This window comes from Rhagoletis pomonella, unplaced genomic scaffold (assembly GCF_013731165.1).
Source record: "Rhagoletis pomonella isolate Grant_MI unplaced genomic scaffold, Rhpom_1.0 Rhpom_scaffold_00006, whole genome shotgun sequence".
NCBI lineage: Eukaryota > Metazoa > Arthropoda > Insecta > Diptera > Tephritidae > Rhagoletis > Rhagoletis pomonella.
This window is the reverse complement of record NW_023458560.1, coordinates 72,527,070-72,671,248: the sequence shown is the minus strand read 5'-3', so window position 1 is coordinate 72,671,248 and position 144,179 is coordinate 72,527,070. Positions and strand designations below refer to the sequence as shown.

The window sequence follows — 144,179 nt, the reverse complement described above, 5'->3', positions numbered from 1 at the left end:
GTAAAGTTTCAGCCCATTCTGATGCCTCCTTCCACTTATATCAACACATGTCCACAATGACTATTTTCATATAAAAATGCAAGAAAAACTCGGTTTTCTCGAAATGAGTAACCGGTACAGAAAACCCGATTTCATTTTTGAAATTAGAGGGGCATAATACTTTTAGCTGTGAAGTTTCAGCCAATTCCGACCACTCCTTCTATTTTTGTCCATCATTTGTATGGAGTCGCGGCACTGTGTGACGGACTGAAATTCATTAAAGCCGCGAAATGGCTATAGGTTGCACGAGTTGTGGAATCAAAATGGCAAACTTTCTCAGCTGTCTTTTTACACAAGATTGTATCTAACTGCTTGATTATAAACTAATTGTATCCATAAATATGTATTTTATTTTGAAGTGAATTGTTTTCGTTATTTTCTTGTTAAAACACATGTGTTATTTAATTTTTTATCGGCAATAAAATATTAGGAAAATATTTTTAATTGCATATTTTACTTGTTTATGGTGCATATTTTCGTTTTTTTTTCGGGCATAAGATTCCGAGCCCTATTAATTACTTATTAAATGTATTATATCAATAAAAATAAATTGAGTGTTCCAGACAATGCAGAATAAAGTGCTATAAAAGTGCTATCAGAAGCAAGCGTAAATAGCAACACACACTTATGCATACATATGCACATTAGAGTGGTGGGGGTGCGCTCTCAGTTTTTTCCTTTTAGTTTTCGTAATATCGAACGCACACACTTTCAGTTTTCTACTCTAACCAATGACATTGAAATGTGGTACTGCATCCCTTTGTAACTGATAAAAAAGTTGGTGATTTTTAATAAAAAGCTTTATTTCCATGACAACTGAAGTTGTAATATTTTTTTCAGCTAATTTAAATTTGAAATGTTTAAAATTCACAAAAAATAAATAAAAAAACACGTAATTTTAAGACGCTGCTATTATTTGCAGTTACTTACTGTCTTCAACGATTTTCTGTGCTTGCATAAAAACCGTTATCCTTTCCCTTCAAAATGCCGCCTCAAGTAGGTAGATATCACAAAAAGGAAACATTTTAAAGCTAAATTTGTTAAAGCATAAAAATCGCGATTTTTAAAACTTTTTATTCAGACAGGTGGAAAGAAGCGTTTCTAAGAATTTAACTTTGCATAACTTCTGTTCTTTGGGACCGTGAAGAAGAGTACCTCAAAAGCAAAATTAAAAGTGGATCCGCGACTTCAATTAGACGAATTCATATGGAACGACTCAAAAGAAAAAAAAAAATCACTAAATTTTTTCGACCATTTAATTTAATTCATTCATTTAGGTTTTGGTAGCAATACACTTCCTAGCTCAAAAATTTACCATAAAACTCGCTCCGTTTTAGCTGACAGGGCTTTGAAAAAATTCACAGCATCCTATTTAAAAAAAAAGTAAGATAAGCCATATTTATCCAAAATAAATTATTACTATCAATTAACCACCGAATTATGTGCACTTGACAAAATTTCAATTTTGACTATTTGTCAAAAGAACTACGACTACAACTATGCTGCAAAAATTTAATTTCAGTCGCTTCAAAAATGCACAAAAAATTTAGTCAAACACAAACAAATCTTAGCGGCATAGTTTTAGGCGACAATTTTTGGAAAATAGTCAAGCTTGATTATTTGTCAAGTGCACAGAGTTGCGGGGTAAGTATGTACCTATTGTAAAATTTTTAATTTTTTTCAGTAGAGATATTATTCGAAAAATATATAATTTAAGTAGTTTTCAATCCGTGAAAATAGTAAGAAGTGTTACGCCTTTCCATAAAAACAGTCACCAATTTTTTTTTATCTCCAATAAAAAAGAAACTTCCAATGTATCTACCTCATAGCAAAATGACAGCAAGTACAATTCAAAAGCGTCATAGCTGACGTGAATGCACAATTTGGCGAAAAGTGACAATTGCTTTTTACAGACAAGAAAAACCGTTATATACATACCTGCATACTAAATAATCCATTCCTCCACTCATTTTGCGGGCGCTCAACTAGAAATGTGCCGTATAATTGCTTCTATGTATGTACATACATTTCCACCACTTATTGTAGGTTACAACGCCTAAAAGTAGATTACAACCGTTATATATGTAAGTATAAATATCATTGCGCATTAACGTCGCCTATGTATTTTTGGCGTACAATAACAAACACAACTAAACACGCGCACTCTAGTTTGCGCTATTTGACATAGAATTGAAGTGGCTGCTATGGAGGATGGTAGCTGGCATTTTACTGTCTGCGCGCTCTGCTATCAAAATGAGGCTTCACTGGGCGTTTAGTGCTATTTGCAGTGCAAAATGATGGGAAAATTGTTGCTATCATCATAATAAAAGTGCCAGCGGAAAATGGTGATGGCAGCATTGATGGTTGGTGTGTCGTTTGTTTTTATTTTTGTCATTCGATCATACTTATGCATGTATGTATGTATGTATGTACATAGAAACCAGAAAATGTGCTTCAACGCGCTTTTATTGTGGCACTGGATGGTAATGATAATGTTAATGCTGATAATGACGCCATATGTTTGTATTTGTACACATATATTGTTTCAATAATTATTTAAGTATCAATATTTTTGCCGCTTTTAAATATAAGCACATGTATGTTCATTAGGGTGGAAAAAAAAATAAAAAATTCCGAGATAGAATTCAGGGCACCTTCCAAAATTTTGCCACTTGCCGAGCAAGCTGCTGCCGCCAGACTTTACGTTTGTAAGTATAAATCCATGAAATGTTTATATTTTACTCTAGAAGTAAATTGTACAAGCAATTAGTTAAGCACATTTCAATTTTAAATTAGAATTAAATAAAAATATTACAATTTCAGTTGTCATGAAAATAGTAGCCTTTTATAAAAAATCACCAATATTTTTGTCAGTTTCACTGTTTAGAGTAAGCAGCTTATGTTACTCAGGAATTAAGTGTGCGTATCATAGATGAAAAAAAGCTACTAGTCGACCCGACCAGCTCACTCCTTATAAAAACAAACTTTGCTTGAAGTTGCGAAATTTTTAAAACTCGCAGTATTGAAGTTACGAAATGGAAGTGTTGCCTGCTAGATAGAAATATGAAACTTACGGAATCTATATCCGACGATGTGATAACCTTCTCCTTTTTGAAAAAAAAATCGTTAGATTTATCGCACGTTTAATAATATAGGTAGGTAATTAAAAATTTAAGTTTTTTAGAGATTTCATCATACAACTAATAAGCTTGATATGAAGAATAACTTCCTAGAAAGGCGAAGATTTGTGTCTTTCATCTGTCTTTTTGTATACCAACTAATATATGTACATATGAGTTGATCTAACTTTGACTGCGTTTTCTTACAAAATTTAAATTTTTAAATAATCCCCTATAATGGTTATAATATAGCTAATACGGTGTTTACATGAGGCGATTTTACAGGCAACTTTTAGTTGAAAGCAGCAGTCGCCTGGTGTGAACGGCGTTTCAGCTACTCGCTTCCAATGAAGTTGGGCGGCAGCCAACTTTTTCTTCAACTAATCGCCTCTAAAATTGCCTGGAAAATAGCCTCATGTGAACACCGTTTAATCTTCACTAATGACTTTGAAAATAACAAAGGCCGCAGTGAGGAATAAAAGAACGAGACGTTATTGAAATCAAAATTGAATGGAAATAGGTGATTAAATGTGTGGTCAACTCAACATCGCAAAAAATATGGAAAAAGGTTTTTTCTTAACAGCGGTCGTCCCTCGGCAGGCAATGGCAAACCTCCGAGTGTATTTCCGCCATGAAAAACGGCTTCTCATAAATATACAATCGCCGTTCGGAGTCTGCGTAAAACTGTAGGTCCCTCCGCTTTGTGTGACAACATCAATGCGCACACCACAAATCGGAGGAGAAGCTCGGCCAAACACTAACATATGTGTATTTAAGCGCCAATCTATTATTAAGTGTGTAATATTTAACAAGAAATTCATTATTCTTGAAAAGGATATTTGATCAACTTTAATATTTCGATGTTTTTTTTGTAATAGTGGTCGCCCCTCGGCAGGTAATGGCATACCTCCGATTTTATTGCCATGAAAAACAGCTTCTCATAAAAATACAACCGCCGTTTTTAATTAATTTTCTCGGAAATTTGCCGTGCTATTATCCTTAAATTAAAGCTTGAATCTTACCCTACAATGGCAGTATGAGGTTTTTTTTTTGTTAATTTTTACCCGCACTTTTCAAAAAACCATGACTTGATGGGCACTTTTGAAACCCACAATCGTGCTCAGCGCACAAAAGTACACCAAAAACCATTGTAATAGTAAAACAAAAAGCGCAGACCTGGGTTATAATTTTATAACTCGAATTGGAATACAAAGACGAGTAATTATTTATATATATATATATATATATGTATGGTCTACATGCTTTTTCTTACTCTACATTGGCTTGAAGGACGAACGGCTAACGAAATTCCTCCGCGTAAACCTTTTTCTACATTAAATAACGAAGAGAAAATAATCGCGTAACTGTTCGCATACCAGCATGTCTGCGCGCTTTCACTAGTCGCTTCCCTTTCAATTCAAATATCATTCCCCACAAGAATAGTTATACTATATACGCACGATGTAGTGAACATTATATCATTCTTGTTGCATACGGATATCTTTAACACCCCATTAAGCAGCACTTTGTCGACTAATTCAAAATGATTTAACAATTATACCTACACACATACATACATATGCACATGCATTTATATGAATATGCAGATAAAATATGATTTTTTAATTGCTATACGATTATTTGCAAACATTTTCGCTGACAGCATTCATACGCGCGCATAGCTTCCGGCTGACAGTTGGCAATTGTAAAATGCTTCAACACTTTCAACACTAACATACACATATATAGTAAATACATACATATATATGTAAGTATGTACACATTTGCGCTCAAGTATGTATTACAGTTAAACTTAAAAGTTGAGTTGAGTTGAGTTGAGTTGAGTTGAGTTGAGTTGAGTTGAGTTGAACATTTTGTATATTTTTTTACAAGTGAGAATGCGTCCAAACAAACTGTATAAACGCCACGAATACCGTGAGGCAAACACACCAGTATAAATACGTTGTAAAAGTGCTGACTGCGAAACGGAAGCAAAGGAGGAGACTGCAAAAGTTATACGCCCCCAGCAAAGCGCAACCGAGGGCCGACACTTCAACCTGCCACGCTGTTGTGTGCTGCTGCACCTTCTCACATTTCCCACAACTCAGCGCTTGCAATCGCATTGAATGCCAATTTGCCTGTCATAAACAGTCGAAAGAAAAATACAGCAAAAAAATGAAAAATACAGATGAATGTGAATGCGCTGGTGAGTGGTGCCGTTGGCAAGCAGCGTATTTTTGTTTTTGTGCTTTTTTAATTTTCGCACTTTCACAACTGTGTGCGCTGGTTTTTCTTGCCGTTCGCGCCATCAACAACGCTCCTGCATACGTCGTTTTTTTGTTGTCATTTGCGTTCTCACTAAATTCGTTAATTCAATTCTGACATCAGTTTGCACTTTGGGCTGTCGCAAAAGCGCCTAACTGACTGACTGGCTGACGGGCATTCTGGCCGACTAAATAGGCGCCTCACAAGCCCAGTGCTGATTTGTTTGTTGGTTTGGTTTTTGTATTGGCACTGCTGGGCTGGCAACCGTCGTCGTGTCATTTCTTCTCTCTCGACTGTGGGTGCTTGTATGCAGTAGATTTGCTGGTCGCTTACTGGCATGCCCGGCAGGCCCACCACAGTTGACGGGTTGTTATCAAAATAGGGTGTACTATAGCGCACGCCACGTCAATTAATCAGCTTTAAAACTCAATAGCGAACAGGTTTACATATGTAAATATTCACAACGAGCACAGAAACATAAAAGTATCAGCGTTGTTCGAATGTTATTGGGAACCGAATAGCACTCAAACTCACACTCATATTCGTACTCGTCTTTGTATTCACTTTCTTATCCATATCCATATTTATTTATATGCATATCCATAACCAAATACATTATCCTTATTCAAATCCATACGGATATCCATAATGAAATCCTTATCCACATCCATATGCATATTCATATCCAAATCCATTTAGATGTAAATACATATCCATATTAATATCCATATCCATATCCATATCCATATACATATCCATATCCATATTCACAACCAAATCCATATTAATTTCATCCATATTCATATCGATGTCGATTTCCATATCCATAATCATATCTTTATCCATATACCTCATCCTTACCCAAATTCATTTGGATACCCATATCTATATTCATATTTATATCCATATCCATATCCACATGCATATATATATCCACATCCATATCCATATCCACATCCATGTCCTTATCCATATTCATATTCATATTCTTATCCGTATCCATATCTATATAAGGGATATACTTGCCCAAATACATTTAAATATCCATATCCATATTCATATCTATATCCATATCCATATAAGGGATATATTTATCCAAATCCATTTAAATATCCATATTCACATCGATATCTAAATCCACATTCATACCCGATATCCATATCGATACATATACCCCAAACTGGTAATCACGTAGACCTCGTAAACTTACTTTATTTTGTATTGGAAACCTCCTTTATTCTCATTCGACCTAACTCATACGCCATGTATCACTAATTCTTAATAGAAGTGAATTTAAATTACTTATACGCCCTGTATGCCCACATAACTACGTGGACTATTTCGTACGGGCATAGGGAAATTCGAGTCAATTTAGGTCAATTCTATTTCACAGAAGATCATCCACTCTCGCTGTAAACCCATAAAAGTTGGGAGTTCACACATCCATACATACCTACATACATATGTACATACATCACACTTTAGATGCATTTTTTTCACGCATTTAAAATTGTTTTGCACTTTTTGCTACTCTCTACTGTGCTAAATGCTACTAGGAACGAAATTTTCTAGCGAGCTGTAGTACACCAAATTCTAAAGCGTTGTTCCGTATTAGTCACAAAAAAAAATTTCAGAGAGTCGGCGATGACCTCAATCTGACATTGACGTGCACTGAGTGCCATGTGGCGGAGTTTTTGGCAGACAATTAGCAAATTCAACACAATTAATCATGTTGATGGCTGTTTTGAAAGTTTCATCGATTTTACGACGGTCAATGGTTGCGAATATCGTTATTAGAGTGATGATTTTGTTTTTTTGCTTCTCAGTTGTTATTTCGTCGCTACCACTAGAGTCTTTGTGTTTAATATGCAGGAAAAGTGCTAAATTATGTAGATAAATAGTGTGCAGAGTTCGATGCATGGAATTTTAACAAATTGCGAATCCCCCAAATATGCGAGCGAAAACTCGTTGGATGTTTAATAGCATGCTCATATCCACGTACTATCTTGCATTATATAATACAGAAAATGTTCATTTAATTTGTTAACATATCCTTCCTGTCCTTCTGTCAAAGCTTTCCACTTGAAATAATCAACAGTGGTAAGGCAGGCAGGATGTAAATTCCTGATCTGCAAGCTCCCCGAATAATGAGCCCGTAATTCAGCGTCCTCAGACCGGAATCATCAACCGAAAGTCCCATAATAGCGCATGTGATTAGTGCCGAAATCTAGATAAATTTCATCCTGCAGTGTTGGACTATAAATCACTCTAAAGAGCGCCCGTATTCGGTCTGCTTCCACAATTTTGATTTCCTTGACCTAAGGGCCACATTTTCGAAAACTTTTGGCGGCTTCAAGTAAAAAATCATACTGAACCGTTCTGGCGCCTAATACACCGACCGAGAAATTCGAGTCTCTGCATCCTTCCGGTTATTTTTTTATTGCTCCTTTCCTATACTACTTTTTACCATAAGCCTCATAAACTCATAAGCTATCTAAGCCCTTTCTGTGTTGCACACTTAAGCCCAGTAGGCAGCTCTCAAGAAAAAAATTGCCATTATTTCGTGTGTGTGTGTCCAAAGAATTTTGACATCTGATTCTTCACAGCATGTTGCCTCACTCTTTCCTCAAGAAATAAAGGAAGGGGCGTATATTTCTGCTGCAAACATGGGTTGCCTTGTGCTCTTTTTCGACAAAACACTTTAACCGTAGTAGAAAACGTAGCAAAATTCTTAGGAACTGCGTACTGCCTTAAGGAAATTTGACACAAGAAAATTTCTTAGTCATTTATTGTACGCCAGTGTCGATTCAATCAGTTCCCTAGTTCACAGTGGCATGAACTTGCCACGATGTAGTGTAGCCAAGTAATCCTTATCGGCTACTGTATTTGTGCGCTCTTTACTTTAAAGCTTTTTAATGGACACTATGGCTCTGTGCAGAGTGCCCCTAGTGCTAGTTCTCTCCAAAACGGACCCTTTCTGCCCTTGAGTGTTGAGTCGATCATTCCGTTATAAACATTTGGCTGTCATGTCTCTTCAACACCCTTCTTATTGCTTCTGTTTTAACGTTGTTGAAAGCGTCCTCAGTGAACTTTTCTCAGCATGAAGAAATGCTAATTACCCGACTTATTTGGGGCTTACAAGACTCTCCCAGCGCATAATTGTATTAACCTTTGAGCTTTTGTTAGAAATACAGCACTAATTGGAGTTTTGTAATGCTCATCCCTTTTTTTGTGCCAAAACCTCTTCACTGCAAAGGCAACGGATTCAAATGCCTTCCGAACCTAATCAAATTTCAGTTAAATCGGCTTTAAAGTTTATAAAGAAAGCATTCTTAAAACTGCCAAGAAATGGGTTTTCATTAAAAAATAATAAATTCTGCGATTTTTATATTCAAATTACAAAGGACGTTTGCGTACTCCTTTATTAGTACCTAACATACAAATGCTTATATATACACGTTCTTGCGCCCTGTAGGAAAATCGTTTAAATTTTTGAAGAGCTGATTGGACATAAGACAAAATTTCCTGGCGACAACCTTTTTCAAAAGTACTTTATACAAAATTTTACTTAAGCTTGTCTCATTTTCCATCCATTTGTCAATTAAATTTATTTAGATTTACAAAACAGGCGGCAACCATATGCAGAATAATTTTCTAAGTAAAGATTTTTCAACACCGCTGTCGTTTGCTTGATATACGTTCGTCAAAATATTTGATCTATCTTGTTAATTAAATTTATTTCGAATTTCTTAAAAAGTGGCAACCCTCTTCAAACACAAAAGTAAAGAAATAAAGGCTTCTTAAACTCTTTTAGATTGACATCATCATATGTATGAATATTACAAGTTTAAAATTAACTTAAAAATTTATTTTAACTTTTTGAGCACTCGGAAACCCCTTTGCAAAAATACTTAGAAATAAATGTACTTAAACTTCTCTCGATCCATATTAAAAATTTGCGATTAACTTGTTAGTGAATTCCTTACAACTCTCATTTAACAGCCATATTGAAATATTTCGTTTAGCTTGTTAATTAATTTGGTTTTTTAACAAGTGGCTGCCTTCTTCAAAATTATTTTATACAGAAAGCTTACTTAAATCCCTCCCGTTTTACACCTATATTAAAATACTTCATTTCACTCGCTAACTTAATCGATTTTGAATTTTTAAAGAGGTAGCAACCCTTTTCATAACCATTTTCGAATTTATACTTTCTTTAATTTCTCGTATGGGTGTGGTTGAATGTTCAACCTTGTAATTAAATAGATGGGTTTTGATTTTCTTACCAGGTGGCAACCCTGTCTCTTTTGTCTGGCCCCCATATTGCTGAAACATTTTGTTTAACTTATTGTTTAAATGACTTTAACTTTTGAAGAAGGTTGCAACTCTCTTCAAGAAACATCCTTTATGTTCTAGCCTATGTGTGTGCCAAATTTTATTGATATGCGTTCAGCTGTTTTAGCGTAAAAGAGCAACAAACTTACTCACAAACTTTCTAAACTAAAAAATTTTAAAATTTATTTTTGGGTGCTACACATTTCTTACATTAAAATAGGTTTTTAATGTGCAAATCTAAATCCGTTCTTTGTGAGCTCGATCGGTTTAAGAATTTGAATTTTTCCTACAGGGTATCCGTGCACGTCTCTAAAGGTTACATATATGCGTAAAAAGTTTAGACATTGAGAAAGTGAAATAAATGGAAATTGTCAAAATTCCCAACGTTTTTGTTTGCGGCTGACTGGCTGATTAAATTTTGCGCAGATATAAACATACACATTTATGTTGGTTTGTAGTAGTACAAATAAATTATTTACTTCACGCTACCAACCACGACCATCGCCGTCCACCCAAAACGTGGCGTGAATGGACTGAATGGATGTTTTTTCTTTTTGGTTTTCTTTTTTATTTTGTAGTAAAAGTTTTAAGCTACTTACACTTTCGTAAAGGTGTGCGAAAATTGTTTTTGCTTGTTGCTGTTATACGAATACTTTTTGTGTTGTTGTTGCAAGGTGGCTTGGTTATGTGAAAGATTTACTTACCGCTTTGTTTAAACTTTCGTTGGAAAGTAAAAGTTTATTTTTGAGGTAGCATCAACGTTTTTTTTTTTTTGTTGCTTTTAACATAAATATTTCTGTACGCGAATATTTATGTTAAATTTTAAATGTACAGTGTATGTATGTGTATAAATAGGTAGATGTGTCCCTTATTTTGCATTTGCATAAATTTTCCTTTACTTGTTGCCGTCTCGTTGTCGTACGGGTGGTTGACTGCTTGGGTTTTCGCGGCTGGCGGCGTTTTTCACTCATTGCTTCGAAAGAAAATTTACGCGCCTGTCGCTGCAAAATGAAAGGAGAGAAAATCATGATAGTAATAATAATAATAAATACGAGAATGACACAAAAGCATAAAAAGAACGAACGCAATAAAGGGCCAAATTACATGACTAAAGCGCGGGAGAAGAGTGCGAGAGAGGGGGAGGAAGTGGAAGTGACACCAGCGTGTTGAGTTAAGACATATTAATTTACGCACGGAATATTTAAATTTTCAAAATTAGGGATATTTCGTTTTATGGCCAACGTGGGTGTAATTATATTGAAGCTCGTAAGATATATTCTAGTTACATTTTTGCGCTTTAAAAATGACTTAGCTGAGGTAATGCGATTCATAAGGCTTGAACAATCAAAAACCATCGGTTAGTCGACTAGTCGATTAGGTAACAACTTTTTTGTCGGTCGATAACCGAATAGAATTGCTATTCGATTAACCGCTCTAATTCGACTAGTCAGAAAGTCGACTAACCGAGATTATTCGAACTCAAAAAATATTTAAAAAAATCTAAAAATCGAAAGATTAGTCGACTAGTTTTTTGTGAGCTTGGTTATGTGAAATATATATTCGAAAGGAAACGCTACTTGGATTATGTGAAGTCGACTATTTTTTTAAACAACTTTTGCTATTATACTAAGCGATTAGTCGACTAATCGACTAACAAGAGCTCTAATGTCTGGCAACGTAATTGATGTCAGTCTATTATCATCTGTTATAAATACCGTTATTTTGCGCGATTCAGTGTTACATTGAAATAGTTATCTAAAAGTGCCCACACTCACCTACGTAAACGTACGTTAACGTGTCAGTCATTAGGGTGGGAACTTTATCTTAATGCTTAGAATCCAGCTCTCAAGAAAAATCACATGAAATATTTTTTTTATTATTTCTGTTGCTAGAAAAAGCAAATTTTCTCGAAGAAATGAATATACGAGCATTTTTTTTCTTAAGGGCTGCAAACTGATTTCAGAAATTTTGATAGACCAAAATTTCTTTTCCATTTATTGTGAGTCATTTTATATGAATTTTTCGTTTTTCTTGAGAGCTCTCAAAAGTTTAACTGCGAATGAAAACATTGCCCTAAAAGTATGCAATGCATACTCACTTACTGTTGCTTTTTACACTTTACAGCCTAAAAGAGTTATATGATACATATGTACTTAAAAAGGATACGAATATTTAGTTTGCCAACTTCGAATTCGTTTTACCAAAATGAGCTACATAATAAAAGTACAAGTTCAGTTAATTTTTTCGGTATTCGAAATATTAAAAAAATGGGGCAGTTGTGAAAAATCGCCATCTCTATCGAAAACCAAAAACCAGAAGTCGAGGAAAATTAACATAAAAGTGTAAAAATTTCATGGAATTAGTTAATTAATTTACATATATTAAATTCTTTTTAACATTTTTTATTACACAACTTTCAGCGCATCTTGTGTTTATTGAACTTTTTATTAAACAAGTAATTTTTAGGCAAAACACACAACCGACTTCAATTCTCATATACAAATTTAGGAGTACCGTTAATTTTTTCATGATCCCATGATCGGATCTAAACCAAATTAAGGGACGACCCTTAAGGCACCGTTTTTCGTTCTTTCTACGGTTCACGCGGTCCAAAGTTATGCCGTGGCATACATAAAAAAAGAAAAAATACTCTGAAGAATTGATAACCTGCGCTTTTTAGAAGTCGGTTAAAAATGTTGATGATGACCTGTGCTCAAAAGTGAAAGGCAACTACTACAAACTTTCCCGCGTCTTTAGACTCCCAACCTGGTAATGTTGGTATCAGAGTCCAATCACCACCTGTGGACGGTTGAGAGCTTCAACTGCCGAGATTGACCCGCGCAACTCAGACCCCCGACATACGGAACGAGTGTATATCCTCCCCACAACACCAACCACCATCTTCACAACCATCTACCTCTGCTCTGACCCTGTCGGAACGGCACCTTTTCTGGGCCTTCCATCTTTATTTCACTTGAAATGACTGAAACTACGTATATTCCTAGAGCAAAAAGTGGTTTCATGTTTACATTTTTGAAAATTACTCATTCGAGAGTTTTTGTGAGGGACGTATGCGTGTTAAAAGTGTGCCCATCAATCCTGCATCGGCAAACAATTTCAATATTGAACATAAATCTCGGGATTTGAGCAGGCCCCCCAATACATTGTTTCCTAGTGCATCAGAGACGGTCATTGTTTCAGTGTCCGGCAGAAACAGAATCTAGTTCATCCTTCAAAACCGAACCAGACTGATCCACAATGTATTATTAAATAAGGCCGGACTTCTTAAAGCGTTTACATTATAGTTTCATAATAAGCGTTCTGGTGTACTTTAGATCTGGTACACTCGCCCAGTATTGATTACTGTGAACTTTTTCCTTTTGTTTGACTGAGATAGAGACTGACACCTTTCTTCATACGCATAGGACTACTTGGCCGAGGGATTGATGTTCCTTTCTTTGCGAGTTTGTCATCAAACACATTTCCGTCTAGTAAACGCTTAGCCATCCATTAAGATCGTAATGTTCTGATATCGAAATTAGTGCGACATTTAATGAGCGTGTCTGTATGTATTTCTCCATAGATTTTGAGTATATAAAACTCCGTCCGAATTCGCTTAAAATAAGCTACACGGCTGGATTTTTTTTTTAAGGAGAGGTTTTCAAAAAATGTAACTTAAATGTTGAAAAAAAAAATTAAGTGAGTGATTTTATATAAATAAGTATTCCCCTTCAGCCAAAGAAATTACTTAGATTTTCTGACGCCATCTATCTGTCAATTACACAAATATTATGGATCTACACCGCGAAGCATTTGTTTTTTTATTAACAACACAGAAAAACGACACTCAACTAGTTTCTTAAAATTAAATTGACTTATTTCAACCCAAATATATTTCGGCTGCATTAAGTTGCCCGTTGAATTCCGTAAAATGCAAGAAAAAAGCGGTAATCTCGTTGCAAATACAGATGTACATAAAAAAAAGCAAAATCTTCAGCAGACGACAGTTGATATGCAAAAATCACAAGCAGCCGGCAGCAAGCAGAAATGCAGAGCCGGAATTTCGCTTGCATTTCGTCTACTTAATATTCACGTTCCCCCACTCGAGAATGCAAGAACGCCTTGTCGGCTGTTGAAGTTCACTTCAAGCAGTTCCTGAAATTAAATGAGCATCAAAATTGTGCAAATCCGTTGAGTGTAAAATTCATTTTATATTCTCCTTCACATGCGCGTTTAGCGCGAATCGTAAAATGTTGAACGACTTAAGTAGATACATAGTCTAAGTGTTTGGTTTTTTTATTATTATTTTTTATTTTTATCTTTTACACGTTTCATTCGCACTCTTATTTTATTTTATACTTTCATATTGCTACACACTTTACGGCTAAGTCGCGTTCAATGGCAGCCAAGCGTGGCAGACTATTTTGTCACGCTTAACATTTTTTACCCTCTTCAAAGTGTCTTAAAATGGCGACATTTCTTTTTGCGCTTATTTAATTTCGGAAATGTGCTTATGTCCTTGAAGGGGCATATGCTTCGTTTAACAAATGGCTTAGACATTTCTATGAGTTTTTTTTTTTATTTGTAAGCCAGCGTTTTTGTTAGTTTAGTTTAGCGTTAACTATTTTATGGCAAATGTATTTCTTTACTTTCTACAGGCTAAGTGGGTGTCTTAGAGGGCATTTCAGCGTAGCAGCAGGATTTTATGACTTGCTTGCAATAATGTTTGTAATTTATTTCATATTCATATTTGATTTATAGCCAAAACCTTGGATTGATGTGCCTCGCAATAGCGTACTGGGCGTTGAAATTACTCCCAAGTATGACAAATGTATTTTAAATATGGCTGAATGTCGTGACCCAACTCAAATTTGCTGTGCAGTGGCTCGGCAAGTTTCTTGTTAGTTCTGAAAAATCTTATAAGCTATATGGGGAAACGAAACTATATATATATATATTTTTGAGAGAGATCAGTCCAGAAGTTGATAATTCATTTCACCCGATCCTTGCTGCCGTAATTGGATAGCTCAGAAGGCAGCCATCGAAAGAAACGTACTGTTTCGTATAGAGATCGAAAACAACGTGGCTCTGCCAGCTACATTAATGGTGCTTCCCAAGAGCAAAAATTAAAGAAGCAAAATCAGGTTACTCGTTTATAGGACTTAAACTCCATATACCCTATGTTTCGTAGACAATTTCATGTTTATATTTTTACTGTGACCACCTTAGCCCTTACTTTGGTTAATAATAGGGATCTGGTAGATATCACACCCAATTCAAGCATTTCCAGATAGGGTGGGGACTAAACAAACTCTAAGAAAATTTAATTTTTTGTTACAGTTTTGTTCTGATTTAATTCTTCAAAGCGGATCCCATGAATTTTAGATTCATTAAATATGAAAATTTGTTATTCCGAAATTATGGCAAGGCCAAAAAGTTAAAATTCTCCATATTCGTCAAAAAATTTCAGTGTTGGCAATGCCACAAATACACAAAGAAACTGCAAAATCAGCTGTTAGCTAAAACCTAAACCAATTTAGGGTCTGAGCACAGAGTCAGAATGCAGGTAACAAAACTTCACAACACATTTTGTGGGATTGCCGGCTTGAGCTAGACAAAGATTAATGCATTTTAAATAATCCCACTGAATCAAACCATTTAAGTAAGGAACTCGTTCGCCAAAGTCCTTTTGGGGTTTATTAGGGAATTCGAACCCTTCCTGGGCGTTCAGGGCAACTCACTCTCTAAATATGACAAATCAAGACAAATTGTATCTCAACGAAAACTCAGATTTTGAAAATGAAAAGAATAAAATTCAAATTGGCAGTATAGTTTCGCTTGAACTTGTGCCATACATTCTTATGTATTTTTACATAATAGCAGTAAATATAAAAACACGCTTTTGTGAACGTCATTTAACCACTATTTTAGTATCTCACTTAAATTTACCTCAATTAAGCCAATTTAATGATTTTGTGGATGGCTGAAAACTCAAAAAATCACCTGTGTGGCATTTGGGAAATGCTGAGGTTTTCGCAACAGCCAACCATCCAAATACACATACAAACTTACATACATATATGTATGTTAATGCGCAAATGTCAGCTTGTGAGCAAAAAGTCAACCGACCGCCAAAGTGTTCAGGCATTAATTTCTACCTCAGCGGAATTCTTCACAATTGTGCACACGCATACAGCCAATGTGAGCTCTGCAAACATATAACGCGCAGAATTTTTCGTAATGATTTCAAAAGCAATTCCACAAGAGTACGACAAGTATTTATTTAATAAGAATAGGGGCGGGCAAGGTGCAACGGAAACGGAATTGAATGTGTGTATGTACGAGCAAACAGACATACACTCAGCACACGTGCATGTGTTTGTATGTGTGTCTGTGTGTGTGTGTGTGTGTGAGTATAAAAAATGTTTGGTTTGCGCAACAACAGGTGGCACAATTGTGTCATATAGGCACACAGTCGGTTGCATACTTATGTACACACATATGTACATACATATCTACGAATGCATGCATGTAAGTTGGTGGAAAATACTGCATGAAATATGTAAATACATATACATAACGGCTTTAATGTGCAGAAGGCGCCGCACACGATAACAATGAGCGAAGCGCAATGTCCTTGTAATAGCAAGCTCTGCTCTGGCTCCGGCTCCGGCTCCAGCTGCTGCTCGACTGCTTGACTGCTTGACTGCTTGCCTGCTGTCGTTGGCATTTTCCGCCGCATGTCAACATTTTCCTGCACGTTTTCACTTTTTTCTATTAAATACTGTTCCGCGGCTTCCTACACAATGTTTTCCTTTTTTGTTGCAAAACACTCTGCAAAACATATTTACGCTTATGAAAACATATGCAACGTGAACACACATAAACATACGCACACTTTGTTGCCATGCTGTGCTTTGTTTGTACTACAATATATTGGATTTTTTTTTGTTGTTGTTTCGAAATCACAGAGGCGCCGCTTTTCTATTAAAAGTTGCAAGCAAATATGCAAATAATGGGGGAGGAACAGTTGCAAACTATGACCCACACAAGCACACATACACACACACACACAAAACGTTTCCTTTCTTCCTATGTGAGTATAGTTAATAGCATCACGTACCTCATAGGCAAATATGTTTGAGATACACATACATACACACACAAAGTTAATAACAAAATACGCAGCAGAAGTTTAAAGTCGCGACCACTTGAGTCCATTCGAAAGCAGGTTACCTCTAAGCGCTAAAAGATGGTGAGGCCATAAATGCTTGACTACTTTGATAAAGTCTGAATCCAGTCAATTCTAGAAAATTCAACAATAACTTTCGATAGTACCAAAATCTGTAAATAAATCAGAGGCGTTCCTAAAAATATGTGAGATCTCCAGGGGAATATTCGCTCGGAGCCAATCAAAGAGGATACAGGTTAAAACCAGGGACATAACAGTTATAAGTTTTATCGCAAAAACGTTGCTCCATAACAGTTATTATATGAGAAATATTTTTTATTTCGTCGAGAAGAGTTATTGCCCAACGTTTATTTTTTACGTTGCCTGATAACGGTTATGCCGGAGAAATATTTTTTCCGTTGTCGATAAGAGTTATTTCCCAACGATTTTTTTTTTTGCGTTGCTTGATAAGAGTTATTTTACAACGTTTATTTTTTACGTTGTCTGTTAAACGTTGTAAGATTAGGATATTGACGAAGATGGAGATGGAGAACCAGATAAAGATGATGAAATAAAAGAGAGAGATTGAAATAACTCTTATCCAACAACGTAAAAATAAACATCAGGCAATAACTGTTATCAAGCAACGTAAAAAATAAACGTTGGGCAATAACTGTTATCAAGCAACGTAACAAATAAACGTTACGAAATAACTCTTACCGGCAACGGAAAAAATAATTCTCGTTTAATAACTGTTATGAAATAACGTTTTCGTTAAATTTCAAAATTTGGGCAACGTTTTCAGTTTGCAAATTCGCGATAACAGTTATTTTTGGTCCCTGGTTAAAACGGGTGCTGCATTGGCAATCAACCGCTTTCTTCAGATGCGTGTATTTCTGCAAATGTAATTTCGCTAAGTGTACTTACTATTTACAAAGGCATATTGGTAATATAAGCTCGCCATTAAATATACTGATTACAATAATTATTTTCAAAGCCGAATTAGCGTTAAAATGCCAGCATTCTTCATCACTTCAATAGAAACCACCAGTCCTTCCTACGCTACACTAACTAATACGAACGCACTATGCTCGAATGCTGAAGCACCTACCCGTCACTGATTTCTGCGCTACAGTTATTAATACTCCAATTAACGGCGTAAGGTTGCTGCAAACTGAAGAACTGTATGCGTGGGAAGTATATGGATATACATATGTACATATAAATGTATGTGGCAGTGGCACACACTCAACTCGAGACGTGAAACTACAACAATATTTCCTATAAAAATTAAATTAAATGGAGGAGTCATGACTTGGTCGTGCTCCAATTTCACACCAGAGCATGAAACGAGTTGACAAACTAAATCCCCAGCCATATACATATGTATGTATGTACTTACATAAGTAGGAAGGCGATTGTGGGTGTGTGCCAAGGCGCGCTAAATGACAGAAAAGTAATTTTCATTCATAGTAAGAGACCTTTGTTGTTTTCTTATATATGTATTTACATACATAGTTTCATGTCCCAGTAGAGCTTTTATTTTGGGACTTATGTATATATGTAGGTATATCATGAAAATTATTTCATAATAATTAAGGGTGAGAGGGTGAGTTCAGGACTTTTTCGGGACCAATTCAGGACTACATATTTCATATCTGAATGGGAATATTTCGGAACCAGTTAAGGCCCACTTTAGGACTAACTAGTTTTGGATCATTTCGGGTACATTTTAGGACTATTTCGGAATAATTTCGTATCCAGTTCGGTGCTAGTTCAAGGCTCTTTTGGGACTATTGTGGGATAAAACTCTGAACTAGCCCCGAAATGGTGTCTAAATGGTCCTAAACTAATCCCGCAATTTTCCTTTTAATTGCAGTGCTTATTGTTCCAGACACATCTCCTATTTGGTTCCTCTCTCTCTCTCTCTCATTAGTTCGAAATCAGACCAAGGGAAGTATTCTTTTGTTCCTTGCATAGGGAAATCTCCCTTCAAGTGCTAGTGGGTACATTCAAGTGCATACACATGTAAAGAGACACGTACATATGTATATATATGTCAGCGTATAACCAAGCGAAATACATACATTCAACCAACTACTCGGATTATGCACTTCATCCTACGTATATAGTAAAACAAAGTTATTAGAGTGCGCGCAATTATACGACGCTGTTCTTGTTGTTGTTGTTTTCGTTGGCATGTTTGTGTTGCATGCAACACATACTGTGATTTAATGATAGTAAACGTAAACGGCTTTTAGCTTCAGGTGAATCTCAGTTGTAAGTGTTGTTGCTGTTGTTGTTGTTCTTTGTAGCACTGACTGCCTTGGTCGGATTGCATTTAACTACGAGCGGCTAAATTTGATGAAGGAAACGCGTTAGTAGAGCAAGTAATATTAAATGTGCTTGTTTTTGTTGTTATACTACGTAGGTGCACTTGTTGCCTCTGTCGCTTTATTGCAGCTGTTGCCACAACTAATGTAGTGCCAACATATGTATGTATGTATGTGCGTGTGTATATCCATTACACTCAAAGAGTTCGCGCTGGATACCTCACATACACACACACACACACAGAGTCGCAGTTATTTGCAACCAGGCGAAGGAATTAATATCGCGGCATACAAGTCAATGAGTGTACAAAAGTGGAAGGTGGTATGTACAGCTTTTGTTGTCCCGCAGGTAGGCGTGGCAGCTGCCGCATCACTTCATTTGTCGCTTGGCTGCTTTAATCGGTTAGTCAGTCTGCCACATTCGGTTTATTTAAAGTGGGTGTGGATAAAAACGCAGTTTATTCTTGATTCTGGTCTATAATTGCTGCAGATTGCTTGGCGCTTTTGTGTGACAGTAGGCGTCTCATTGCAATTTAATATGCCAAGTAAACGAGCGGCATTCGGCTATTTGCGGGCATATACTTAATTCCTTATTTATGTATATAATTTCTTTGCAAGTGTATATTTTCTGCGTTTTTTATATTTTCTGAATCACAAACTTTTAGTCGATTTTCATTTGTTACGAAACAAATTTCACTAATCACTGCAAAATTAAATGATAAATTTTATTGTACGAAATATGAGCAGGAAATTTTGTTACTCATACGCCATGATCAAACTAAAAGATAAAACAATAACAATCAATTAAGCAAAATTGATTAGTAGCAGCTTAGTATTTTCTGCTAAAATTTGTTCGATAATTCCTTTCTCTACTAAGCTATATTTCTCCCATCTTGCTACCATGAAGTAGGAATAAACCGCCAGTTTTATTAGCGGCGATCCGCTAATTGCCAATAGTTTTTCATTCGTTAAAAGTATTTACTGGCAGATTGTGAAATATAGCACTTTGTTATTCAAATCAGCGTAACTTCCAGATCGGTAAGAAATTAATTCCCTTAAATTTTGCAAGACTTACTGGGCTAGAGGAATATAGTTAAACCGCCATAATCTGCTTGATCTTAATTTTAAGATGATCTATGTAAAATCTTTGAAAATGGCAGATGTAAAGCTATAATGTTCTACAAAAATTGTAGCTGTTTTAATAAAAAAAAAAAATAAAAAATTTGAGAAAACAACTTTAAAGTTATGAATTTACTTACATATACACATACTGAAATTTCTAAACGAGGAATGCCGTCCAATGACAAATATTTCAATTGAAAATGTTATTTAATTATCAGGGAACAAAGCTTGGGTCAGGTACATGAATATTTTTTTATTAAATGCCAAAAATATATATAAATATGTGGTAACGTTCATTTAGATATTTCCTTTTGAAAGCTATTTCAGTCCTCTTTCATTTGATACCAAAGTTGTTTTACTTGGTTTGTTTATTATAAGAAAAGAACTTTTATTTCGGCATTAAAAATATTTGGCTAAGTTTAACTGTTATTGCTGGTCTATGAAAACAATGGCAAACATTTTTCAGTTGTTATTGAACTTTTTCTCAAAAAGTTCGAAAAATGGAAAGTAGTCCAGGATTCTTGTCCAGGAGGTTTCGAAAAAAGCGACTAATCGAACATCCTATTATCGATTTAAAATATAACTCTTTTCTTCAGGTTAAATTCATATTTTTTTTTAAATGTCACCGAAAATAACTATGGAACAACGAAATAATAACACACCTTTAACACATATTGAATAAAATTCATATAAGTAGATACATATCTTACAAATATTATTTTTCTTTTCCGTTTCAGGTATTTCCTATTCTGTCCTAATAAGAATTCAATGCCAATAATCTTAACACCTAGAATTGTAAGTAAATTAACATATGTATTCTGAAATTAAATTAAAAAAAATCAGCTGCTAATTTTTATATTTCTGTTCCTTTTTGTTGTAAAATGCTCCATATGGCACATTTTAGTAAAGGCGTTTTTTGCTTCTTCTTTAAGGTTTTTCCCAGATAGCCCCCACTCAAAACTTCAAGGCCGTATCCTCATAAATAGAACACTTTTTGGGATTATTAGAAAAGCACTGGAAGCACTTTCTATGTGACTGGTAATAATTGATCAATAGAAAAATTATTATGTTCGACAATTACAACGTTAGATCGCGCACTATTTTGATGACTCAGCAAAGTTTTAAAAAGCTTGATTTGGTAGTTTTGATGCCCCTTAAGGGTGTGCAATTTATATGCAATTTATTATTGTTTAAATAAAATCTCAGTAATTTTGCCCTAAAAATCATTAAAGCGAATTTTCAAGTTGCCACATTTATATTTATCTACTAGAATTTATACAACCTGATGCTATTAATGCTGTTGTCATGACTTTTACAATCCTTAATCCCAGCATTACGAAAATCCTAACAGCTTCAAGCACCATTAATACTGCATATCAGCTATTTCGCTTCAATGCGCACAACGCAATCAACGCAAATTCTGTTTATTTTTCTATTTATATACATAAGTACATTAGACTGCATCACTCCCCATACAAAAAAAATCGGCCTGTTTTTCCACTGGAGTTATAAAATCTAATATATTTTTAGGCTTGCACCAAAATATTTTGGATAAATATTAACATTTACGTCAGCTGAACTCATTTGAAAATACGTCCAAAAGTTTAGTTTTTCATAAATAAAGATTGTTTTTTAAGATGTTCTAAAAATCACGTCAGATAATAAAATGGCGTAATTCTAAAAAAATTGCAAAACAATAAAAATAAAAATTAACGAAATCATAACAATGAGATTTTTGATGCTATTTTTTTTAACGTTTTTCAAAGTTTGGTTTAAGAAAAACTTGAATTTTTTTCATATTTTTATGCAGCTCTTCTAAGCTTAAACTGTTTTATCATCAGGGTAGATTTTTTTTTCAAAAAATCCTTTAAGAAACTACCTTTATTTATTCATAAAAAACTCTATTTTTGGAGGCATTTTCAGATCGTCAAATCTTAATATTGTTTCCGAAATATTTTGGTGGAAGTCTTCAAGCATAATAAGTTTTCTAATTCCGCTGAAAAACTGAAACTTTACATACATACATACATACATACATATACGTACACATATTTATGCAAAAATTTATATTTTGTTATTACTTTTACTTTCACTCGCTTTCACACTGTTTAAAATTTGATTTTTATTTTCTTTTGCTATCTATTTTTATCCACAATGCCCTGTAGGCGAGGACTTAAACTAAACACATACATCTGCATCTACATACATATACTTGGAGTAGCGCAGCACCAGCGCGTTGCGTATACGCCTCGGCGGCCGCCTCCCTGCAAATTTATTTAAATTTATTGTGACATTATCCTCGTTGTGTTGGCAATGCTTAGACGGTAAATGACACTTGTTAAGTTAGAAGAGAAGATAAAATAAATTGGTCTAGACACTCGTTGACTGTCTATTTTACAAGTATTTATGTAAGTAAAGTGGATATTTGCGCAACAAAGAGCATAGGGGAGTGCCGATTGTGCGCTCAAGTGGATCGAGCTTTTATGTTTGCTGAGTGGATAGTTGCGGACGTGCACTCGTTCATTCATTGACCAAATGAGCAGCAGGTTCAGGAAAGTTTACTCATTAATGCCTAGAACATATGTGCATACTTAAATATAATCAGAGGAACATAATTAAATGAATATAAAAAATTTCACATCTATGTATTCCTCATTGAAATTGGACATGCATAGGCACACAATCACATATATGTAAGTAGATATTTGTTTGCAACTATCAGTGTAAATACATTTTTCAGTGGGCATAATTATCGTAATAACTTTTCACATCCCTTTGAGTGTTCGAAAATTTAATCGCCCACAATGTGCTATTTCTCTGTTTTCATATAAATGGACTTTGTGGTCTTTGCCGCCTCCATTATCGTTTGCCATTACAAGCGCCACATATTGCTACAAATATGACCGCAAAATTAAAATTTCGTTTTAGTCCACCACCACCACCACCCGAATCGTCGGCAATTTTGATGGTAGTGGTAGTGAGGGCGGTCGTCATGTGGGCACCGCATTTAATTGGCGGTTTGTTAAGAACGTGTCGACATTTAATGCTTGACTTTTGCAACTTTGAAGTGAGATTAAGTCAATTAAGTAATTATTGCTTCATAAATATAAAATGAAGCGAATTGTAAAGACAAAAACAACCAGCAAGTAGACATGCAGAAGCTTTTGTGGCGCTGGCAACAGTTTTTCCATTCATTTCTCTCTGCTGTTGTTGTTGCTGGTAATTATTTATGTAAATCTTTTTAGAAATTTTCAAATATTAAAACTTCATAAATGTAGATTTGAGCAGAGTTGGGCAAGATTAACTTTCGAAGCACTTAGAAATGAAAAGGAGATTAAAATTTAATTTTAATATTGAAGGATGAGACTTAGCAGTCCACTCGATATATATATATACCTGGGGCTGGATTTTGTAACTTTGAGTTTTCAAGTGTACACCGACGATTGTGTACACTCGTAATTTCGTGATTCAGGAGGTGTAGGAATGAGTTCTAACTGTCGAAATTGTGTACACTTCTCTTCCGAAAAACTCACTGAATTTTATTCGATGAGTTTTGCACTCGGTGTACCGAATCCATGCCCTGGTGAGCTAACAGCCACATATGTATGTAAATAAGTCGTTTTCGTAAAATTTTATGGAAGCAGCAATTCTTCCTATAGTTCAGCAAAGTCAAATTTTATTAGTTCTTTTCAACACCCTTTTTCTCAGTTTAATTTAAATAACAACACTACTTGATAACACAAAACTCGCTTTGTCTTACTTGAGGGTAAAAGGAGTATCCAGTACTTTTTCAAATTAACTGTTAACTGATCCTAATTCAAAGTCGAGCAATCGCCACTTTGTTCTGCCAACTTTAAAATTGTGAAAATATCATCTATTTGACAACTTTGCAGGCTTGTTTTAACTAAGTTTTTTGTAGTGGAAAGTGTGTTACTAATGGACCTTCGAGCAGTCAAACCAGCACCGAGAACTCTTGGATGAACAGTTTTCGATGTTAAAGCGATGTATTCGCTTTTTATCGGTTCGATGTCAGGCTACCTCGAAGTTTTAAAACGATACTCCAGCCTAATGAACTCTGTTGGCCGATCCTCTTTTATTCACCCGAGCCAGGTTTTCTGCGCACCGGTACGATGAAATCTGTGACACGGGGCTTTTTGAATCTAATTCTTCCACAAATTTCAATTTTTTCTTTGTAAACTCAAAATATTAAGATTTTAAGTATGCCTTACCTTTTGTTAAGCACTTCACACCTACTTACTTTTCACAATAATAAATGAAAAATATAAAAAGTATGCGCTTTCTCCCAAATGTACTACTTACCAGCAAAGCCGTTTTAAATGCTTTTCGACTAACTGTCCGGTGTTCAATGTGCTCAACTGTACAATATTTATTACAAAAAAAGTGTCCACAACTTTACTTAGTGGTCGCTTTAATAACTCCTCACTCGGGTTAATTTGTATGGCCTTTCTGACGCAGTAGTCGGTTAAAATGTCAAGCAACCAGACAAACAACCTGTATATGGCTATTCCATTTGGAAATGCGTCACGATGAGATCATTAAAATACAAATATGTATGTATGTATGTATGTACCCGAAAAACAATAAACGATAAAATTCTTCAGAAGAAAGTGCATACAAATTAAGGAGAAAGTAAAAAGCATGAGGCATCTAGGCGTCAATGAGGAGAATGGCAATTTGTATTTTTGCATTTTTCTGAGTCACACAGGATTAAAGTTTTTATGAGGAGCAATTTTATGTTGATGATGGCAAATAAATAAAAATTATTGTCGAATAGTTTCAATGGAATATTAGAAAGAACACTTCAAAAGTTAGCTTAATTTGTTGTGAGTGGAACTTTGTAAAATTAAACTGTCTTAAGCGTGTACATACATACATACATTCATATGTATTATATTTATGTATTCAGCGTCTTATGACTCACTAATTATAGCTAAAAGTATAATAAAGTATGCAATTAAATTAGATCAAAAAGTTAAACTTATTTTAAAATACATTAAGAGATAAACGAAATATATTTAAACTAAAAAACAATTCAATTAAGTTTAATTCGAGTAGATAAATTAAGTTACGAAAATTAAGAAATTAATTAAAAAATAAGAAATGGGATTCAAGAAAAGTTAAATTAAATTGAAAAAATTAAATTGAATTAAATAAAAAAGTTAAATTTCAAACAAAAATTTTATAATACATAATAAAAAATAATTAAACTTTTTATAATAAAATAAAATAAAATGAAGTAAAAAATAAAAAAACAATTTTACACTAAAAAGTAATAAATTTTGATAAAATCAAAAAATTAGTTAAATTGAAAAAATAAAGAAATCAAAAAAATTAAGTCCATGCAATGAATAAAATAATCAATAAATTGATAAAACTAAATAAGTGTAATAAAAAATTAAGACTTGGTAATATTTAAATATTTTTTATATTAAAAAAATTAAGCGAACTAAATAATGGTAAAGAAAATTAAATTACACAAACTTAAAACTAAATCAAATTAAAAAGAACACAGTCAATAAATTAAAGGCGAATTAAAATAAAATTTAATCAAAATAAATAGCAAATACTTTAGTAATACAAACAAATAGAACAAAATAAATAAATGAAATAAAGTATTCATGTCTTACTTTAAACTAAACTAATAAACTTGTAAAAATAAAATAAAATCAAATAAATAAAATGAAATACTAAGCAAAAATCGGGTAAAAATAAAATAAAATACAGTAAAACACAATGAAAAAAATAAAATAAATTAAGATAAAATAAAGTATATATAACAATTTTATTGAGCTTGAGGCGTTTATGTATGAAAAATGCTGGAGAAAAACAACAAAAATTTACATATAGGTAGAAGTTATAGCTGATATTTTTTTATATATAAATGTATGTAAGTTATTGTTGTTTTTCCACACCATTTTTCATATATAAACGGCCTCAAACTCAAAAGCATTGTTGAATATAATTGTAATAAAGGTAATAAATAACAAAAAATAAATAAAATAAAATAATATAAACTAAAACATAATAAAATAAATTATACAAAATGGAAAAAATAAAATAAAATTGGATAAACTAAGGGCCGTTTTCTCAAGTAGGTTTTTAAGTTTTTCTGCTCTTTAGACACAAATTTTGTTATGAAAAAATGTGTTTGAACGGCAGATAAATTTTAAAACCTGCTTGAGAAAACGGTACAAAATAAGTTAAATAAAAATTAAAGAAGTAAAATCAAGTTTAAAAAGTGAAATGAAAAATAAATTTTAATTTAAATAAATAAAATAAAAAATTTAATCAAATTAACTTTGGCTTGTTCAGGGAAGACTTGACTATACTTTTCAATCTACTTTTGCAAATAAGCAAAGGCATTCAATAGTATTTATTAACACAAAAAAAATAGGTTTGGTAATTTAAATGATGGAACGGTATTACCCAAAGGGACGGTTGTACTTGAAATAATGAATTCATAAGGATTATTTCACCAGCAAGTCAAACAGTTCTGCCACACATACATATGTATGTATTCGTATACATAGTTACGTGATATGTGATGCGATCATTTGTATGCCAGCATAAATTCGAGTTCGCACAATTATCAGAAAACAGAAATGCCGTACGTGTTCACAAGAGTTTGCATTGAATTGCGGCAATCCATTGGAAATTTGGAAATGATAAAAGTTGATTAGATATAATTCTAAAATGCTACAGCAGAGTACGTGCAGGTGACCTACCATTACGCACCTACTAACATACATACATATTGTATATAGGCGTATGTAGACACATAAGTATTCAGATCCTTGCTTGCCTTTTCTTCGTTTAAGCAAATTACACTGCATATGTAGAAAGACATTGTGCTATAATGTTTACAAAATATCTCATCAAATGTGAATGGAATGCAAAACTCCTACAAAATAGACAGCATTACTAAGTATCGCCTTAAACAAGCACACAAAATCTAATTTCATGCTGGTTTGACCCACAGTCACCGTCAAAAGTAGCACTCACAAAAGCGCAATAGAGCATTTGATGCTTTTGTTCTTGATTTGGTGAATCAAAAGTGAAAAGTGTTGCCTTTGAAGAGAGAGAAGTGAATCGAATTGAGGGCTTTGAGTGTGAATTATGAATACAAATGCAATCATTTGAATGATTATGTGCATGAACACTTGAATATCAATCATATTGTTCATATGTATGTATGTATGTATGTATGTATGTATGCAAATGCAATTATCTTTTTGGAATAACTGCTCGCTCCACCCCAACCAACTTTATTATGCGCCTTCAATATTTCGGTTTAGTGATTTAGCAAATTCACATACTGCGAACGGAAGCGCTGAGAGAAAAAAAAGTGAAACTTAATTGGAATTGTACACACTCATACATATTTATGTATATATACGCGCATTCGAACCCAAGCACTCATGTGCTTATCCTACATAAATACATATGTATGTATGTTTGTTCAAAATTGCTACCAAATCCCTGAAAAAATTTGAACGACTGCATGGATGGAGATTACTTTAGTATGCATAAGTATGCTATATACATACATACATACATACAAAGTACTACATAGTCGACAGTAAAACGTATTGTTCACGGATTAGCACAACCAAAGGTCATTGCGGAAGTTAGATTGAATTGAAACGGAAGCTGCCGTATCATAGGGAGGTTTAACATACAGGCCAAAAGGAAATGGGCTCCCTTGAAGAGCTTGAATGGAAGATTCTCAACTTTTTCACAGCTAAGACGGGTTTCTGGCATGAGAAATTTATATGTAACGCTATGGCCAAAATAATGGAAACGCCTTGCTTTGCCCAGTTTTCGCTATATTTCTTTTGTTTAATAAATATTTGTTAATTTTTTATAAAATTTGTAGAGAGTGGTTAACCTTAGAGGACAATTAGCACTGAGGATCATCGGGAACCTTGGACAGGCCTGACTCTTTGGATAACCTTGTGCTAGAATAGAGCCAACATTAGGTTTCTCACAGATTAATTAGCCGGTCATAATCATGTGCGCTTTCACAAGCACCAGTTTGACTCGACCACACAGACGAAATGTTTAAGAACATTTTAGTGCTCTTGGCAAAGTGGAACACCTCGTTGTACCTCATCTTGTACTTCAGATCAGGCAGAAGGACTGCTCCCAGCATGCTTATCCGCATTCTGATAAGAGCAGGACACTCGCAGAGGATATGCTCCACTGTCTTCAGTTTCATCCTCGATCTCCTACATATGTATGTATTTTATTACTCAGAGCCAGTTTTAAAGAATGCGATGACAGCAGACCATATTTCGTTAGAACACCCTCCAGTAATAGGAGAAACTTCGAGAGCTTTATGTCATACGCTCTGAACGAAATTTTGGACACCTTGCAGCCTTGTGTTTTGGTCCACACATTCTGCGCCTTCCGGATCGATTAAAGGAAATCGACATGCCCTCTATCGCTTTAGTTTCTAACAGAACGCCTTCTTTGGCTTGCGCTTGTTGGCCTCTCCTTGAGCGCGATGCCGTTGTGCCCTGGAGCACAGCACAGATGTACATCAGTACTAGTATTTACCAAACCCAGAGCTGTCCAGTACTTCCCAACACTTCCTCAAAAGATGCACTGCGATAGAGATTCACTTGTTTATTAACTAGGTTGCTGCTCAGTAGCTCCGCCGCTCTTCTTATGGCCAACAGTTCCGCCGGGAAAATGCTGCTGTAGCTCGGCAGCTTATAGGATTTGTTGAGACCGAGCTCCGCGCAGACGACTACCGCCCCTACACCTTTCTCCATCTTCGAGCCGTCTGTATACAGAATCACCGAGCCAGCATTCCTCATGCCCTCACGCCAGCCTTTAATCTCTATTTACATATAGTGGATCCGAAGTTCGTCCCAAAGTGCAGATGCGGGATGATGTAACCAGTCCGTCCGAGCAAAGTTGATGCTATACTTCATCCACATTCGAACCCTTTAATATTAGGAATTTGTCTACCCAGGTACTGTTAGCAGTTAGTTACGTTTTAGGGGAAACGAATAACACCTTAGTATGTCAGGGTTAAAGACATATCATGGGGACACAAAAAAAATCTTCTAGTTCGCAGTATTCCTTGCTCTGTTACAACCAAGCTACAAACTAGAGTATACTATTTACTATCACTTAACTTGCTTTGAATACTTATATCTTTATAGCATTCTTTAACTATCCAAGGGCGAAGGAAAATTGAATTAACACTATCTATAGCAAATATATTCGTAGGATCGATATTGGCCCTGAAAAGTTCTACTATGTGTAAAATTTTGTTTTCTGAGCCATTCCAAACATTGAAAGACGGAACCTTCATCAGGATCACATAAGAGTTGACAACCTTTTAACAAATTTTTACTTTTGCCCTTACTCAGTTTGTAACTAACTAGTCCTTCCATAACTCTGTGGCCTTTTTTTTACCTTCGAAATTTATACAAGATTATTTACATACAATTGTGCACACACACGTGCATACATACATATCCATTCATATGCACAGCTACGTTATGTACGCTTGGCTAACGCATAACAATAGCAACCGAAGCAATCATTTCGCTTCAATTGATTTACCTTCAAAAATTCGTTTGTTCGTTTCTATGCGACTGTCAAAATTTTTTTTTTAGTTGCCTCGCTATTGGCATTGTATTTTGCATGAAAATTCCACAAATAAGTACATATGTACATACATACATATGTATAAGTAGAAAGATGTATGGAGAGCTTAGAGAGTAAAAAAAATTACCTCACAGTCTTAAAGTAAACAGAAAGTAAGAAAAGAAAATTTAACTTATTTTGAAACTGCATTAATTTAACTCTTTCCAACTTTAGATATGTTAGCAGACAGACAACATTTTAGATCCTTCAGATACTTTCTAGCTCATCCAATTAAAATTCTTGTATTCGGTTATTGTGGTTAGCTTTAGATTCGATAGAAGGGAGTATCCATTACAAATTTCTCTTTTTTTTATATTATTCTTCCACTTTAAACTTTACGTTGCATTTAAGCGGTCAGCATTCGTTTGTAATCAAATTACCAACTGTTCAAAAATCACACGACAATTGACCTAAATGTAGCTGCGACAACTGTGGATAAATACGAAAGTTAAGCAACGCAAATGAAATTAGTCTCCTTGGAATGATACCCGGCTAGTTAAGTAGCTGTATGAGCGCATACAATTTGTGGCTTTACGAGTTAAAACACTGGCCACACTAGTGTCCTTTGGTTCGTCAGCACACAATACAAACATACATGCACATACACGTACACATACATACACACTTGTTAAATGGATTTCGTATGGCTGGCTGGTTTGCTGACAGTCTTTTAGTTCCTGATTGTCGACTACGTTGCCGTAGCGTTAATTGCGCTTTGGCTAATAAGTATGGTCGGTCAGCAGCAGTAAGGTTATGTAATTCGAGTTGCCGCTTGCATTTGCTAATTGTCACGAAAGCATAGAGTTAAGTGAAGTGAAGTAGGAAGAGGGTATAATACGCTTATGTTGCTAAAGGTGATTTCCAGTGAATGGTGCTGGACAAGGAAGGGAAGGAAGGACTTTTTTGTGCGGCACCTTTGGTTTTAGTGCGGTAAAATTTAATTAGGTTATTAGCCAATAACACACGTTTACAGAAGTAGAAAATTGTTGGACCTGCGAAATTTTTATATAAATTCTTATGTAAAATTTTAGGAAAACTCTCTCACGATGGTGGCTTTGTAAGTCACGCATTCTCACGTTTTCTAATATTTTTTTTTCAATCACGGTAACGCAGCCTCCTTTTTTAATTACGCGCGTTCACACGCGATTTTTCACAAATATTTTTTTTCATTGAAACTTTATTATTATTCAGTGCATAATGTAAAAAGAAAACAATTTACAGAGTTGCCACCTGTTAGAAAATTCCAGTTTCGATAAATGAGGTAAATATTGCAATATGGCTGTCGAAAAGGCTTACTGAGGAAAATATATGTTTTTAAGGTTGCCACCTGTTTGAAAAAAATTATTTATTTAATTGATAAGATAAATTGAATATTGCAATATGAGTAACAAACTGAAGAGGTTTAGGAAAGTTTACTGCCGTAAATATGTTTGAGCGGGGTTGCCATCTGTTTGAAAAATGTTATTCAATTAAATTAATAAAATAAATGAAATATTACAATACGGGTATCAAACAACGCAAAAATACGTTTAAGGCGCAATGAGGCACGCCAGGTTGTTTCTACTTATAAATAATATCGTCGAGCTTATTTAGTTATTTTGCAGCAATTCTAGGCTTAACAGCCTCGAAGAAAGTTAAAAAAAAATAAGAGTGCAACAAAACGCTTGCCTTATGAAAAAGTATATTTCTTGTATCATTTCCGTGGCTCAGGCGCAAGGCCACTGGTTAACCAACACAGTTCCTAAAAAACTAAGAAATATAGAACTAGTTTTTGTACACATATCTATTAACTGCAACTCGTAAGTGAAGCGTTTACATGCACACTCCTACATACTAACTTATGCACATTAGGCATATGACATTTTTTTTATTAAACATACCTGTGAGGAGTGGATGAGAAATGATGAAAAACCAACAAGAATAAAGATTTTGCCAAAATTTGGTACAAAAACGCCTAAAAAAAAGTGTAAAATTTTCGACAAAAAAGTGTCGTATGGGGGCTAACAGACCTCGGAATATAGAGGTTTGCTTCAATATGCAGATACTTTTTTTTTGTAAACCTATACTTCACAGATATGCTGTATTTGTTGCCAACTTCCATTGCCCCTAATATGAGTATTCTATTTGAAAACTTCCTAAAGTTATAAAAAAAAACAATTACGATTTTTTCAAGTGACAACGAAAAAATGAATAACGTCGGTACTTTTTCGCCTAAAAAATGTTTTAATGCTAAAATGGTTCAAATACTGATTTATTTTTTATTCTACTCATTTCTGGAACTGCATTGATTGAAATACATATATGCAAGACGAATGCTTAAGCGTTTTTCTTTTCTGGCAGGAGAAGGAAGTGACACTAAAATAAACAACTCGTGAGATTTAGAGTATTGGTGATATCAACAACACCCCATTTTAAAGTGATATTGTTTACCACTCATTTTCATTTATTTAATTTTGAGAATTGTCAATTAAAATACACTTTACTCTCTAACAAAACCCATTTTGACCCAAGTCAACAACTTTGTAGCAAAAAAAAAACAAATTTCCATACAAATTCCAAATTTTTCTCAGCAATATTAGATTTTTTTTGGGTATGAAATTTTATAGCTTTTTCAGTTTTAGTGCAATAATTAAGTTGTTACAAGGACTTATAATTACCGTTGATTTTTAAGAATTTTTCTTTCGTATTTGCTTCCATATAGCGAATAAACACATTTTTTTTTTAATATAGAAGAAAACCGCAACAGCTTTAGCCACTTTAAACTTGCACATTATTGCACTAAAATTGAAAGGGCTATAAAACTGTATACTCAACAAAAATGTAACACTTCTGAGAAAAAACTTTGAAATTTGGATCAAAATTTTTTGCATTATGTATATAGCTGTGCCATTTTACTTAAGCATATCAACTCGAGATAAGCTATTTTCTCTTTAAAGAAATATTTCATTGGGTTAGCAAACAATACCTCAACGATTAACTAGCAGGTTAACAGGTGTAACGTAATAAAAACATTAAATTTTTCATGCGGAAAATTTTATATTTTCATTCAAAGTAAAACCTTCTAAAGTCACTTAAGTTGTTTTAGCAAAATGCCAAAGATATGTATGTAAAAAAGTCATATGCCTAATGTACATACGTGAGCTAGTTTGCTTCCATTTTTAATTTAGTGCTGGGACGTAGACAATAAACTTTTTTTTTACGTCTTCGCCTTTTGTGCATCTTCTGGTTCACCTTCTATTCGACGCACAATGGCGGTTGATAACGACATACCGACCGAAAGAGATGCCGACAATGAACGTCATATGAGTACTTGAGTACAAAAGTGAATGCAAGTTCCTTAATAGAGGCGACAGTTTTGACACCAAGTGTGTTGTTTTTACTTTTACAAAGAAAAGCTTAAAAAGACAAAAAGTTGTCATATAGTCATAGATACATATATACTATGTACATACATACATACATTGCTTGTCTTGCCTTATTTTTGTTACCACACAAGACACTTGTCGCCGCGAACTTGGCAACTTCAGGTAAACAATGTGTGCCGGTTTGTGTGTGTCTGTGTGCGTATGACTTAGTGAAAGATGCATTTCAGCTGTAGAACAATGCTAGCATAACGAAAAGTTATGTACGTAATACGTATATATGTAGTTAGAGAATATCAGTTTCCCATTAACTTGTTTTTGATTTAATTTAGTAGAGCATTTCAATAAGCTGAGAGATATGTATTTTTCAAACTCAAATAAGACGAAGCTTTAAGTTGGCATGGCACTTTCCGGACGAAAGGGAAATACGGAACACCGCTGAATAGCAATCACACTTAAAGTTAGAACCATTACACCCACTCTAGGACAGATTTTCTGCAGCTACGAAAGGATGCTTACGGATTTGAATGATCTCCTCCCTAGTACGGTTAATCTTGGTAAAGTAATAACCCTGCCTTGTATTGAAAACGACTTAAATGTTCTACAAAATGGTTTAGGAGCCGGCTTCATATTTCCTTGCTTGGGGGAAATTATTATATATATTTATTTATTATATTTTATTTATTATATTTATATATATATTTTATATATTTATTATAATTATAATTTTACCAATAATATCTAATGCCCTCTCGAATATTTCACTCATCGAATTTAGACATTTACCACAGATAAAAACTGGGTAGATCAGCCACACAAGCGCCCACATTAATACTCCACAGAAGTGCCGGCGCTTAAAAAGACGAGCTCATCCCCTTCAAGAATACCCCGAAGGAGACGTTATTGAATGCTATAGGGTTCTAGGGTAGCAAAACATTATCTGATAATTTAAAGTTTATTAGCAGTGTTGCCAGAACTTTTTCAGAGAAAAAAATAAAACTAAAAAAAATTAAATCAAAATTTTAGTTATGGCTAAGAAAATCAAATATTTCTGGTCGTTATTATAACTTCACAATAGTGTTAATTTCTAAGATAAAAGGGATTCGTTATTATAAGGAACAACTTATTTTGTACTTAAGTAAATACCTTTCGTAGCCTCGAAAAATCTAGGCAGCTTAAGACAAAGTTTTGACTACTTCTAATTATTCTGTAAACAGTGACAATTTATTGTGATATTTAGCTCCATCGAGTGAGAACCAAGACTCCATTATCCTCCCCATAAGCTTACTAAAGAGAAAGTACACCCACTCTTTACCCGGTATTAACATCTCGAAGGTATCTTTCCTGGCCAACTTCTCCGAAACGCGATTCTCTGCAATATCAATATGGCCTGGTACCCAAATGAGTCTGACCCGGGGGAAATTCCTTTGCCAAAGTCGAGCAGTTTAACAGACATTCGACTGCTTTCTTAATGCTAGCTCTGCCTGATGCTGGCGCCCGCATGAATGAAACATCCACCGACCATACCGTCAAGCTTCGACCCATCCGTGTAGAAATCCACCGGTGTCGTCCTGCAACTACTGCTTTCCTTTCGGTCAATCCTGAAGCTGATGTGTCGAACAAAAACCAGTCTACCCACGCAGATATCGGATAAAGTCAAAGCTTCATTAAATATTTTAACACAATTTAAATTTGCACTTAGTATTTTGAGCAATAGTAAAAAGCTGAATGATTTTAAGAAAAAAAAGCTAGAAGCAAAATAGGATCTTTTCGACTAAACCCAAATAAAACAAGCTAACTCTAGCCCGAACTTTAAAATTTTCCTTATATATATATAAAATAGTACCCTGAAATGCCAGCTTAATAGGGTCGATCCCCGCCCATTCTGGCTACGCCGATGTATAGAGAGATTGTTTTTGGGCAAGAAAATAAATTTAAAATTAAACTTTCCCGACACCTTTAAAATGTTAAATAATTTTTTATTCTGGATACTATTTTCAATTAAACTCTCGAAGATTTTATGAATTCCATAATAATCATGAATCATGCTATATATTGATTAAGAAAAATAATCTCTTATCTTTTCCATTTTCTTTTTCCAGAAAATGTCTGTTTAGAGATGGCAAAAATTACACGACGTGCCGCTGCCTCGTCGTCATCAACGTTGGCGTCGATAAAATCAACTTCATCATCGGACACTTCAAGGTCAACAACAGCAACAAGTTCTTCCACTTCAAATGCTTCCAAATCGACTGTTAAGGCAAGTGCAACAATAATAAAAACAACAACGAATGCCAATCAAATTATCAATGGCGTTAAGCCAGCACGTTTGGCTGCAACGGATATGTTGGACAAACTGGCCATGCCACTCATTGCATTTACTGATCCTCCTACACTTCGCAAAAATGGCGGCAATGCAGCTCGCGCCAAACAATTTGCGACAAATGGGAATAGCGGCGCCTTACCTAACACGAATACAACGACGACGACTGGGTAAGACAAGTGACAAGCTTACATGTGTGATTGCTTTTAAGCTCGCTTTGAACTTATGATTTTTGTTTTTTTTTTTGTAGTACCGCATTCGTTTATGACGGCACAAATGAGCCCATGCAATATACGGGCAAGGGCCGTTACAATAAAAGTCTGATTGAGCGGCAAATTGAGCAGCAGGAGTTCTATGCCACCTACGACGTGATGACTGGTGTACGAATTGCCGCGACGCTGAGTGGATTTTTCGGCTTTTTGGTATTTCTTATAGTTTGGAAGAGTCGCAGCAGTTCCAATGAGACAATGAAAGTGCTGAAGGTAAGTTGCCTCTTCCTAGGCATCTCCTTGCCTTGCTTTTCTTACTTTCGCATAATGAAGGCTATGCCACTTATTTTCCCCCCGAATGCATTTTCAGGATCCCAAAATGGCTGCTGTAGCCGCCGTCTGCATGCAAGAGGAAGAGGAGCGTGAAATTCAGGAGGCCATGGTTGCAACTGGCATGTCGATATACCCGGATGAATACGATGCTATTATCTATCGGCGACAACGATTGCTATCCTTGGGCAATGTCAGCGCGCCACCAATGTTAAATCGGGGATATCGCTTTTCCTCAGTGGGTAAGTGTATTTATTGCTGGTAAATAAATGGCATTTGCATTGGCGACTAATTCGCAGAAGATATTCCTGCTTATGAAACTATAGGTGGTGGTGGCTACAGCAGCCTGCTGGAGCCACCTCGACGATTTTCTTATTCGGCAACTTCTGGCGTGGGCAGCTTTACCGCAGGGCGCCGGAAAAGTGGCTCCGAGTCGTCACGTATTCTAAGTAACTATCCGATGGGCAGCAGTTTCGGGAATGAAGATTACTTTATTGAAACAGAAGACGAACTCGAGTGCACCGACTACCCGCGTAGTGGGACACGGCTCGACGAACTTGCTGACATGCCGAAACGCACCGATTCAACGAAAAGTAAACGTGGGTTTCTGGAGGTACCGCCTGCGGTAAGTTTCCCGCTTCCCTGTACGTTAATCATGAATATATTAATATTCTTCTATACTCAACTAAAGGGTCAGGACTCGCGACGTAGCAGCGCCATGACATGTTGCAGTACTGAAAGCTCATACTTGGAACGACGCTGTTCAGCGTTCACCTTAGGTTTGGGCAACTTGCCGCCGACACTTCAACGAAAGCTATCAACAACCTCACGTGCATCGAGTACTGATAATTGGGACTACTACTATCCGGATATACAGGTCATACAGCCCACACCGAAACCATCCCCTTGTCCGTCGGAGCGCAGTCTCTACGAACAATTGCAGGCGCACGCGAACGGCACTGTGACCACGTGCGGAAAAGTGTCTGAGAGGGACGCACAGCCACAGTCACAGCCACAGCCATCAAAAACATCCGTGGCTACCATCACCACTCATAGCAAAACTGGCACTACAAATACGGTGATAAGTGCTGATCGAAAAGTAGCGAACGCACACACCGAGGCACAGAAGTTTGTACGCAAACACAGCATAGCCTACTACGATCCGGAAAGCGCGCAAGCCGGGCGCAAACAAGAAATTCACTCAATCAGCGCCGATACGGTGGACATATATCCCTACAATCAACACCTTTTCGAAAACAGAGGTTTGATTGGTTTCAGTGATGCCGGATCGGTGTTCAAGTCAGGGCCACAACCAGCGACGCCCTCCACTAGCGCTGCCTACGGACATCATTACACCGACTCGCCTACGGAGGATTCCCGTGGCAGCTTGCGCGGAAAGGTTGCAATAATCGAGTTGCAACGGCTCGCCTACCCGACCGAGCAGATGACGCCGCCATCAATGCAAGAGCACAATAACAATAGCTTTCCATATACTAGTTCCGCTGCCGCCATAGCAGCCGCTACCGCTGCAGCAGTTGTTACCGCCAACTCCAGCAGCATAAGCGTCGATAGCACGCCCATCAGCTTGGGCAAACTAAATGGCAGTGGCAGCTTGGGCACCATATCAGCGAAAGCGCTCTTCAATGTAGAAAAACGCGCGCCGCTCGCCTCTCTTAGTTCCTTCAAAATCTCGTCACTAGAGTATCAAGACTCCGAAGCCCGCTCAGTAGACGAGGACTCCGTGTTCCTGGATAGTGTAGCCGACACAGATGAGGATATGCAGCAATTGAGCAGCGACAGCGAGGAGGTCAGTTTCGGCGAACACGATCCGAATAGCATGCGCGAAAATGTAGCGCTCGTACCGATGCAAAGTGGGGGTGGTGGCGGCGGCAGCTCCAATGAAGCTTCAGTAGCTGTACATCCCGCATCGCAACCACTCAAGTATCCCATCGAAAAGCGCTATAGCCTGGGCGCTGGATCGAGTGTGGCTGGTACGAAGCTAGCACGCGCGCGTCGCCCACTTCTACAACGCCACCGCACAATCAGCGTTTCTTCCAGTGATCGTGTAGCGCTGATCGGACATCAGCTAAGGGAGTTTCCCCACACAGGCAGCGGCAGCCAGACGCCGACCACAATCGCTGAATCGGTGCCACTCGAGACGCATTTTGGTTCGTTTATTTGCACAAGCCTTTCGCCAACACATCCACGCCGCGCGCAACTACTGCAACAGTACAGCGATCCACATAGTATGCCAACCACTACGACAACCACAGAAGATGATACCTGCTCTACTTTGAATACTGAACTTTGTGGTGGTGGCGCACAAGGACCCAGCGGTAGTGGCAGTGGTGGTGGCGGTGGCGGAGGTGGCGGTGGCTCTGCAACACTAACCGAACACAGCAGCTTAAATACGGTAGTCAGCTTCGGTCGCTCAAGTCCGCTTACGGACAATAATCAGACGAGCTGTAGCCTTAGCGTTGGCGCAAGCGCTGCCGCAACCGCAGCCACTGCCACTCAGCGCTATGCTATAGAAACCCAGAAGGCCTCGAAAAATCAAACGAATACAACACAACCACAACTGCCATGCTCCAGACTCTATGATGACCCTTGTGCCTCCTCGGTCTCAGACTCGATGCTCATCACTACAACAACGCGACAGCCAATTATTTGCATGCCCGCATCACTGAAAAATCTCATCCTACGCGGCGCTGGATCCGGCTCTGGAAACGTCACTGCTACCGGCACTAGCTCTACAGCTACAACTGAAAGGCCGTCAGACTCTCCCAACGTTTTGGTGAGTAGAAGTGCTACCAATTTGAGCTTGCTAGACCCCAATGCCCGCAGTGGCGAAGAGGAAACTTGCCGCTCGGTTATGCTGGAACTGCCTCTTATAAAGTTACCTACCGATGAGAGTTCAGACAGTTCATCGGCATCGGAGGATGTTGAACGTGCGCGTAGTAAAAGTGACGAATCACGCGAACCCAGCATGGCGGGTAACAATCGGAAATGGTCGAAGGAGACGCTGTTCTAGCTAGGATCGAAATCACAAAGTTTGATCTTTAAAATGGGCTGAGCGAACAGGGATCAGGGATGGAACACTTTACGAAAACGAAAGTTCTAACTATTGATAATGCTCAAAAGCTCGGGTGTTAGATCAAAAATGAGATGAAGTAAAGATATGGCATCTTGATTGAACTCTTCGCCTGTCCGGTTATGGAATTGCATTTGCTGTTGTGACACAAAGTTGGCACAAAAACTTTTTACAGGAGCTTAGTACGTACTAGATTCTCATTACGAAAACGATCAGAAAAAGAACTAATTATAATTGCAATGTAAGAGATTAGCGTAGAGTTTAAATTGAAAATAAATATTTACATTTGTAAGTGAAAAAGAAAAATAAAAAAGAACACAAACAATACAAACAAAAAAAAACGGGTGAACTTAATAGCATTTCGTGAGCAATTTATGCGATTCAAATTGTTATTTGTATTTGGTAAAAAATAATTACAAAAAAAGTATACTTAACGATGGATTATCAAAAACCATATACAAGAAATAAATAATAAGTAAATAATTCACTAGCTTTAAAGATTACGTTACAAAAAGAAATGACATGTCAACTGAAAGAGGGTAAATGCGAATTTTATTAAAATCGAACTGGCCATTAATTTAGCCAAAAATCAATGAGTAATACCAAGGACCTGATAAGCTGATAAGCTGGCCAAAATTTTACATACATTGTATTAGAGGTCAGAGAGAATTGTGTTTCAAGAACGCCTCAAAGAATCTTAAATATCTGAAGATCCTGTTATCATCGAAATAAACTTTCTGATTTATCGTAGAAGAAACTCATTTGCATATTTTCCCTTCATATGATTAATTTAAGTAAAAAAAAAATTGTGCGGAATTAATAGAAACTTTTTATACTATAATATTGACACCCCTTTTTTAATTGAGTAATAGATGCCTTCTTAACCCCAAAAATCTGCTGCCATTATTTTTCCGACGGGTTGTGGCACCCCAAGAGTTCTTTAGGAGCTCTGTACTTTTTCTGCTACTACATGGAATCTTGCTTCGACTCAGCTGCATATCGATGAACATATGTAAGTATCTTCTTCGTCTTTGAGCTGCACACATTCAAAAATTTCCACGAAGGCTCGGCGCGCTGTTGCTTCGCGAGTGGTGAGAGTATTCTTGTCAGGCGCCTGGACTACACTGTCTCACCCCCTTGGACTGAGGGGGAGGATTCACCGCTGATCTCGCACTCTGATTCACCAGCCATCTATACTGATGGCTCCGACTTAGAATCTATGCAGGAAATCGGGTATATCTGCATGAACACTCACTTAGGCACAGTTTCCGTCTGCAAGACCTCTGCAGAGTTTTTGACGCTGAACTAGCAGCAACTTAAGAAGCTGCAAGATGACTGATCGCTTCTTCTCTTAATTTGCTAAACAAGCTCAAAAGTAGTTATCTCCTTCATGTTGTATGGGTGCGAGGCTATAAAGGACATATCGGGCAATCCCACGCTATTGGAATGGGTATACAGTCAAACGATTACTACTGTCGTAGCTGACGTGTGTGTAGGCTTGGCTGTCACTACAGACACGCAATCTCCTGCTTCTCCACCCACTTTACACAAACTAGTTCATGGCCTTGAGGATGGCAAATACCTCAGCTTGAAACAACGAGGCATGTTCCTCTAGTTAAGTGAACATTTTTTCGTCCTTACTACCGATGTGGACTCCAGATCCTGACCCTGCGTCAATTTTAAAGCCAGCTGTTTAGATTCCACAATGTGTAAGCTCGAACCCTGTATTGGGGTTAAGTCCTCGAAGGCAACGGTGACATACTATCCTGTGGCATTCAAAAGACATTGAAGTCCAAATATCTGCCTTCAGTAATTTCCTGTAAGACTACAGGTGTGCTTAAGCGCCTCCCCCCGGATAAAAATATTAAGTGGCGGTAGGTTAAGCAGCCCCAGATGTTGTAGGAAAAGCTTGAGGTGTAAAACCGCAGTACTCTTCTAGGTGACTGACCCTACTTTTTATTAAAGACCTGTTTACATTGCCCGAATGCTGGGACGGCTTTGGAAGTACTTTGTTCAACGTGAAGCTTCCATAAAACTTTATTATCTGCGACTAAACCTGAATATTTTACTTCGGAAGTAATCTAAATAGTGACTCATTTAAGGCAGCGGGAACGAGGCCGTCCAAACTTCTCATTCTAGTGAGACAGGCCACATCTTATACATAGCCCAGGCATGGATTGTAGACCCGTCAAGTTTAACTTGCAGGTCTGTATTTATGTACTTAATCGTACTACATCCCACACCATTTCATATCGCATACGCCGAAGGTCTCTATGGAGTTTTCTTCTCGCGACTTAAGGGTCCGTGACACAGAGATGCTTTTTTGCTGACATCTGTGATTTTGAACTGATAAAGGACAAATGCGGCAAAACAACAATCTGCTGATTCAAACCAGCTGATTTTTAACCAATCAAATTTAGACGTTTTGTCTGCGGCAACGTTTTCATTGTGCCGTCTCGCCATGTTCTGTGCAAAAGCATCCCTGCGACGCTGAAAATATTTCCTATCTGTCGGGGCCGCCTTTATTCTGTCCAGATAGAACTCCGAAAACTACTATAAAAAAAGTAGGACAACCAGTTTTTTACTACAAATAAAAAAATTTTCGTAAATTTCACAGATTTTTTCAATACATGTTAAAAAAAATTTAGCAGCCATAAAACAAAAAAAGAACTAAAACTATGAAGAAAAACAAAAAAAAAAATGCAACAACTTTAGGGACTATCTTAGTATGTATGTAGTTATAACTTCACTAACTATAAAACTGCTAGATGTATATCAATGTACTATACATTTTATTTTCATCTTTGATTTAACGATAAAAAATAAATATAATAAAGTTTCAGAAAAAATTGCAAAATACTAAAAAACATACAAGAATTGTGTGCCTCAAAAGTTGAAAAACGCACATTTTTCGAGAGGTTTCAGTTGATTTCCTGTTTTAAGAATAAAACAACAACAAATGTTTTAGTTTTTCTCTCTTCATAGCAGGCACTTGGTGCAAAAATAAAACAAACAAACAAAAATTCAAAAAAAAAAAAGTAGCTGTATCATATTTACGATTAGAAATAATTAGGACTTCTCTCCATGCCTTCCTTCAAACCCACCCAAAGTGCATATAGTACATACCTGACAATTAGAACCGTTACATAGAGACATGCATATGCATGTTTGTAAGACATAATACTCGTATTAGATATGTATGAATGTAGGTAAACTAAATTAGTAGAAACTGCACGAAACCCAAAAATAAAAAATGACGAACAAAAAAATTTTAATAAAATTGTAAATTGTATAATGAAAAAAAAAAATAAAAATTAAATTATTATAATAAAGCCTGAATTGTATAAAATCAGTAACAATGTATTCGTATGCACTTGCGCGCCATCCAAATTAATTACATACCTACAAATATATATACATAAACATGTACATTAGGGTGGTAAAAAAATGCAAAGCTTTTGTTATTTTTCTGCTGCTATCACCCAGAACTGAAGAATATCGAATATAAAGAGGCCCGTATTTTTTAATTTTGAAATCAGTTGGTATTTATCAGTGGCGCGACCCAGTGGTGCAAATGGATCCTAAAATTTTTGAAAGCCAAATTTATTTATTTTTTGAAAGATGACAAAATATTAAGAGTTTGAGGAGCTACTTTTCTTAATTTTTTTTGGTTTTTGTAATTAAAGGTTTTGATTAAAGAAAAAAAATTCATCGTAAAAATTTCTAATATCTGGAGAGTTCGTGAACCTATCAAACCAAGTGGTGTGTCAAATAAAAGGGAATTGAATTTGATTTATTTTGCTGATATTACAATTTTCATTAAAATTACACGTTTACGAGATACTTATATATTTGCACGTATTAAAAAATACTTCTTTTTTTTTGCAAAATTTGGAAAAAATTTCAATTGTGTATTGTAAAAAACACATTATAGGAAAACGACGTATGCAATTTGTTGTTGCTCATTTCGCAAAAATAATTTATTTACAAAAAATACAATACATTTAGCCTTGGAGTCAAGCAAAACTGTATTTTTATTTTAATTTTGAAAAAACGACCATTTCACAATTCGGTTCAAAGCGCCCTTATATTAACATATTTTCAGTTAAGATATTCTTCAATTCTGGGGATGGCTGCAAAAAAAAATGCTGGCCCACGCCAAATGTACATACATTTTTGCATATACACACAGTACTTGTTGGCTGAAGACACACTTCAATGTATGTATGTATGTGCTGTAATTGTGCTGTTTACTGTAAAGTAGTTAGCGTACTTTAAACTTTGTGTAGACTTATTTTCCTAAAGTTTAACCCACCTACTACATACATACATACATAGTGGCATAGAAACACAATTGCAAGAACAGGCATCGATACCAACATACAAAAATATACACACAAAAAATTAGATTTCGTGAAAAAATCTATCATATTTTTCTATGAAATTTCATAAACTCAACATACTATATATAAAGCCCACACACATACATATTAAACGCATAAATCCTTAGATTATTGGTCATACTTGTATGTATACTTGTAATATGTAGAAAATACTATTTGATATATGTATCTAAAAAGTTAATGGGCTAAACATACATATGTATTAGCGTGGGCCGAAAATCCGCTTTTTTTAGAATTTTGATTGGTAATAGCAAAAATATGGTTCATTATTATTATTATTATTACGCTCTTAAAAACAATCTGTATGAAAGATGAAAATTTTTGGTCAATATCTTAGGCCATCAAAGTTCAAGTGCTAAACAAATTTTTTTTAGCTTTCTTCGACCAAAAATTTTCATCTTACATACAGATTGTTTTTAGAGCTTAATGAACCATATTTTTGTTATTCCCAATCAAAATTCTTAAAAAAGCGGATTTTCGGCCCACGCTACTATGTATGTATGTTTGTCGTCCTTAGAGCCAAAACACTGGTACCTTCATGCTAAGAATACAAAATTGAAAAAAATACATACATATAAAAATTAGAGATTCAAAATCTAAAACAAATGCGTGAAATATCTTAATCAGCCTCATTGCGAGAGTCGCGTCGAGTCCAAGTCGTTTTTCGAGAATCGCATCGTATCGAAAATTTCACGTCATTGCCTAAAATTTCCATTCGACTAGTGTATTAAAACGATTATCAAATTAAATTAGATTTTTTCAACAGATGGCAACCCTTTTCTCAAACTACAACCACCTTTCGTTTGACACCCACATTGCTGTACATATTTCAACTAACTAAATCCTTTTATTAAAGTTGAGTTGGATTTTTTAAACAAGTGGCACCCCACCTTACAAATGAAGCCTTTCCCAAACCATTTCGACTGATACCCATACTGAAATAATTCGTTAAGCTTATTAAATAATTTTAAACTTTTTGAACAGGTGGCAATCACTTGCCAGATATTTTCAAACTACAACCTTCTTGAACTTCTTTCATATTACACCCATGCATGTGATGCATACAGTGGTCGAACAAATTATAGCGGCACCACATTTGGACAAGTTTTCACATATTATTTACTTTTTTCTTCTTATTTAGTTTTGGTTATTTTTTTATATGAATATAGTTTATTCTTTAAGAAACCCCGTGTAAATCCAATTTTCAAACTTTGTGCAATATTAAAAAAAAAATCAATAAACTTTCATAACAATTTCGAGCTCTTTTAATTAGATTTCCTAGTACATATTTACACAAATTTGGTAACTTTATATTGTGATATATAAAAGCAAATAAATACACGTTATGAGACAATTGGAAATGTAAGTCTCTTTATTACTGTCCATCAAATCCAACACCTAGAAATATTCTGAGTATGCAGTATGCAGTTTTGCAGCCACTGAATTCTAGTATAATAAAGTACAAGTTTCAAATGGCTAACAATTACCGTTGATTTTTTAGAATTTTTTTTTTTTTGCCCCATTTGCCTCCATACAACGAATATACACAATTTATTTTTATATGGAAGAAAACCGTAACATATTCGACAAAATGTTTATTTGGCTGCTTACAGCTGTCCTGTAGTCACACAAAAAAATTGTCAGGGTTCTCGGATCGGAGTATGTTTTTTATGTTCTAAGCACGTCAGAATTTTTTCTTAACCTCAAAAAACGTGCCTGTCACATATAATTCGCCTTGTTTTTTTAAGTTATGAAAAAATTCTGTCGTGATGTAGCAAAACGAATTTCAGATTCCCGTTCAGGGCACCGAAATACATGAAGGTAGGATATTCTTGTCAAAAGTACATTACACTTCTTTTTTTTTTTTTGGTATCAAATTAAAGAAAAAACTCTATATCTACTTTTGTATAGATAATATACGATTTGACCCGGATAAATAAAGTTTCGTCTTACTGGACATTATTAAGTTTTCAAATACATATATGAATGTAAAAAATAGGTTTCTAGGCGATTTTTCATAAAATAGTTTTAATTTATGTATTTTAATTTACTTGCCTTCTGTAATGTTTTGCTTATTTTTATGTGTCTTACGTCAGGAATTTCTAGAAATAATACCACTTTTATAAAGCACACACTTTGCCAATTTTATTTTTTATATATATTTATTTTTTAATACTTTTTTTAAAATAATCGAAATACTCCCTTAGCAATAGATTAATAATTTTTTGCTGAACTTTAATTTACTGACATTAAGGTGCTATGTTAGAGTGATAAGAACTGAGAACTGGTGGGAAAGTACTAGAACCGGGTACTAAAGATCAATAAACTTTGGAACAAAATTACTGTAAATGCTGAAGATATGACGAAAAATTTAATAACGTGATCCCTACGTTCGGCAAAAATACCTCAGATTCGAAGGTGTGCGGTGAACTTTTTCCATTCTGGTACAGTCTAATGTACCACAATTTATTTGCAAAGCTTAAAGAGAATCATATAAAGCAATCCTTAACAAGTTTGGTCATAAAAGCGAGTTTGTAATTGTAATTGCTATATGGGGATCGAATTCATATATTTTATCTATATATTTAGTTCACTTACATACTTCCATGGAAATATTACAAATAAAACAATTAAGTAAGACAAATATCCATATATATGTATGTACACACATTCATTCATCTTCCTGCGTGTATTTTGAGTTAGATGTAGACGAAGAATAAAAACCCAAATTGCAATTGCAATAAATTGTAATTTGAAAATTGCTGAAGATCATTAATAGCAAGTTAATTAAGAAAGGAAAAAAACGAAAAAAAAATAATAAAATTAAATATGGTTAGGCAAGTTTAACAATTAAGCAAAAGTTAATTAAAAGATATGTATAAAAATATCATAGTTACAAAAAATTAGCTGAACTATTTGTAGTAAGAATTTGTTGAAGATCTTTAAAGTGAAAAACAAACAACCAAAAAATAGACGATCACGGATTATACGGATGTGGTGTGAAAAAAATTGAATTCACAAAAAGCAGGTGGACTAATGAAAACTGCAAAAAAGTATATAATATTGAACTTTAAAAATGCATAAACAAGCGTAACATCAGAGAAGACAAAAATTAAAAAGAGATGCAGAGAAAATAAGTCAGTATTTTGGCAGCGAAATGAGAATTGCAAACGATAATAAAACATAAAATACATATATATGTATATTAAATGAGTAAATCATTTTATTAGGAAATGGATTTTTCAGAGTTATTAAAAACGAAAAATTTTCTTTCGAAATAATGTCGCTCTTTTTAAGTGGAGTGGTATGGTTGAACTTAAGTAAAGTTTCGTTAAAACTTCGAGTAGTTTTTATAATTTTAGAATACATTTTATGTATATATGTACATAAGTATATATATTTGGTACGCACAAGTACACTGTAAACTACAACATAATGAATACAACTTTTAAACAGAAAATGTTAGGAAAAACATAAATTTTTTCTTAATTCTTAATTTTATATTAGTTTTGCAATGCAAATAAATTCTATTCTAATGCTCGACAATATGGTTTAAATCATAAATATCATTCTTATATAACCGTTTATAAAATTTAATTAACAAATTTTGTTTATTTTATTTTTATTATTTCATTTTAGTTCTATTTAATTATTTATTTTTTGTTGTATTTATTTTTCTCTTGAAGCTTTCCTAAAAACCTGCCTACATTTTCGCTCAAAAACAGCGTATAAAAAATAATTTTTCACTGAAATAAATGGTAAACAATAAAAACTCGTTTTTTTTTGCAAACACAAATTTCAAACGGATGTTAAACAAGGCATCACCAATCTAAATTTAGATGAAACAATGAAGCAAGGAATTAGTTAATGAAACGAAATCCTTTTGAAAATTAAAAAATTGTTATTAGCGAAAAAATGTGTTATAAATCTTAGTTAAATGTTATAAACGAAAGTAACAAAACTTACAATAAATTACTGAAACAAATAAACCAAAGAAAATAAATAAATAAAAGTGAGTTTATGTGAATGTTAGCGCTTTAGATATAAGGAAGTAAAAGGGTAACTGAATAAATTAAAAATTGTAACAGAATAAAGAACTATTACTTACATACGTACATTGTAAGAACTTGCGTTTTAATTTTATATATATGGAAAGCGCCAAATGGGCGCCATAGGAAGTAGAAGGTGTAAGAATTGCAGGGCTTTTGTTCAACTGAGTCAACAGTCATTTCGACAAGATTCATATATCGTCTCCTGAAATGCAAAAGAACGTAACATCATCGTCACTGAAATGCGAAAAGTCGTAACTTATAAAAAGTTCAAAATTCACTTTTTGATTGCTATGATGGATTTCATCAAATTACCACTCCCCACAACGTTTAATGAAAAAAATAAATAAATAGTCACGACTTTTTCCATTTCAGTTGTTACGTTATTTGGAATTTCAGGTGACGATATGTACATTCATATGTACATATGTCTGAAAAGCAAGCGTTGTCCCAAAATATTTTTACTAGGAGGAGAGCTTTAGGAACGCATTCATTAATCCTCTCATACATATGGAAGGCAAAACTTCTATACTATTATTATTACCCATAAAGTAAGCCCATGTCCAGGCTTTCTCATGCTCTACTCCATTCAAATGAAGGTGAACACACATAGATTAGCTTTTTCAAAAATTAAGACTATAGATTTGTTTTTAAATTCGCATTTTAGTTACACAATCCGACTTAGCTGATAGATGAGATGAAAATTACATGCTGATGTACGTACATATCGTTACCTTGATACAGAAAGGCTTCATCCAAAATTGTGTCTCTTTACAGAGCAATTACAAAACTTTAAAAAATCAAAGTTCTAAAATTGGGAATTTCTTTAAAACCTGGGATTTCAAAAAAAAAAACAGCTGAAACTTTTTTTTACTGCTGTAGTAGATGTCTTTAAAACTCTATTAAGCTTTTAGTGAGCAATAGATGTATTAAACTTTGTAAGCTGAATTTCGAAATTAGCGCCTTTTTGTATTAAGGTAACGATATGGTGACTTAATAGTAGTGATAATTTGATATACTGTATATACGTGCATATATTATATAGTCATTAATAATAAAATAGCGCCTAATATCTATATTTGGTAGAGTAATCCTTTGGTGACACGACAAGACCACGTCCTTTCCTTGCTCCTCTATATACCGTTTCTACAATATCGATCATTTCCTGTTTGTCCTCAAGCGGCCAATTGATTTTATTATTATTACCAGTACCCAAATCAATCATTATGTGTTTATTGCGGAAGAAAAACATTACGGTGCAGGGATCGTATAATTCATACATCTTATTGAAATCTGGCACCTCGGTGATGTCCACCAAGTAAATAACTGCAAAATTTTTCACTTTCTCCGCAATGCTGTACATGACCTCGTCCATTTTCATGCAAGCGGGATCCCAATCGTGTCCAAAACGTATGACCTGCATGAATAAAATTATAACAAACTTGGAAATTGGCGTTTTCAGTTTCTTTTCGGGGTACTTACCACAACACGATCTTCCTCCGAGAGTATGGCCTGGTCCACTTGCCAGCCATTGTGTAAATGTGGTAGCATATACGACATCTTGGTAGTTTATTAGTGAGGAACCTAGCGGTATAATGTTAAAATTGTAAAGTAACTAGCTTTTATGCCGGCCAGAGAATTTTGTAGCTCATCCACAAGACACTTCAGGAAACGTTTACAAACATATGGTTCCGTATCAGCTGTTAGTCAACTGTCATACGAATTCGAAATTCGAAAAGTGCCCAGTATAACAGAGTTGCCAAGCTTTCATACGAGTGGGATCTAATATTTGTTTACCATGTTTTCCTTTGTTTTCTTTAAAGCGAAGCGCACTTCGAATCCGCAAACGTGCGCACACTTGAGCGATTTTTTCGCGTCGATTTCCGATGTACAATTCACTCAATTTTCCCTTTATTTCGTGTATTTTCGCACTCGGCGTGCCCAAATCGTACAAAATACTATTATTACGAACGTTTTTATTAGTTTTTGTACATTACACGTTTTTTTTCTTTGCCTTTATTGCTGTGACACCTTTCTTCTTCTTCTTTGACGCCTTCAAAACGCTGCAAGCCGCGTTTCGAACGCGTCAATAGAGAGGAACATTGAATGTTCGAAAAATTCGCAGCGACGGAATCGTGCAAGTGTGCGCTAGCGCATTAAAATGTGTGGGTAGCATTGTTGTAATTTTTGGGCTTGCGGATTCGCAACGACAGAATCGCGCCAATGTGCGCTTCGCTTTACGCGAGTTCGAAATCGTATGCTTTTGACAAACAGCCGTGTTCCAGTCGCTTATTCAGATCCGTATCTATTACGATAAATTCTCACAGAAAAGATAATGTGCAAAAACCCCTACTGAAAAGGAAAAAATAAATTCTAAACCGAAAATTCAATACAAAAACTTGAATTGTTTTAACCATAACCAAACATTTGTTTGTGTATATATTCATTTGTCGGTGCTGTCAATTATAATTTCCACACTTAATTAGGAAACAAAACAAACAGAGTTGATCACAAATTAATCCAGATTTCTATCAGCATCATATCGATGTTTAATTTGCGTAACTTTTCTTTATCCAAGTAATGTAAAATAATAAATGAAATCTCGATCGGCGATCACTGAAACGCAGCTAGCGGCTGTATACTCGAAAAAGCAATGTTGCCACTTCTTCTCATTAAACCATGTTCGAATCGTGGAAATTTTGGAAGATCACAGGGTTGCTTTTAGCATTTAGATTCTAAATGCAAAAATGGAGTTGCATTTAGTTGCATTTAGGTGACGAATTTTGTATGGATAAATGTACATTTAGAGTAGCATTTAGAGCTAAATGCGCTAAATGTGCTTTTACGCGTAAGCAAAAACAGCCCATTACGCTCATCGATTTTTATTTGTGGACACGTGTTATCGATGCTGTGGGTCCGTTACTGCTATGCCCGATAAACCGCTTGTTTCGATTTACGACACAGGTTCGCTTTTGGTCTGATTATGGCAACCTAACGTAACTTAAGGCTCTCTTAAAAATTCTGTTAAATGGGTGCTGCTTATAATTGAACAGCCGAAACTTAACGTAACTTAATGCCACGTCGAATTCTGTTTCATTTCTCTAAGTTCTACGTTCCGTTAAGTTAAGCTAAGTTGCCGTAATCAGGCTTTTTGGCAGATAAGATGAAATGTATGCATAAACTACGGCACATAGATGGCCAGGTCCCAGCTGTTTTCGCGCGTTGAGCATCAGCTAGCTTAATTTTCATTTCATTTGGTTCCATTCAATTTCAGATTTTTATGCGGAAACATAAAATTTAATTATATCGCTGATACAAAATTACAAAATTATGATTACATCGGAATACAAAATTGTTTCCTTGGCGATCATTGCGGCAAACCTTTTGGGCTCTGCGCTCTGCTGGCAAAGTTTTAAATGTCACGCAAAGCTATAAAGTTTTATCTGACATGCCCTTTATACCATGTAAAATATCATCGATAGTATCGATAGTCGATTCTATCGATAGTGACATCGTTGCTTTGCCATCCCAAGTTCAACAGCTGTTGCCGGGAACACGTTGCAGTTTTGCTGCTCGTTTAGCGTTTTCTATTTTCTTTGCGTATTTGTGTGTATTTATTCAATTCCAATAAAACAACACAGAAATTAAACGAAATGGTAAGTACATAGTTCCCGCAAATACGAACGATCCCTTCAGTACAAACATGAATAAAACGCCTTCACTGTAGATTGCACATTTTGCTACGCCACGAGTGCAATCTGATGCAATAACGTGGACAGCTATGCACACAGTGATTCATGTTTTATTCAAATTGCTAATCTCTGTATTAAATTATAGGCAAACATCGAACGAAAGGGCACCTTTAAGGTGGAGTATCTTCAGCAAATTGAGCGTGATATGCAGCAACGCTGGGAAGGTGAACATGTACACGAAACTGATGCGCCAGCTGAGCCACGCCAAAGTCTGGATGAGAAGTTCTTTGTCACTTTTCCGTTTCCCTACATGAATGGTCGCCTACATTTGGGTCATACATTCTCGCTATCTAAAGCCGAGTTTGCTATGCGTTACCATCGGCTAAAGGGACGACGTGTGCTTTGGCCATTTGGTTTTCACTGCACTGGCATGCCCATTAAAGCATGCGCCGATAAGTTGAAACGAGAATTGCAAGACTTTGGCTATCCGCCTAAATTTCCGGTGGAAGAAAACTCAAATGTTCCCGTAGAGCCGGAACAAGGCGAAGTGCCAAAAGACAAATCCAAGGGTAAGAAGAGCAAGGCAGTTGCCAAAACAGCTGCCGCCAAATATCAGTGGCAGATTATGCAAAGCCTTGGGTTGAAAGACGAGGAGATAAAGAATTTCGCAGAAGCAGAATACTGGTTGAACTATTTTCCGCCTCTGGCTATCAAGGATCTAAAAAGTCTAGGCCTTCATGTAAATTAAAAACTTAACACATAATTTTTAAAGCATTTAGCGAAATTTTTTTTTTTGTAGGTAGACTTTCGGCGCACTTTCATTACGACTGATGCGAATCCCTATTACGATTCATTTGTACGTTGGCAATTTCTCCATCTAAAAAATCGCGGCAAAGTGATGTACGGTAAGCGTTACACCATTTACTCGCCAAAAGATGGTCAACCTTGCATGGATCATGACCGTTCAACGGGTGAGGGGGTAGGCCCACAAGAATACACCTTGATTAAAATGAAGTTGCTTGAAAAGCCAGCAAAGCTGAGGTAGATGATTAATATTACAATGAAAATTCCAACATTACTAAAAACAAAATGAAACCATTTCAGCGGAGTTACTGCACCCATTTATATGGTGGCCGCCACGCTCCGCCCAGAAACTATGTATGGCCAGACAAACTGTTGGTTGCATCCTGATATTAAGTACATTGCCTGGCAAACATCACGCTCAAATGAGGTGTGGATAAGCACACGTCGCGCAGCGCGAAATATGTCCTACCAGGGCTTTAGTGTCGAAGAAGGAAAGGTGATAGAGATCGCCGAGCTGACTGGTCAGGATTTGTTGGGCACACCGCTTGCTGCGCCAATGACATCACACAAAGTTATCTACACTTTGCCAATGTTGTCGATTAAAGAAGATAAAGGCACTGGGGTCGTGACGTCTGTACCTTCCGATTCGCCTGATGATTATGCGGCCTTAGTAGATTTGCAGAAAAAAGAAGCATTCCGTCAAAAGTACAACATCAAGGATGAGATGGTACTACCTTTTACGCCAGTGCCTATCATAGAGGTGCCCACGTTGGGAAACACATGTGCTATCTATGCCTATGAAAAATTTAAAATACAGTCCCAGAATGACAAAGACAAATTGGCTGAAGCGAAGGAGCTTTGCTACTTGAAAGGTACACCTCGATATACCACTTTACGTTTGAAGTAATGCATAATTTTATAATTTTATTAAGGATTTTACGATGGCGTACTTTTGGTTGGTGAATTCGCTGGACGCAAAGTGCAGGATATAAAGAAAGATTTACAGAAAAAACTTTTAGCCGCGAATGAAGCTGAAATCTATTATGAACCAGAAAAACTAATTCTTTCCCGTTCTGGCGATCAGTGTGTAGTGGCACTTTGCAATCAATGGTATTTGAACTACGGCGAGCCTGCGTGGCAAGCGCAGACCAAAATGATGCTGGATGGCATGGAGGTATACCACGAAGAGGCGCGCAATAACTTCGAAGCATGCTTGAATTGGTTGCACGAATACGCCTGCTCTCGAACTTATGGGCTTGGCACAAAGCTGCCGTGGGACCAACAGTGGCTTATTGAATCGCTATCCGATTCCACAATTTATATGGCTTTCTACACAGTTGTGCACCTACTGCAAGCCGGATCCTTTAGAGGCGAAACACCGAGTCCACTAGGTAAGAATGAGCAGTTGCATGAGTAGGGAATATCAGACGAAGTCCCTATGGAAGATGCAGCACTTGCTTAAGGCTAGTCGAATTTGGCTTAGTTTAATGTTTGTTATATTAAATGTATGTTTTACTCACTTTTAAGGCATTACCGCCAAAGATATGACACCCGACGTGTGGGATTACATTTTCTTTACGGAAACTCCCTATTCCGATAAACTGCCGGTAAAGAAAGAATCGCTAGACATTTTGCGTCGCGAATTCGAGTACTGGTATCCTATGGACCTACGTGTCAGCGGCAAGGATTTGATTAATAACCATCTTACATTTATGCTCTACAACCACGCTGCCATTTGGCCAAATAACGAAGACAAGTGGCCTTTGGGCACCCGAGTCAATGGCCATCTACTGCTAAATTCCGCCAAAATGTCCAAGTCTGATGGCAATTTTCTTACACTCTACGAAGCCGTTGAGAAATTTTCTGCTGATGGTACGCGACTTTGTCTGGCCGACTCCGGCGACGGCGTAGAAGATGCCAACTTCGTTGTAAGCACTGCCGATGCTGGTATTCTTCGGCTGTACACATTTATTGAGTGGGTGAAAGAGATGCTAGCTTCACGTGCATTGCTCCGTAAGGGCGAGCCGGACACTTTCAACGACAAGGTGTTCATCAGTGAAATGAATCTGAAGACGCGCGAAACCGACGAGAATTATCGCAAAATGCTGTTCAAAGAAGCGCTGCGCACTGGTTTCTATGAGCTGCAACTAGCGCGTGACAAATATCGCGAGCTGTCTGGGGCGCAAGGTATGCATGAGCAGTTGGTGCTGGAGTTTATACGCCGCCAAGCACTTCTTGTGGCGCCCATTTGTCCACATGTTGCCGACTATGTGTGGGGCCTGCTAGGCAATAAGCAGTCCATAGTACACGCGCGCTGGCCTAGCGTAGGCGAAATCAATGAGATTGATATTAAACGATCTGAGTATTTGATGGAAGCGGCGCATTCGTTCCGACTCAATCTGAAGAATTTACTTCATGTCAAGGGCAAGGGTGGCAAGGAGAAGGCGGTGGACCCGGCAAGTGTCAAGCCGGATCGCGCATTAGTCTGGGTAGCCAAAACTTACCCACCGTGGCAGTGTTGTGTGCTCGACACGCTGCGTGAGTTGTATAGTAAAGATGGCAAGTTTCCGGATAATAAAATTATTGCGGCAACGCTGCAGCAAAAGGAGCAGCTAAAGAAGTTCATGAAGCGTGTAATGCCCTTCGCGCAAATGATACGCGAGAAAGTGGAAAGTGGCAAAGGTGTTGATGCGCTCGCCATCAATTTGGAATTCGACGAGCGACAAGTGCTGCTTAACAATCTGGACTATCTGAAAAATACATTAGATGTAGGTGTTGGTTGGGAAATGTTAAGCTACAGAAGAATATTAATTGACTATTTTTCTGTTCCTTAGGTGGATGATTTAGAAGTTAAATATACCGACGATCCCAGTGCACCAGAGAAGACGCGTGAAGAGGTGCGTCCTGGCTCACCTTTCATAGCGTTTATGATAGCGCCGAATGTGACAGTCGAACTGGTAAATCCAGTTGAGCGATCTGGATTGTTTCAAGTAAACACAGTCATTTGTGAAGGCGACACGGTAAAGCAGTTGATTGAAAAACTGGCAAAGTTGATAAACTTTAAAGGTGTGTGCAGTCATTTAATGAATTTTAAACGACTAAGCGCTCCATAAACGAATTTATTTAATCAATTTTCTTTTTTATCTAAAATCTTATTGATAACATTTTTTGCCAGCGGATTTTATATGTATCCATAATATGTATTTTTTTTTGCATTCGCAGCTGACCTGTCAACTCTCAAAATTTGGCGCTATGATGATCCAGCGCTTGGACCACGCCAAATTCCATTATTCCAAGATTACAAAACCGGCAAGACTCCATTGACCGAGGGCGAATTTTCATTAGATGTAGAGAAGAAGCAGGTTTCATTGAAAGTCGATGGCAAAGTTGTCGAAGTTGGTCGCCAATTCATCTATGTGGTTGATTAGTTTGCCCCATTAAGATATTAAAAAAAAAATTATTAATTTATTTAAATAAATTAATTTACAATAATTTATAATTATTAAAAGAATTCGGAATTTCACAACAAAAGATTTGCTGAGCATGTAAAAGGTTACTGAGTTACGTCCTATATATAAATAAAAAGCTGATACAGCTAAAAAAAACATCATATTTGCATTTATGCCGGCAACCTTTTGAGGCGTGGTTGCTAGAAGTTAACGGCCAGAACATTAACGTATATAAATAAATCTATTGCGTGGTTGATAAATCAGATTGGCCACGACTAGGCGCCGTGCAACAAATGTGCTCAAGATACCATATACGCGCACGTCTATACAACCCTAGGTACGTGTATACAGAGGTTTTTATATTAGATATACAAACTATTTGCTTAATTTACAACTTTTGTGGTTTTATTGACACAGTGCTCATCACAAAGTGCTTTCATTTTCACTTGTAAAAACCAGTTAGATTATCTGTGTCATATCAGCTCCTTTAAAACTTTGCAAACACCACAAAAGCACACAATGCTAAAGAACAACATACTTACATTTGTCAGCATGTAACTGCGTACAACAATTGGACACCTCACTACTTTTCGAGTGGTGCATCTAAGCCACTCAAGCTTGCGGGTGCGAATTGTCTGCGCTTCTGTTTTATTGGCCTCATTTTGATTTGCAGTACCAACACAATGGTTTAATGGTATGTATGCCATTCGAGTCAAGCGCTGCTCGTTGAAATCATATCACAATGTTCTATATAGTCGGTGCGCATATGTGCATAGAGTATGCTATAAAACCCTGGGCGGTCAAGATTGTTGCGTGCACAATTAAAAAAAGAAAACACCATTTAATAGAAACGTGGTCTAGATTTGAGGGGCGGCTATTGCAGCTATGCGTGCTATATAAGGTGCAACAAGTTTCTTGATAAGGCACAGTTTTTCTTGGATTTCCGTGCGGAGTTATTGACGTATGTGGAGTGAGTTCGGTGTTCGGAGTTTTTTATGCAGAAGATTAATATTATGTCGGGAACTAAGTCATATTGTTTAGCTGTTACTGTTTTGGTATTATGTGGATTAATGCAGGAAGTGCGAGCTGGAGGTGTGTTGAATATTTTTTTCTGTTTTTTTAGCTATTTACGGAGAACTAATTTTTTTTTATTATTTTGTTTAAAACTGGTAAACCATTGTTATTGTAAAAAATACAGGAAATAATCTGGTTTAATTGGAAAGCCGAAGTGTTGAGCCTTCATTGAAGTTCATGACTTATAGAAGTACATTCAGTGAAGATAATTCAAAAAGTCGCCTTGCTGGCAAAAGTCTTGGATTGTACTTTTACCAATACAGTTTGTTCGGAGATTCCAAATTCGAAAGAACTATAAAAATTAATTTTTGGTTGTTTGTGTTTCCGACAGGGTATGATGTATTGTGGAACGTTTTTCCATTATCCCTTGTCAAATTTGGTTTGGAGACAAACCGGTTTCATGGAACGAAAAATGAAACTGAAGATGGCACAACGCCGAAACCGGACAAGGGATGACGGAAAATCGTTCCACAATACAACTATAAAAATCCTTAACAACGTTTCGCCTCGGAATCTTATCATACTTGGGTTCTGGGAGCATGCAAATTTATCAAACGCCGACTTGGATTCTTAATTACTCAATTCAAATTAAAGTGGAAATTAGAACGTCCCTGAGGATACTATATTTCTGGCAGCTTTTATTTTAGTTATTTTGGAGCCCCTCAGCCACATGATGAAGATTCATGCATTGTGACGATATCTCGATGTTGTGGTTCGCCAAAGCAGACGGATAACCTGAGTTCGAAAGCAAGCAGCTACCTCTCCGATCCAGTCGCTTTTTCACTGTAAAGTTACCTTGATTCATATCAGGACAAAAGAGGTCAAGCTGTCAAATGAACCCACACGGATAGCACAGTTTCTGACGGTTAAAAATCTCGTGTCACCTTTAAGAGTTGCCCCCTTTTGCCGCACCAAAACAAAATCTTCAAATCGCTCTTACCCAGCACTCGGGTGAAAAAACGTTGTTGAGAATATGCGAGTCTATTGGTGGAAAGGTTTTAAATTGCTTGTGATTTTGTGGTTATCCTTAACTAATAAGACGCAATGAACGAAGACACAGGCGTTCATAAAATAACCTCTGGACCCGACAGCATACCGACAGGCCATAAACGGCATTCACAGGGAGTCGGTCTCAACTTATGTACATCGATTCCCGACCTATCCCCGACGATAGCACAATTTCGCTGTGGATATTGCAGAAATCTTAACTCATATCTGATCAGAGTGAACTCATTTGTGCCCAACGAGTGCCCGGCATGCGGAGTGTCGTGAAATGACTCACTTCCTTCCCGAGCTTTTCCTTAATAGCACTCTTTTAGTTACAGCGAGGAAGGGCTCGGAACTGATTGGAATGTTAGCTGCAGTCTCTTTTCCAATACTGTTCGCTATCTTATTTCACACTATTCGTTACAAATTCTCCGATAATTTCCTGATTAATTTAACTCCGCGCGCAGATTAATTACATAGCCATCCGCCTACCTTGTTTGTTATGGAGTAAGCCTCTCTTTAAAAATCAAGGTTTTACTCATGTCTCTACGAAATAGAGCTAGATGTAGCACAGGCCCTAGCTTTTACTTTGCGTTACCATATCCTTCTCCACCAAAACTTAGTACAGCTCATTTTGCGTTTTGCTCTATGGTTAGGCGAAGAGGCTTAAGTTCGAGGATGGTCGGCGCACATACGTAGTTTTTGAATCGCACCCTCGTTTTAGGTGGCTACTGCCGCTCTTGGATCTTAGGGATGCAACCACAGGGCTCACCTGCCAGACGCTTGGGCACCATTCGGACTCTCGAAGCTAAGAAGAAAGTCGAGTGCAAATGTTTCCTCCAGGTTTCAGGTACTTCACTAAGCACGACCCTCCTAAAAGTTATGTTCCTCATGCCGGCAGGACTCTTTTTTTTTTAGTAAATAAAATAATATATGTTTTGAGCAATTCCTGCTCGGTTACCACAGTAGGGTGCATTTGACCATCAGAAGACATATTCGAGAACTCATGGACGAGATCCAATATTACGTAAATACCGTTACCAAATTTCATCCACCACCCAACTAGTATACAAGTTACAGTTACTAAAGTAAGCAGTTTGAACATCCGATTTTATTTGGTCTATAGGTTTTAAAAAATATACTCTCAAAGAGGAAGAGTGTTCATGAGAACCGTTCGGCTTTGTGTGTGAGAATCCAAAAGTTCCTAGCGCCAGGTTCTGATTTAGAGTGTTTGGGATCTAGAGCTAAGCCTATTATGGTTCGTTTGAGAACTTCCAGAAGTAAAGCCATGCCATTTTTCCAACAAACTTGGATTTCAAATTGTTAACCCCCGTCTCCTTTCCTGTTATTCCTTGCAGCATGCATCATTCCACAGCCACTGAGGGGACAAAAAGTGAATACGGCGCGTATGGACGACGCAGCCTTACCCTCCGATGTTATCTTACCGCGGCCACGCCTTGATGGACGCATTGTTGGTGGCTACAAAGTAAATATTACCGATGCGCCACATCAGATTTCACTACAGACAAGCGGTGGACACATATGTGGAGGCTCGATTATAGCGGTAAGTTAGCAGAAAAGGCGCGTTGTTTTTAGTAGAAGACGCACACTTTCCCGAAGATTACGGCGACCAGGCTTGGTAAATCTAAGGCGTGGTCTCGTAATATATGAAATATATGGATACTTTCGAGGTTGTCTCTATAAAGGCACCCTCATCCCTACTTAACTTCATTGTCTTAGTAAACTCTTCTCTTTCTTTCCGCTTAGCCTCGCTGGGTACTTACGGCCGCTCATTGTACTGCGTAAGTTCCTTAGTTTTTATGCATCTCATCCTTATCTACTTTAATCTCCACCTCTTTCAGCGGAAAAACCGCCGAAAAACTAAAGGTACGCATCGGTTCTTCGGAAGCTTCTAGCGGCGGACAATTGCTACGCGTCAACGAAATTGTACAGCATGAAAAGTTCAATTACTCCAATGTGGATTACGATTTCTCTTTACTGCGTCTCGATAAGGAGATCCAATTCTCGGAGAATAAAAAGTCAGTCAAGTTGCCGGGGGCGAGTGACGAATTCATGGATGGCGATATTTGCTATGTGACCGGCTGGGGTAATACGCAGAATGAGAGCGAATCACGGCAATGGTTGCGGCAGGCTGAGGTGCCGATCTTCAATCAGGATCTCTGTTCCGAGAAGTACAAACAATTTGGTGGCGTTACAGAGCGTATGATTTGCGCTGGATACCTCGAAGGTGGCAAAGACGCTTGCCAAGGCGATTCGGGTGGTCCGCTGACCAACAAAGATGGTGTGCTGGTGGGTGTGGTGTCGTGGGGTTATGGTTGTGCCAGACCGGAATACCCCGGTGTGTACTCGCGTGTGCAGTATGCGCGCGAGTGGTTGCGGCAGCATAGTGGGGTTTAGCGTACGTTTATGAAATTGTAAATTGTTGTAAAAATGAATTAAATGAGACGAAAACAAACGTGGCCTTGATGATTTTTTCCTCACTGCATATTAAAAACGAGTCGAAAGAGCATGTATTGAGATCGCAGTACTCTTTACATTGATAATTCCGTTTTTTCTTTATAAATCGAGCACCTTACATCTTCGAAAATAACCGAAATTCCTTTTGATAGGGAAGTTTTGGTAGAAGTCCAAGATCGACGCATAGTACAAGGAAGTCTCAAAAGTAATTTGCATATGTGGATATCTGGTACCCAGGGTGGGTTGGGGAATCATAACTATGATGCCGGGATTCTAGAATATGAAATAGTATAGAACCCTTAGTTGATTCCTTTTCGGCTGTTTGGCCATTTCGCTGGCTTCTGCTAGTTCTACCATTGGCAAATTGGAAACTGCAACATATTACAAAATCCCAAAAATTATATGGCCGTCTTGTTTGATTGAAATTAAAGCCACAAACTTTCGAGGAGGTAGGCTATATTCCAGCTCGGAAATTCCCACAACCTTAAAATCTCGTAGAGTGAGATTATACATTCTTATTTACATCGACCTCGGTTGTAGTAAATAAAAAAATAGGTATACGATAGATTCTCCTCATACAACGCAATCCTGACTTCTGGGCACGACTGAACCGGAAACAATCAGAGCTTCTGAACTTTGTATCGGGGGAACAGTCAGAGTACCATTGCCGTGGAAGTTATTGGATTTCGGTCAGCTAAGAAAACTGGTACGACGAGGAATGCCAAGCTGAAAGCAAAGATGCTGCCTATGCTGCCGTGGAAGTTATTGGATTTTGGTCAGGCAAGACCTCCAAGCTGAAAGCAAAGATATTGCCTATAAACTCACGTGCCATGCCGTTGTTGGGTGTTGGCAGCTGATGGGAGGGAAAGTGCAGCTAAGGTGCTAGAGAACGAAGAGATTGAGATGCTGGCCAACGCCCTAGTACCTAAAAATTCGAACAGTCCAACAACTTCCGGAAGGTTTGAAGACTGTAAGAACTTCGACGGTAGATTGATGCTTAGAATACGCTCAACTTATCGGGAGGAACGCTCCTCTAAACTGCGCCCATCTATGATCTGATGGGATCGACGTTTCATTACGAAATTCGAATAGCAGTAGAGCCGATAAAAACTGCAAAAGCTGCCGTGTCCGATAGCCATCCATCCATCTTAATATGACCTTGAAGATCTCCTATGCAAAGCATGACTACCGATCAAGAATCAAGAGCCCTCGGAGAGTGGACGCTGAAAGCCGAGCCGAGATAGTAAACTCAGGAAATAAACTTTAAAAGTGAAAAGTCACGCCGACCCTACAGAGTAGAAGCTGATCGTAGCCGAAGATAAAGATGATAAATAAGAGTTTTTGACTGTGTTTCAGATCTGACTTGCGCTGAAATGGGATATACTGCAATAACACAGAGAAAATTTGTTGGGGGGTTATAGGAAAGGGAAAGTTTTTGGAAAAGGTTCCGTGGTCGCTCCCATAAAAATCTCTGGATGTATTTGTAGGGGTATTCGAATTTTCTATGGGGATTTGTCAATATCGTACTGATAGAAAAAAATTAAGTTGATGGTAAAGGGAACGGGGCGCGTCCCAAATCGATACCTGAGTGGAAAATCGACCTATCTCGGCAGCCAGTTCGAAAACGCCCTATCTCAGAAAAGTTTTCAAGAGCGACCTACTTCAGAATTTCATTTAAAAACACCCTATCTCGGAATTTGGTTGAGGAACGCCCCTTCTCAGCTGCCGATTCAAAAACGCCCTATTTGAGAAAATTTTCTATGTCGGTTTTCCACTCAGGTGTCGACATAACCTAAAATTCTCATGACGCATATCTTTGGAAGCGGTTAGCTGGAATATTGAGGTGTGCTAATTTATCGGTGCCACGTTTTTGAATTGTAGTTGAAAATGTTAAAATCCGGGCGCGGCTCCTCATGGAAAGTTACACGTCCATGGGGCGTAGCCTTGGAACCATTTTAAGCTAAACTTACGACGGATTTATATCATATTACCGTAACAAAGACTATCGTGCAGACGAGATTGTATAGTTCTATAATTTTTAACGTCCTTAATACTTTTACTCGCTCGTTAAAATCATTTTGCGTTTTTTCTTTTATAAAAGCGTGGGGTGAAACACGCGGATATAAGCTGGTGCCAAACTAATGTGAGCGGTAGTGGGAGAATGAATCTTTTTACTATACATATACACTACTGGAATAAATTTGGAGTGCTTTGAGTGCTGCTTTTATTACAAAAAAAAGAACAGTGCTGACATCGACGTATATGTACATAACTTAAAATGGGTACCGTATTGGCTGCATTCGTCACATTCGCCCAAGAAAATGTATAAAATCGAGTAGGATGCTTGCTGGCCGTAGGAATAACTTACGCCGCACAAGAAAGTTAAAGCAGTGAGTGGCGTCAATGTCAATGCCATTAGTTTGGTGGAAATTGTGAATAATTTATGCACGCAGAGATGAAACTTAAATTCCGAACTGCGTCACTTGGTCTGACGTACCAGATTATGCCTGATATTGTACTAAATGAGCTGCTGTGGGAGGCCTTTGCTAGTTTTTAAACGCACAGAAAAATTACATGCAAACATTTTAAATTTTGTCTCGACTTGCTTTTTAAACTAAACAACTCGTAGTTGTTTGCAAATAAAACCCATTAGTTAGGCAGTTGTGCAATTAGTTAAACTACGCTTTAGCAATACTTCACTGATATACAAAAAATCGTATGTACATACATACATACATATGCACACGTAGGTATGTAACGAATATAACGAATTGATGTGCTATATCATCATTATGGTTATTTATTTGTCTCATTGAATAGTGCAAAGTAATTGTTTAGTAGGAAATTAGCTACATCCACATACACACACATATACAGTAATATGTATATTTGACGTGTCGACTGAATATCGCTAGCTTATAGCGGTACATTTATTCTATATTCTTCTATTGTGATACTTTTTCAAATAACTTAGCCCCTGAACTCAATTTGAGATTTAAAAGAAGTGACAACCCCTTAGTTTAGAAATGAAGCCCTTTCGAAACCATTACGATTGATACCCCTTATTGCAATACTTCATTGAATATTTATAATTTAAGCTTTCAAATAGTTGGCAACCTTTTTAAACCGCTTTCGTCTGATACTCATACTGTGATACACACGTATGTATTCATATTACCTAATTCCTATAATTCAAGTTGAACTTTAATTTTCAAATATGTGGAAACCCTGCTATACTTATATATGTAGCTTAGAAAAAAAACCAAGATTCTTTCGTTCAATACCTATATGTACTGTAATAACTCATCTAACTTATAATATAATTGTGTTTGAAATTAGGTTTAAAACAGGTATTACGTTTGATACTTTAATTTAAGTATAATTAATTTGATTCGACTGTTAAAATAGGTGGAAACCCTCTCCAAAATATTTTCAAACTAAAAACTTATTGAAACCCCTTTGGCCTAACACCCATATTGTGATACATATTCCAATTACCTAATTCCTTTAATTCAATCAGAATTTGATTTTTCAAACAGTATATTGTATTAATTTATTTAAAGAGGATTTAAGAGGAGAAACATTATGAACATAAGCCCTACATACATTTGCACTCCTACGGCAAGTACGCATCGGCTAAGAAAAACAGTTTTTATATAAAATGCCATACACTGTTTAATTGTTTATTAAGTAATCGGTCACATTGCCTATTGTGCTAATGTTGTGCGAGATGTCGTCATTACTTATGACTTTATCAAAGTCATGCCATGGAAAATAACAGGGCAATTTGCTAATAAATACAAATGGAAAACTAGAAAAGCAACAAATTGCATTGCGCCGAACAAAGAAGATTGAGAATAAAGAAACTTGTTGGAAAAGCGTAGCGTGACGCAAAATTTTATTACTTCCATTAAGTCAACATTACAGAACGTTTCGAATAGAGGATTTAAGAAAACTTATCTGAAATAAGTTTTCAGGGAACGAGCAAATAACTAGCCAGTTACTTTGCTCATTTCTTATTTGATGTTAAATGAGCAATTTCTGTTTTACGGTCGAACATAAGTCACAGCAAGCGAAGAGTTTATCTAGTAAATAAATCACTATTACCCCATCAGAACTTAACTTTCAATTTTATATAAACAACTCTTCAACTTCCGCACATAGAATCTGTGGGGATCGGACTTTTTGCCTGGTTGAGAAATTGATTCCACTTGGCTTAAGAATAATCCATCCTTTTCTCGCTTCGATGCTGAAATTAAACTACAACTAAAACAAGGAATTATTTTTTGCATTATCATTCGACTACATATTCATAAATGTATGTACATTAGGGCGGTCCAAAAAGGCATGTAAAAAAAAAGTAAAGTCGGATTTTTTTTGCTCTCACCCCCTAGAATTGTTCTATATTGAAAAAAGTATACCCCTATTTTTTTATTTTAAAATAAAAAAATATTTAAAGGTCGCTCAAAGCGCTCAAAGTTTTCCATGTATTTTGTATGGGAAAATAAGAACTTCTCGTGGAAATGGTATGGAATTCTTGAAAATCAATATTTTTCGATCGTAAGATTGTGTTTCTCTTCAACAGATTCCCAATAATAAAACCCAATTATTTTTTAACAATTTCTTCTTAGCAACTATATTTTATAGGACCGCCCCAACCCCTAGAAAATGCCAGAAAATGCAATGGGGGATAAATAAAAAATCTTCATTATTGAAAGATGGTTAAATAAATAATTGGGTATTGTTATTGGAAGTCTCCTGAAGAGAACCAGAGTTTTCCAATCGAAAAATATTGATTTTCAAGAATTCCATACCATTTCCACGAAAAGTTGTTTTTTCCCATACAAATTACATGGAAAAGTTGGAGCGCTTTGAGCGATCTCTAAATATTTTTTGATTTCAAAACAAAAAAAAAAAAACAGGGGTATACTTTTTTCGATATAGAACAATCCTAGGGGGTGACAGCATTAAAATTCCGACTTTACTTATTTTAAACCACCCTAATGTAGGTACATTGGTATTCGTATGTTTTATTTACTTGTACGAAATGTTTTGGCCCTAATGAAAATACGTATACATATATGTATGCATGTATGTACTAAATTTATTGTGTTCATGAAGGCATACTTTTTCTTAGAAATATTATTGCTATTCGTATAGTTATGTGCATACATACATATATGTATATTCATGTACATCCGCAACGATTAAAAATTTGTTTGTGAGACATACTAGACATACATACAAGCGCAATGCATGCATACATTTGTATACGACTGAAAACATACGATAGGTATTCTAAAAGTTGGCGAAAAACATACCAAAACAAAAAGCAATAAAAAATATAAACAAAATACAAATCGCGCAATGATGAGCTGCAAGAAAACATAAACAGGCAGTTAAAGAGGCCAAAACAAAAGTAAATTGTTGGTGTTGGTGGGTTAGTCGGTGTTGCAGGGGCGTATGAGTGATTATTGAAAGTGGTTTTCGCACATAATCTTCAAAAGAGGCACAACTCAAACATATAACTGCTTGTGGATCGTACAGATTCAACACGTAGAAAAATTTATTTGCATTAATTGGAGATAATTCCTACGAATTGATTTACGCAAATATTTTTGAGTTGTGCCCATTTTGAAGACGGTGTGCGAAATGTACTCTGAAATTTTAAAAGTTTCTCATATCTTTTATTTATTTAACGTTTATAGTTTTTTTATAAAAGAATAGCTTACCATTCAACCAAAACCATGTAAATTTAAATTTACTAACTATGTGCAAGGTTTCTAAAAATTTCACCTATTTCAACAAATGTGCATCACTTTTTATTCGGAATTTTTAAAAAAAGTTTGAAGTAACTAGAACTTATAGTTCATTTTGGATTTTTTTTTGTGGATGGTATTGTGAATTTTCCTCCATATAAAAAAGTTGTCGAACATACTTTGTCAAAATTTCCAAATTTTTTTTACAAAGTTTGAAATTCGGAATTACATGGGTTTAGGTAGATAGTGAGCCATACTTTAATAAAACAATAAGAAACACCAAATAAGCAGAGGCAAAATAACCAAAACTAGGTAAAATTTCGTGCCCCTATTTATTCTTCAACCACTGTACGTGTTGCCACCTAACCTTAAATATAAAGGTTTTTATTTTTTAAGTGATGGAAATCTCAAGATATCATACTCAGGGCATGTTCTGCAAATCTGCAAACCCCAGCGAAAAATATAAAATAAAATTTATATGGATCGAAAATATTCTTTAAAGCTTGCTACATAGCTTAACTTAGTGTTTTAAAAGTTATCAAATCATCTATGATTACCAAAGGAAAAATTTCGTAAACATAATGAAGTATTTTTTTTTGGAAATAGTTGCCGGTTTATTTTAAATATGAAATATTTTTTTCGTTTTTTAAATTTTCAACATTTTGGATTTTATTAAGGAAAAAAAAGACCGGTTTGTCTGCAAACGAAAAAAAAAGAGCTTAAAGCGTTGTTTTTTTTTTGTAAAAATAATGGGTAATATTTCTCGGTAAATGGTCGGAATCAATATTGAGCCAGTCGAACGGTATCACATCGGCCCACTTAAGTTCTAAGTGCAGCCTTCGCAACCTAACCTAAACATTGTACGAAAGTAGGTTTTTAGGAGGCTTTTCTAAAAATACTAACTTAAGATTTGTCCTTATTTGTAACTGCCCTAATACAAAATGTAGCCTGGCAACTCTGTTGGCATATTTTGGTATTCCTTCGGTTTTATGAACTGACCACCCTCACCCTATCATCCTATCACCCTATCACAACATATCAACTTCGGATTTTTTATTGTTTTGCAACTCGAGCGCCAACAACGACAATTAATGACACCAACGACAACGGCAACTTTATATTTCCGCTGTGTCTCAACCGCTTTTTGTGCACACAATCAATGTCAATTTCCTCTCTTTCGCCCGTCAAACAGCAGCAAAAACAATGCGACATACACACACACCCTCGCGCGACAACAAACCAAAGAATGCTTAAAGTAACAAAGCTCAGAATTATTTGTTAACACACCGCACAACCAACCAGTTTACTTAGCTTCCCAAACGTGCGCACGTTTCAGGTACACGTGAGCCGAGCAGGCGCATCGCCAGCGCCGCAGAACGTTTTCCATAACGTGCCGCAAGTTGAAGTGGGATAGAAAATGAGTAAACTTGGCACTCGGATACGATTGAATAAGCAGCTGGTGAAAAGCTTTCTCAACCTGGGGTCGCTAGCTATGCCGCACTATGGGTGCAAGCGTGTGTGTTTGCTAAATGGGAAGCTATTCTACTCGCAGAAGCTTTATTATACCGGGGCTGTGAGAACGTTGCGCGCTGACCGTTTTCGCTTTGGCTCATGCAAGTGCATGTGAGCTCGAAAGCGAATGCAAATTTGCAGCGCCGCAAAGGCTTCGAGCGCCACAATGATAATTCACTACAACGCGAACTATCGCCGCAGACGGATGTACGTGCGCGTGCAAAAGTCGAAAATATTCTGAAAAAATAATTTTCAAATATCTCACAAGTATAGCAATTGATTTAAGGGAGAAAGAACCCCAAGCTAAACTGCAATCGGTAGTGAAGTTACAGTTCTAGTTACGAGTTGTTCTACAGTTCAAATAAAAAGTTGTACTAAGCTCAAAACTCAGTTCAAAAACATTAGCAACAACGCTTTGAAATTTAAAGTACAAATTGATTAAGTGGAAAGGCTGAGAACATTTCACGATTCCGCGTGTGACGATGCATTGTAATTGAATCGCTGCTAGCTCGTCGATTTGTTGTGTAAGTGCTGGTGGCATGGTTGTGGTGGCGGCGGGGGCGGGGGCGTTGGCGATCAAAGTGGCAGAGGTAGTGAGTGTGGGTTAGCGCTTGAGAAATTGCATGGACGTTCTTGGCAAACGTTGAATCTCAAGAAAAATGCACTAAATATGAACTGAAGTGTTTGAAAAGTGATATAGGCCGCACTTCTAAAACATAATAAACAGAAGAAAGTTTAACACGAAATAGATATACAAACGTGTATGAAGTCAGTAAACTAAGCGAAATAAGTAATAAATAAAAAGGAAAAACAAAAAATTAATCACCTTGAAAAACTTTACAGCTCGCTTGAAATGTGTCATCGTTGCACTTTTATATAAGACCAACTTCAAACTGTAGATGTAAAAGTGAGAAAAAACAAGAACAACAACATATGTACATTAGGGTGCATCACTCTCCATACAAAAATAAAGGATTTATAAAATCATATTCAACAACTTTTATTGAGCTTGAGGCCGTTTTTAATGAAAACTCCTTGTGGAAAAGCAACAATAATTTGAAAAAAATTGTAGAATTGATAGCTATTTCGGAAATCACCACATTTCCTCATCAGACTTCTTTCAGTAGGATTCGAACCGACGATCACCACTGACTCAGCCAGTTGCCTACGCACTGTGCTAAGTTCGCCTTGTTAATTCTTGTTGCTTATTTCCACTATTTATTTATTTATTTTTTATTTATTTATTTACTTTAGTTAGTCTTTTAGGTAGTACATCAATCGAATTTAATAATTACAATGGAAATGTATGATAAAACGAAAATATTTCACCAGCCAATTTATTTATAAAATCTATTATAATTTAGGACTTTGGACAAAATATTGCGGACAAATATTAACTCTCTATCTATATATCTAAATTTTATAATTCTTCTGGAAAAACTGCAACTTTTTTTTTGGCGAGGCACTGTAATGTACGTACATACATATGTAAGTGTTGAAATAGAGTTATATCTGAAACAAAAATGCAAATGCAATTTAAATACTGAATGAGTAGTAGTAGAAGTCCTACCGTAATTATAGCACGAAAATGATTGTACAACTTTATACCACCTACAGAGTCGGCAAAAACGATTTTGCTTCGATAATAAAAAGCATTCAGAGTAAAGATTCAGTTGAAAGCTTTCAAAATACGGTTAAGATACTCGCTCCCATATATTTACTAACTATGTAGAGGGAATAAGTTTGACCATTGTTATGACTTTGTCAAAGAGTTCGGAAAAGTTGCTTTAAGCCTGCTTCTGTACGGACAATAATTAGAAATTATATAATTTCATTTTAAATTGCCCGAGAATACTAAGCCGGAGCATAATTTTATTAAAAAATTTTCATTATGGACTTTGTTGCAATCCTATTTTGCAACATAAAAAGCAAGTTTTGGTAAAATTTGGTAACTTCTGATTTAGTTTGAACTAAGCACTTTGCCAGATTTGTAGCTTCGTCGAAGACGCTTTTGAGCCAACTTTGGTTAAGCTCATATTAAGTGCTTTTCCATACATTGTGCACACGGCCCTCAGTCTGCTTACCCTATAGAGATAAACACCGGCTTGTCTAAGATAAATTTGATGTTATTGATCCTTTGACATCAGCATGCAACAGTACGGGTTACAGTACAGGCCTCTTTTGCTCTTTCCTCTTTTCCCAGATCCTCTCTTGATTTATTGGGGTTGGTTGATTATGCCAGCAGGCTATATTTTGGACAGAATTTCTTTCAACCTTATAAAGTTTGGGTTGTACCCAACACTTCTCCAATGTTGTGCGGCCTAATAATAAGGAAACGCCCAGGCAAGACTGACAACCTTTTAGCTTGCTTGACTTGACTGTTGCTGACTGTTGCTGTCACTAACGATGATGGTTAAATAGCGGTATTTCCGCTTCGCCGCTTCACCACTTTATGGCGAGAAGCTCAGCCCCTAGAACTAGTTGCAAAGTTTGCCGACTGCAAAGCTTTCGGTTGGTGGCGCGATTGTGAGACTGGATGTTGTGCCGAATGGGATGACTCTATCATTCGCTTCTATCGTCGATTTTAGTACAGAAATCTTGTTTTCAAAGCGGAATAAAAAAGTAGCACTGTCTGGTCCACAAAATCACCGGCGAAGTTTAACGAATTCGGTCCGCGTTGGTAACAAAAATTATGTTACCGGTTACTATCGCATAAGCAAGTAACAAAATATTTCCCCGTGAAATATGCAGCAGCAGAATTTCTTCAAAACTTCATAGCTGAATTACTCAATGGCTTAATACGTTACCAAGGTATATAGAATTGCGGTTAAAAAATTGGTGACAATTTTTGCTAACTAAATTTCTTGGTTACAAAATGTTTGGTAACAAGCAGAATAGGCAAGTTAGAGTGATTTTTTTATTTTATTTGAAAAGCTCTAGCATACTAGGTTAGTTAGACTGATTTTTTATTTTATTTGAAAAGCTCTTGAAATAAAGATTTAAAAGTTTCGAGCTTGTTACTACAAAAGTTGCTGCGGTTATCGAATACATTTCTGGTCTTGAAAGAAAAAAAAATATAAAAGCGCATTACAGTTGAGCGATCAAATGGAAAATTACAAAGTAAGCCACATAAAAAGGGGAAGGTAATTGCGAAAAGCTTTTGCTATCATGTTGAGACATAAAGTCTAGCTTTGTAGTAGAAAGTACAAATAAACTATAAAACATACAAGATTTCATAAAAAGCAACTATTTGCTTTAAATAAATCCATTAAATCGCAAAACAAATTGAATATTAGTACTCAAGTCGAATAGGAATGAAATAATGCAACCTTTGCTTCGCATGTCGTCACAGAGCTTTTAGCTCCCACCGTCAACACAACGAATGAATCACGAGTACAACCACGGTATTGCTCTCATTCTGCAATCACTATATATGAAGTACTATATATATGAGTATGCTAATCATTATTCTAATTTACATATATCTGAATAGAACCTAGTATTCGCTGAATGAACATTTAAAGTTGCGTTTACGCGGCAAAACAAAGAAACAAGCGAAAAAAACAAATTGAATCAAGAAAAATAGACCGAAATTGAAAGCGGACTGAAAAAATCAACGTTTTGAATTATCCAATCAAAGATTGACAAAAGTACAAACAAAAGTGAATCGAAGGAGCGTGATAATAGTATTTGCAACAACGGTAAGTGGCACAACGCATATATGTATGTACATATTTCATTTAAATGCATCTCATTCGAAAATCAAATACATCCGTTCACGTTTACCGTGGGACAAATAGGGATTGTGAAAAGCAAATATTTTGCTTGCATTGCAACCAGGGTTGTCACTTTGGTAAATTATTACCAAAATTTGTAGAAAAAAATTGGATTGGGTTTTTTTTACATTTTGGTACGTTTTTGTTTAAGTATTTTGTTTGAAAAAGAAATAAAACATTTCGTTCCTAATTTATTTTTCGTACTTATCTTTATATGTATTATAAATTTCTTTCCAAAAGTGTAGTATACTATATTGCATTAATTTTCATTTTATTGGAATCCTGAGGATCTTTTGATTGCATAAATATTTTAAACAATGCTTTAAATAAAAAGAAAAAAATAAAAATAAATAGAAAAATCAATGCCAGTTTTTATAAATGGCAATTGTTAAATGAAAAAAAAGCACAAAAGCCTGGCGACAAAGATGTTTAAGAATCAACTGGAGTTTTTAGCTAAAAATTGTTGGATATACTAAAATTCCATGGGCTATAAAAATGCACACCCCAAAATTGTTCTAAAAATTGTGTGTAAAAAGTTCGAAAATTAGAAAACATTTTCTGTTTTAGTTTTTCTAAATGTTGTATGCAGCTAGAATTCTTGTTTTTTATGCGCAAACAGTATTCTTATATCAAAAAATAGTAAATAGTAAAATTTTTACTTGAAAAACATTGTGACTTAAAAAATATCCCGAAGTGGGTTTTTAAGTCACTGTATTTGTCTATAGTAACTTCAGTTGTGGTTTGATGAAAATTCGTTGTTGCTTTTAGTTTGGCTGAGGGAAAGTGAGAAGATGCCATTAATGTGATATCAAATACCGTAAAATTAGTTAAATAAAAAGTTCCTTAATAAAAATTTTAAATTTTATTGAAATAACTAAACATTAGAACAAAACCATAGTTTTTACTAAAATAACTATACAAAAAATGTCATTGGTAGATGTTTTCCAGATTTGGTAGATTTTTTTCAAGTGGATGGTAGTATTTTTTTCGTCAGCGGCAACCCTGGAGGCAACACAGACTAGAGTATTAGCGCTGTTAGAGTAGAACTGCTTAGAGAAGAACTCTACACCACGCTTTTTAGGCTTTCAGCGCATGTAAGAAATAGAGAATTCTTGTTCATATATATATATACATATGTATATATGTACACTTGCGTAACGAATCTATCTTTCGCCAACTCAAAATCATCAGAATTTCAAATTATTGAAAAATGGCATACAGCAAAACTTTACTTACAAAAGCTTTTGAAACACCTCTGGAAAGAAGCTAGACTTTTTGAATTGAAACGAAATAGAATGAATGAATGAATCGATGAAAGCTACATTAAATATAGCAACGTGAAATCTATTTATTACATATGTATGTATTTACATCACACAATGCATAGTATGTGCAAACATGCAAGCAAAACTTTATTTCTATGAAAGAACTACTCCACTATGTTCGAGGTATTCAAGTTGTGCAGATAATTTGTTATTCAAATCTTGACTTAAAAACTTGTTATATACTTATATTTGGGTATATCAAGAAAACAGTGGTACAGTTACCCCATCAGAGCATTGAGCATTAACCAAAGATTCCTTGAAAATTGATTAGTTGTCGACTATTCTCTTACGGGAACAATTAGTTATGTATAGTATTTGTAAGCTCTACTATTATAGTCCTAATGAATTATACAATTTTTCTTCTTAGAAGCATCTATGGATCAAAATCAGGGAGGTGGAGAAATTAGTTGCTGTGGAAACAAACATTTTAATTTTATTATTAAATTGATTTACACTGTTATGAATTGGATTAGGTCGTCGCCAATTTAGTTTATGGCAGGGTAGAGCACGAACTGGCATATTTCTGAATTTAACTCGAAACGTATTGAATGATGAACTAGAAAGTCATTTCAGGAACGTTTTTAAAACTAAAAAAAAAAATAATAATAAATACATTCGCAGTGTATGTATTTTGATTTATTTTGTATAGCTAAAATTTGTATTAGTTTGTATAAATTACCGTTTGTAACAAAATTACCTTCCGAAATGGCCGTTCCCGAAATGATGATGCCGCCATCAATATTTACACGTACCTGTATTGCAAAATTTTTTAATACTTAAGGTGTTCAAAGAAAATTTCTCTTCACTTGTGGACGGTTACACTGGACCCCAAAATTGTGTTTTTTGTTCACCAGATACCACCATTGAATTCCTATGTTGAATCGCTCGCTGACTAAATTTTTTCTATGAATAATTTTTCAAAGACAAAAAAGTGGTTTCACTTAATCGCGTACATCTTACGAAGAAATTGAAGAATCTTTATAGATTCCGAGAAATTAATAAATTATTCGAGATTTTTTTTTTTTTTTTTTTGACTAACATAGGGTTAGGGCTCGCTAACCGCCAAAATAACTCAAGCGAAATTTGTTTCAAATATTTTTTTTTGATGCAGAAATATTCTTAAAAAAATCCATGTCTAAATAAAAATATAATGAGTGGTCAAATGAAAATGCGCAAAGATTATTTTGTATGTACATACATGGCGTATGCGTAACATTGTTTACTGCTCATATTTCAACCACTTTTTGTTTTAGCTGAATTACGGTAAGTTGAAAATAGCTCGAAAACTTTACCATAGAGAAAAAACTCGATTTTCGGAATCAGCGAGCAATTCTACATAGGAATTCGACAGTGGCATCCAGTATAGTACCTCTTTCTACTTGTTTTCGTGCATTCTGCTTGTTAACATTTATTTTGCAATTTTGGAAAATTTGATCACCAAAAATTGTCACCCAAACCAGAGTGCGACGAATGCGAAGACGGTTTAAAAATTGAGAGGACTTTTTTTGCAAATGCACCTCTTCGTTTCACCTTTACTATCTTAAAGTACTGTTTTTTATTTATTTATTTATTTATTTATTTATTTATTTTTAGTCTACAGAAAAATGTTTTCTTACAGACAGTTGAGATAAAAAGATTTAGAATATTTAAGTATGTGTGATACATTACAGAGTGAAATAATTATAAATATTAACTTGTAAAGATAACAATGATATTCAATAGCAATTTGGGTAGCTGGCGAGGCCTTGTCTCCAGTCTACTTTTGTGTGCGGCGGGCGGAAAGACCTAGTTTCCGCTCCGCCCTGTTTACAGGCCGTTGATCATGGTCGGAAAGGCCGAGCTTCCGATCCATGTTCCCGTAGTCGTTACTTTGTAAGTGAGGCAGGCGGAAAGTCCTAGTTTCCGCTCCACGCTATAGACGAACTGTTGGGCGAGGTCGGAAAGGCCGAGTTTCCGATCCCTGCTCCTATTGTCCTACGCGGTCGCGGAAATATACGAAGCCGTTACAATTGTACTAAGCAGTCAAAGATATTGTGTAATTTTTTCGTTCACGGTTGCAGATATTAGTTTATTTAGTTAACTTGTTGAGCAATGTTTTCTTTATTACAAAAAGCGATTCAGATATGTCGATGCAATCATAATGCTTGTTAAAATCTTGGCATAAACACCGAAAAGCATCATGCATTTCAAAGTTTGATTTACAAATACTCAACACAATAGGTTTAAAATGTCTCGTGGGTCTTGTAGGAATACAAAAGTTTATCTCACTCAGTAAAAAGGGACTACTGACCATCCCGTTCATTAATTTAATTAAAAAAAGAACACCAAGCATCTCTCTACGACTCTGAAGCGTCGGCAAATCTATAAGCTTCAGGCGATCCTTGTAGGGTGGGAGATTTTTAGACGAGTCCCAACATAAATTTTTGAGGGCAAATAACAGGAACTGTTTCTGCACTGATTCGAGCCTGTCACTATGAATTTGATAGCTAGGATTCCATACTATAGATGCATACTCCAAAATCGGTCTAACTAGAGAGGTAAAGAGAACTTTAGTGACATAAGGATCGTTGAACTCCTTGGCCCAGCGCTTAAGAAAAGCCAACAATCCTCTAGCCCTAATCACGCAGGAGTTTATGTGAGACTTGAATTCTAGTTTCGGATCCATAGTTACACCAAGGTCAATGAAATTGGTCACTTGCTCAACATTGTGGTCAGATATCATATACGAATTTGGATAGAACGATTTTCTAGAGAAGGTCATGAATTTACACTTTTTCAAATTTAGTGACATGGAATTTGCTTCACACCATTCGAAAATGCAGGTTAGGTCAGCTTGCAAATGCTCCCTATCTTCTGCAGTACTAATGTACTTAAAGAGCTTAACATCATCAGCGTACATTAAGCATTTCGAGTAATTCAACACCTTAGGAAGGTCATTTATAAATAAAATAAACAAGACGGGACCAATATGGCTGCCCTGAGGTACGCCGGATGTGACATGTATTGGCCGGGAGGTACAATTTTTAAAAATTACTCTTTGTTTCCTATCCACTAAGTAAGAAGAAAGCCAGCTGAGAAGAATAGGAGGGAAGCCAATTCGATCAAGTTTATATAAAAGGGTTGAATGAGATACCTTGTCAAATGCCTTGCTGAAATCAGTGTAAATCACGTCCGTTCGAAGATTGTTTTTAAACCCATTAGACACATAAGTAGTGAATTCAAGAAGATTGGATACAGTTGATTTACCTTTGCAAAAACCGTGTTGCGATAGATCAATAGCAGAAGTAATAGAGTGAGATAGTTCTTCCGTAACGATTGCCTCAAAAACTTTAGCAATAGCACAAAGCTTCGCAATTCCTCTATAGTTTACGATGTTAGTCCTACTTCCATTTTTATAAAGTGGCAAGATAAACGAATCCTTCCAGGAAGATGGGAAGACACCCTGTTTTAGGGAAGCATTAAAAATATTTGCCAGAGGCTTATACAAATACTCTGCACAACTTTTAAGAACACTTGTGGGTATACCGTCTGGGCCAGCTGTATATGAAATTTTCAAACAATTCAAATGAATGAGGACGTCCGCAGCAGATATCGATGGAATTCGGATACAATCAAATGATGGCAGATCGAATGGGTAGCTAGATAGATTCGAATTCAGTTGGGAAGATGTAGAACTGGCAGAGTAGTTTGACTCGAAGAAACCAGCAAACATATCGGCAATAATATTTTCGTCACTGGAAACTAAGTCATTTAACTTCAATGTTGAGGGATAACCGTTAGTCTTACGCTTTGTGTTCACAAATGCGTAAAACGATTTGGGATTAGAAACTATATTGAGTCGAACCCTGTTAATATAATTATTGTAACACTTTTTGTTCAATACATTGTATTTATGCCTAAGAATGGAGTACGCGGAGTAGTGAGAAGACAAGCCAGATTTTTTAAAAAGCTTAAATGCTTTGGATTTTTGATTTTTTAAGCGTTTCAATTCGCCAGTAAACCACTGAGCGTTAGACGTTACGTTAGCTTCCTTAACAAGAGAAATGATTTTACTGAAAATGTGGCGTAAGGAATTGCTAAAATGTAAGGCACTATCTTCAGCATTCCCATCATACTGGGGCCAAGTTATCTTCGATATCTCTAACCTAAGTTTATTATAATCTGCTGTTTTAAATGAGTAACGCTCCGCCCTTGATTTTTTACTGATAAAGCAACATGAGTTGCGTGAATTCATCAAGGACAATTCTAGTGGTGGGTGGTGAGAATCAACAGGGGTAATCAAAGCATAGCTAGGGGCTATTGTGACGTTGGAAACATCGTCCACAAAAACTAAATCCAGACATTTACCTAAGTTATTGCTAACAGAGTTGATCTGGTAAAGACTAAGATCTGACAGATCGTTCAAAAATTGATTGAAGAGATCACGAGAGGAATTTGGTACTAGAATACCATCTATTAGATCCCAAGAAACACCCGCAAGATTGAAGTCACCCAGGACAATAACAGTATCGGAGGGCTTCACCATGGCATGTAGAGAGAGCAGTAAGGAGGAGTGTTTTAAATAAACAGAAAGGCTCGAGTTAGGTGGTATATAAGCAGCAACAAGATAAACGCTAATAGAATGATATCTTATTCGAACGCAGAGGAATTCAACTTCATCGGTGTCAGTGAACTCAATTTCTTCAGTAGAAAGGTCAGTCTGGACAGCGATTAAGACGCCTCCACCTTTTTTATTTAAACGGTCGTTTCGAAACACTTCATACTTAGGACACAAAATTTCCGAGTTGAACACATTCGGCTTGAGCCAGGTTTCAGTAAACACCAGTACTTTGAAGTCAAAATCATAGGACTGCAAGTGTAACCTTGATAGCTTTGTGTTCAAACCTCTCACATTTTGGTAGTAAATGCTAATGGTGAGGTTACTTATTAGTTTTTTGATGCCGAGGTGGAAAACGGAAGTTGAGCCAAATTTTGCCCTTGCGGTCTAGATCTAAATTCGAATTCGCGAATGAAGGCACCGCTTGGCCAAAAAGATGGGCTCATTACTCTATCAAAGCAGTCTTCGGATATGTCTATTTTAAAAGAAGAAATGCTTCTTTCATACGAGAATCTGAACTTGCGTACATGAAACTCATTTGCTATCAGCCTGGAAGTTAAATACCCCTTCACATCATCGACAGTGGTATCTTTTGAAAACCTAGATATAAAGACCGATTTTTTGGAAGGGACAACGATTAAATCCCTCGGGACGGGGTTAACGCAATCGGAAACGGTTTCAGATGTGGTAGGGGGTTGCGGAACAGGGGGTTGCGGAACAGCTGTCGACTTTTTGGAAGGAGCAACGATGGCTTCGGATGTGGTAGGGGGTTGAGATGTAGTTGTGGAGTTTTTGGAAGGAGCAACGACTACTTGCATTGGAACGGTGTTGACACAATCGGAGATGGCTTCAGATGTGGTGGAGGGTTGAGATGAAGCTGTTGAACAGGAATTTAGTGAGGCTCCAGTAGAAGAAGGACGTGGTTGGGGAGATTCAGTCCGCCGAGGAATCGGTGTGTTAAAGCTTATGAGTTCTTTGTTCATAGCTGGAGTCAAAAGTGGGCGGTTCTGCGGAAGATCCAAGTCCACAGTGATGGGATTCAACACAATATTTTCCACGCCTCTCCTACGTCTCTTAAGACCTTTTCCAGGAGAAGAAGAGGAGGAGGAAGTATCTAATAATTTAAATTCTTTGAATTCATCCTCATACTTCTTGAACTTCTCGTTGAGCAGTTTTAGCTCTTTGCTTATCTCCGAAAATCCATTTCTAGCGGTTCTAAATAGTTTACAGAGATCCACAACAGTTTTTTTACACTTTGGACATGACCAGCGAAGTCCATTGTCTCCAATAATCATATCCAGAACTCTCCCATTAATACCAGCACACTTTAAATGAGACAGTTCATCGCAAAGCCAGCACGCCACAAAACGGTCCGAACCGGCTTTTACATTACATTTTTCGAACAGACAGGACATTTTTAGCGAATTTTATTAAAAAAGAATAAAAATAGCGAAATTAGGAATGTATTGTACGAAAACGTTTCAAGCTCACAGTAATTGGCAGTTTAATAGCTAGTGGTCTTATTTAGTGAAGTTCAATGGTTAGAAACCGTGCTGAACTTAACAGTTTTAAAGCCACTGAGTTAACAAAATCAGCTGTCACCAAGAAAGCGACTGTCGATGATAAACAAAGGTGTGTGTAAAGCGCGAAAGAAAGCAAAATGAACAAACAAATGCGATATTCCTTACACTCTCACGCAAAAGCAACAATAATGCACCAAAACAGGCAAATATGCACGAAGGCCGACTAAATAAAACTTTTCAATCAACGCACTTTATGACTAAATCAAGTCAATTTATTGGAATTTGGCTTCAGTAAACTTTTTACGGTGTGAATAACACAAATTAGAACTGCTTAGCACTTTGTAAACGAGTTAAACTTTGGAAATTCTTTCAAGCGAAAGTTTAAGTGACCGCACAGTACGAACGTTGCCAGATTGTGGACATCAATTGAATATGGCTTCATAAATAATGCATGCAAAATATTTACACATACACATACATACATTACATACATACATACATTTACTGCGCCTACTTATCCTCCAAACTTTTCCCACCGCTTTCCAAAAACTTTTTAAATTTACACAAAAATGCCATGGATTTAGTCAATTCAATACCGTTATTAAATTCTGGCCTAATTCCCCAAATTCGCGTATGTACGAGTATGTCCCAATGTTATTACAATATGGCGATAGGATTTCACATACTTTTGCATAATGTTTGTTGTGTCTACTGCAGACATGCAAATTTCACATGTGACCATATTTTTGACATTTTGATTGATGTAGATGATAGATGACATGATTATAGCAGACATTTGAGACAGTTCAGGCATAACAACAAACTGCATTTGACAGGCGTGGATAGACCCATTTCTCGGCGTTGTATAATGTGTGGCGCCTAGGTCATGTGTTACTAGCGCGAGTACAGTTTGGCGGCGTACGTGTGGGATGCCTGAGTCAAATACTATACACGTTTTGAGTGAGTTGTTTACTACCGAAAGTATGAAAACATATCCAAAAAACAGCAGGAGGGCACGTTTATTGATTCGTGAAAAAATGGGGGTGTGTTTCGCGTACACACAGAGTCTTTGGGCAATGCCATATAGTATCTGTGTATGCCTACTAAAAAAAGTTGAATTGAAGTGGTTGGGAATATTTGGTGAAGGGAGACTTTTTTAATTTTTCTATTTCTTTTTTTTTAACGAAAGCAAGAAATAAATGTTTAATGAATTATGTTTAAGTTAAAAAGCATGTACGTATGTATGTATATAAAAATATTTTTACACCTTAAAATTACAAAAAAAAAAGAAATATGGGAGGAGTCCGATAAAATTCTATAATGCAGGAAAACAGAAATATGCCTGTAAGCGGCTGCCTAGTAAGCTTAATTTTATATCTGCCCGCATTTGTTCTCACTTAAAGTTTACTAAGTCCAACGCCATATGCCTACCTCAAATTGTTCTTACGAATACATACGTAAATGAGTAAAAATAAAATTAAAAGTTTGCTTACCTAAGAACACTTAAAGTTCATTCAATCATATCGAATTGCACGCATTAAAGAGGCAATTTAAATCTGTCGCTTATATAGAGTTGCTTTCTGCTTCGAATTCTGATTACGTCACTAGTGCATGCGAGGCCAAAAAACTGAAAAACAAGCATTAATTATAAATGTTTGCTTAGAATAAATGACTAAACCGTAATGGATTGAAATAAATTTATGAAGAAGAAAAGGAAAATTATTAATGTACTTTCAAAATTAATAAGCAGTTTTCAGAAATCGCTCCAGGTATATGCCTAAGCAGTTTTCCTGCCAATTGCGACCAATATGGGAGGGATCATGCATTTTTTTCAAAATAACAAAATTGGGGTATATTTTTTCTGTATAGAACAATCCTAGAGGGGTGAGAGCATAAAAATTCCGACTTTAATTTTTTCATATGCATTATTGGGCCATCCTAATGTACATATATTTACTATATCATTTGCTATTAAAATCGACATCCATATGTTTAATAGTAGTTATTTTTAGTTAAAGCTTTTATGGCAGAGATTTTATATATTGCACTTATACTAGTTTCTCAGTTACATATGTACTCGCAAGCAGTTTAGTAGTTGTAAGGAAATTTAGAAAATTTTCCATAGTGAAAAGCAAATGGATGTGTAGCTACTAGTGTTGTAATTTTTTTCCGATTTTTGCGATCACGGGATTTTCGGGAGCTCGTTGTTACAATCCCGGGATTAGTCCTAAGTTTTAAATATTCATTATTTTTTAATAATTTTACTCGAAAATATTGCATCAATATTGTTAGAATAACCCTACTACCATATAATAAATAAAGGGGTTTTGAAACCTACTTTTTTAATAAGAGTAAAAATTATTTCAATAGTAACAAAACAAAAGACAGTATTCAAATTTATATGCAATTAAAAATACTTTAGCGTGTACTTATCTGATAAAGTAACTTAAGGTAGGTATACCGGTACATACAGTGGTCGTACAAATTATAGCCGCCCCACATTTTGACAAGCTTTAAAATAATATATTTTTTACGTTATTTAATTTTAATTATTTCATTATTATAAAACTATAGTTCATTCTTTAACAAAACCCGTAACTATCCAAGTTTCAAACTCTTCGTAAAAATTTCGAGATTTTTCAATTATATTTCCTAGAAAGATTCTGAGTATGCAGTTTTGCAGCTATGCTGGAGAAAATTTTTATATGGAAGAAAATGCGCGGCACCGTTAACCAAAAAAAAAGTGCCAAAAATCAACATGTTTTGTAGCCACTTGAAACTTGCACCTTATTATAATAAAATTTCATGAGCTACATACACAAAATTTTTCTAAATATATTATTAACTTCTGCACTGCAGGTCATTTGGATAGCACATCCCTTTGTTGACATGTTTTTTAAATTTGTATAAAATTTTAAAATCGGATTTACATGTAGAATATGCTAAGTTTTTATAAAAAATATAAAAAATAATATAATGAACATTAAATAAATGAAAAGAAAACTGTACATGCTAAGAATCCAAAGGGTGTGCTAATCTAATGACTGGGAGTGTATGTATGCTAGACTTTTATAAAAAATATTGAATATTAAATATTTAAATAAAAGAAATATAGCCAAAACTGGTCAACATTAGGCGTTTCTATTGTTTGTCAATGTTATTGTGGTTTATTAACATTTTTATTTTTTAATATTTTTATTGAGCTTTGTACCACGAATGTTTATTAGGAAAAATTGAAAAAGCAACAAAGTCTAAGCGGTAGAAGTTATAGCAGCTATTTCGGAGATCACCACATCTTCTCATAAGACTTCTTTTTTCTAGACGTTAGGCGTTTGTATTATTGCAATTAGTGCAAATTACAAATCCCGAAAATCCCGGGACTTAAAAAAGACATCCCTACTCTCCATGTATACAAGTAAATGCACAGATGTGTTGATAGCTATACTATGCCCGTATGTATTCATATACTCGTAGTAGAATGAGTGTTTCATAAGCTATATTTTAGAAGTTGCATACATCTGTATGTATATATGTACATATACTATCTGCCTTCGGAAATTTACGTGAAAGCGTTAGAATTTATTGTAAAATATTTTTACGTAACTTAGCATTGTACAAGGAAAATAAGCTACCTGATAAAATAAAATAAATCTAAAAAGGTATAAAGTATTCTAGAGTTTGAAACCTCCAACCCTTTTGCCTCCTCGAGTACGTATGTATAGTAAATACCGAAATATTCCGATTTATTAACACACATACATATACAGATATCGCTGATTTACTTCAAAAGTGTCATATCAAAAACGCAGCACTCGAAATAAACGCTTTAAAGTTTTGAATATACATATATGTACATACCCCCATATTAAAAATTAATACATATTTTAATCCAGTGAGATACTGGTAATCGATACAGCTATACAATTTTTACACAACATTGAAGAAGAGCCAACGGTTATTTCTGCATACGTAACTCAATTGTGGTTTTTTTTTGGATTATGCCACTATTGAAGTAACCCTGCAGTGAAAAGCCAAACCAGTTAGAAAAAATACTAGTTCATTAACCAGTATGTGCCTACCAGTTCGACAATTTCGAAGAACTTAAGCGTTCAGCGACATCTGCCTTTGAATGGCCAAAGCCAAAAATAAAAAGCAATTAATTGCTTTTCTTATCAATGTCGGCTGTGACGTCACGTTAAGACTACTGGTTATGGTTCTGAGATCGCAGCTTCGAGGTCGCTTGGAAGTGGTTAAGATTTTTAGAGTTAAATTAATGTAAGTAAAAAAAAATTATTTCAATTTAAATATAAATAACAAATTTGAAAATCTAATTGCATTGCAGAAAAAAAAAATACATATGGGAAAAAAGCTTGGCTTGGTTTTTTTTTTATTAAATCAAAATTAAAAAAATTCATTAAAAAAATAAGTTAATAAAAAAATAAAAATAAAGAAAAATTGCTCTGCGCTAGGACCTGAAGCTGGGACCTCAGGCATGCCTCGCGAGTGCTTTGCTCTGTCGGTCATTGCTACAGTTGGAGCGCCGCGAGCAAAAAGGCATACTTAAGCTTTTCACGGGGGATGAATTGGCAGATTATTTCATCAACTGGTATGGAGCGCTACTAGTATTTCTTCTTGTAGATGCTGATGCCTAGCCTGACAATTGACATCTCGTAGGACACCGCCATGTTAAAAATACCCGTCGCTAACATGGAAAAAGGATAGAACGTGAACTAATTGGGCTGAAACGCAAACTGGTAGAATTGTTCACAACTAGTAGCTTTCGCTGCAGGGAAATGAGCGGTATGTCCACATGTGCATGTACATATATAAAATTTCCCCGTAATCCAATCACTTACTGCACGCAACAATGGCAGCATGCTATTTATAGCACAAACGAAGTCACATACACACACATACATACATATATACTAGCAAGCACAATTGGGAAAATGTGCCAATTTAGCAGCCATAAAAGTCACACCTTCTCAAAGTGGCTTCACTTTCCAACTAAACACCGGCAAACACACACACACAAATCTATGTACGTTCGTACAAACACTCGCTAATGCCAACATAATCAATGTATGTATGTATGTATGTATGTGCATATGTAAGTCTTCACAAAACACAAAAACCTAAAAATATCCACGTAACATTTGGTTTGGGTTGTTTGGTCCATTGTCGGCCATTACCCAGCCACCCCACACCTGCTATGCACACGCTACACATCTGCACTGCCTCTGCTAAGACATCCGTTGCTTTCATACATAGGTGTATGTATGTATGTAAGAATTTGTTAATATGTATTTAGCACAATGGGGTTAGTTTCGTTTTGCACGATGCCGTGCGCGAGTGGCCAGCAAACAGGGCTGCCAACTTGACTCAAACCGTGCCGTGGCCCTATTTTACTTCAAATGGCGCTTAATTTTTTAATTTGACAAAAATTACATTTCAATTCAATACAACTTCTTTTTCTAAACTAAAATTACGTAATTTCTAAAGTTTATACAACTGGTTTATCTGCTTTTCGCATTGCATTTTTGTTTTAGAAATGTGGTTCTTATTTTATTTTGCTAAATAGGAAGGTTTAAAAAGAATGTCACCATTTTTGGCATTTTTATTTTTCTATTTGATACATTTTGGCACTTTTTTTAATCCTCAATATGGCACCTCATAGCCATAGGATAGTTGGCAGTCCTGCCAGCAAAGTTGCACATTTCCACGAATGTGAAAGCCAATGTGAGCAAAAACGTCCAAGCGTACGTGTATGTGCGTGTGTTTGCTATTTGTTGAAGTGTTTGTACAATCAATGGCTACATATTAAGCTACAAAAAAGTTGGGGTGCAGGCAGATGGCGCGGCGGTGGCAACAAGATGCAACGATCACGTGCGATTGACACACGTATGTAGTTGCAGGTGGCGTTCAGAAATGCATCAAGCCAAAGCATCAGTTTCTTTTATTTACTAAACTATAATTGTTGGAAATGTCTTATTTACGCAAATTAGTTCGAATTCGGCTTTTAATCGTGGTTGCACATGTTTGAGACATTTCCATCAATTATACATAGTTTAGGAATAAAAGCGGCTGATGCTTTGGCTTGATGCATTTCAGAACGCAGTCGTATTGTTTTGCATGTTGCTTGTTTGTTGCAAGATATATGCATAAAAAAGCTTATAAAAAATATGCAATCTATTCGCTTTAGTTTTTTATAGAAAATAAGGATTCTGAGCTGCCATACGCGCTCGGCTCTAAAAGTACAGATGCACACTTACATAAGTATGTCATAACTATAAATATTTTTTAGTCATAAATCCATATCCATACTTTTACTTGGAAGTATTGATACCTGAAAAATATCGGATCTAAAGTAACGATACCTACTCATATCAGCACTTTTGGCTATTGGAAGGTATTCCGTATGAACTAAATAAGTTAAATTTTATTTTTTTAGGTCATAAGTAAACCGTTATCTGGTTTGGCCGAACACAGAGTGGTGTTGTCTATTAATTGTTACCGAGAATGGGTTCAGCTCAATAAAAATAAAAAACCATAATTACTCGGTATCGAACGAAAAGTATCGTTTCATTCATAGTAATACACGCCTCCTAAAATAACGAGATGTAGGCGCACGGGAAAATAAAATGCAAATATTTTTTTTAGTTATATAAAATGCATACATTATTTATTCGCCATGCTTTTTTCAATTGTATGCTTGTTTCATATATGCAAACACTGAGTTTTGCATTCTTCTACATCAGTTGCTTTTGGCGCGTGCAGCATACTTTTAGGGGTGTGATAGTAGTTTCTTATGCTTTGTTGTTGCCATTGTTTGTTTCCTTGATTAAATACATATCGCTCGGAAACATTTCCGCAATCAGCAACATCGGCTTAATGGAACTATCCTCACACATACTCACGTACATAGTCGCATGCGGAGATATGCGTGTGTGGGCTTGTTTCCCTTATCACGTTTTCGTACAGTCGCTTCTGTTTGTCTACTTGTTGCTATACTCCATTGATTTGTAATGATTTCTGTAGTTTCCTTTGATGGGGTAAGTAAGCAACTAGTTACAGCATTTCAAAGACCTAAGAAAATTTAATTGGCGTCCGTTTTTTTTGGCGGATGTCGAGATGGCGAAGAACTATCACGTGACCCATACACAACGGTCGAAGCAAATTTGCAACTTTTTAATTAAACTTTTTAGAATTTATTTGAGTACAAAGTATTTTAATTCATTAAATTTTGAATACAAGTTTTCAATTTTTCGCATATAAAGTATTTTCGATTCGTTTTGTATGGAAGAAAATGCGTGAAAAAAATTGCCAAAACAAAAAAATCAAACGTGGACTTTACAATATTAAAATGTAATGGGTTACAAAACGGCATTTTCGAAAAAATAGTAAAAAATTTGATTTTCAAGTTAAAAATTTCCGCAAAAATGTATTGAATTTCCTTGAGTTTTGCACAATGTTTAGATATTTACTTTAAAAAAAATTTGAGAAAAAACATAAAAATAGCAACTGTTGCATAAATTGTGAAAACATTTCCGTGCCAATACTTTTGGCCTTCAGTGTATGCATGCAAGTATTTATTCACTATTATACAGTTTGATAGACACCTCATTGGTTTTCCTAGCTCCTTGCTCCATGCACGACACGCTCGCACGTGCATCAAATGGGCGCGCAATAGTCGATTTAAAGCAGCAGTGCTACAAAAGCCACTTCTCCGCGAGCTTAACACTTGCTGATTTGTGCAGAGCTTGAGCTTGCTGCACGTTCATGAATGCTGTAGTATTGTAGCACGTTGCCACGGTTGCCTTAATACCGTTGACTATCGTTGACTATAGTAAGTACTTTAAAATGGTGGCCTTTCTTTTTTGCCCACCACGAGCGTCGACGTATGTTGGAAATGCGTGATGCGGGACTTTCTTGCTTTGAGGAATGAATGGGGAGGGGGTGTGATACGAGCATAATTCTATAGTGTTTAAAAGAATGTGATTGAAGTACATGTGGATGCGTACGAATAATTAAAAACCCTTGGTTTCGCATTCGCTGAGCTTAAAAAGGCTCATATTTCCAAGAGTAGTTCGGCTTTGGTTAAAGGTAATCCCTCTCTCACTCTTAGGGATAGGTTTCGATCCCAAGCTTTTTTCGATGATGTAGTCTTTATGTAGTAAAGGCTTCCTACAACGGTTGTTAGGACGTTTGCGACTCTGGAGAACCCAGTTAATAGACTTGTGATCAAATTGATTAATTCAAATTTACCTCTTTTTTTTGTTGCTTTACTACTTATTTCACATCTTAATTGTTCACTTAAATTAATCCCATTCTACACGTTCTTTATACTAAATAATATTTATGATTAAGCTTACTAAAACAAATCTACTTTTAAATGTTTCTTTACAGATTCTCGAACGCTAAAGATCTTATCGTAGACTTTTGGTGAATTGTTTTCAAACATTTCCAACACAATTCAATTAATAAATCGACCAAATGAGTGTCGAAGAGAACTATTCTGTTCTACAAACTTAAACGTCCATTTCTTAATTAAAACAATAACAAACTTGTAATGGACTGGCTATTGGCAACACCGCAGTTACATAGCGCCTTCTCTTCATTGGGTTCCCTTGAAGGGGACACCTACGTTGTTGGTCCTGATGCGTTAGGTGAGTATAACTGAAATAACATTGCTCTCTCACACCACACATACAATATCAGCATACATACATAAACATGCATATTCACTGCTTTCTTTATTTGCTCTCTCTTTTTTTTATTCTCATTACGATTTAACACACCGCATGCAGCTATCCTGGAGGAAATAAACTATAAACTAACCTATGAAGACCAGACGTTACGCACCTTTAGGCGCGCCATCGGCTTCAGCCAGAATGTGCGTTCCGATCTGATACCGCTGCTGGAGAATACCAAGGATGATGCTGTGCTCGATTCGGTCATACGCATCTTGGTTAACTTGACTGTGCCTGTTGAGTGCCTCTTCTCGGTAGATGTTATGTATCGCACCGAAGTCGGTCGACATACCATCTTCGAGTTGAATAAGCTGCTCTATACAAGCAAGGAGGCCTTTACCGATCCGAAAAGCACAAAATCTGTTGTCGAGTACATGAAACACCTGCTGGAGTCCGATTCGAAATTGTCATTGCAAAAATGTGACAAAATCAACAATTGCTTGCTGTTGCTGCGCAACGTTTTACACATTCCAGAGACGAATGTGAACTTGGTTATGCCCTCAGCACATTCTCAGCAGGGCGGTTCGCACCCGGTGTCGATGCAGAATGCGATACTCTGGAACCTTTTCATACAAAGCATTGACAAGCTGCTGCTCTACCTTATGACATGTCCGCACCGCGCCTTTTGGGGTGTCACCATGGTGCAGCTGATCGCGTTGATGTACAAAGATCAGCATGTCAGCACACTGCAAAAGCTGTTGAATTTTTGGTTTGATGCTTCGCTATCGGAGAGTTCGGAGGATAACGAGAGCAATACCTCGCCACCGAAACAGGGTAGCGGTGACTCTAGTCCCATGCTTACATCGGATCCCACTTCTGATTCATCGGACAATGGTAAGTTCTGCAACACATTTAAAATTGACAAAGTAACGGCAGAGTTCGAAATGCTGATGCCAACGGCAACATCAAATGCCAATTTACGAACACAAATAGGTGCACTAAATAGTCCTATTTATGTTTTAATAGGTAGCAACGGCTGCAAGAACGAGAGCGCCGAAGATCGCCGGCAGGCCATGCGCGAGGAGGCCACGGAAGCCATGTTGCAGGAAGTTAGCCGCAAGGGACACGAATATCAAAACTCGATGTGTGACGCGCAGGTGAAAAAGGAGGATTTGTGTAGCGCTGACAACAATGTCGACTGCGAACAGCCGTGCACATCGCCAACGGCTGACGACATGACGCGTATACACATAAAAGTCGAAGCAATGGATGAGATGGCCGATGGTGATGAAGTTGAACGAGGCGGCGGTTCGGACGAGTCGGCCGACTCAAAACAACCTAGCGGTATGATTGAAGATTGCAACAACCAACAACAACAACAACAACCAGCTAAACGCAGTCAACACACTACCCTCAAGCCGAAGCAAATCGACGCAGATGCGACTAAATTCAAAGCGCCACCAGTGGTAGCGAAATCCAAGCAGACGTTGTCGGGATCGGCTTACATGAATGCCGATGAGGTCAATCCGATGCCGAAGCTTTGCCAAAAGGTGCCGCATGCCGGCCAGCTGAGCCTAACAAAGGGTAACAGTGGCCCTCAGAAGCGCGAATGCCCCTCCTCACAATCGGAGTTATCGGATTGCGGCTACGTTACACAGGTGGAGAATCAGGAATCCATATCCACCTCGAGTAATGACGATGATGGTCCACAGGGCAGGCCGCAACATCAGAAACCACCGTGCAACAGTAAACAGCGTAGCAAGCAGCGAATTGTGATGGCCACGGTGGACAAGAAGGATACGCGCCGAAAGAAGCTCGTCAAGCGCAGCAAGAGTAGCCTGTAAGTTTAGTTTGATGTTAGCAGAAGATGCACTTAAAAATATGTTGCTTATGTGTACATAGTTAACACACATTTTCTCCGTACTTTCAGTATCAGCATGAAGGGTCTGGTACAACACACACCAACCGATGAAGATATCTCGAATCTGCTGAAGGAGTTCACAGTCGATTTCCTACTCAAAGGCTATGACTGCCTGGTGGGCGAGTTGCACTCACAGCTGCTGACCAATATCGTAAGTATTAACAAGTTTAGAGAAATTAGTACTTGTAGTACTTAGTAGTGTCTTCGTTGTACAGAAAATACCCATCGACACATCACATTTCTTCTGGTTGGTCACCTACTTCTTGAAATTTGCCGCTCAGCTGGAGTTGGATATGGAGCACATTAGTGCAGTGCTTACCTATGATGTCATCAGCTATTTGACTTATGAAGGTGTAACGCTTTGCGAGCAATTGGAATTGAATTCACTCCAGGAGGGCAGTGATCTGAAGCCATATTTGCGACGCATTCATTTGGTCGTAACGGCCATACGAGAGTTTTTGCAAGCGATTGAGACCTACAAAAAAATAAACCATTTGAGTGAAGTGAGTAGTAGTCCTAAGATCTTTTAGTTTCTAGTAGTGGTTGTGGAAGAACTATCTTTAGGTCGTTACTTCCTCTTCCTTTGGTTGCATAACTTTCTTGATTAATACATATTTATATTTAGAATCTGTTAATTTTTCTTGCAGGATGATCGTTTACACTTGCGACGTCTACAAAGTCAAATCAGTTCCACTGAAGATTTGCGTTGCCTATTCGTTTTACTTTTACGACGATTCAATCCAAATCTGCACACCAAACAGTATCTACAAGATTTAGTAGTGACAAATCATTTACTACTTTTGATTATGGATTTCATCACACAAACCGAAGGCGATACCAGCAGCATCAAAATGACCGAGCATATATCTCAGTGAGTATCTATATAGTTTTTAGACATGATTCCTTTAAAAACTAACAGTTATGAAATTGAAACTTTTGCAGATTTGCAACACTCGAGATAATGAACTACTATGGCATGCTTTTGGAGGACTTCAACAATAATGGCGAGTTCGTTAACGATTGCATATTTACAATGATGCATCATGTTGGCGGTGATCTGGGTCAGATTGGCACGCTATTCCAACCGATTATATTGAAGACATTCTCGCGCCTTTGGGAGACCGATTATGAGTTGTGTGATGTAAGTTGAAGAATTCACTTTAAATAGTTTCTCCTGTATGCATGTGTGTAATATTTTGCCACACCTTATTAGGATTGGTCCGATTTGATTGAGTATGTCATACATAAATTCATAAAAACACCACAAAAGAGTCCGCTGTCCCTGCCAAAGGCGTCACTCACCGAACTAACCAAGGAACACAACTTGGAGAATACAATGTGGTGCGTGTAGAATACTTATACCGAATTTCCACTAGGCATTGAAATGATAAAAAATTGATGCCATTTAAAATATGCCATGTAGAAAGGAACTTAATGACTATTTTTTTTAACAATTTCTTAATGACAGGTTTATTTTTTAATGCACAACTTTGTCATAACAATTTTAGCCATTTAATGTCTAGTGGAAAACCAGCATTATTTTTAGTTATTTAAATTGAAAAATTTTAACGTTTTTAAAATATTCCTTAGCGCTTGGACTCAGGAGGAAATGGACACGTTGTACTGGTACTATGTGCAAAGCAAGAAGAATAATGATGTTGTTGGCAAAATTGTGAAGCTATTCAGCAACAATGGCAATAAGCAGAAGTCTCGCATTTCCATTGTACAGCAGCTACTGCAGCAAGTGAGTTCGCATAACATCGAATAATTCCAAAATTTTCAACTCTTCCCTTACAGGATATCATAACCCTAGTGGAGTATGATGATCTCATGAAATTCGAGGATGCCGAGTACCAACGCGCATTACTTACCACACCAACTTCGACTTCTACCGAATCGGGCATCGACTTAAAGAATTCCTCAAGTTTTGCTAAGCCTTCTGATGATATACAGGTATATTTAGAGTTTGATAAAAGCTTTGCATAAATACTTATTATTCAATTTGCCTCTATTTCTAGATTCTACGTGACCTTATAGTTAAAGAGAATAAGGAAAAACATCTGGTTTGGTTGCAAAAAATATTGCTTGAGTGTTGTTATATAAAGCTGATTTTGAAGAACTGTTTACAACGTGAAGATCGACAGGATTTGCAGTATGTTATGGAACCAGTGGCCTATCATTGTATATGTAAGTATAAACGAGGGTTTAGAGCGAGTTTAAGGAGTTAGGATAAGCATGTAAAATTCCTTTGATACACTTCTCAGCTGTGTCATGAAATTTGTGATGTACTAAGTTTCAACGGCGGCTATGAGCTTCGATAAAAATCTATTTTTAAAGAATTATTCTACCTGTTTTTACAGAATTTAAAACACAATTTTTATATAATTTATTTTATTATTTTTGATTTAAAGTTTGCATTTTTTTCAAAATTTAAGGACCTCTAAAGATCAGTTAGAGGTATTGTAAAAAAAATTTGGCCCACAAATTTAAATAAGTTTTTTTTGCGATTTTTTAAATTTCAAAATTATGATTTTTTTTTAATTTTCGGATTTTATTTAGAGTATTTTTTTTTCATAAAGCCTTTAAAATGGGACCAGAAACCTTTTTGCAGCTAAAATACTTTTTGATATACATATTCAAAAAATTAACTTGCAGAATCCGGGAAATTGTATAGTTTTGAACTTTAAAAAAAACTGTATTTTTTGCCTTCTGCAGAACGTTGTTATATGATAAAAAAAAAGTTCTGATCTAAATTAATCCAAATAAAAAATGGTCGATTCCAACTACAACTGAGACTCTGTTTCCATAGAAAGTAAATATACGCCGATGCCCTTCAAGCGCATTTTTTTCAGAACAAAATGTTGTGTTTAAAGGGCAGAGAAAGCAGCTCAAGATATGTACTTACCTTGAGTTGAAACAAATTTTACATTATCTACTCGTACTTATGCATACACATATTTGTATGAAAAAGAAAATGTTGTCCAAATTTATTCAACTTTGGTTTTTGCTTTATGAAATTTCAGTTAAAAACAAATCGATTCCTGTCGTGCAATGGAACAGCGAGCAGCGAACAACAATGCTCTATCAACCCTTCGTACTTCTATTACACAAGCTTGGATTTCAATTACCTGCCGATGCGGGTTCGATTTTTGCACGCATTCCCGATTTCTGGACCGCAGAAATGATGTTCAGTTTGGCGCGCAAACTGGGACCCCTGGACAAATGTGAGTAATTTGAAAAAGGTGGGCTAGATGTTGATTGGTCAATATTATGTTCTTTTTCTTTCTTCTGTTAAAAAAAAAAATAAAATAATATCGTAAAAAAACCGATTGAACAACGTAACAACAATCAATTCAAATATATTTCTACACACAAACTCATGCAACGAACTGACTATGCAAATCAAATGGATGAATAAAAAAAAAAAAAAAAACAACAACAAATCCTTCTCAACACAACTCAAACAAGCAAAATCCACCAAACAAATTTTTAATTACGAAAAAATATTAAATGGTTTAAAATTTTTATAAAATGCATCGTTTTGTACAAAATGTAAATACATCCACATATGTACATATCTATGAATGCCTCCGCACGTTCGTCTCGTTCGTTTTCTTTTTTCGTTTGTTTACTACCATCCAATTACCAATTGTTGTCCTCTCTCTATTATCCTTTCACCTTTCCACTCTCTGTGTGTATTTCTCTCGCTCTGTCTCTCTTGTACTTTTGATCTTATAGTGTTGATCAAGTTCGATATGAGTCAGTTTGAGGAAGCAAATGCAATAGAGTCGCAGCGTTGTTATCACGCAACAGCCGCACGTGGTTCGCTTTCCTCAATGTCCAGCCTGGAAATGGATACTGGCGGTTCCGATGAGTACACAGCTGTGGCTAGTGTCGGCATGGAGGAGGGTAATCGCAATGGTAGATCGAGCACAAATGGACGTTCGAGTAGTGGAAGCGGTAGTATGTTGGCGCCAGTGCTGGAAGTTGATGCTAGATTGGAGAAGGCGAGCGCATCGTCATCCAGTGATATTTTTGCTATGCCAAGAGCAAAGCATTGTAATTCGATAATAAGGTAAGTAAGAGTACTTACTACATACATAGTACATACATATATAGAGGCTAACCAAATATATTGGTAATGCAATCCTAAGCGATAAATGCGATCAATTGAGTGCCTATGTATATTTCATTGCTTTTATCTTGCTTCTCTAGATTTACACCCGAGGCCGCACCATTGCCACCAGTACCGAATTGGTTGCAAGTGGTAATGCGCAGCAAGATGAATACAAACGCCACAGCTTCGTCCTTGGATGTCGCTCTCAATGGGAACAATGTAGTTACAACAACAACAACAACAACAGCAACTGCAAATGAAAGGTATGTAGGTGAATAGTTTAAGAAAAGTATCTGATGCTTTAATTATGCTAGATTTCCATAGGGCCTTGAATGACAGATATTTTAGTGACAAAGTTGAGCATTAAAAAGACCCGTGGCATTTCATTCAAAAAATAGTTATTAAACAGCTATCCACACGACATGTATTAAATGGCACATATATTTTGTCATTTTAATGCCTAGTGGAAACTCGGCATTACACACAAATATGTATTTACTTAGCCATAAAGAAATATCGCCGTTTTCTATGCAAAAGGCTATAAGGGACATTTTTCTGGACTGAGTTCATCGAACTGTTCCGTGAGTTTGCGCTCAGACACACGTCCGCTCACAACGAAGAGTCATATTGATCTCTGTTGACCATATTTTAAATCACTGATGAGCGCTGCCTTGCCCGCGGGCGAAGCGCTTTTAAGCTTTCTATATATTTTGTATAGGCGGATGCAGAGTAAAAGCTCTCTCTGCCCATCGCTGTTTTAAATAGTCTGGAAAGCATTTTCTAAGGGTATTTGCACACAGGCAGCAGGACCATGCCGAGCGAAGCCGCTGAGAGCGGTGCGAAGCTTTCAAATTTAACTCAATTAGGGTGTTCAAACAGCAAGCTTTTACAGAGGCGCTTCGGAATCGAAGGTTCTAAAATCTCTATTTGTCTTTTTTCAGTGTATTGTCGCTGCTATGAAGAAAAAATTCAAATCTTTTATTTGAAATATGTAAATCTTTTGAAGCAAAATAAACAAACATTTTAGGCACTTTTAATTGCTAGTAGGTTTTGTGGTACATATACATATTTGTAGCCGATTAAAAAAGTATATCGAAATTATCAGAATGACGAATCGATTTAGCCATGTCCGTCCGTCTGCTTGTTTGAAACCAGTTTTCCTGCTATCCGATCAAAATTTGGCTGTATTTTTTAATGTTTTAATCATTTACATAGCTCCCATGCAACTAATTTTTCAGATATGAGTGTTTGCGTTATAACTCCTCCACTTAGACAGTTAGGAACTTGAAACTTTGTACTCCTTTCCCTCATAATCAACTAAGAGCTTACAGTGAAAGCTCCAATAATTTATTGCACCTACTAATTGTTCAGATATGAGTTTTTGTGTTACAACTCATCCAATTAAGTGGACAAGGACCTCCAAACAACCAACATATATACCCTAAGTAAATTTATAAAGCTTTCCCTTGGCTTTTCGAACTGTATGAAAATTTCGACCAATTGATTCCGTGGTTTGGCGACCAGTAGTGAATTCTCCAATACCTTTTGCTAATTTTTGTAACTCAGTCGACATTTTGATGGTTTTGCCAGCTAAGCTTTTGTAAAAATCATATTTTTAAATATTAAATTAAAAAAAAAAAATTTACTTTTTTTTCAAGGATACGCGCTTACTTTAATGCTTTTGAACAAGCATACACAATGACATAAATAACATTTTTAAGATGATAAAAATGGGGTGGAATATACAGAAATATATGAAACCGAAGGGAAAACGTTGTATAAACTATAAACATACACACGAGTAGAAGCCCCCCTAGTATTTCAGATATATATATACATAAATAATATCCAATACTATGAAGATTAATGAAGAAAACTTACATATGTACATAATTGCAATGAGCAGGTTGCAGTTTGAAATTGAAGCAAAATCGGAGGATAGCATTTTATCGATTGGCGTAAGCACTTAAAATTTATATAAAATGACATAAAACTATATATCTATAACATTTGTGGAATTGCACATTTTGACGAAAGTATTTAAATTTCTCGTTTGGCTAATTTGTTGCTTCTGTAATACTTAGGCACCTGTAGACATACATACATTCCTAAGTACTAATACTAACATAAGACTCCCTTCCCTACATAAAATTTAACTGGTATTTAACCATTTGCTCCCTTTATGAGTAAGATAACTAAGTGTTGGCGCTTACATATACATACGTACGTACTTATTTCTACGTGCTCGGCCGAGCTTCTCCTCCAATTTGTATTGTGCGTCTTGATGTTGTAGACGGGCCTAGAGTTTAACGCCGGCTAAGAACGGCAAATTGTTTTTATGAGCAGCTCCTTTTTCATGGCAGAAATGCAGACGGAGGTTTGCCAGGGGCGACCAATTTTTTTCGATGTTATTGGGACATCTGGACCTACAGAAAGGCAGCTGGTACAACTAACCACCCGGTTACGATGGCAGCTATTCCTTTATAAATACAAATTCCAATGAAAGTAATGGCTAGCTAATCAATGAACTACTTCAGATATAGTCTCAACAGCTGCAGTGTGGACCTTGCACTTTCTACGGACTAGGCAAGGCAAAAAAGCCTCATTTTATACCTACTAAGTATTTAAAGAAAAATTATTCTATCAAAAAATATTAAACAGTTGGTCGCATTTTTCGTTACTTCTCGAACTTCTGCCAATAATTGGTTTCGCATAATAAATGAAACAAAAAAATACTAACTTAAGAGAAGGCTTGTGACTGTTTACATATGTATGTACCTCAATATGATAAACCACCTAAGTCAAGACTTCCGTATGAAGAGGCCATTGCATTAAAAATTTGCAAATAAAGAAACGCACGCAGCAGAAATTTCGTTTTATTCAGTCGTGATATCTTATCTAAGGTTCGTTTTATCGAAGTTACACTGTACTCTTCTCTAAATCTTCTACTAGTTTGTTAAACGAAATTCACTATAACGCCCAGCTCATGACGAGTTTTACCGACTTCTGTCCAAGAAGAATTTCGATAACGGCCACTATACTTATCAAAAAATCGAGAATGCCTATCGTAGCATATCTGTATGAACCGATCTAATGATGAAAGCAGATTACGCGAAGAAGTTGGAATGAGTCTATATTATAGTTTCTTTGTTAAAGCTTTGGTCAAACACTTTCCTTAAAAGGTTTGCAACTAAATTTTGGATAGTAAATTCCTTCAACGTGTAGCGCGGACATAGGCTATGTCTTGCTCCGCTAGGTGGCGCATGAGTCGAGTTATTCAGAAAATCTCTATTTACGATCCGATTTTGATGAAATTAGAAACGTATATTGCGGCTGCTACGAAAATACTTTAACGAAAAATGAGTTGATGTAAAAAGATATACTGCAGGTGTGATGAGAAATACCTTTCTGAAAAATGGATTCGCTAGATGGCGCCAGAGTCGAGTTTTGCAATTCGTATTTACGGTCAAATTTTGATGAAATTAAAGCGTTGGTGACGCGTTTCCGCGGACCGCTAACTCTCTCTCTGTCAATTCACCATTTTGCTGACGTCATAGTTATATTTTTCGCAATAGTGATGACAATAAAATTTTCATATTGTACCTATTTGCCGATAAGATGAATCTAAAAGTCGATTTCGGAAAAATATAAAGATTTTCGTGAGCTGGACCGATTTGAAAATACTTAAAACAAAAAAAAAAATAGTTTTTCAAAAGGTTTTCGTCCCAAAAGGCACCTCAGATATTAGAAGAGTTTAAGCATTTAGAGCCTGTATAAAAATGTTTAAAAATTGTACCAGCAGAATCAAAATAAATCGATTTTTTGAAGGTATTTTCAAATCGATTTAGCTCACGTAGATCTTAATATTTTTTCGAAATATTTTGGCGGGAATCTTGAAATATTATAAATTTTATAATACCTACCGACAACCGAATTTTTTTTCGTGAGGCACCCTAATGTATATTCCAGCGAGATAAGGAGTTTCTCTTCTTGTAAATTATTAATGAAATGCTCCACTCCCGTTTATATTATTTAATAGTAAATGTAAATCGAATATTTACATTGAATAGCAACAAACCAATTGCGGTAACAAGTAGTAAAAATAAAAAATAAAATTATTGCCGTTTATCCAATTTTATGCAATATATGAAAATAGTTTGAGCCCATACGTTTTATGATTTTATGTATTTGCCACACAAAGGTACTACCTATACTACCTACATACATACCCGTAAACCGCAGCGCTCCTTTTACGCTCGATTGACCCGCAGCGACTGGCAACACAACACTTAATTAACATAAAAGAAAAGCAATAAAAATTACAACAAACACTTGCAAACAATTGGGGGCGCCATATATGAGTTAAGCTATTAGACACAAAAGAAATCTAAAATGTACATTTGTACATTGAAAAGTGTTGTTTACTGGCATTCAAAGAGGGGCGGCTTAATCAGCTAACAACCAAGGAAACAACAACCTGCAATCAACAATTCGCAATCAATAGTCAACAAACGTTTGCAATTTTATGAGCTTAAAGATAACAACGCGAAATGCGAAAATTAATTAATTACAAAAATCTAATAACACATAGACACTCACACACATGCATATGTAGGTATGTATTTAGTACGCGCTTACGTATTAGCCAACTTACCTAACTGTAAATGTGGACATTGGTGGCTATTGTTCAAAACCACAGTGGCGATTTGAAATTAATTAATGCGAAACGATTGCCTGCCGCAATATGGAAGAGAATATAAATTAAGTTTCACCCAAAAATGCATAGATAGCGATATATCCAAAATAATATTTATGCGCAAAAAATTTGCAAAGAAAAAGAAATACTTAAAAAATTAATATGTTTCACAGATTCGCAATACGATGTAATACGTCGTCCGTCGTCGTAATCGGTGTCGCGAAATGGGTGTTGTTGTTGGCCAGCTAATTTAATGCTTCGCTGCGCATCCGCATTGGCTGTGATCTAATAAGGAATAGTTGTCGCCTTAAAAAGCTACATAAATGCGCAAAAAAAACACAAATCTGATTTAATTTCACTTATCTGATGAACTCAAATGTGTACAAATCGCTGACGATTAGCGAGCTGTTGCATATCGCAGCTTAGTTATGTGATAACTTCTCATAGAAATGACCAGGTGTGTGTGTGTGTAATTAATTTGCAAATTTTTGCTGCTTTTAAGTATGAATGTACCTATGCCGCAAATAAAACGTGCAGATTTCGAAATTTGTTTTTTGTTTTTTTTTTAATTTATGTTTCGACAATAAAATGCGCAATGGGTTGTTGATCCGCTGCGAACAACATTGACATAACCTGACTAGCAGAGATACACTGAAATAAAAATTATGACTGTCTCCGAACGAGGGGATGGCAAATAAAGCGTGTCAACTGCTAATATTGTGGATGTAAAACTCGAAAATTTGCTTTTTGCAATCGCACACGAATTTGAAGCTTTTCAATTTTAGCAATGAGGAATTCAGAAATTCTGCATAAATTTAAAACACTATGGGGGGAGATCTGGAAAAATATGAGACAAGTAAACAATTACAAAAAGTGAAAATTAAAAGCACTAAAAAATTAAAATAAGGGCCGCGAGAAATATTTTATGGCAGCTCTTGACAAAACGCTGAATTCTATTGTGAAAACGCAGCATAAAAAGTAAGTTTTTGCAACTACAATCTTTTTAAAAATATTCTAAGTTTGCAGTTTTATAGTTCATTAAATAAAAGTGCAAGTTTATGCAAAATCCCGTTGATTTTTGATACTTTTGTTTGCTGACGGTGTCATATGTTTTCATCCATTTAAAAAAAATTCGAACACACTTTAATATCACACGCCGTCTTCAAAAGAGTCCCAACTCAAAATTTGGCATTTTTGAGATTATGCGCTAAAAATGTACGCATAGCTTTTATTTACCTTTCAGCAAAAGCTGGAGCAAATTTTTCTTATACTGTGTTAAAAAAACTGATTATTATGTGCTAAGCAATAGTTTTTCGCATTTCCTGACAAACGTATTTTTTTGAGGTGTGACTCTTTTGAAGACGGTGTGCGATGTATGGAAAAAATACGTAAAATTGTAAATTTGATATCTCTCTAAAAATTCTGAATTAAAAGTTTGCTGTTGTGAAAACCTGCTGAATTTTCATGACTTTTGAACAAAATTTGAAATGTCGATTTGTGTAACACCTCGGTCTTAATCCTGTACCGAATCCACCTGTCAGGGTAACAGCAACTAAGAGTGAGAAAATTCGCAATTTTCCAATTACGAGATTTTTACGAATTTTTTTTTCAACTTTTGTCTATGCTTTTTAAATACAATGACCCGAAGTTATAGTCAAAATTAAGTCGACTCTAAAGTTTTAAGCAGCTTTCTGACTTAACTTTCAAAAATAGCTACTTGGGTTTACTACAGTTATTTTATACTAAATCCGTCGTGTTAGCTGATTTTCGAACATCGAGTTTTTCCTCCATATCCTACCCTAGTTTTTTTTTCAATTAGGAGGCCCCTAGATAAATAGCCTGCAGACATTCAGAACAAAAAAAAACAAGACTTTTGATTTAAACAATGTTCGCTGGTTTGCGATGTGTACAAAAAAATTAAAACAAACTGCAAAGTTGAACTGTAGCAGTTATGTAAATATTTTTTTTATCTTTCAGCTTCTTTGCTAACTTTATGTGTGTGTCTAAAAATAGGTCCGGCATCCATAAATTCATTCATTCATTCAATCGCAATCGCAATCGCAGTTACCTGCATACATACATACATATGTATGTATGTGCATTTATATAAAAAGCCACAAAGCCGTACATCTCCTTTAAAGCACTTCAACAATGTTATAAAACTTTGGATTGCCAGCCATCGTAAATATTTTACACACCTCCAAAGTTGGTTTGCCATATAAGTATGAATTTATTGTTGTTGTTGCTTTCTGCAGTGATGATTTAGCATAAAATTTGCAAGATATGTTAATTTACTATGACAAAACTAACAGTACCGGTTTCGGGTTGCATGAGTGTGTGTGTGTGTGTGTGTGTGTTTGACCCTCTTTGGTCTGCAGCAGCCATTAAGAATTGAAAAGAGATTAAAAGAAAAAACATAAAGTATGTCTGTATGTATGCACATAAAATCACAATTAAAATGAAGATTATTATGTGTTCCAGTTAACAATGTAGTTTTGTTTTTTTCCCATCTAAAATTTTCATGCCATTCGGCCTTGTTTAAAATATATATACAATTTTTTAATGCATTGCGAAAATTCTGACCTATCTTTTTAGACAATTAGCAAAAGGTACATTCAAGTATTTACAGTTAATAAAATCCACTAAAAGCAAACTGTGAATTGCTCTACACAATAAAGTTTAATTAACAATCTATTCACACCAAATTTCGCATTTGCAAGCGCAACAGTAGTTAATGTGCGGGGGTGGTTTGAAAATAACAACTCATGATAATCCGGATAATTTTGTAAAAGCGCCAAAATAGATGTGGAATTGTGGCCACTCTGTACGTCATTGCGTATCTTTTTTCTTCATTTATTTGTTGAACTATTAAAATGTTCTGGTAGGCTTACTGCTGGGCGGGTTTTCGCAGGCGCTCTGCTAAAAGCAAGCTTTCCTGGAAGAAAATTGTAAAGAGCATGTCGGTAGCCTCAAATTACTGCGAATGAGCCTTTGGCAAGCGATATTGCTCCTCGCCAAAGATGGATTTCTGGCTCTATGAAACTATCATTAAACTAACTTTATTGAACGGTGTCCAAGGAGCTTAATAAGACAAATGCATGCCAAGTTCGATCTTAATTGGAATCAGTGGCATACTTTGGATCAATCCTACTCTGCCGTTTAAGGAAAAGCCAAACGTGTGTCCATGATAAACATAACAGTCAAAGCTGCCGCTGAATGAGCGTTCGTTCGAAAATGCTAAGTGAATGCCTAACGACTACTCTCTTAACAGATATATCGTAGGTAACTGTATGGACGATGAGTTAGCAAGGATTGTCGCCGAGTAAGGGAAGGGTTAGAATTCTACTGGTTATATATGGTCTGCTTCTGAACATATTTATGATCTTTTAGTCAGCCAGGTGACTAGTCCATGTGGCCAGGGGTAGATCGCCGGCAGAAACAGCAAGCTCTTAAAACTGAGCAAACCATATCTCTCGTTACTGGTGGGAGTTTTAACTGTTCACTGTCCGATCTGCTGCTATGCGTTGACTGATTGGTTGATTGGTTGAAGTGGGGAGCTTAACAGCTCCAATACGTGTCGTTTTAAAACCACAATTCCAAAAATAGGTAACAACATAAAAAGTGGACCAGCCCGTCAACATAAAAAAACCGAAAAAGTTGCACTGAGTTAATATTCGTATTTATTTTAAACCCAAAAAAAAGATCTGCCTAGAAACATCATTCTAGCTCGACGCAGTGTTTAGAAGTTATACAAGAGATGCTCCCCCGTTTCTTCTGCATTTGATGGATTACAGCTGCAACTAGAAGGGTTTGATTTTAGTTATCATTTTGCCGCTTCACTACCCAAGACCCACTGTTCTCTTTGAATCATCCCGCATATCAAATTTATGCACAACCCAGCTTAAGGTTTAAACTCCCTGTGTCACACCTCTTTCTCACTACCCTAGGAGCTTTCGGAAATTGCGAATATTTATTCGCGCGACTAACTACATTAGGTCAATATCACTTTGCCAAGAAGAATACATTTTCTGTGCAATTTTTGAACCACCCTTTCGAGGGGCTTGTTAACCAGTAACAGTCTCTAAAATAGTCCTAAAGTGTAATAAAGTTCAAAGTGTCAGCGCAAAAGCACCGCGCACTGCTCTAAATGTGAAGTGGCAAACAAGAAGAGTTAAGTGTAAATGCTCGCTTGTGAGCATTTCGGTTTGAGGCGTGAGCAATTCATCAAATTTATTGCTTTCGAAAATTGGCAGTTGGTAGTTAAACAACAATAAAATCGAACCGTAACAATTTCAGTAATGGTTAAGTTTTGAAATAGTTTTTTTTTTTTTGGTTTTTCTTTTTTTAATGCTTGTAATCAACACTTGGCACGATGTTCAAAGGGATTTATGTTTATATATACATACAGACACAACGTCTAAGTCAATAATTGTGGCAACGAGTACGTACTGCTTAACGGTCTGTGGCAGCAATAAATGCCTACACCTTCATTCGCTTACATACATACATACATATGTATATGTTCTTACAGTTGCTTGCAATTTATAGCCAATTTGGCTTACTATGTTATTTTCGGTAGTACATAAATGCATAATTTTCGTGCATTAAAAAGGCATAAAAACACAAATAATTTGTTGTGGTGCAGAGTGATGTTAGAAATTGTGCAAACATGTGGCCGACATACCCTACATAATTTTGGGTTAAAAAGTGCACTAGCCAACCCACTGCTCTAAGGCTATACGTACTTAAATATACCTCAAAAAGCGAGTGTGTGTGTATGTGGCGGCCATTGTCACTGCCACTGCTACATGCTACCTTTTTTGCAATGCGCAATTATTATTATTTTTTTCTTCTACAAAACCTATTCTCGATTTTCCACTGTCGTACACGCTTTGACTGCAACTGTTGTTTACTTAATAATTAAATTGATTTATGTGACTGATTGATGTTTGAGCAGCAGCAGCAGCAGCAGCAGCGGCAGCAATAACGGTATTGTTGCCACTATTGTAATGTGGCATGAATGGCACTTAAGAATGCTCCAACAAGCATTGGTGGTGGCTACCAAGCGCGCTGACATGACGCCCAACCCATTTTTTGAAAAAAATTGAAAACAATAAAATCATTAAAATGGCACTTCTCGCGCTTGAGTCTTAAGCAATTTTGAGCGCTAAAGCTTTAGTCTTTGATATTTAGGTTGATTTTCACAACTTTGTTATTTACTCGATGGTTAATTGGAAAGGTTAAGGGCAGTCTATTGATTGTAGTGAGCTGAGCTGCTTGGGTTAATGAATGGCATGTGAGAATGTCAGTGAGTATTCATACATACATATGGACATATGAATGTGCATAGTAGCTGCATAATATCAAAAATTAAAACTATTTAATGGATAAACTCTTAATGTGGGAATCGAGGGTAGCTTTGCTTTCGTAGTGTTTGTTTTTTTTCTTGCTAGGCAGACATTAAAGAATCATTCAATTATGCTTCTGCTATGACAAAGTTTTCATAAAAAGCCATCTTGCGTTCAGAGGCGGCCTAAGACTTTAGTTTTCTCTATTTGTGTGACATCAAGACGCACTCGTTCACTTGTTAGAGTATCTTGGCAATCTTCTTGCTTTTGAAAGTCTAGCTTAGCTATTAAACAATAAAATCGCACACTTACATAAAGTGGAAATGCAACCTTTTTAGTTTTTATTTTGCAGTCTTGAGTCTCCAAGTATATTAGATTCAAATAAATGCAGTTTACCGATACTATGTTAATTCAATTTCCCCTTCACATATCTCTGCATACATACGTATTTATGTATGTTAGGGTGGGTAAATTTTTTTTTGACTATAGGACGATTCTATCTGCATTTATAAGAATTTGCCGAAGAAACCATGGGTCTAAAATCCATTTGGAGTTTGTCGAATTTTCACTATTGCGCCATCTGGTGGAAGTTTTAAGAAAAACATAAGTGCTGAAATGGATTCCTCATACCAAAAAACCCCTTATAGCATAGTACATGGTTGTAAAAAATTTAAGCACGTCTTTACGAGACCACAGCAAAATGCTAAGAAACCTATTTTCGCAGTTCAGCAAACTCTAAATTGATTAGAGACCCATGGTTTCTTTAGAAAATTTGCTAAGAATTACACGTAGAATACTTCTGTGATATAGGCGTATATTTAGTCGAAAAAAGCTCCCATACAAATTGACCCGCCCTAATGTATACACAACCTATATATGTAAGTATAACTACATGCACTCGTGGGTGATGTAAGTTGGCAAAATGATTTCAATTAGCAATTTAAAATCAACTTTTGCGCATATAAAATGTTTTTGAGCGTTCAATTGTCAACAGATTTAAATTGGAGCTTTCTATTCGTTTGCCAACAACTTGTGGACACTTACATATGTACACATACATACACCTACATACATACATACATACATAACTACAATGCATTTAGAAAATTTTTTCCTCTGTTCACAACATTTATTGTTATTATTGTTATTATTATTGTTGCAATAATCTTACATGTCTTTGCTTTGTCTGCTCTTCTACTTGTAGCACAAGCATTGCAATCGCACTGACTGCTTTGGTGACAACTGCCACAGCAACAACAGCAACAGCTGCAACATCAACCACTGCAACAATACAGCAACAACACATCGCTGTAGTCTCGGCTGCCTTAGCGCCACAAACAACAATACCAATCCCCACAGACCAGTGTCCACCATCCATCAACAATATAATTGGCTTGAATAATGAGACGAATAATAAAGCGAATAGCAGCAGCAGCAACAGTGCAGGCACAAGCAACTGCAACAACGACAACAATACGAACACTAGTAGTGTTGATGAAATGAACGATTGCAGCAGTGGCAGCAACATGAATGCCACAAGCAACAACATTAACATCCAAATCAGCAAAAGTGGCGACAACAACAACATGAATGGTGATGGCGATAGTAGCGGCATTATTGGAGGCGGCAGCTATACTGGCAGTGACAGCAGCGGCAGCACTACAATCATCCTTTCTGGCACGAACGGTAGCAGCGCCAGTGGCAGTGGCAGCAACAGTTGCCACAATAATCACAATAATCAACAGGAGAACAAAAGTGTGGCAACCATGCAATGTGGCTTTCGAATACCCACAGCTTTGCCAGCGGCAACAACTATGCCAACAATGTCTAATGTGACAGCAGCAACAGCAATGGCAGCGGCTGCAGCGGCAGCCGTGGCAGCCACTGATAATTTTATCATCTATCAGCAACAGCAACAACAAATGCATAAACAACATCAGCAACAACAACAACAGTTGCAAGCACAACAGCAACAGCATCAGCAACAGTTGCTACAACAACAGCAACAACATTTTGATGCGGCAATAAAGACATACGAACGTAGCGAGCAGCCACAGAGCATCGACATGAATTTCGGAGGTGTTGGAGGTGGTGGTGGCGCAGGTGGCGCAGGTGGCGTAGGTGGAGGTGCTGGCCTGATTATGACCGCCGGTGTTGGCGCCGGCACTGGTACTGGCACTGGTGGTATACTCAGCGTGGGCGGTTGTGCCTCAAGTGCGATTGGTGGTATTCATAGCAACTTGGAGAGCGAATATAGCGCCATGGTCGCATCGGTGTACGAGCATGAAACTGCCTTGTAAGTAGATATTATATAATATTGTTTACTATTAATGTAGTGTTAATCGAAAGGATGTAATTTTTTATGATAGATACTATTTTATAATATAATTTTGACTGGGTGTTTGGATTTAACGATTTATAAAATGTTAGTGGGTGAGCCTAGCCAACTCAGGTCAATTAAGATACCCAAGAAGTGCTTTCATAATCCTATATTTGCAGAACCTCAAACCACCAATTCTCATATTTTGTCGCACACAGTCGACCCATTTAAATGGGACTGAATCGCTTATGTGTGCGTATTAAGAAAAGATCCCCTAGAGATTTGCATAGCTATACTGTAAAGTATAACGCATTGTTATACCAGCTTGGTGGTCATTGGGATATATGATTCGATTTTTTAGTCCCCGCTGTATGGCTTTTTGGCGATTGATGGAGCTTTCTATAATCCCGGACGAAAGCAATAAGTAGGACACTCTTAGAACGTGGCTTTCAGCGCTCTATAACTAATAGAATGGATTGACTTTATGCTTTAAAGCAGAGTTAGTAAAACAAAAAACTAGGACCCTCACAGCTATGGGTAGGATTCTCGAAATCGCCTAGAACAACGGGAATAAAGGTTGTCGCCTATACTGTCGACTTCGTAATGCAAGTACTTATCTGAGGTAAATTCCTACCAACGATAAGTAACCTAATAAAAGGAGCACTAGGCAGGCTTATTTACCGGGCCAACAACCCATTCCGAAACAGAAATCGCATTTAAAAAAAAAAAACACATTTTTCTTGCCAAAATTAGAATATCTCATCCGAAGCGAAGTACCTAGCTATAACTCTTGATTCCTAACTTACTTAGTTAGGAAAACTGTGCACATTTAGGGCGAGAGGGCCGTTGCCCAGGGCGCCGAGTTTTGTATTGCATAAAATTTTCGAATGTGGACTTTCTTCATCTGTATCGTGCTTACGTCATATAATGCTCGGCTTCTGCTCGGCTTCTGCTCGGAATACTAACCGGACCCTTGACCATTGGTAATATGGCTACGAACCTACGAACCCTATATACAGACTTCTATAGAAGTTGTAGAGATGAGAACACATATAGCCGGCACACGTATTCCAGGATTTAGTCAGAAATAGCCCGAAGTCGTTCCCGTGCACACATTTATAATATCCGCATATCCGACTATTTCTGACTAGATCCTGGAGTACGGGAATAGGCTAATAGAAATCATCAAGAATTTCTAATGCAAGTACTCTGCACTTCGGATAAATCACCTCAAATTCGTTGGGGACCACTGCTGTAATAACTTGATAGTTTACAATGAGCTCCATTAGATGCTCTATCAGTATTCGTAAACAAAATAAGTATAGGTTAAGGACATGCAGAAACAGTCCTGGACTTGATTAAATGTGTTTTTGTATTGGCTAAGGCACTTTAGCATAATATTTTATTCAATTTTCATAGAAATTTTCTAACAGTGAGCCTCAGTATCAGTTTTGAAAGTAAGCCTGAAGGATAGGTGAAGGTGTTTTTTGCTAAAAGCTTTTTTTTAATCTCGAATTGTGAACTCCAACAAGCTACGTTTTAAGCTAATATTATAATGCCTAACTTTCCCTTAGGTTATTATGTGCCTGCCAGACTCATATGGGTACCAGCTCTTAGTGATGTTACAGAAAACTCCGCTGCCGCGTAGAGCACTGCTAATACCAGATTAAAACTTTTCACTAAATTTCATTTCTCATATGTACTAAACAAAATCTACTTATCTTCCCTTCTTCAACCTCCAAAGCACTGACGAAGTATTCCTTCCACTCACCTAACGTTTTTTAAAAATTGCCTCAAAATGAATTTGTTTTACAATCTTAATTAATTGTATGAATTTTTACTATTTCTACATAATTCATATATGTACTCCTAAATGGTTTTACACTCTTCTCGTTTTGGTATTACAAATATTTATATGTTCTTTGTGCTAATTTTCCGCCAAACGTCAATCAAAAATTCGTACTGAAATCGGTCAATTTGCCACAACCAACCACACCACCTCTCCGCACATACATAAATGCTATGTGCAATGCGTGCATATCGCAAATTTCATGCCGGTCGAGTTTAGTCTTAAGGCTACGGGCGTATTTAGTTGTATGTACAATATATATATATACACAGCTGTTTACACATTCGTTCATAATTCCTCGTCATTTCACAAATAAATAATTCACATTTACACAAATCCGCGCAAGCACGCAGACGCTTTGTCCGATATGCGATTAAAATCAACAAAGTGTTTCACAGAGCTTACCTTAAAAGTATAACCCACATATGGGGGGGGGGGAGGAAAAAAACTTCGCTTTGGCATTTTTTTGAGACGCTTCTACTTCTGCCGCGCAGTGCAGTGAAGCGAGAAAATCAGGTGGAAAATGAAGGTACGCGCGCGCCAAACTTGCAAGCGCGCGCACACACACACACACGCACACACGAGCATTTATCACACTCAAATTCGCAAATCCAAAAACAAATATTTTTACTTATATGCAACTGCAAATGTACTTACATACTTACATTCCTTAGTATATGTCAGTTTGTATGTTTTGTAGCCATATTTGTGCATTGCTGCGTGCAATTGTTGTTACCTTCTTTTATGGCTTGATGATTACTTGTAGCAACAAATATTGGCGCAATTGGGTTCCCTACAGTAGCTAGCGCTTCAGTTTAGCCTTTTTATTTTTTAACTTTGCCTTTTTTGCTTTACTTGCAATTCGTTTGCCATATTTGTATAATTGCCGACAAGCTGGCGAATGTGTAACGCTTTTCATTTGGTTACCTGCATGTCGTCGGTGGTTACTTGAGTACTTTAGTGCTTATAAGTGCATAAGTATATTTGTTTACACTTTTGTATGGTTCACATATGGACTTACAAAGCGAGCATAGAAGGCGCTCAAAGAATTTATATTTGAATTCGTTTGTGTATGAGTTTTCGATTTCGATGCAAATTCTCTTCATGGTTGAGTGAATGGCGCCAAGTGGAAATGTAAGATATTTGAAGGCTGCGTGTTTAGTGAAACTTTAGAAATTTTTTGTTCAACAAAAAAATATTTTTGATTAACGTTCAGCTTTTATGCTTTATATTGTTTTTTTTTTTTATGAGGCCAAATTTGCGTTAACCCAGCAGAAAATCTGTAATTGTTTCGTATGTTTACAAGTGAACATTTCTCGACTAGTTCAAGGATTTTTTCGGAACAATTTCGGGTTTAATTCGCAACTTATCTAGGACCATTTCGGGACCTGTTCAAGTGTGTTTCAGGATCATTCCGGCACTTTTTCGGAATCTTTTCGGGACTATTTCAGATCAGTTTGGCACTAGTTCATAACCATTTGGGGACTAGTTAGAACTATTTCAGTACCATTTCGGGATAGTTCACGACTGATTCAGGACCATTTCGGGCCTGGTTCAGGACTTGTTCGAGATACTCGTAAACCGGTTACTGTACCGGTACAAAGTTTTCTATGTGGTTCGAACGACTAAACCGAACCGCACCGTTATTTGGAGTGGTTTGCAGCCCTGTAGCTCGTTTCTGTAAAAATTCTCTACCAAGCGAATTGAGATATGAATTCGTCGCCCTGTTCTCTACTCCTAATAAGTACTTGAGAATGACGTATATTCTCTACCAGTAGAGAAATAATCGGTAGAGAAGCGTTACAAAAACGAGCTACTCTTTTGAAGTATACTAAACAAAAATATATATATTTAAAGTATTCTATTTCCATGTAGTACATTTCGTCCAATATTCGCTAATTTTAATTTTTTTATTTTTTATTTTCTCATTACAGCAGTGATCGTGCCTACGTAGCCTCGGACCTGACTTGCATGTACGTTAGCGATGAGGAGGATAAAAATTAGTTTCCGTTGACGAATTTCAACTAAAGCTGACGACGAAACACTTCCACTAACACACACACACACAAAACATACATAAATGTGTGAGAATTGTCACACAGAATTATAGAAATCATTGTGCAAAAATTCTGGTATGTAAATCATAAGGAATGTAAAAATTAGGGCAAGTTTTTCTACAAACGGCCTTTACACAGTAAAGAATGTGATTTTGAAAAGCGAAACTTTTTATATGTATGTTTGTGTTATTGCACGAGAAAAATAAAAACATGCAAGTGAAAAAAAAAATGTAGTGAAAATCGAGCACTAAAGTGTCGGCTTAGATATACAAATATACAAACATACATACAGACATACATATGTATATGCTTATACAAATTTAAATATATTTCCTTTCAACATTTTAATTATGTATGTAAGACAAATCTATCTATTTACTTGTTTATTTTAGTATATTTAAGTGTAAAATTAGTTAAGGCACTAACATTCTTACAAACACATACTTACATATACATATGTAGTTTTCTATGCAAAAGCTTTGAAAATTGGCTTGGCTAGTCGAAGAGCAAATAAGACGAAATTCAGGCGGAAAAATTCGTATTTTACACGAAAGGACGTACCCTTTCAACTAACTTATTTTTCATGAACTCACACAAAAAAAAACTAATTGGATTTTTTCCAAAAAGTTTAGCTTTGAAGGCTAAATATTTCCACTTTTTTAATCTTGGATTTTTCAAATAAAATAAAGTTTTAATACACTATTTTAGTGCATAAATTTTCTAGAAATTAAATTAAGGTAATGTTTTAAATATTCAGAAAAAGTTAAAAATGTTAATCAAGTTCTAAAAAGTTGTAAGGCTTAAGTTTGTGGAATACAGCAAACATATTTCAGAAGAAAAAATTATCATAAACTAATTTTTTTAATTTTAATTTTAAAATTTTTTTTTGCTAAAAATTTTATTTATTTCATTTTTGATTTCCTTGTTGTTTAAAGCGTTTTTGTGTTTCTCAAGGGCGGCTCTCGTCTAGAAAAGCACGAAAAGTAAAAACTGAATTTATCAACAAATAAGTTAAATAAAATTTATTAGGTAAACGAAAATTATCTTCTATGCTTAAAAAAAAACAATTTCCTAAAAAATTAACTTTAGAAACTCAAATTTTTTGTATAACAGAAGAAATCGGTTTAAATACTTTATGTAATAAAAAATCATTGAATTTTCAATGAAAATTTATAAAAAAAATAAGCATTTAATTTTTTCAATAAACAATTTATTTAATTCAATTATTTTTAAACACCTTCAAAAAATTTTTAAATTTTGATAAAAAATGAAGGCGTTTCAAAGCTTTGTCTATGATATTTTGTACCACATAAGTTTCTCTTAAAAATGTATACAAAAAAAAAAAAATAAGTAGAAATATTTTTGGTTAAATATTTAATCTTTTGATTTTCAAAATTTGATTTCCTTATTCCTTATTTCGGTTAGATTTATTTATTTTTTATTTTTTGTTTATATTATTCACATAACAAGCGAAACCAGATGAATGCTTTTCAAAAGCTTCTATAAATAGGATTTTTGCACACTTTTGATAACGTAAATATGTATATGATGTTAGGAAAAATTTTATGTGCATTTTTTATAAAGGTTTTCTGATGGAAACTTTTTTCAGCCTCCTTTCGGCAGCAAAATAAAAGGACAGCACTTAAAGCACGCTTGCATAGATACATACATACATACATACATACATATATAATATGACTATAATATTTTTTAAGCACTATAGAATACTTTTCATTATTGTTCTCATTAACTTACTTATTGCTCTTGTGGCAATTCAGTCATTATACACACATAGTTACATATGTACACACAATGCGAAACATATACATACACATATCGAAAATTGATTAAAATTATATATATGTTAGTTTTATTACTACTAATATAACGTTAAACTTAAATCGTGCATGCTATTCATTTACTTATGTATATACCTATACATATATATAGTATATATACTGATACAATTTATTTACATACAAAAAAATAAATAAAATACTGAAAAAAATTAATAAAGCTTTTTATTCAATTATTATATACGTTTTTTTTTCAATAGGAAACAAATTGAGTTTTCCGATGATTAAAATTATTTTACGAAAGTATGTCGGTACCTAAACGTGAAAAGAAACATTTTTTTTAATTGTTCAGCGGAGACATAAAATCGATGTAGTTTCGCATTATCTGTCATTCTGCAACAAAAGCTAAAAATTTTGAAAAAAAAGTGGACTTGGCACCTTACCAGGTAATGGTTGGATCACCAGTTGCGTTGTTGAAATTATTGACGCGCTGTTAAATCACTTACTGAATTAGATGAGTTACCTTCTTCTTCTTGCTCTGTTACCTTTGGCAAGCTGGAAATCTGGATGTAAGCAAAGAAAATGGCGAATCGATTCCTTGTTTTCTTCAACTAGACAACTTCGCCGATGATACATTTTTGTGGTATGCCATTTTGCAGCGAATTAAAATACAGCGGCTCCGCTGGCTTGGCCATGTCATCGGACGAGAAGTAAGGTGAGCATTATAACATAATAAAAAACATCTTAGTCCTCGGGTTTGACATGACATTCGCCTCTTTGTCTTCATCTCTATCCTATCCTTTTCTTTACAGTATTTGAATCTATGCCTTTATATTATTGTTGATCTGATTCTTCATTTTTATCTTAGGCTTTGTCTCTGCCAATATTTTTTTCTGCCTTAATTTATGGCTCTGGTTTTGTTTTTAACCGACTTCAAAAAAGGAGAAGGTTATCAATTCGTCGGAATATTTTTCTAAAATTCTTCTTTTAAAGGAAAGGAAGGTGGTCCCATACTAATTTAGTTTAGATCCGATTATGGTACTTTACTTTATTACTTGTTATTTTCGTCTTTGTATTAGTATTTGTTAGCGGCTTTGTCTATTCCATTGTCTTTCGTGTTTGTTTTTATCTTAACATTAATCTTAAACTGAATTTTGAACTTCATTTTCATCTTCGTCTTTCGAAAGACTTTGGTGAGGTGAAAGACAGTTGCCAGCATTGCCCTGTTACTCTTGCCAGACTCCGGGAGCAAAGCCCACCTATGTGCATATTTATGTAGTTAGCTAACATTCTAAAATCTTGCATTCAATTCTGTTCCGAGATATTTTCCTATAAACGTTGTAAGTATGTGTGTATGTATGTATGTATGTACGTTTGCAAAAATACCCCAAACCATATTTGCATGTTGTTCAAATTAAATTTACAGTAATTTGGCGTAGACACGCGAGAGTGTTGTATGGATATGTCGAACAGAAGTGCACGGAAGCCAAAAATGAAAAATTGCCAAAGTCACGTTTCTAGCCAAGTACTAACTATCTAACAAACACACACACACACACACATGCACATATATAATATGGCAACAACAGGTGTCAATGGTACATATGTTGGCAGCATAGAGGCAAGGCACCAACAAAACAATAACAATAAACACAAATAAGTTTATTGACTAAATTAAATTGGCAGACAGTGGAAAATGAAAATAAAGGCATCACCTACATTTTTGGTAACAAATAGTTATATTGGCAAGGAGAATAAAAATTAAAAAAAAAAATACAATCAATGACTGCACCAATGAATGAATGAGAATGTTTGCAGCCAATTAACCGAAACGCTTGAATGGCAAAAACAAACAACAAAAACGTTCAACAGCGTCATACGTAAACGGAAGGAACGCGAAGCCAAAAAATCGCCTAAAAGTGTAACAGACCGAAAATGTCCAAAATTCGAATGCGAACGTCAAGAGCAAGCCGGGTAGGTAATTAGCCGCAGCAGCCCATTTTGCGCGCAAAAAAGCCAAGACAGCATTAGCATTTGCAAATACACGCTACAGCAGGCACAGTCGTCGGCCAGCAAAGCAACCAAGGTAAATGCTTGTTGGCCGTAAATTTGCTCGGATGGCTTCTTTGCGCTGTGAATTTTGTGTGCCCAAGTTGTTGCTGCCCAAGTTGCTACTGCCGCGGCGCAGCCACAGTTCAATTGCACGCCAATTGTCGTTGAACCTTCTCGCCACGCAGCGTTCGTTCCGCCAGACCTTTCTGCCCTCTCCGCCACTGTGCTCGTCCACCACCACTCTAAATACTACGAAGAGCAAGCCGGCAAACGAACGCTGCTAGCCTTGTTTTGAACTTTTACGCCCGTCTCGCCGGGGTCACACATGTTGGCCGCTCCGTGTGGGTCGCGCTCACAAGACTTTCAATCGTCGATGCTGCGCTTGCTGCGCGCGCGCCTAAACCATGCCAATCATGTGCACGATATTACCGCTTTGGTCATGTCGCAATTACTAAGCCATCGCCAGCGCTCACGTTCAACAAGCGCGACGAAGCCAAAGTACTACATACAACTTAAATAGACCTTTTTAACATTATAGTGAACAGTGAACAGTGAACAGTGAACAACAAACCGCTAAACAATTGCTCGCAATTATTGTTTGTGCGCATGCGCATGCGCCATGCTTTTCTTTTCTTTTTTGATTTTTCTTATTGTTCGCGAATTGTAATTGAAATTGGTTCACAATTGTTATTGTACACTATTTTACATTATTGCTGTTGTTGTGAGTTGTTAATTTTTCTAAGTGGCGTTGCTGGAAATGACCAATTTAGGCGCTTGGGTCGTTTAGTCCGGCTCTGTTAAGTATGGCTTTGGTTTAGTTCGGCTAAGATGTGGAAGAGGCGGAGAGAACAAAACTGCCGCCCAGCTTTTGACTTTGGCTACTAATTGGCGATGGGGTGGCTACTATTTTCCAATTTTTTTGTTGTTATTTTTCAATTGAACGCATTTTGAGTAGCCACATCGCTGCTAAGTTTCCATTCACTTTTGGTGTAGCTTTTATTTTTAAAATAATTTTATGTTGAATTTTCTACGTTTCAGGAACTCGGGCAGCAGGTATTCTAACAAAATAATAGGTTTGCGTGGGAAGTCGTAACTCCTATGTAAACTTAACAGACCCTTTCACGAATCTTACTAGTTTGTCTAGAGTACTTCGTTCATTCTGAATATGTCATCTAATTGTAATTTTTTGGAAACTTATTTTCTGTATTTTTTCTTCTTAAATTTTATATTTTATATTTTTTTATTTGTTTAAAGAGAAATTTTTCTTCTTGTCCAATTTAATTTTCGTTTAATTTTTAAATTTTTTAGTTTTTCAAAGAAAGTTGTTTTTATTCAATTAAATATTTAGGTGTCTACCTTTTTCCAAATTATTCATTTTATCTAATTTAGTTTTCTTTTAAATTTTCATTTCATTGTTTTATAAATAAAATATATATTTTTTTTCATTTAATTTTTAGAAACTTTTTTGATTTATTTAAATTTTTTATTTAATAAATTTTTTCTTTTTTAATTCAATCTTTCCTTAAGTTTTACAGTACATTATTTAAAATGTGAAATATGTTTTTTAATTTAATTTTTAAGAACTTATTTTATTTTGTTCAACTGATTAATTTTTTCGTTCTGTAATATAATTTTCTTTTATCTTGTCGATTTTATTGTTTTAAAAATAAATTTTTTTTAATTCCATTTTATTTTTAAATGCTTTTTTACTAATTCAAATGTTTTTTAATTTCTTTTATTTTTTTACTTTATCTAATTTATCTTCTTTTTAATGTGCTTATTTTCATAAAATTTTTGGATTCTTTATTTTAAAAAGTTTTTTTAATTCAACTAAATTTTGAAATTTTTTCTTTTTCAATTAAGCTTTTTTAATTAGGTTTTTTTAAATTTAAATTTTTGAAAGGAATAATATTTTTTAATTTCTACTGTATTTAGGGTTTATCGTTTTAAAAAGAAAAGTATTTATTTTGTTATTAAATATAATTTTTTTTAAAACTCAAAGCTTCAAGACAAATATAATAACGCTTAGACCTCCTCGTAAGCAGATCTTTCAATAAGTTCTTCGAAAGACAGAAAAGAGGTTTCAGAATAATTGCCAGAATTTCCCTGAGAATCGAACGGCTGCAAAGAAAATCCTCGGCACCATCTTCATTCTCAATGCATAGTTCATGATGCCTAGTTCACCAATTTATCAGTCCCCTGAAAAGAAACAGAGGTTTCTGAACGAAATATATTGATTTTCAAGAGTTCTACACCATTTTTACGAAAAATTGTTTTTTTTTACAACATATATAAAATATGTGGAAAAATTTGAGCGCTTTGAGCGACCTCTAAATATTTTTTGAATTCGAAATAAAAAAAGCTGGGGTATATTATTTCGATATAGGTAAATAGATGCATTTTTGGACTACCCTATAACTACACTCTATGAATATTTTTGTTTCTAGTGTATCGTTTATTTTAACAAATTTTTCCATCGTCATCCAATATCGATATCGTTACCAGATTAAGAATATTTTCTATCGTTACATTTACCCTTTATCTTCGTAGACATTGTGTTCTTTATTGCTATCGTTGTCAAGTTTTTATTTTATATTTATTAACTCTAATAGTGTAATGGCTCGCTCGACGTCCACTGCTCCTATTTCAGAAGAGCTAAGCAAATACATACATACATACATAAGTTCCTATTCCTCAAAGCACAAACAATTCTTTTTTTTTAATTTTTTGCACACCCATTATTGGTGGAAGGAAAAGGAAAAAAAAACAAAATTTGTGATTTTCTTGTATTCTTAATTGCGGCTACATAGACACAATAGAATTATTACAATTTTTGCATTGCCATCTAATTGAACCGTTGATTTATGGAAACTTGTAAGCCATACTTTTATTTAACCTTTGATGTTTCTATGGACCCCCCCCCCCCCCCCCCCCCCCCCCGAGTTCAAAAAGACTTCGACCAAAGGCTAATAAGAATCTCCATATAGACAATTTAATCTCTTTCCCATAATCGACAAAAATATGTAGCCAACTCCACATACATACATAAATATGTACATACGTACATACATACATATATAAACAACAACAAGAAAAACAGCAAAACAACAATATTAACAAGCACTGGACTGAATATGTTTAGCAAGCTTGTAAAGCTACTATATACAAGCGCCAACGCTTGTAGCGCGCTCTGCAACCCGCTCGTCTATCAGCGCTTGTCATCAGCTGTGTTTTTTCGCACAGCTGCTATAAACAAGATTTGGAAAAAGTATTGTGAATGTAAGCGATTGATATTTGCGGCAAATGAAAATCAAATAAAAATACAATTCAGCATGGCATGCCGCAGCAATGATGGTTCTATTAAGCGCATGCATACACACATACATACGTACATACGTACATACATGGATGCTCAATATGAATGTATGTAGCCATATGAACTTCATTGATTTTTGTTACGAGATTTATTTTTTCTTGCATCTACTTGCAGATTTGGTCAATGGTAAAGAAAAGAAACGAATGCAATGGGAGGCATGTACGAAATGTAGGTATGCATGTAAATCTTTTTGTGGGCTTAGCCCGGACATTGCCACAAAAAAATAAAAAAAAATAAATGCGAATTAATATTAACAAGCAATAATTTAAAATATAGTCTTAAAAATAACATTTAACAATAATTTAAATATGGCGAAGAGCTATCGCCAAGCCCGGGGCGCGCCTTGAAATGCGTTTGCAATTGAATTACAGCTTGTGAGTAGATGTTGCCCAGAGTCGCGTAAAAAAAAACAATTATTTTATTTTATTTATTAGCTAAAAGCCTAAAATGGACATAATTAAATAGTTAAATATTCTCAGGCAACGTAACAGAGTATTAGTTTAAAGCGTAACCTTAGATGAGGATTAGGAATTCCACAAATTTAATTGAATGTAAAAATAAACAAACGAAATTTTACTGGAAATGGAAATCGTAATGGTAATGTTGGTAATAATTGTATTGGCAATGGTAATGGTAATGAAAGTGGTAACGATAATGGTATTGATACTGATAATATTGATTAATGCTGATAATTGTAATGACCTTTAAAACTAGGGTAATGATAATGGAAATGTAATTGACAATGGTTATGGTAATGATTGAATTAATGGTAATGGTATTGACTTTTGTAATGGTAATGCTGTTTTTGATGGTAATGATAATGGTTGTGATAATTGTAATGGTAGTTTTAGGGATATTGTTAATGGTAATGGTTTTAGTGGTAATGGTAATCATTTTTAGTGGTAGTGGAAACGATAATTGTAGTTTTAGTGGTATTGATAATTGTAATGGCAGTTTTAGTGGTGATGGTGGTAACGGTAATTGTAGTTTTAGTGGTATTGACAATAACAATGGTAGTTTAAGTGGTAATGGTAATGGTAATTGAAGTTTCAGTGGTAAGGATTATGGTAATGCTGATGGTAATTCAAGTGGTAATGGTAATGGAAGTAGTAGTTTTAGTGGTAATCGTAATAGTGATGGGAATGGTAATCGTAAATGGAATAGTACCTAGAAATGGTCAAATTTATCGAAATTTCTTGAGGCTGCTAGATGGTTGTCCTCAACCTTTCTTGACTTTGAAAGAGTTTCATATACCAGTATAGTAAAAGCCTACAGAGGTAAATTATCGCTTTACAACTTGATGCATAAATTGGAAAATATTGGAATTGGTGCTCTTTACAAGAAAGTATAAAACTCTGGTAACTCCACCTGGGCACTACAAGATTGTTCACCAGAAACTCTTTTATTTGGAAAAAATATGGTTTCCTGGTAGGATAGGTCGGTGTTTTAAACTTTGGTTCTGGATAGAAATTTCTGTCGTACTCGGAAGCAGGTTGGTTGGTTTCTGATTGCGTGCCTAGTGTGTCTCCAATCTGGTCTGTCTCCACGCAAACACCTTTTAGGGATGAGTGGACATGGGGTGATTGAACGGAGGCACCTTTGAGCTTTAACACAGTTCGATCGAAGCTTAATGGAACGTTAGTTGGGTCTATTCCAGAAAACTCGCAATCAATCCTAAATTTAAGCTTCTCGATAACGGTAGTGTTTTTCAGGTAGAAATTGATGCTGTTAAGGAAACGACCATTGGGTTGCTGATGTGTGCGAAGCGTTAAGGGATTGAACATCTAATAAGACAACCAGACGACAATCAGAACTTTGGGCTCACAGTGTTCGAAACTATAGTAGGGGAATTGACCAGGAGTGGTCCCCTCAAACCAGACTCATCAAGAACAGAGGGAGTGTTACGTTACTTGACTAATTGTTAAGTTCTCTTTCTGCGAATACTGGGAGAAATGCAGGGCTTGCGCTTCTATGTGTGATCTTCGCATTTTCTTAAGCTCACACTGTGCGATTGAGATTCATGCAGTGGGTCGCACTTTCTATCCGGTCAGCTAAGGCGGTTGACAAGGTTTGTCATTTGTATTACATAAATAAGTACGTTAAGCATCTATAATACTTATGTACATACAACAAACAATTTGTTTGAGCTGTGGCGATCATTTTTCATAGGATTTTTCACTTTTTATATTTAATTTCAAACAAAGCAAAACCAACTTCCAGCAGAGTTGCAATGCTGCCAACGTCATGTAATGTAAGCCTAGTTGCTTGCAAGTGTGCAATAAATAAACATGTGCATACATATGTATGTATGAAAATATGTATTGTACTTTGTATTGCTAAATTCTCTACTTTTTCTTTATTTAGGTCTTTTTCGGGACAGCTTGAAAGCCAATCGTGACTATTCGCCGTCCCGCTGCGCTTTGACCTGCCACAAACTTTGAATGCTGATCTTTGTTTTTTTGTTTTTGACTGTCTTGAAGTGCTATATTTCACACTTTGTCAATTCTTTCTGACATTCTATTGAACCGCTTGTGTGGTGGAGTTCAATTTTGGGGAAAATTTTTCCGTAGGTGTATGTACCTAAATATATCTCATTTCTTATTAATAATATAGACAGATAGAATGTGCGGCATATTGTGGCATGAATGATTTTACGATACAAAAATACGATTTTCTACATACAAGGAGTAGCCTGATAGACTGAGTACTCATTTGGCGTTGTTTGTCCTTTTGGGCCTTTTGCTTCGTTTAGGAAGTCAGAAAGTGTTTTTTTAATACAACCTTTAGACGAATTTGTATTGATAAGAGAGCCCTTACTGTTATTTACAGCTCATCACAAAATATCATTTTTGCAGGCATTCTTGAAGAATCCTTAGATAAAGAAAAGAAAAAGAAAAGGCACAGGAAAATATATTACTCAAATTTTATTATTAATTGAGAGAAAAAATAGTCAATGCCAGTTCAGCTGTTTCAAATAATTTAATACATATTTAATGTGCATATTTCCACAGAAGGCTGTTTGAATTACGTACCAGTGAATATACAAAGCACTCGACGATTAACTTAGATGCCGACGAGCTAAATATATAAGGCGCCATGAACTATATCAAACAAAAACTCTCAGAAGAAAATAAAAACATTTATTGACTTTGACATTTTATCTAAGCACAGCAAACAACTATCGGTTCAAGAATTTGTGAAGTCACATTTGCAACATTTAAAACTCTAATTAAAATATAAATAATGCTTGACTTACTGCCACCATTAAAGTAATATCGCTCATTCTAAAAGCTAAAATGAATTTGTCATTTGCATTTGCACATCAGCTTGTGTCATTTAAATTTCAATTCTTAAATGCGTACACAATTACCCTGTAGGAATAGCCTAACTTTTTGAATAGCCTTCGTCTAAAAAAATTTGTGTACTACACAACTTGAAAAAGCAAGCACATTAAATATATAGATCTGGCGCGATAACTCATAAATAGTTTTTTCCAGTGTAGAGGGAAACCCTACAAATTAATTTCAGATAAAAGTAATTTTAGAGACCTTTCATTGAAAAATAGACGAGGAGTGGTGGGCGGGGCGTCTTATTTAGAGAGTTGGAGAGCACTCTATAACCATTCTAACTTTACCTTTTCCACGTATTTCCTACAGGGCAGTTTTATAGACTTGCAGATTCATATCGCACTTATATTGCCAAAACTTAATGAGCGCATTGAAGCGTGAAGGTCTCAATTAAAAAAAAAACTTAAATCACTTTTAGCATTTAAGATTAAAGGTGCAAATACTAAAAACAAAATATATTGCTTGCTAATTTGTTTATGACTTTTGAAATGTAGTAGTTGATTTTAAATTTGAGAAAACTAAGAGAAATTTATAGATTAAAATAAATAGTTATATGTATTTTTAAATGTGATTTTATTGTTCTCTAACTATATTGTAAATATACCTTAAGAAGACTCTTTCTGTTTACAAATTCACATTCGGCATACATTACAGCACTGCATGAATAGGTTAATTAATTAAGAATGTCCACGTTTTAGCTTTCCCTGATTCCACATATATACAATTGATGTTGCCCTTTTTTGCCTTTTTTAAAAAATATGAGACTTTTATACCTTTGATACCTTAAATGTCAGTGCGCAGCTCTCAAGAGAAGCAAAAAGTCCATATAAAATGACGTACAAGAAATGGCTAAGAAATTTTCTTGTGTCAAATTTCCTTAAGGCAGTACGCAGTTTTTAAGAAATTTGCTAGGCTTTCTAGTACGGGTTTTAAAAGTTTTTTTGGGAAAAGGGCATAAGGCAACCCATGTATGCAACAGAGATATATGCCCGTTCCATTATTTCTTGAGGAAAGAGTGAGGCAACAGGATGCGAAGTATCAGATGAATTCCTTGAACACACACACGAAATAGTGGCAATTTTTTTCTTGTCCGTTTTCTTGAGAGCTGCATATTGGCCTTTAGTTGTAAGGGGCAAGCAAAAAGCATTTATTTCTGACAATGTGAAAGTTTTAAACGTTCCATATTTAAATTTACAACTATAGAGATTAAAGTGTTGTGAGTTAAAAACTCGAAAGGAGAAAATAGTCAATAGTGTTTTCTTCTGCCTGTTTTGCGATTTCTAGTGCCGTTTCCTGCCTATTCGCTATTTTATTTTATTTTATTTTATTTTTTATAGGTTTTTTGGTTCCAAAAATCCGTTCCCTGGTTATTATAGTACTATTACCTTATAACATAACCGTGCAAAATTTTACATAAACGAAGAGGCACAATTCAAGCGAGAACTTTAACCGGGTGTGGTTAACAGACAGAAGAATTCAATGTTCGAGAAGGATACGAAGTTGTTCAAAGAAGTAAGAATGTATTGCGTGTCGAAGTACTTGCCTTTTTCCACGATGGGTTTATTGCCAGCTCAGTAGAAATAAATTTATCGACATTCCCAGAAAAAGTTAATTTTGGCGTATTAATGACGCCACTGTAAAAGATACCAGTCCTCCTTACATAGTATACAGCAAAGTCGAGATTATTTGATCGCGCTAGTCACGAACAGTACTGAATGGATTTGGAAGAGGTTTGCTTTTATTTATAATTTTAGTACTTTACTACTTAGAATTTCTATAGGGTTGCCACTTGTCTGAAACATTATATAGATGTTCAGTAACATATTATTTTTAGTAGAGTTGCCACCTTTTTATAATAACATCTCCTAAATGGGCTAAAAAATTAGGTACCAAATAGATAAGATCCGTGGATGTGCAATAAGCGTTTATTTTTATTTTTTTGATTGGCGTTGCCAACCGTTTAAAAATTACTGCCATATATACATATAATACGTGAAAGCATTTTATGTTAATGACATTCGATTTCGACAGTTCCTTAAATTTTAAAAAGAAAGACTTGGCCTCCATATGTGCAATAATGTTTTCTTTGTAGGCTTGCCACCTGTTTAAAAATAATAAGATCCGCACCGTTCGTTGGAATTAAAAAATTAGGTGCCCAGTGAAAAGGTCTGGTCTACGGATATGCAATAAGTTTTATTTTTTTTTTAATAGCGTTGCCACCTATTTAAGAATTATTAATGCGAAGGCGTTATTTGTTAGTGACATCAGATTTGCAGAGTTCATTGAATTCTAAAAAGGGAGGTGTCAAATGAAAGACCTTCTCCTTCAGATGTGTAGTACGGTTTTATTTTTTCGAAGGGGGCTGCCATCTATGCGAAAAGTTATAAGATGTGGCCTGTTACTCGGACAAAAAAGTGAGGTGTCAAATGAAGGGACTTGACCTTCCGATGTACAAAAAGGTTTTATTTTTGAGTAGGGTTACCAAATGTTACTTAATTGTTATGTTTTTGTTTTAAAATATTAAATATGCATTTAAATTTAAAATAATAACCCATTTTTGACTTTTGCTATGAATTTTTATTTTTTACTACGACTTTTCTTGCTACGAAAACACGTTTTCGCGAGGTGCCAACCCTGATATATAATAGTATACATATTTTCAATATCTGGCCAGTTTCCAAAAGTGTAAATTGGTTAATTCCTTAGCACATAGTTATGCAAATAAACAAATGTATAAATTTAATAAAATTGAAATTTTTAATAAAATAATGGCCAGCTACCGCTTGAGTGACAATAAATATTTTTTAATATAAACACACTTAACTTTTTCATATCTGCTTGCAGCACCCAGATGCCAAAAATCGCTAATTTTAACAAAGTCATAAAAGAATTTAAGTGGCAGTGACTTGTTTGGAAGTTAAAAGTTTACAGCCTCCAACAGACAAAAAAAAAAAAAAAGAACATAAAAACATTGAAATAACTACGCGCTGCCTGGGGAGATTTCGGCTACTGCTAATTGCAATTTTAATTGTGCTTTTTGTAGGTCACTTAAGCAGTTAATCAAAAGTTTTCTTCTTTTTTTTTGTGCTAAAATAACGTATAACCTTTTTTCTAAGCAAATTGTATCTAATGAGAAAAAGTTTTGAACTTTAATAAAGTGTAGATCACAAAAAAAAAAAATTAATTGCATGCTTGCTGCGTCATTACGTTTGTCTAATTCAATTGCTTGCATTTTTAATAATTTCAATTAAACAGAAATTATATCGTATGGATGTAAGTAAGTATGTATTTGGGGTGTAGATACATTAATAAATAATACTACTTGTATCATAAAATTTTACAACAAATAACTTCATTAACTTTACTTACTACATACATACATACGTACATACTTACCTTCGGCCAAAGCTGTCTCACGAATAGAGCTTTTAATGTATGACCAACATAAAGACTGACTGAATTTCAAAATTTATGCGTCAAATTGATTGTATCGTAAAATATTTGCACTCAAATCTTCTGAGACATAAAATCAGCAAAGAGCTCGAACAAATATATGGCATCTAAATCAGCTGCAAAGTATCAATAAATTTGCTTGCATTCAAAGTAGTGCTGACTTATGTTGCGGGGGGAGAGCGTAACTGAGCGGGGGGTTTACTTATGAGGATATAAATTTTTTTTTATTTTTTACTTCAATTTTGTGTTTATTTTAAACGCCTTCGGGCCATCGCAATGATTTGTAACAAATTGAACTTGTGACCGTTCATTGCTGATGCCTCAAAGGCTTCTGCTAAATAAAATGTTTTTTGTTTTTTTTTTTTTGTTACGTGTCTCCCTGTTTTACATGTCGTTAGCCATATGGCAACTGCGTGCTGCTAAAATGTAACTTATTGGGTGGCGAGTTCAACCGTTCACTGTGTTCAACGAAAATAAATCGATTAGTCATTTGTGGTTTTTGAAAGAGCGCAGAGAAATAAGTTATGCTGTGGGGCAAGATTAAAGTTATGATAAACGTATTTGGCTTGCTTAGATGGGAAGCGGTCAGGTTAGAGGGAAAAGTGCAAAGCAGGTAATAACTATGAGTAAAATGAAGAGATTGTATAGTTTAGAAATGGGATTACGTAGGCACTGATACAGACAGATATCTAAGCGGCAGGCAAGCTAATGACACCAAAACTTTCGATGCGGTGCATACTTTATTACTGGCTAGCAAATACCCGGCGTGCTTCACTGCTACTTAAGTGTATTTTTGTGTTATTTTTTTATATCCGTATTGCAATATTTTATTTATTTTACCAATTTAATTAAAGAAAATTTTTCAAACAGGTGGCCACCCTCATAAAAAATATTTTCGGCAGCAAAATTTCCTAAATCTCTTCACTTTGATGCCCATACTGCAATATTTAATTTATCTTATCAATTAAATTAAATTAAAATTTTCAAACATGTGGCAACCTTCAAAAAAGTACTTTCGGCTGTAAACCTTTTTAAACCTATTTCTTTTGAGAGCCATATTGTAATATTTACTTTATCTTATCAAATTACTTAAGCTGCTATTTTCATACAGGTGGCAACTCTCTATTTTCTTCCTCTCTATATTTTAAGTTAGACTTCTAGCAAGACATCGGTGATAACTGAATTCAATTCCATGCATTAATTTTCAAGGGATTCGCGTACAAACATACAGACAGACAGACAAAAATTCTAAAAATTGTTGATTTGGCTTCTATTGCTCAAATAAAGACGCCCCATACAGTGAGGTATTCTTTCATATTTTTTTTATTGTGCTAAACTCATTCTCGATGCAAATTTCTAGACAAAACCACTCTGCGACTGCCGAATGAGCAAATGTACAAACCGTGTGATCCCTGCTTAAGAAATTATGTAAATCTTTTCGCCAACGCACAGAGGAGTATTTGTATATTAAAACCGGCCATAAGTATTTGGTGTGTTTTTCTAATAAGTAATGAAAGAAAACACCGACCTTAATTATAATGAGGCATTTATATGAGAAAAAGGGGCGAATTACATTTATCTTAGGTCCATTTTCGTCACATATTTATCCATCGAATACCATAGGTCCACAAAAACCAACTTCAGAAAAACTCAAAATCGGCATACATATTTCTAGGGCATATTTGGATCGGCGAGTACGGATATGCCCTCCGTTTTTTCAGAATGGCTCTCATTTACCAATAATTCGGATTTTGTAGAATTTTGTGATGCTTTCTCAATTTAAATTAAATACTTAAAAAAAATATATAAACAAAGAATACGTTCTCGTCGAAGCTGGTTAGAGAGTGTTATTGTCCAGTTTCATAGTCCACATAAAGATCTTCCCAGGGCACTGAAATTTGAGGACATATAATTCAGTACTCAGCTCCGACGATACCGCCAAGCTAGTGCGGAAGCTCTAAGCTGGAATCTCAGAATTAGATGGAAGCGGCGTTGACTCGGCCTATCACCAGAAATATGCTCTTTTTTTAAACCCATTTATAACAAGTAAGAAAGTCTAAGTTCGGGCGGAGCCGAACATTAAATACCCGGCGCAAGTATTAAATATATGTTTTTTCACCCTTCCGAAACCTTCCGCTAGATGGTAAGCCGAGGTGTATCAATTTTGAGCAAATTAGCGTCCTTCAATTTCGAAATATTGGAGTTTCAAGCATTTCTTAAATTTACCGTTATATGAGAATCGGCCGTTATTTTAGTCCGATTTCAATAATTTTCAACGTTTTGCTTACACGTGGCAAGTACAATAACCATACCGAGTTTGGTACAAATTGGTAGAACGGTTACCGAGATACATATATGTGATCATAAGTGGGCGGTGCCACGCCCATTTTCCAAAATTTTACCATAAACGTATTTCTTGGTAAAGAATTGTTGCAAGCATCAATTTTGAATAAATTAGCTTCAATATTTAATGATTTATAGAAGATTTTGTATTTCTCTAAATTACCGTTATATGGGATGTGGGCGTGGTTATTGTCCGATTTTTTAAATTTTCGGCCGTTTAGTATGATGTATCAAGGCCAACAACTGTGCCAAGTTTGGAAGAAATTGGTGCAGCGGTTACCAAGATATACACATGTAACCATAAGTGGGCGTGGCTACGCCCATTTTTCAAAAATTTATAATATTCTTATTTTTCGTCTAAAACTTATTATAAATATCAATTTTGAGTGAATAATCTACAGTAGTTACTAAAATATCGCAGTTTTCGTATTTCTGAAAATTACCGTTATATGGGAAGTAGGCGTGGTTATTGAGCGATTTTAAAAATTTTCGGCCATTTGGTATGTTATGCAAAGGCCAACAACTGTGCCAAGTTTGGAAGAAATTGGTGCAGCGGTTACCAAGATATACACATGTAACCATAAGTGGGCGTGGCTACGCCCATTTTCCAAAAATTTATAATATTCTTATTTTTCGTCTAAAAATTATTGTAAATATCAATTTTGAGTGAATTATCTTCAGTAGTTACTAAAATATCGCAGTTTTCGTATTTCTGGAAATTACCGTTATATGGGAAGTGGGCGTGGTTAAAGTCCGAATTCGCCCATTTTCAATACCAACCTACCTTGGATTAAGGGAAACCTACATACCAAATTTCGTTGAGATATCTCAATTTTTGCTCGAGTTATCGTGTACACGGACAGACGGACAGACGGACAGACGGACAGACGGACAGACGGACAGACGGACGGACAGACAGACATGGCTTAATCGATTTCTTTTTTCATCCTGATCATTTATGTATACATTTGTCTATATCTATCTCGATTCGTTTTGGCTGTTACAAACAACCGTTATGTGAACAAAATTAATATACCCTTGTGCACAAGTGCGCTCGGGTATAAAAAGCGATCCATAAAGTTTATGCCCTTGCGCTGTCAGACATTTTCCTTCCTCTTGCTCAACACAAAATTTAATTCAAAATTAATTAATATTTAACAACTAAATTTAATATTTTACTCTCAAATTAATTCGCCCCGTAATGAGAGCATTAAATTTTTTTGCGCTCCTCTGTCATTTAGAACCTACCACACACCACAGAGTATGGACCAAAAGTAAATACAACAAAAACAACAACAACATCAGCAACAGACAAAATGTATTAGGCATTTTTCACGCTCGCTGCGCTGAGTACAAATCGAGAAAATTCGCTACAGCCCACCACAAGTGCGCTCACGATTTATTGAATTACACAGCAATCGAACAATCTACCTTCATAGGTAATTTATAAATTCATTGCACTGCTCGCTTTCCCGTTTCAGTTCGATTTTGCCATTCATTCAATCGCGTTTGCAGTCGTCGTCTCAGCTTGGTTCGGGTGTTCGCCGCTGCTTAAGTTGTCCCCGTGTCATTGAATCCACGCCGCAAAATCCGTCCCGCTCGTGTGTGTTTCGCAATTTTGTTCCCAACTCAACGACTTGAACTTCCCAAAAAAAAAAAAATTCAAGCCGATTAACAAATTTATTTTTATAGATCACTTGATTTACATACAAATTATACATACGCACATATTCGGTTGGTTGGCCGTTGTGTGATTGGGCGCAGTGCTGCCACTTTGTCTTTTGCTAACGATTGTTATTGTTATTGCCTTTTGGTGTGCGCCTCACTCGCCTGCCTTTGTGTTTGTGTTAAGCGCTGGAGCTTCGTCGATCTCGTCTAAGCTGCTGAATTGCTCTTTTTGACGTTGTTGTTGTTCAGCTCTTGCCTATCGGCTGCCGGACTATCAGCGCTTCAGTGGATTTCTTGACTGTGTGGGGACTTTATTTTGCACTGCATTGCATAAAAAGTAGTTCAGTGGAGTGAACGGCTTCAGCAAGTGAGTGTCGCGCGTGAATGCTTCGAAGTGGTGAAGCTCTGAAGCGGGAAAATATTCGAATATAACGATGTTCTAATAAAAGTGGTCGGTTTTTTGAAACGTTTAAAAATTTGTGCAAAGATTTTTTTTTAAATCTTTCTATGCAAATACCCTTATAAGTGAAGACAAAATTTTAGTTGTTCCATAATAAAATTAATAATAAAAATCAAACTTATGAACGTGTATTAGAAATATAAAAAAAAAAAAAATAAAAAAATAAACAAGAATTAAGAACATTATTTCAGAAAGCATAAATGAAAAGGAATCCTTAAAAGTTGCATCTATAAAAACGCCTTTCTAGATTATTTTCAGTTGGAACGCTGATTTTAAAGGAGCTATAAAGGATATAATCAACAATTTTTTGGATTAACAATTTTTTTACGGTAAGCTTAGTGAATATAAAATTGTACTTTACATAATTCGAAAAAAAATTTTTTGTTTGTGCTTGCGGAACCGACATGGTCAATCCTTGTCAATAGCCACTAAATGACATCATTTCATTTAAATGAAAAATATAAATTAAATAAGTAGGATATCAAACGTTTTTTACAACTGTTGATGAAGTTTGTTTTAATCTTCTATAAAAAATACACTACGGCGTTTATTGTAAATTACGATACGTTCGCTTTCGTATGCCATAATCCCAATTTTTTCAGACGCCTGTCGACTAGTGTTGCCAAGTGTCCCGTATTTGCGTATTTTCCGGGCCATCCCGTATTTTGCATTAAATTTTAAATGTTCCGCCGGGACGAGATTTTTCCCGTATGCTTAAAAATTACATTATTAATTTCAACCTGTAAACTTCTACGCAATATTGCATGCAACTCTGTAAGAGAAATATGACAAAAAATTGCGGTTGATTTTTTAGAATTTTTTTGGGGAGGGTGTTTAGAATTTTCTTCCATATAACCCATGAACAAAACGGACTTTTGTATGTAAAGAAAAAAATAAATTAAAACAGGAAAAATGTATAAAAAATTTTCTAGAATTTAAATGTAATTAAAAAAATAACAAAATAATAAAACAAAAATAAAATGAAATTAAAAACAGCAAAAAATACATATAAAAAAATAGGAAAATAAAACCGAAAATAAGTTCCTAAAAATGAAATGAAATTTGAAAAACAAATAAAACCTAAAAATAAAAAAAATACAACTAAAAGAAGAAAATAAGTTTACAAAAATTAAAAGAAATTGAAAAATAATTTTCATTTTAGATCAATAAAATCTAAAGATTAAAAGAAAATATAATAAAAAAAAAATGTAATAAAAAAAAATTTAATTCAGTTCCTAGCAATTAAATTAAATAAAAAAAATTAAATTAAGAAAAAAATAAAGCACATTTCTAAAAATTAAACGAAATTAAAAATATTTTTATTTTTAAAGAAAAAAATTCAAAAAAAAACTAGACGAATAAAAAAATACGCTGTCCCAGAATTCTAACTGATAACACGCTATTTTTGTGGGTATCAAACCACCCTTTTTCGGAAACTTGATTTGATGGAAACACTTGGTTGCATTCAAGGCGAATTCATACAATTCATACATTATCCGGAATCAATAGCCTAAATATATAGACTAGAATTCGGCCTTGCTGTCGAACAATGTTATTTGTCTTCCGAACACTTTACGAGCCAATAAATTAAGTTATTACCGTTTCTTTATTAACTAATTCGAAAAGCGGAAATCGTTTTCGAAAACTATACAAATTTATTATGCTAATTTTTCTGTTAAACATATCTAAATCTAGATTTGCAAAGTGCGTCATAAAATTTTATATAGCTATAAATGGACGGTGGGCAAACGCGGCTCTTTGAGCCAAGTGCGGGCCTTTTCTTAGCAAAGTGCGGCTCTTTTTACTTTCTATTTGCTTAGAACATTTTGGTGCTTTTTACTTTTTAAAATATATATCTTTTGCTGGATATTCTTTTCCATTGAGTTGTTTTTTTATTTTTATTTTATTCTTTTTATAAACACATACGCAAATTGAGATCGGAACATTACTCGCAATTAGAGAATGAAAATTGGCTTTCTGACTTAATGTTCTTATAATGAAACATTTGCAAAACTTGGATTTCAATAAAAATGTTTTTGATTTGTCGAAAATTTTTTTAATTTTTTCAGCTAAACTACGTCTTTTTAAACATGATATCAAAACAAGAATATTTCATAATTTTCCATGGCTAGAAAAAAATATTGCACATGTCAAAGAGGATAAATGGGGCCACTATATCGCAAAACTAAATCATTTAAAAGCAGATTTTGAAAAAAGATTTGCCGATTTGAAATTATTTAAATGTACATTTGCATACTTCATTAACCCTTTTTTATGTAAGATAATTGAGGATGAATTTACAATATCCGAAATACTCCTTTTTAAGAAAAGCGAAGAAGAGTTGTAGTTTTAGGAATTATAAAAGATAAGGCACTGAAAATGCTACATAAAGCTTTGCCATTGCTTGAAATCCGGCAACAATATATATTCCGTATATTTTCAATTTTTGTTACAACGTATTAAATACTGTGAGTCTTTGTACTCTGCAATGAAAGTCAAAATACCGTTCACACTTGGCTAACCAATATTTAACAGAACAGTTACGAACGGCTTCAACTGACATAAAACTAGATTTTGAAAATTTGGGTAAAGGGATCTTTTGAATTTCTTTTTAATCTATCTTACATACACTATAATAATTATAAAATTAATGTTTCTCGTTTCTAATAATAATTTTATTTAAAAATAAAATTTTTGTGTTTGTTGTTTTTTTTTGCGGCTCTTTGTAGAATTTAGAATTTGCATGTGGTTTTTTTCGGCATCGGCCTTGCCCACCCCTGCTATAAATGGTTTGTATTGAACATAGTGATTTTAAAAGTGCGACTGAAGGTCTTGTTACAGACTCATTCGTTCTTTATGGTCCTTGTGAGTAGGGTTAGAACTACGGCAAGTCGAAATCGGAGTAAATGAAGTGAAAAAGCGTAGCGGAAAACAAAATTCCCTAAAAGATATTTTTCATGTATATCGACTCGTCATAATTTGCCTTATTTTTAGTTAAAAAAAAATAATATAATGCATAACAATAGCCTTTAATCACTATACTAAATAGCATCTATAAAATAATAGCAACGTAATAAGTTTCCATATTTCTTATAAAACATTCTAAGCTCTTTTTTTTTTTTTGAAAATAGAACTCCTGAAGGGTTCAAAAGAATTATTCCTCGGATAATTTCTGGGAGTCCCTGAACAAATGAAGCACCAAAACTTAAAAATCAGATGTGTTGGATGACAAAGATATACCTTCTAAATCAATAAAAATCAAAAATTTATTATGCCAATATCTCAAAAAACTCACGCGATAGAAAAAAACTGCGAATGCATTCTATCTACATTTGAATACTATTTCATGGCCTTATAAATCTCTTTTTTAGATAATTTCAAAAGTTGAAAAATTACATACGTACAGTGTAACTGGAAGCCAATCACTCTTTGACCTCTTCTATTTAAAAAAAAAAAAGTGTAGTATTTTTTAGCGAAAATGTTTTGTGTTTGAAGTCCATAAAAATTTTAAAAGCTACTTGAAAAAATGGCACTAAGACAATTATTTGAGTTCACATACTGCAATAAGTGCTCTTTATTATTTGGGAAGGAAAACCAAAGTAGATTGTGGGTAAAGTGGAGTAGCGTAGTAAATTTCTAATTTTCGTCGAAAATCGTAGCAGATCTACTACGAACGTAGTGAAGTTCTAACGCTGCTTGTAAGACAGTGTGCGGAATATTTCACTTGGTATTTATAATTTTAGCTTCTTAACTTTGCAAACGCCAGCTATTTATCTCTTAAACTTTTTTCTAGCTCCGAAATGCGCTGCTAATCAAATAATATTTTATACATAATTTTGCAACAATTAAGTGCTCAAGTGCCCAAGCAGGAAGCTTGCATATTGAGTGTCGCCCAGCACACTTCATCAATTAGAATAAAATTGTTGGAGACAATTAATAATGCAAACTGGACTGACAAATGTTGAAAACGAAAATGTTGTTGCCAAAGTTTAGCTGTCCACGGCCAGTTTGTCTAGCATTTGGGGTGTGACAAATAGCTACATATATGCAATTAGAAGAAATATCAAATTTGTTAAAAGCTGTATTCCATGCGCTCTAAACACGCTAAATAAATGTATATAAATACCGGATTCCAGAACTTGCTAAAACGGTACTGACGCGGGGTGGGTTGCTAGGCACGCAAGACATTGCATTCCTGTTGTTTTTGTTAAATTCATAAACCATTCAAAGCAAAAACAAAAAAGAAAAAAGAAAAAAGGTAAATTTGGATATCAAAAAGAATTTTGTCACCGGTGTGTGACGGCAAAGGAAACGTTTCTCGCCGAATACAATTCAGTGAGACTTTGTTTTTTTTTATTTTCATCGAAATTCGCAAATGTTGCATTGCAGCAAAGCTATCGTCGCAGCCTTTCAACTAGTAAAGGTCGAACAGCTTTTAGCACTTGTCGCAGAATTTATTTGCATTAAACAAAGCTATAAGCTTCCGACAGCAGATTTTTAGTTTTTTTTTTTTCAAAAGTATTTTTGTTTACTTTTCTGTGTCTTAATCTTTTTTTTGCAGCATTGAATGACCTTTACTTCTATTCGCTACTATTTAAGCATATTCATTGTTTGTCAAGTAATAAATTTTACTTTCATCTTGCGCGCTGCTCACTGACACACTGGGGCTGGGCTGGCTCTCGGTCTGCTGGTTTTCATAATTAAGTAAACATACACAAGGCACTGAACGCTAAAAACCAACTCGAATGAAATAATTGAAAAAGAAAAGATTTTGCATTTATGCTAATTAGTATGCTAATTAAGGCAGAAAATTAAGCGAGTAGACGCTTGTTTTAACAAAAAAAAAAAAAAAAAAATGTATTAAAAATTGAGCTATAAACTTATGAGAAAGTACATGAGCAAAAATTTAAGCTGTGAAACACATAGCATGCAAAGAAAAAATTTAATCAAAAAATTACATAAAAATAATAATTTGTTTTGAATGAAAAAAAAACCTAGAAAAAAATAAAGAGTTCACTAAAGCGCACTAAAAATTCGCACACGAAAAATTCATATGCAAAAAAGCTTTTATTGTAATTTGTGTCAGCTGAGTGTAGTTTGCATATTTGGGCAGTCGAAAGATCACAAACAAGTAAAATAGTTAACACATTCAGCGCAGCATAACCATCCATGGCTGCCTTAACTTTTGAGCAGATAAATTTATATAAAGTTCATAAATATGTATGCAAATGCTTTTGTTAATTCCAGTGCAATGTTAGCCAAGAGCCAGGCCAAATTTAAATTTAAATTGAAAAAATTTAACTTTGCATAGCTTTTTCCCCGCCCTACGACCTTTTTAATCGTTTTAATGTCACTTCCATTTTAATTGACAATGCGCGCGACACAATGACTTCTATGACTGTCAGTTGGACATAAATTCGCAAACAATTCAACAGCGCATACATATGTACATTCGTAGATATGTATGTATGTATGACCAAATAAGTGAGTAGTGCGAAAGTGTGCGATAGTTTGCAAAATGCATGTCAATGTCAGCGCTGCCAACTGCTGCAAATTACACAATAAATGTTGAGGAGCATTTGCGAAAAAAGACGAGATATGAATCTTGCGCGTGCGCGGAAGCAATACACAAAAAAACATGCAACTATGTTGTTTTCAGCGAGCATACACCAAACACAAATATGCTTATGGGTAATTCTCAATTAGTTCGAACTTTCGCATGACTCGACAGTTTTTATGCGGACACGTAATTTTTGCAGATTTATTAACAAACATCAACAAAAAAAAGGACCACGGTACATATTTTCTAGCCAAATATGCTCACACCAAAATTGAATGGACTATAAAGCTGAATACTTAGAATTTTTTTTTTAAATCTGAATAAAAAGTTGCAAATTAGTGTGCAAATTTAGTGAATTTTCCTGAGAGCACAAAGTTTATAGATTTTATATTTATATTTTTTGGTGTAAAATGAACTATATTAAAAAAAAAAAAATTATCGAAAATAAATTAGAACAAAAAACTTTGCATATATTGCGAAAAATTCTCTGTGCCAATACTTTTGTTCGTCACTGTATATGGAATATTACTTGCCGAATACGATAGCATATATAACTCAATTCTTTCTTAAGTCGACTTACGCGGTTATTGCTTATGACCATAGATATATAATACCCAAAAGCATAAAATCTGCACCGTTTGTTCGATTTTCAAAAATGAGGTGTCAAATGAAAGAGCTTGTGCTGTAGATACTAGGACTTACCCTTAATTTTTGGAAATTTATGTTCGAAATTTTTTTTTTATATAAATAATGCGGAGCACACAACAAAAAAAGAATCCAAAAATCAACGGTAAGTCCAAGATACTTAAAATTTGCCATTCGCTTGTTAAAATTTAGTGGGCCACAAAACTGAATACCAAAATTTTGTCTAAGATGCTGATCAAGAAGTTAGAAATTTTGGGCAAACTTTGCAGATTTTTCATAATTTTTGCACAAAGTCTAAAATTTGGACTTATATCGTATTTGTTAAGTAATCAGCCGTACTTTCATAAAAAAATAATAAACATTAAATAAACGAAATAAATATAGCCAAAACCTACTAAAATGCTGCGTCCCAGTTCCCTCGGTAACCGATTTATCAATTTGTACCAAACTCAATACAGACATTGACCTTAGCATTAAAAAGCTATATTTTTAAAATTTTCGAAATCGATTAAAAAAAAACGCGTAAAAATGTTAAAAACGTATGGTGTATTGCTTTCAAATGTTGCACCGCGTTAAATGTTGCATTCTAGCAGCTAAAGGAAGGTATACTAAAAATTTCAGACATGTGCTCACGACTTAAAAAAAAAAAACAATTTTGTCACAAAAAAAAATCGAAGTTTGTGAGAATTGCCCATATGAAGAGTAAAATTATCTGTTACTTACTTGCAAACGAAAACCTTCAAGCGCAAAATTCGGAAGCCTAAGCTATGATAATGACCTTAGTTAAGCATTTAATTAAATACCTCAGTAGCAATTAAAAATATTAAATTAGTGTTTAACCATAGCTTACTTTCGCAGTGCTTCTTAAAATTGTGTGCTTGCTTTTAGCAGCTTACTTAGTAGTGTAATTTAGGAGATTTGCAATAATGAAACAATGCAGTGGCGTCAGAAGGTGAAAGTTGGCATTAATTTAATATTATTTATGTGCAATGTAAATTGGTCTCAACTTAATTCAACATTCAATTAGAAGTCTTCTGTAGAAAATAAAATCTTAATGCGAGTTTACTTTGGCATTCAACAGACTTAGGCAGCGAACTTGAAGGATAATGCAGGGTACCAAAAATAAAAAAAACCCTCCTTTATATAGAAAATTCTTTATGCAAAACTAAACTCTTAATTCAATTGAAATAGTTTAGTTAAAATCAGGAAATTCCAAAGAATAACAAAATTAAATTATTTATCTAAAAAAAAAATGTATTCGTTATTTATCAAGCTAAGTAAGCGCCTACTATTTGAGCTACAAAAGACTTAAGCCACAAACTTACTCAATTGTATTATACATTAGGGATGTTCAAATAAGATCGGTTTTTCCGAAAACCGGTTTTTTTGAATTTGGTTAATGATCTTTTTCAGTCTTTTTTTTAATTTAGGTGTTAATCGTTTTTTTTCTCGAAAACCGAAAACCGAAAATTCGGTTTTTACGTTTCCCAGCGATGGATAATTATTTTGTAAATCTTCGAGATGAGAATAAAATTTTACGGCGTACCAAAGTAATTAAAGTAATCGAAAGGTTTTTGAAAGATTACAGTGATTTAGTATATTTAAAATGCGTACATGTACTCGTGTACATAATTGCATCCGTTTATAAAAGATCTCTGTGCGTAGCACCTATATTGATATGTATCTACACATGCCCTGACTCACAAACTTTAGTGTACGTGTGTGTAATTACATATGTATGTGTTTATCTTATGTTTTTATTACAAAAAGTTTTTGTTTGTTAAATGAAGTTTGTTTTTGCTTAAATATGCCAAACGCTTTATTATATTTCTTATTTTTTGGAAATGAAATTGTTATACAAAATAAAGCAAAAATATTGTTTTAATTGATTTGCGTTGCACAGCAGTAAGTAAATTTTAAAGAAGAAAATATACATATAGGCGAAGTGAAAATTAAGATTAATTCGATATCGACTTTTTTTTTGATTTTTTCAGTGTTTTTATGATTCGGTTTTTTTTCGGTAAACCGAAAAGATAAGGTTTTTAATCCAGTTTTTTTAAACGGTTTAAAACCTGAATGAAAAACCGTGATTAATCAAAAAACCGATTTTTTGAAAACGGTGCCCATCCCTATTATACATATGTACATATTTTCTTTTTTTATACCCATTGTCTATGTTTGTGTGTGGGTGAATGTTAGTTTTCCCGAAATCAGCGATTTCTCGGCAAGCAATTTTCATGAATTTTTCACACCTTTCAAAAATACACGCCACTGCCCGTAGAGTACTAAATGCAGCAACTAACTCTGTGGTTTCGCAAATCAAATTAAATATTCGTACGAACATTAGATATGCACACGTAAAACACATATCAGCGGCACGAAAACAATGCGATCACAGCATGATCATGCATTATTTATATTCTCGAAACACATCTACACATGCCACCACAGGAAAATTGTAGATTATTCGCCGTTTACTATTTCCAATGAATTTGAATATTCTGGGTTTTTGGGTGTTCGATTTTGTTATTTTAGTTTCCTATTTTATTTTGTTATGCATACATATATTTGTATCTATGTACATATGTATATGAAAACAAGTGCTTTGGTTTGGTATTTAAAACTTGAGAATAGCAACATTTTCTAAGCGCTAGAAAATGCCTTACTAAATTTTGTGTGAGCGCCACAAGCAAAACATATTGCTATAAAAAGAACAAGAAAATGTCACTCAATTTACAAGTATTACCAGTGTTGGCGTAAGTGTTTTTGCGGCCGCATATGGACTGCGTGCCTCAAATTTCTGGGTGCGTTCAAGTGAGTAATGCCCGCTGCTTGCACGCATGCGTAACATGCGTTGAAGGCTACAAATGTTGTTGTTACAAGTTGGTATATGAATGCTTTTGGCGCTGGCTGCACTCGTACATAAAAGTATACTTAAGCGAATGCATACAGATTTATTGTACTGGAATATATATACATTTGAATGTGTGTAGTTGGTCACTGATGGATGCTCAGATTAGCGCGGGTGTGTCTTTCGCAATATGTTGATGGTGGTTCGCTGAAAATAATTGTGATATTTAGTTGCTGGTAGTTGCTTCGATAGTAATTTGTCTAGCGTATAGTAAATTTGAATAAAATATTAAATACAGCACCATACTATCGAAAAAGCAATACGAATTGTGAAGAACGTACATCCACTAGAAGAGGTTTCCGTAAAAATATTTTCTACAATAACGGCATGCGAAATGGTTTTCATAAAAAAAAATTTCGATCAATTAAACAAAAATAGTTCGCTTTGTAATATAAACCATTTCAATTTAATTTTTACTTTTTGTTTAAATTTTGAAAAATTTTAAAATTTTCAGAAAAATTTTAGAAATTTTTTTCACGAATTTTTTCAATAGATATATAGACATAAATGTATATGGAAGAAAATACACAACACCGTCAGAAAAAAAAAAAGTATCAAAAATAAACGGAATTTTGTAGCAGCTGCAAAGCACATTATTATAATCGAATAGGCTACAAAACTGCAAGTAAAAAAATTCGGACAAAAAAGTTTGAAGTTCTTCTGCAAAACTGCAAAAATTTTACACAAAATCAGTTAGTTTTTTAATTTTTCTGCTGTTAAAATTTAATTTTTTTCATAAAAAAACTGGTATGATTAATTAATTTGTCAGAAACCAACAGCCCTATCGGAAAGTGACTTATGGAAAATTTTGTTAGCTTTCATTTTTCGTATTTCATTTTAAGTTTGTTAAATGGGTTCATGAGATACAAGTCAGTCAGTGGAACAACCTTTTGTTTTAAGCTAAATAACGGTAAATTGAAAATATCTCGAAAATGCATCCATATAATAAAAAATTAACTAGATTTTTGGAATAGCGGGCGATTCTACATTCAAATTGGATAGTGACGTTTGGAGAACAAAAACCAAATTACCAAAATACAATTTTGCGGTTTCTTATTATTATTTAGCTATCTGCTTCCTTTTTTGCAGCAAATTATTTTGGTGTTTCTTTTTAAACGCTCACAATGTTCTTTTTCTTTTGCCTTTTGATTATTCGGTCCTTATTTGGTACGCAATTGAAATGCCTTTACGCTTGCGACACTATCCGATTGATCTTTGTCATGTTCGCATTCTTAATTGAATGCAACAGATTTGATTGCATATTTAGTTAAAAAAATTGTGCAAAAATGAGAACACTCAAACGCCCGAAGCGCTGCATGAGCAAGCCTATAGAACATGAAACATGGGCTGACAATTAAAAAGGGTGCAGCCGCTAAAAGATTTCAAAACAATGTAGATGCAACGCTCAAAGCGAGCTTAGCACACAGCTTCAGCCTACGCCACAGTTTGTTGCTTTGTTTCAACTACAGCGCCGAAAGCAGCCTGGACGAAACAGCTCAAATTGAGCCCGTACCTCAGCAAAAACCCCGGCTTAGAAGTCTTAATTTCGTGTCGTTTGTTTCAGTTAGTGCATAAATTAGCAGAGCAAAAAAGCATTTAGCCAAAAACAAAGCAAAACTCATCCAACAGACGGGCCTACTACAGCACCGCCCCTTCAACAGCCAGGTGTTGAAATCGCTGTTCAAGTTCAACGCAACGACAACGAGTAAACGTGCAATGTACGCCGCCCGCCGCCCGCCGCTCAGCTTGTTTGTCAGTCCACCAGTCAGCCTTGTTTTTTTGGGGTGCGACTCATTGGCTGTTCGAAAGCGTTGTAAGATTTTAATGGAATATGTGCAAAATTTGCATCTTAGATACATTTATTAGCTATCGAGATTACGTGTTCTCACAAGCGTTCTACAGCACCTCACAACGCCACCCCGCTGCCGCTACCCTCACCGCAAGCTAGAAGGTGTCATTGGCACTACACGACATTTGCATTTAATTAGTTAAAGAAAAATGACACAGCTGCTTTCTAATTAAGCGCAACTGTCTGCATGGCGCTGCAAGTAGTCAGCGGGTATGCAAATGAAGGTAGTTGGTAAAAAAAAATATCAGTCAAAGATATAAGCGAACATCTACTCGATCACAATTGGGTTTTTATTCTTAGTCCAGAGTAGGCAAGAATTAGGTTTACTGTTTTTCAAATAAGTAATTTAAATAGGGCGTTCTTTTTTGTTAGATTTTTAAATAAATATGCGTTGTTAAGAAGCTACGAGCAATTAGTAAAAAAATCCTATAACGCATCTATGTGTACATATTGCACTTAACTTTAAGCAAATCAATATTTTCGACTAAAAATTGTTGTTCCCACGTTTAATCAAATAACAGTCAACATACATACGTACATCCACGGTGAATAGCTTTTCCACATTTGACACGTAAGCAGGTTAGCTTAAAACGTCAATTAACATTGGCCTATCACGATTGTTGGTGGCATGACTGCTATTTCAGTTAGCCGCCAAGTGAAGATGATGCATTCGTAAGAGAACTAAGTGGGCTTTTGATATTTAACAGCAATTCATACTTGAATTTTTTCGGAATTTTAGATTTTTTTAGTACTTTTTTCTACTATGAAGATTTTTTGTTGAAATGCACGCCGATTCACTTGAATAGGCATATTTTTATTGAAACTCCGAGCTTATATCTTGATTTATAGCAGGCACGGATCCAGAAAATATTTTTGGAAGCGAAGGGAGGTCTGAATTCGAAGCAGGCTATAACTGAAAACCGGGGCCGTAACTGTTATGCTTTTTTTCGAAAATAGGCCATGGACAGTCGTGATTTCTTCATCGATAAGTTTTCGATCAAACGTTAGGAGTTAAGATTTGACTTCTAATTTTTCCGCCAAAAGTAATTGTTAAAATTGTATTTAAATTTTTTAGATAAAAAATAAAAGTTAGCTTTTCACTTTTAACTTTTCACTTTTATTTTTTGTTAAAAAAATAACAGTTAATACTTGAATTTTAATTTTAATCTTTGTTTTTCATCGGAAATACAATACAAATTTTAATTGTCATTTTTGATCGGCAAAATAAAAATCAAACTTTTACTTTTATTTCTGATTGGACTTTAACTTTTGTTTCTGATAGGAAAAATACAAATCAAATTTTAACTTCTATATTTCACCGAAAAAATAAAATAAAATTTTTAATTGTTATTTTTACTGAAAAAATACCTGTCAAAAATAACTATTTTAAAAAATTTTTAATAATTTATGATTCATATTCCTTTCCTATCAAGCATCACACATATCATATGGACAAATTCTTTCCGCCTAACTTCTTGAATTCAAATTTCAAAAATATCTGTTATTTTCAATGTAGGACTGAAACTATAGAAATTCTATAAACATCCTTTGAATTAGTTAATTAACCTACATTCATTTAGGCAAGAATCGTTTCAAATGCATTTACCCAGAATTTACAATTAGTAATCAACTTTAACCTTAAATATCTCAAAAAAAAAAATCAGGTCCACTTAGATCCTTTTGATTCTAACCCCTCCAATTATAGTATTTTTTTCAGGCAGAGGTCACTGCAGAAGCCGATTGTCTGCTTAACTTCTCGACGTCAGCTAAGAAGAAGTAATCAAGTCCTGCACTCGTTCACGGTGAGCTCAAACCTAATAGAGGAATGCTGAGTCTTCTTTCTGTTGCTTATGACATTCAGACTTATATAGGTACTAGTCTATAGTAATATTTTAGGTAAGTGCATTGTAGATCAGATGATCAGGAAAACCACACTCGGGACAATAGAAAATGGGTTTACCTGATGGGTATGTTAAGAGAGTACTGTCCGATTGGTATTTACTCAGTGAGCTTAAATACCAGAAGAATGAGGATTAGTTTCTCCTTAGTTACCCATCCTTTTTCTATGCTTCAATCTAAGCACCATGAATTGTTATTTTTGAGTCCTGAAAACCTTTGTGAAACCTGCGAAATTTCGTTTAACGCACATAGCGTTTTTGCTTTTGCCTAGCTGTTTTCTATAAGAAACCTGACGTTCAACCAGATCAGGTTATCTGGTTACAAATTATTATGCTCTAGTATATTTTGTTGTTGTAAACTGAGTAAAAAATAAAACCACATAACCTGATAACCAAGCTGATGTGAATACCCCAATTAATTCATCTTTTCCCGGAAGATAAATTTACGAACTGTGAAGAGTTGTAGTACATAGGTAATACCAAAACGGTAAACTTTCCGGACCTCTGCTGTTATGACTCATCAAGTGGGGTCCTTGCAAATCATGTAAGACGTAGAATATACCAGTCGCGATGCCTAACCTTGTGCATTAATTAATGTTCTTTTTCGAAATTTTCTAATCTAACTTGCACACCATTTTTTTTTAATAAAGAAGGTTTCCCTTCCAATTCCAATTCAACAGATCTTTTGCAACACTTTTAATAAGAATCGATTCTTTTTCATTCAATTCAATTGGATTAAAACGAAATATCTCCGATATCCACAAGCCGGGATATAAGCATGCCTCTTCCAGTGAATCGGGGTGTATATAAGTTCTACGCTACTAAATTAGTTTTTAGTTACCCGAAAGTTAAAAGTTATATAGCAAATGCCCTGCCCTTATATTTTCGCAAAAAAAAAATATTTTTCCCCGATTTTATTTTTCATTGTTTACATGCAATTTTCACTTTACACACTGATTGGATTTAAGAAATTTCTGGCAAGTTCGTGTCTGCAGTCTTTCGTTTTTCCTTTGCTTTGAGTTAAAAACCATGAGATGCTGACACTTACCCGGCAAATGTTTAAAAATGGATAGACTTACTGCTTCACTCACGTCGCTTTTTCTTTTGCTGAGAAACTTTTTCTAAAAAGGTCTGCCACTGTTGACTTGGCATCTTACTTGATCAGACCAAGGACTCTTGATAACATAGTCCTTGTTGACGAGAGTAGGTATGTTCAGTGTGAAAAAAAGACTTCAGAAAAATTTAAAATTTCATAAAGGAATATTTTGGAAATTCGCTAATCTTATTTAATATTTGTGTGTAAAAATTATAGATAACATTTCAAAATTTTTAATTTATAACCTGACTTAAGAACTGAATTTGAGTTAAGAATTAATTAATCATTTCGAAGTTCGACAACCATGGAAATTGAAGCTAATGCAATATAGACATGATTCAATTTAACGTACGTACATACATACATATATACATTACATTGCACAACCAAACAAATTTAAATGGGCAAATAAATCAAAGAAATTGAAAATGTCATTGAATGTCACTCGGAATTCGAACAAACCTATGATCAGATCACAACGGTTGCAAAAAAAAAAAAACAATGTCGTTCAAAAAAAAAAACGTATAAAATCTCCAACAACAACAAAATTTGCCAGTACATGCATATTTATAAAAATCATTTTGGCCATTGACACAGTAACCCAAACAAATAGTGAACAGTGAACAGTGCAATCGTGCACCAAATATAGTAAAACATTTGTGTACAAAAAAAAAAAAAGAGTAAACAAGCGAACATTATAGCTATTGTATCTGCGCATAATATACATATTTATTGCCATCTATAGTCAGCGACAAGCGAGCGGCTATATAATTAAACGGTTGTTCGACGTCTCTTGCTTGCTGTCAAAAAGCGATTACTTTCATTTTTTTTTTTTTTTTTTTTTGTAATATGAATGCGCGCTGATACCGACATACATACATGCTAAATACTAATAATTATATGCTAAGCAAAGCCTTCAGTTCGTCATAAAAGACATATGCGCATACATACATACAATCGCAAATCACAGAAAAAAAATAAAATTTATGGCGCACTGCACGCGCTTAACACACTTTCCGGGCACTTTGGAAGCATCTAAGGCACCCAGCATGCAAATGTTCGCTATATTCGCACGATTCGCTTCAGACAAGATCTGCTGTGGCGATTTGGGCGATAAGCTGCGCAACCGCAACCGCAAAAATGCTTTGGATTAAATATTACGCACTGATTGCAGTTAAGCGATTCAATGTGACGGAAATTCATGCAATGCATGTTAAGAAGAAAAAAAAAAACAAAATCGCAAAAATAGCAAAATAAAGGAGCACCGCGATTGCAGTCGCCTATAGCGATCGATGGTGGCTTGCTTATTAATATTCGTGCAATACTGATATAATTTATGTGCTGATCGCATGAAAATGCGTAATTCGAGTTGTGTGTGTTAGCTACAGGCGGCAGCTTTGATATATCGTTCTTTCGATTACAGCACTAAATTTAATAATTTATCAGTGGTGTCAGTATTTGAAAGTAGTGAGCTGACATATACTTAGGCTCGCATAAAGAAAGTAAATGTAAGAGTTAATATATTAAACTATCTATTTTAAGTTTAGTTTTGGAGCAAATTTTGCTGAATAATTAAAACGAAGAGAGCAAATTTATACAGCCCTTAAATATGTACCGTATTCGTGAAGTCGAGTGAAATTATTTTTCATCCAAAAATATGGAAAGCTGGACAGCTGAAAACTTTTGCCCAATCAGTTGCACATTTTTAGTTCTTTAAACGGCGGACATTCACAGAAAAAGTTCCTCTTGAATTCAAAATACCTCTAACGAGAAAAGTTAAACAGGTCACGCCTCAAGGTAGAGAAACTATGTGGTTGATTTATTAAACTACATAGTTATATCCATCTGTGGGAAACACATATTATTAAACACGTTATAGACAAGTTAGGCCATTACCACCATACAGAACTGACGCT

At 35.5% G+C, this 144,179-nt stretch overlaps 6 protein-coding genes across 11 annotated transcripts in view; 5 read left to right on the top strand and 1 right to left on the bottom strand.

The window, feature by feature from the left end:
• LOC118741259 overlaps positions 1-40,157 on the top strand; it is a 119,995-nt gene extending 79,838 nt beyond the window's left edge. Inside the window, exons 3-7 of one of the 2 annotated variants that reach the window (XM_036473171.1) lie at positions 35,533-35,923; positions 36,004-36,235; positions 36,333-36,534; positions 36,619-36,917; positions 36,984-40,157. In XM_036473171.1, coding sequence (XP_036329064.1) covers positions 35,550-35,923; positions 36,004-36,235; positions 36,333-36,534; positions 36,619-36,917; positions 36,984-39,323 — 3,447 coding nt within the window. In that variant the 5' untranslated portion in view covers positions 35,533-35,549 and the 3' untranslated portion in view covers positions 39,324-40,157. Of the gene's footprint in view, positions 1-35,532; positions 35,924-36,003; positions 36,236-36,332; positions 36,535-36,594; positions 36,918-36,983 lie in introns of both variants that reach the window. The other variant, XM_036473170.1, reaches the window with a different exon arrangement.
• An 8,292-nt stretch (positions 40,158-48,449) lies between these two features.
• On the bottom strand, positions 48,450-49,523 carry LOC118741266 (thioredoxin-like protein 4A). The gene is made up of 2 exons (XM_036473180.1): positions 49,318-49,523; positions 48,450-49,252 (listed from the first exon to the last, which is right to left on the bottom strand). Exons 1-2 carry the CDS (start codon positions 49,393-49,395, stop codon positions 48,902-48,904), a joined length of 429 nt encoding a protein of 142 aa, XP_036329073.1. The 5' UTR covers positions 49,396-49,523; the 3' UTR covers positions 48,450-48,901.
• A 1,840-nt stretch (positions 49,524-51,363) lies between these two features.
• LOC118741258 (leucine--tRNA ligase, cytoplasmic) lies at positions 51,364-55,926 on the top strand. Its single transcript, XM_036473168.1, has 8 exons — positions 51,364-51,491; positions 51,673-52,266; positions 52,327-52,568; positions 52,632-53,203; positions 53,264-53,722; positions 53,859-55,099; positions 55,166-55,397; positions 55,554-55,926. The coding sequence occupies exons 1-8, from the start codon at positions 51,489-51,491 to the stop codon at positions 55,757-55,759; spliced, it is 3,549 nt and encodes a 1,182-aa protein (XP_036329061.1). The 5' UTR covers positions 51,364-51,488; the 3' UTR covers positions 55,760-55,926.
• A 102-nt stretch (positions 55,927-56,028) lies between these two features.
• Positions 56,029-60,354, top strand: LOC118741263 (trypsin-1). Of its 2 annotated transcripts, XM_036473175.1 has the most exons (5): positions 56,035-56,117; positions 56,198-56,474; positions 59,200-59,405; positions 59,609-59,643; positions 59,704-60,354. In XM_036473175.1, the coding sequence occupies exons 3-5, from the start codon at positions 59,250-59,252 to the stop codon at positions 60,257-60,259; spliced, it is 747 nt and encodes a 248-aa protein (XP_036329068.1). In that variant the 5' UTR covers positions 56,035-56,117; positions 56,198-56,474; positions 59,200-59,249; the 3' UTR covers positions 60,260-60,354. The 2 variants fall into 2 exon arrangements, with proteins under 2 accessions (XP_036329067.1, XP_036329068.1); XM_036473174.1 differs by lacking the exon at positions 56,198-56,474 and having other exon boundaries at positions 56,029-56,117; positions 59,704-60,353.
• Positions 60,355-67,680: 7,326 nt separating this feature from the next.
• LOC118741257 (protein timeless) lies at positions 67,681-104,872 on the top strand. Of its 4 annotated transcripts, none has more exons than XR_004993263.1 (18): positions 67,681-68,114; positions 71,084-71,291; positions 87,218-87,477; positions 87,619-88,395; positions 88,528-89,341; positions 89,432-89,573; positions 89,638-89,925; positions 90,070-90,293; positions 90,365-90,563; positions 90,636-90,763; positions 91,013-91,166; positions 91,220-91,375; positions 91,441-91,609; positions 92,446-92,646; positions 93,161-93,497; positions 93,638-93,802; positions 95,198-95,497; positions 104,788-104,872. XR_004993263.1 is itself a non-coding variant. In XM_036473166.1 (17 exons), the coding sequence occupies exons 3-17, from the start codon at positions 87,381-87,383 to the stop codon at positions 95,244-95,246; spliced, it is 3,900 nt and encodes a 1,299-aa protein (XP_036329059.1). In that variant the 5' UTR covers positions 67,681-68,114; positions 71,084-71,291; positions 87,218-87,380; the 3' UTR covers positions 95,247-96,408. The 4 variants fall into 4 exon arrangements, 2 of the variants coding, with proteins under 2 accessions (XP_036329059.1, XP_036329060.1); XR_004993264.1 differs by lacking the exon at positions 104,788-104,872 and adding an exon at positions 95,903-96,408; XM_036473166.1 differs by lacking the exon at positions 104,788-104,872 and having other exon boundaries at positions 95,198-96,408.
• Positions 104,476-110,488, top strand: LOC118742097 (putative mediator of RNA polymerase II transcription subunit 29). The gene is made up of 3 exons (XM_036474060.1): positions 104,476-104,492; positions 104,788-105,879; positions 109,687-110,488. Exons 1-3 carry the CDS (start codon positions 104,476-104,478, stop codon positions 109,754-109,756), a joined length of 1,179 nt encoding a protein of 392 aa, XP_036329953.1. The 3' UTR covers positions 109,757-110,488.
• The last annotated feature ends 33,691 nt before the right edge of the window (positions 110,489-144,179 follow it).

What these genes read in the sequence shown, in the direction of transcription:
- LOC118741263 (XM_036473175.1), top strand. Translation starts at nt 59,250, where the DNA reads ATGGACGACGCAGCCTTACCCTCCGATGTTATCTTACCGCGGCCACGC. An exon ending in GTGGAGGCTCGATTATAGCG is followed by an intron (nt 59,406 to 59,608) that starts GTAAGTTAGCAG and finishes CTTTCCGCTTAG; the next exon opens with CCTCGCTGGGTACTTACGGC. An exon ending in ACGGCCGCTCATTGTACTGC is followed by an intron (nt 59,644 to 59,703) that starts GTAAGTTCCTTA and finishes CACCTCTTTCAG; the next exon opens with CGGAAAAACCGCCGAAAAAC.
- LOC118741258 (XM_036473168.1), top strand. An exon ending in TAAAAAGTCTAGGCCTTCAT is followed by an intron (nt 52,267 to 52,326) that starts GTAAATTAAAAA and finishes TTTTTTTTGTAG; the next exon opens with GTAGACTTTCGGCGCACTTT. An exon ending in AAAGTTGATAAACTTTAAAG is followed by an intron (nt 55,398 to 55,553) that starts GTGTGTGCAGTC and finishes TTGCATTCGCAG; the next exon opens with CTGACCTGTCAACTCTCAAA.
- LOC118741266 (XM_036473180.1), bottom strand. Translation starts at nt 49,395, where the DNA reads ATGTCGTATATGCTACCACATTTACACAATGGCTGGCAAGTGGACCAG. An exon ending in CGGAGGAAGATCGTGTTGTG is followed by an intron (nt 49,253 to 49,317) that starts GTAAGTACCCCG and finishes TTATTCATGCAG; the next exon opens with GTCATACGTTTTGGACACGA.
- LOC118741257 (XM_036473167.1), top strand. Translation starts at nt 87,381, where the DNA reads ATGGACTGGCTATTGGCAACACCGCAGTTACATAGCGCCTTCTCTTCA. An exon ending in AAGCGCAGCAAGAGTAGCCT is followed by an intron (nt 89,342 to 89,431) that starts GTAAGTTTAGTT and finishes CCGTACTTTCAG; the next exon opens with TATCAGCATGAAGGGTCTGG. An exon ending in AGCCTTCTGATGATATACAG is followed by an intron (nt 91,376 to 91,440) that starts GTATATTTAGAG and finishes CTCTATTTCTAG; the next exon opens with ATTCTACGTGACCTTATAGT.
- LOC118742097 (XM_036474060.1), top strand. An exon ending in TACGAGCATGAAACTGCCTT is followed by an intron (nt 105,880 to 109,686) that starts GTAAGTAGATAT and finishes TTCTCATTACAG; the next exon opens with CAGTGATCGTGCCTACGTAG.